Below are 128,151 nucleotides of genomic sequence, written 5' to 3'. Positions count from 1 at the left end.
TCTTCCTACCTTTGACTTTTAACCTTTGTACTACCTCTAGTGTCGGTTGCTCCACTAGTTTTATTATGTGCTTGCCTTTGTCAGATTATTTTTCTTTGCACATTTTCTTACTCATATTTGATTTTTTTTTTATCTTCTTAAAGTAATCCCTTTAACATTTCCTGTAATACTGGTTTGGTGGTGATGAACTCCTTAAGCTTTTTTTTGTCTGGGAAGCTCTCTCTCTTTGATTCTAAATGACAACTTGGTAGAATAATCTTGGTTGTAGTCCTTGCTTTTCATCACTTTGACTATTTTGTGCCAATTGCTTCTGGCGTGCAAAGTTTCTGTTGAGAAACCCCCTGGATTCTCTTATGGGAGTTCCCTTGTAGGTAGCTAACTGCTTTTCTCTTGCTGTTTGTAAGATTCTCTGTCTTTAACCTTTGGCATTTTAATTATGATGTGTCTTGGTGTGGGCCTCTTTGGGTTCATCTTGTTTGGGACTCTGTGCTTCCTGGACTTGTATGTCTGTTTCCTTTGCCAGGATAGAGAAGTTTTCAGCCATTATTTCTTTAAATAGGTTTTCAATTCTTTGTTCTCTCTCTTCTCCTTCTGTTACCCCTATGATGTGAATTTTGTTATTCTTGATGTCCCAGATGTCCTTTAAACTATCCTCATTTATTCTTTGGATTCCTTTTTAATTTTTGCTATTTTGATTGGGTGTTTTCTGCTACCGTGTCTTCCAGATTGCTGATTCAGTCTTCTGCTTCATCTAATTTACTGTTGATTCCATCTAATTATATTCTTCATTTAAGTTATTGTATTCTTCACTTCTGACTCTTTTTTATGGTTTCTATCTTCTTTTTATGTTTCCTATCTCTTTGTTAAAGTTCTCATAGATGTCATCTATTGTTTCCCTAAGTTCATTGAGCATCCTTACAGCCAGTGTTTTGAACTCTGTATCTGCTAGATTGGTTGCCTCCATTTTTTTCACCAGTTTTTCTGGAGTTTTCTCCTGTTCTTTCATATTTCTTTGTCTCCACATTTTGGCTGCCTTTCTGTGTTTGCTTCTAAATATTAAGTAGATATGCTACATCTCCCAGTCTTGGCAGGGTGGACTTATGTAGTAGGTTTCCTGTGGGGTCCAGTGGTGCAGTCTTCCTGGACACTTGAGCCAGGTGCTCCAGGGTTTTCCCTTATGTGGGCTCTGTGTGCCCTCCTGTTGTAGCTGAGTCTTAATTGATGTTGGCACATCAGTGGGTGGAACAGACCTTTAGGCTGACTGGCTATGAGGACTGGCTGTGACTACAGTGGACAAGCTGTTGTGCAGAGGGCCTCAACTCACATAGCCGATTCACATTCTCTTGTGCCTGCCAATCCACTCTTTGGGTGTGTTATTTGTGGCACTAATTGGGTGGTGCTCTGGTGTGGTTTGAAGCTGGTCACCAGGTTTGTTTGTTCTGGGGCCTTTTGGGAAGGGCTCTGGTGCAGGCCAAAGTTAGCCATTGCCTTTTTCCAGCCTGGGGGGCCACCTGGTAGGAGCTACAAAGTGATCTGCAGTTGGTAGCTGCCTGTGCTGTTTAGAGGCACCTGGGAGTGGTTGTGCTATGCACAGAGGCTGGCAGCCAGTAGTACCAGGCTTGGGGCTCCTTAGGCAAGAGATACAGAACATGCTGAGCTACTTGGTTTAGGTTTGTGGACTATTTAGAGATTTTAAGAAAGTCCATAGCATTGGCCCAAGCTAGCCACTTGTGTCCTTGGATTAGCCTCTGAAAATTTGGGGGCTTGGCATATTAATTGGATAGGGCAGAGTCTCAGAGAGTCATTAGGGTGTGGCAAGAGTGGTGTCAACCAGGTCAGGGGCAACTCAGATTTGGTGCCCACTTGTGTCTTCAGGCTGTATAGGGGGAGGGCTCAAGAAAGGAACAGTATGCCTGCCGGCACTTTAGGACCAGAAAGAGGAATCCTCACAACAGCTGATTATGAAAATCAGTATGGACTCAGTCTGGGTGAGACAGAGATCTTCTAGAGACCCAGGCATTCTCTTCAAGGGCCCGGGCACAGACTCACTGCCTCACAAACACTTGCCCTAAGTTCCAGCAAAGGGACAGCAGATCAAAAAGTGCTAGGGACATACGGGGAGGGACTGAATTGTCTGGCTGCAGAGTGAGGATTGTAGGGGCAGTCATCTCCAATACCAAGGTGCTGCCAGGTGCCATTGTTCCTTTGTTGAGCCCTCTCCCCATTAACCTGGTTGATCCACACTAATTTTGTGGAGAAGAGATGAACTAATATATTTTCTCATTTAGTGCTTACAATTTATCTTACAATTCCTACCATACAGATATTAATAAATAAATATAAGGCTCAAAAGTGTTTCTACAACTCAAAGACCAGTCTTCAAAATGAAATACCAGAAGTCTGATGGTATAAAAATAAGAACAAAATTATTTTTACTATCACCATTGCTTTTTGTCAATGTTATGGGATCATTTCAAGGACACTAGATGATGTTAGAATAAAGAGAAATGATTATACAATTCTTTGAGCTGAATTATGGATAGGAAATTAGTAAAACTGCTGTAAGATTTTTTAATGTGGCATATTCCTTTCGTCTAATTCATTTTTATTGAGATATAATTAATATGCAATATAATTCATCACTTTGGAGTGTACAATTCAGCATTTTTACTATATTCACAAAATTCTGCCACCATCACCCCTATCTAATTCCAAAACATTTTATTATCCCATATGATTAACAATCACTAGCTATTTCCCCCCAACCACTCCAGGCCCCAGCAACCACTAAACTACTTTCTGCCTCTATGAATTTGCCTATTCTGGATATAAATGGAATCCTACAATGTGTTGTCTTTTATGACTGATTCTTTCAATTACTATAATGTTTTCAACATCCATGTTATAGCATATATCAGTACTTCAATTTAAAAAAAATAAAAATAGTTTAGTTTTTAGAGAAGTTCTAGGTTCACAGCAAAATTTAGTGAAAGGTACAGAGATTTCCCATATATCCCTGGCCCTTCACATGCATAACCTCCCCGTTATCCACATCCCCCACCAGTGTGATACATTTGTTATAGTTGATGAATTTGTACTGATACATCATTGTCACCCAAAGTCCATAGTTTACCTTAGAGTTCACTCTTGGTGTTGTACATTCTATGGGTTTGGATAAATTTATGATGACACAGATTCATCATTATAATATCATAAACAGTAATTTCACCACCCTAAATATCCTGTTTTCTGTTTATTTATCCCTCTCTCCTCACTAACTACTAGTAAACACAGATCTTTTTACTGTCTCCATAGTTTTGCCTTTTCCAGAGTGTTTTATAGTTGGAATCATATAATATGTAGCCTTTCAGACTGACTTCTTTCACTTAGTAATATGCATTTAAATTTCCTTCATGTCTTTTTGTGGCTTTATAGCTCATTTCTTTTTAGCATTGAATAATATTTCATTGTTTGGGTGTACCAGAGTTTATTATTCGTTCACCTGCTGAAGGACATCTTGGTTGCTTCCAAACTTTGCTAATTATGAATAAAGCTGACATAAAGATCTGTGTGTAGGTTTTTGCGTGTACATAGTTTTTAACTCCTTTGGATAAGTGTCAAGGACCTCAATTTCTGGATCATTTGGTAATAGCTTAATTGTTCTTTATTACCCCCAAATATTCCATTGTATGGCTATGCCACATTTTAATTTATCCATTCATCAATGGATTGACATTTGGATTGTTTCCACATTTTGACTATTATGAATATAGCTTCTATGAATATTTTTGTACTACTTTTGTGTGGACATATGTTTTCATTTCTCTTGGGTATATAACTAGGAGTGGAATTGCTAGATCATATGGTAACTGTATGCCTAAATCTTTGAGGAACTGCCCAAATGTCTTCTAAAGTGACCACATCATTCTCGACACCAATGGATGAGGGTTTCCATTTCCCTACATCCTCACCAATATTTGTTATTGTACGTCATTTAGAGTATAACCATCCTAGTGGATGTAAAGTGGTACTACTTATGGTTTTGATTTGCATTTCCTTAATGACATGATGTTGAACAGCCTTTCATGTATGGATTAGCCATTTGTACATTTTTGGAGAAATATCTATTTAAATCCTTTTCCAATTTTTAGTGTCTTAGTTCAGGTTCTATAACAGACTACCAGAGATTGCATGACTTAAACAACACATTTATCTTTCACAGTTCTAGAGTCTAAAAATCCCAAACTCAAGGCACCAGCATATTCAGTGTCTAGTAAGGTCACTCTCACTGGCTTGCAGATGACGACCTTCTGATTATATCCTCACAATATCAAGAGAGAAATCATCTCTGTGTTTTTTTTATAAGAGTACTAAACCCATTCATGAAGGCTCCACCCTCATGACTTAATTACCTCCCAAAGGCTACATCTCCAATATCATCACATTGGAGGTTAGGGTTTCAACATATGAATTTGGAGGAGGGACATAAACATCATGGTCATAACAATTGGGTTCTCTTTATTGACAAGCTGTAAGAGTTCTTCATATATTCTGAATACAACTTCTGCTATGGTCTGAATGTTTGTTTCCCCTGTAGAACCAAACTAAAATGGAGTCATTATGTCAGAGACAAAATGGAGTCAACACAGGTCCATATGAGAAACTTAACTTTACAGGAATTTACAGCTCTTCTTAGAAATCCACACAGAGCACCAACCAATCACCAAATGCTAACTCTGTTTACACCATCTTTGGACTTCCTTGTTCCCCTGACTCAGCTACCCTGATCCAAATAAAAAAGAAGACCACTAGGCAACTGATCAGTCAAAAAAGCCAAATAACTTCCGTATTTATCTCAAAAAAATCTCTTAGCCTGTGAGCAACTTGGAACTCATTGCTCCTTGAGCTACCTGGCATGCAGGTCAAAAGCCTGACAATAAACATATCTTTCTGCTTTGTTTTATTCAGCATGCAGAGTTTGGATTTTGGAACTCCATTCCCCAATTCATACATCAAATACTAATGTCCAGTGTAATAGTATTTGGAAGTGGGGCTTTAGGAAGATGATTAGGTTGTGGGATTAGTGCCCTTATAAAAGAGGCACCAGAGAGTTCCCTTGCCTCTTCAACCATGTGAGGACACAGTGAAAAGATGTCCATCTGTGAACCAAAAGGGGACCCTCATGACATGGAATCTTCCAGTGCTTTGATCTTGGACTTTATATCCTACAGAAAGTGAGGAATAACTTTCTGTTGTTTATAAGCCACCAGCTATGGTATTCTGTTATAGCAGCCCAAAAAGACTAAGACAAGTCCCTTATAAGATATGTTATTTGCAAACATTTTCTCCCATTTTGTTTATTGTGTTTTTACTTTAATGGTGCGTATTGATGCAAAATAAGTTTTTAATTGTGAAGAACTCTAATTTATCTATGTTTTTTTTGTTGTTGTTGTTTGTGCTTTTGCTATCCTAAGAAACCATTAATCCAAGGTCACAAAGATATACACCTATGTTTTGTTCTAAGAGATTTATAGTTTTAGCTCTGACATATTTCTGCATCAATTGTTATAATCATACAGTTTTCCCCTTCACTCTAATAATGTATCATGTTACATCGATTTTAATATGTTGAACCACCCTCACAAGACTGAGATAAATTCCACTTGGTCATAGTATCTAATCTTTTAATAGGCTGCTGAATTCATTAGCATATTACTATTGAGAATATTGTGTTGAGGAATTTTACATTTGTATTCATAATGGATATTGGTCTATAGGTGTTTATTTTTTTCCTTGTAGTGTCTTTGTTTGACTTTGGTATCAGGGTAATGCTGATCTCATAGTATGATTTTGGACGTGTTCCCTCCATTTCAATTTTTGAGAAGAGTTTGAGAATTACTGGTGTTAATTTTTCTATAAATGTTTGGTAGACTTTACTGGAGAAGCCATCTGGTCCTGGGCTTTTCTTTGTTGGGAGTTTTTTGATTACCAATTTAATTTCCTTTTTTGGTTATGGTCTATTCAGATTTTCTGTTCATTCTTGAGTTGGTTTTTGTAGTTTGTGTATTTCTAGAAGTTTGCCCATTTTATCAAGATTATCAACTTCATTGGCCTAAATTGTTTATAGTATTCTCTTATAATCCTTTTTATTTCTGTAAAATTGGTAGTAAAGTCTTCTTCACTTCGGGTTTCAGTAATCTGAGTCCTCTCATTCTTTTTTTAAAATTGTCAGTCTAGCTAAGTTTATCAATTTTTCTGATATTTTCAAAGAAACAACTCCTGGATTTATTAATTTTCTTTATTTTTGTTATTTTTCTATTTTGTTTAAATCTGTTCTAATCTTAAGTATTTCCATCATCTGATATCTCTGGGTTTAGTTTGTTCTTTTTCTAGTTCCACATGATGTAAATTTAGGTTATTGATTTGAGATTTTTTTCAATGTAAATGTTTACAATTATAAATTTTTCTCTAAGCATTTATTTTGATATATCCCATAAGTTTTGGTATGTCACGTTTTCATTTTAATTTGTCTCAAGATATTTTCTAATTTCCCTTATGATTTATTCTTTAATATATTGGTTAAGAATGTGTTTAATCTCCATGTATTCATGGATTTTTCCATTTTTCCTTCTGTTACTGATTTCTAGTTTCATTCCACTGGGCTCACTGCAGCCCATAAGTTTTGGTATGTTTTATTTTCATTTTCATTCATCTCAAGAAATTTTCTAATTTTATTTTTCATTTCTTCTTTAATCCATTGGGTTTTTAAAGAGTGTGTTGTTTAATTTCCACATGTATGTAAAATTTCCAGTTTTCCTTCTACTACTTTTACTTTTAGTCTATTGTTACTGGTAAAGATATTTGATATAGTCTCAGTCTTTTAAAATGTATTAAGACTTGCTTTGTGGCCTATTACATAATCTGTCTTGGAGAATGTTTCATGTGCACTTGAGAAAAATAAATGAATATTCTGCTGTTACCAGGTGGAGTGTCTGTATATATCTGTTAGTGGGTTTACAGTGTTGTTCAAGTCCTCTATTTCCTTACCAATCTTCTGCCTTATTGTTTTATTCAGTATTGAAAATGGAGTATTGAAGTCTCCAACTACCATTGTATAACTATTTCTACCTTCAATCATGTCTTTTTTACTTAATACATTTTGGAGCTCTGTTAGGTGCATGTTATGAATATTTGTGTGCCCCCCCAAATTCATATGTTGAAGTCCAAGCCCCAAGGTGATGGTATGTGGAGATGGGGCCTTTGGGAGGTACTCAGGGTTGGATGACATCATGACAGTGGAGACTTCATGATAGGATTAGTGCTTTTATAAGAGACACCAGAGAGCTTGCTCATTCTCTTTTTCCATGCTTGGATAAAGAAGAGGTCATGTGAGCACACAGCAAGAAGGCAGCCATCTGCAACTCAAGAGAAGAGCCCTCACTGGAAGCAGACTATGCTGCCACCCTGATATCTAAATTCCAGCCTCCAAAACTGTAAAAAAAAATTAATTTCTGTTGTTGAAATCACCCAGTCTATGGTATTTTGTTATGGCATCCCAAGCTAAGACAGTGCGTATATGTTTATAATGTTATATCTACTTGATGGATTGAAGCTTTAAATCAAGATCTCTGCCTGACTGCAGATATAATGGAACAGAAATTTGTGATCACACACAACAAGGAATACACTCTTTGCAAAAATAGTTTGGAGAAGTCACTAAACAAATTGATGGCTGCAATCCTCAACAAACAAAAATCAGCAATCCCTGAAGAAGGGAAGAATGTAATCTCCAGAATTACAACATCATATTACTCAAATGTCCAAATATCAATAAATAATTACAAAGCATACAAAGAAACAGGAAAGTATGTCCCATTAATATATAAAAGAGTTTGGCAGGAAGTATCACAGGAAACCCAGACATTGGAGTTACTTGTTCAAAATCATTAAACCAACTATCTTAAATATGCTCAATGAGCTAAAGAAAACCAAAACTAAAAAACTAAAGGAAATCAAGAAAATAACATGAATATAAACAAATGTCAATCAAGGGATAGAAATTATAAAAAGGAACAAAAACAAATTTAAAAACAGGGAGATCCAAGAAGGCAGAGTAGATAAACATTGTGCCTGCCTCCTTCCCTGAACACATTAAAATTACAACTAAATTATAGAACAATCAACTTGGAGAACCATCTGAGTCTGGCTAGACAGAAGTTTTATAACTAAAGATATGAAAAAGAAGCCACATTGAGACTGGTAGGAGGGTTGGAGTCACAGAACTTGCTAACCCCAAACGTCTGTGTGGTGGCTGAGAACTGGGAGGGATATTTTGGCCACAGACGTTCCCCTCAGGAGTGAGGGACCCCAGCCCCACACCTGCCTCCACTGCCCAGAGTACTGGTGCTTGGAAGAGGAGCCCCCACAACATCAGGCTGTGAAAAACAGGGGCTGTCCAGATGGGACAGAAGAAGGTAGGGAAACAAAGGTGTCCTCTTAAACGGCCCACGCACAGGCTCTTTGACTCCCAGGCACTCACCTGGGGCTTCACTGGAAGGACAGTAACTCGGGGCAGTGTCAGAGACACATGGGGGGTAGACTGAGTTGTGTTGCTTGGTGTTGAGGGCTGGGCCAGTCGCCATTTTCCTGTGAGGAGGTACTTTTCCCGTGCATCTGGCAGGCAGGAACCATCTTTCCTATGTTGAGACCGCCCCCTATGCTTATGGCTAAATCTGAATCTGATTGGTCTGGTTAGCTCCACAGCTCCACCCTGCTGACTCACTGAGACACTGCCTCACCCAACTCGCCAAATGCCAGAGGCACTTTCTCCAAGAGCAGCCAGACCCATCCACATTGCACACTTTCTTGGAAAACTATCAAAGTTCAACAGACCCCAGGCTGGAGGTGACTGGCCTTGGAGTGCTCTGAGACTTTTGCTGAGTAGCTCCAGGCTCAGCACTGGCACCAAACCAGAATTTACATTAACCTGGTGACTGCAACTCTTCCCACTCTAGTGACTCCCTGAGACCCTGCTTCACCCAACTTACGTACCGCATGAGGCTTTATCAGTGGCTGAAACTTAAGGGAGCCAGCGAATGGCAGCAGACCTCAGGGTGTCCTGGCATTTTGTAGAGCTACCCTCGGCCTGGTATTGGTGACAGACGCCCTCAGTTTGCAGTGTGGCTTCTTCCACATGCCTCTAGGGTTAGAGGCAGCAAACAACCACAGATCACTCTGTAGCTCTTGCCAGCTCTAGCTGGTCACAGGAGTTGGTGACCTGGACCTGTACTGGAGCCCCTCACAAGAGGCCCCAGAACCAGCATACTTGAAGGTTGGCTTCAGACCACAACAGACAGAGCACCACCCAATTAACCCTACAAATGGCATACGCAAAGGGCAGTCTCAACAGGCACCAGAGCCCACTGTGGCAATTATCCCACTCAGTGGGATAACCTCCCCCCCCCCGCCAAGCAGCCTGTAAGCTGTGGATGTGGCCAAACACTAAAGTCAATCAAGCTGAGAGTCAATCCCACCCACTGACATGCCAATAGCAGCCAAGGCTCAACTGTAACAAGAGGCACACACAACCCACACAAGGAACATTCGTGGAGCACCCAGTGTGGGTGACAAGGGAGACTGTGCCACTGGGCTCTACAGGGCACCTACTACAAAAGGCCAACCAACCAAAACTGGGAGACATAGCAGATCTACCTAATACATAGAAACAGACAGGCAGCCAAAATAGGAAATAAAGAAATACATCCCAAATGAAAGAACAAGAGAAAACTCCAGAAAAAAAAAAAAAAAAACTAAACAAAATGGAGGCAGGCAACCTACCAGATACAGAATTCAAAACAATGGTTATAAGGATGCTCAAGGAACTTAGTGAAAACTTCAACAAAGAGATATCAAGCATAAAAAAGGACATAGAAACCATACAAAGGAACCAGTCAGAAGTGAAGAATACAGTAACTGAAGTGAAGAATGCACTAGACTAGATGAAGCAGAGGATTGAATCAGTGATTTGGAAGACAAGGTAGAGGAAAACACCCAATCAGAACAGCAAAAATAAAAAAAGAATCTAAATAATAAATAAGGATAGTTTTAGAGACTTCTGGGACAACATCAAGAATAATAACATTTGCATCATAGGAGTACCAAAAGGAGAAGAGAAAAAGCAAGGGATTGAGAACCTGTTTGAAGAAATAATGACTGAAAACTTTCCTAACCTGGCAAAGGAAATAGACATACAAATCCAGGAAGTGCAGAGGGTCCCAAATGAGATGAACCCAAACAGGCTCACACCAAGGCACATTATAATTGGAATGGCAAAGATTAAAGACAGAGAGAATCCTAAAAGCAACAAGAGAAAGGCAACTAGTAACTTATAAGGGAGCTCCCATAAGAGTGTCAGATGATTCCTCAACAGAAATTTTGCAGGCCAGAAGGGATTGGCACAAAATATTCAACATAGTGAAAAGCAAGGACCTACAACAAAGAGTGCTCTATCCAGCAAATCTATCATTTGAAATTGAAAGAGATATGAAGAGCTTCTCAGAAATAAAAAAAGCTAAAGGAGTTCATCACCACCAAACCAGTATTACAAGGAATGTCAGAGGGACTTCTTTAAGATGAGGAAAAAAGGGCCAGCCCAGTGGCTCAGGTGGTTGGAGCGCCGTGCTCCTAATGCCGAGGTCTCCCGGTTCGATTCCCACATGGGCCAGTGAGCTGTGCTCTCTACAGCTAAGATTGTAACAACAGCTCTCCCTGGAGCTGGGCTGCCATGAGCAGCTGGAGGTTGGCGCGAGCTGCCACGAGCTGCCACGGGCTGCCGTGAGCAGCCAGCAGCCAGCAAGAGCTGCTGTGAGCTGCTGTGAGTGGCTGACCGATGACTGGCGACCAACTGCCTCAGCCAGAGGGGAGCAAAAAGCTCATAATACCAGCATGGGCCAGGGAGCTGTGTCCTACACAACTGCGAAACAACGGGCTTGAACTGGAGTGGGGGGGAGGTGGAAGGAAGGGGTGAGGGAAAGATGAGAAAAAAAAGATGAAAACTATGATTAATAAAATGGCAATAACTGTATACCTGTCAACAATTACTTTCAATGTAATTGGATTAAATGCTGCAACCAAAAGACATAGAGTGGCTGAATTGATAAGAAAACAATACCCTTATATATGCTGCATACAAGAGACTCACTTCAGAACTTCAGATTGAAAGACACACACAGACTGAAAGTAAAGGGATGGAAAAAGATATTTCATGAAAATGAAAAAAAAGCAAAAAAAGCTAGGAAGCAATACTTACACCAGACAAAATAGACTTTAAAATAAAGACTAGGGGCAGCGAATGGCTCAGTTGATTAGAGCACAAGCTCTTAACAACAAAGTTGCAGGTTCAATTCCTGCATGGATGGTGGGCTGCGCCCCCTGCAACTAAAGATTGAAAATGGCGACTGGACTTGGAGCTGAGCTGCACCCTTCACAACTATATTGAAGGACAACAACTTGGAGCTGATGGGCCCTGGAGAAACACACTGGTCCCCAATATTCCCCAATAAAATTTAAAAAAAGAAAAGAAATAAAGGCCAAAACAAGAGACAAAGAAGGACCCAGTAATCCCACTTGTGGGTATTTGAAGAAACCCACAACACTACTTCAAGGGGACATGTGCATCCATATGTTCACTGCAGCGTTGTTTACAATGGCCAACATGTGGAGCCAGCCTGGGTGTCCACTGATGGATGAATGGATAAAGAGGAGATGGTACATATATACAATGGAATATTGCTCAGCCATGGAAGAGAATGGGTTCTTGCCATTTGCAGTGGCATGGATTGACCTGGAGGGTATTGTGCTGAGTGGAGTATGTCAGACAGAAAAAGACAGATGCAATGCGATTTTGCTTATATGTGGAATCTAAAGAACAAAAATAATCAAAAGAACAAAAATAATCAAACAAACAGAAACAAACTCATAGATACAGAGAACATTTTGATGGTTGCCAGATTAGGAAGTACAAATTGTTACAAAGTAGTCATGAGGATGCAGGGTATTGCATAAAGAATATAGTCATTAATGTAATAACTATATGTGGTGTCAGATGGGTACTAGATTTATTGGGCTGATAGATGGGAGGGGGGTTGGGAGGCAGGGTGAAAAAGATGGAGGGGTTAAGAAGCACAAACTGGTAGTTACAAAATTGTCATGGGAATGTAAAGCACTGGGAATATAATTAATAATATGGTAATAACTATATGTAGTGCCAGGTGGGTACTAACCTAGTCAGGGGGATCACTTCTTAAATTATGTAATTTTTTAACTGCTATGCTGTACACCTGAAATTAATATAAAGCAATATTGAATGTCAACTGTAATTGAAAAATTTAAAAAGGCAGGGAAAAGGTGAAGGGGAATAAACATTTTTTTAAAAGAATGAAGGAGAAATTAGGGTATTCCCACAGAAACAAAATCTTAGGAAGTTTGTTCCTAGTAGACCTTATATTGTGTCTTTGTTAAATTAACATTTATTATGTAGAGTCCTCTGAGTTGGATGGTGAACTGAGGTTTAACAAGAGACCACAGGTCATGAAGTAGAGAAGTTTGTTACTCAGGTCCTGGAAGAGGTGTATGGTATGCCTTGAGGGGCCACACAGGGAGGTCAAGGAAGGGTGCAGGCAAAAGCACAGCTGGACCTGACGTACACTCCTTTGTTAGGGTCCACATGTGGATTGCATTGGGGTTCCCATGCTGAGGCCAGATTGGTCATTCAAACCAAAATCTCGGTGTTTGATTACGCATCAAGATGTTCTTATCAAAGGGGTGCAGAAGGGAAAGGCCTTGCACGACAGGGGAGATTTTCTTGCTAGAGCCACTGGGGGAGTCATATCAGGAACTTATATTTCCTTTGACCTGTAGGCTGTTATCTAGGGCATGCACTCTTGGGAGGGGTAGTGTCAGTTCAAGGACCTTGCAGGTCACTTGACCACACAAAATGGATGCCAAGGCATCAATATTATGGAGTAGTTTAGCTAAACTCTCAACATCTTCCTTACAAGTAATGTTTTAGGCTGAAATGAAAGGACACTAGATAGTAACTTAAAGCCATAAATGGAGTTACAGGTAAATATAAAAGCCTGTTACTGTATTTGGTTTGGAATTCCATTTTTTTTCTATGATTTAAAGGCTAAACATAGAAAATTATAAATCCGTATTAATGGAAACAATGTATAAAGATGAAATCTATGGCAATACAATATAAAGGAGGGTGCACAGAGATGTACAGGGGCAAACTGTAGTATATTATTAAGACTAAGTTGGTATTATCCAAACTATAAGTTTAAGATGTTAATTGTAACCCCCAAGAAAACTACTAAGAAAGTAACTAAAAAATACACATAAGAGAATTGAAGTCATAGACTACAAAAAAATTAACTAAATACAACAGAAATGGAGGAGTTGAGGAATTTAAAAACATAAGGCATACAAAAATAAACAGATAAATAGCAAAAGTCCTTCCTTAATTACTTTAAATGTAAATGGATTAAACTATCCAATTAAATGGCAGAGATTAGAGGAATGGATAAAAACAGAGTCCATATAAATGCTGTCTACAATAGACTCGCTTTATACACAAAGACATAAAGAGGTTGAAAGTAAAAGAATGGTTCTAGGGGGCCGGCCCGGTGGCTCAAGTGGTTGGAGCTCCATGCTCCTAACTCCGAAGGCTGCCGTTTCGATTCCCACATGGGCCAGTCAGGCTCTCAACTACAAGGTTGCCAGTTCAACTCCTCGAGTTCCGCAAGGGATGGTGGGCTCTGCCCCCTGCAACTAAGATTGAACATGGAACCTTGAGCTGAGCTGCCGCTGAGCTGCTGGATGGCTCAGTTGGTTGGAGAGCATCCTCTCAACCACAAGATTGCCAGTTCGACTCCCGCAAGGGATGGTGGGCTGTGCCCCCTGCAACTAGAAAACGGCAACTGGACCTGGAGCTGAGCTGCGCCCTCCACAACTAAGACTGAAAGGACAACTTGAAGCTGAACGGGACCCTCCACAACTAAGATTGAAAGGACAACAACTTGACTTGGAAAAAAGACTTGGAAGTACACACTGCTCCCCAAAAAAGTCCTGTTCCCCTTACCCAATTAAAAAAAAATCTTAAAAGAAAAAGAATGTGCATGCTGCTGTAGTGGGTGGAGTGTTCTTTAAATAATATATTTAATTATAGACATAAGACTAAAACAAAGGTAAAAAGTGTCACTCAGAATATATTTGTATTATTTTGTAGGGTATCCGATGGACATGTGTCCCATTTGGGAGACCACCTCAGGGATGATGTAGATGTCTGATCTCTGCACGGTACACCTGAAGCTGAACAATAATGAATGCCAACTATAAATATGTGTGTGTGTGTGTGTGTGTGTGTGTGTGTGTGTGTATTTGTATATGGTTACAGAAAGTGGAGTACAGTATTAGGAATAGAGACAGTGGAAATGTAATGGCTCTGTGCGATTTCAGAAGGATAGTGGATGGGGGAGGGGGGTTCACACAGTGTGAGGGATATAAATGATAAACGTCTAAGTATTGCTTTGTCTTGTGCACCTGAAACTAATAAAATTATATTAAAAAAAAAAAAAGAATTTGTCTTCATGTGGTCTGATCCTGCATTTCCAGTACGGTAGCCACCAGCCTGCTCTTGAGCCTAGAACTAGTGCAAATTGGGATACGCTGTAAGTATACAATGCACACCGCATTCAGAAGACTTAGGATGAAAACTAAAGTAGGTGAAATCTCTTATTAATAAAATTTTAAAACAATGGTTAAAAAAAAGAATATATTTGTATTTATGTCCTGATATATCTGTGTAACTTTTCTATAGGGGATATATTTATTATATATTTATATGCTGAATATACAGAGGGTGCCAAAAAATGTATACATACTTTAAGAAAGGAAAAACCTGTATTAAAATTGTAATACTCAATATATACTGATAACAAAAGATGAATACAAGTCACATTTGACTTCTGCAATTACAAGAGGTGCTCAAAGTGGTTACCATCCGCGTGCAGACATTTCTGAGCCTGGTGAACTACTGCTTGAGCAACGTTGACCAAAGTGTCCACTTGTATTGCTATGCATACCGTTTCAATTTCTTCCCGAAGTACTGCCAATGTAGCTGGTTTTCTACAGTACACCACATCCTTTAAGGTCCCTCATAGGTAGAAGTCAAGGGGTGTTAAGTCAGGAAAACATTCTCAAATTTCAAATACTACTTCAAAATGGTCTTGTGCTCCTCGAATGGCAACTGTGTTTCCACCCTTTTCTTTGATTGTCCTGCCTGTCGCATGATGATGCTAGCATTCATTTGATTAACGCCATCTTTTGAGTGACCGTCTTACTACACATGGCTACCATAATTCAATTAAACTTCAAAAAGTAATACATAGATAACATCGCTTAAAATGTGTATACATTTTTTTGGCACCCCTCGTATATACTAAGTCATGGGCATGCCCATCTTTAAAATTAATAAATACTGCCTATTTCTCTAAAGAAGTTATGATTTTCATTCTCGCTAGCAGATGAAATTCCCATTTCTCCAAATCCTCACCAACTCGCCAACTTTATTTTTCCAAAAGAGGTTTGTGAGATGGTATCTCAATGTAGTTCTGGTTCACATTTCCCCAATTACTGAGGACGAACAACTTTTCTTGTGTTTATTGATAACTTATGCTTTCTCTCTCGTGAAATACCTGCATATGCATTTCACTATTTTTCAATTAGCCTAGTTGAGTTTTTCTGACTGAAAGTTTGTATTTTCAAGATACTGATCTACTATTGTGCTGGTTATCAGTTTATTGCCTCACAGTTCCAAACTCAACTTTTAGTACCTGCTACAATGGTTTGGCTTCTAAGCATTTTCTTCTTTACAATGTGATGTTAAACTTTTCAATAGGCTTTTCTTACTGGTCCTGGTGTGGTGTTTTGCACTTTCTTCCTCCTACTACATGCTGTCCAGCAGAACATTCTGTGGTGCTCTGCCTCAGCTATGAGAGCATGTAATGATCCCTTGGCAACTACGCAGCCCAGCAAGGCGAACTGGATACCTTCCCAGGACAGACAATGTGAACTGCTGGGTAGCCAGGTACCCAGAAAAACAATGAGAAATTTTGGCAGGCTGCCAAAATTATAGTACATCAATAAAATAACACATAGCTACAATACTAATATAAGGAGTCTTCATGTGTGAAAGGTTCTCTGGGATAGAATGTATTTTCCAAAATTGCCCACCAAAATATATCCCATCTCATATGATCTACTTATGACATGACAGTGTTCCCATCAAGATGTAAGTGCCTAAACCAATAGGAAGTGGCAGGAGTGAGATTATGTGACTTCCAAGGCTAGATATTGAAGCATCTTTATGGCACATTGTATTTTACAAAGATGGCCATAATGTATTGCATTCTACAAGCTCTTTTGCTATAAGGTTCATTGAGCTGTGACTGCCTCAACCACTGGATATGAAAAACTGATATGTGATTTCTGAGGGTTGATCATAAAAAGCACATGCACTTCCACCTTGTTCTCTGGGACACTCTTGGCACCCAAGCCACTATGCTAAGCAGCCACATGGAGATATGACATAGAGGTATTTTGCATAATGGCCCTGTTTGAGGTACCATTGAGAGCCAGAATCAATTACCAGATACGTGAGCAAGTCGTCAGACAAGTGAGTCTTCAGATTATTCCAGCCTTCAGCTATCAAGGGACCCGTAGCTTTCAAGCCACCCCATGTGAAGCTGTGTGGATCAGAGATGAGATGTTCCTGCCAAGCCCTGTCCAAGTTTGTAGATGTGTTGGCTAAATAAATGATCACTGTATTTTAAGCCAAGTTTGGAGTGGTTGTTATGCAGAAATAGAAACTGGAAAGACTGCCAACATATGTAAGTGAAAAAGCAACGCATATTTTAAAAATAGAATATACAATTTATGTATTTTTAAAAAGCAAATGGAAAGACTACCTTCTAGGTACGTACATATATTTTCGTAAAATATAGTTTCATATATATACCTGGAAAAATTACATAAGTGGGTCATTTCTTGATGGATTTGCAGTATAGCCTGGGAATTGTTTGGTAATTTGAGTCATGGGCTGTTGCAGGCTATTGGGTTTCATTAGCAGTACATTTCCCTCAAAAACTCAGTAGGCTTTCAAACTATTTTGCTACTGTTTAATTAGAACGCCAAAGCTCTTTTATATAGTTTTAAGCTAGATGATTCCTTTTGCTTTCTGGCCCCTTTGCATTCATTTTTCCAGCCCTTTAAATGTTCCCAGGCAATCATCCTGTACATCCCCAGACCATTAAATACCTCCTTCACTTTAGTGACTATTTCATATCTCTTTTAACCCCCAAATCTTTCAATCCCCATAACTTTCACCTATCTTTGCTTACTTCATGAAAGCACCAAAAGAAGCAAAGGAACACTTCCCAAGACTTCTTCCACCTCATTTACTCATTTTTCAGCATCTGCACCCTATATTCTGTCATTGTATTACCAGGAGTAAACTTTCCACGTTGTTACCTAAAGCTATTCCTTCATCCACTAAATCTTACCCATGTAAGGGCACTGCTCCAGTGAATCTCCCTTCTCTGTCTGGAATCATTTTCACCCCTCTACTAGATTATCCCAATCAGCCTACAGAATTGCTATTACTTCTTCCATCCTGAAAACAAACTCCTATTCCTATTGCCACACTAATTATTAACCTATCTCTATTTCCGCTAGCAGCAAAATGCCTCTAAGTATTAGTCTCTATACTCATTGTCACCAATTTCTAATCTCGTATCAGGCTTTTACTTCTACCACTCCAAAACACACAAAGACCCTTGCTCTTCTCAAGGTCAATGATAACATCGATATTGCTAAATCCAGTAGCCAATTAGCAAGCCTATTATGTAATCTGCAAGCAGTATTTGATACCATTGATCATCCTTCCTTTGACTCACTTTCATTTGGCTTCTGTGATACTAGACTGTTGGTTTTTCCTTCCATCTCACCGATCCTCCTTTCCACCTTTGCTGGACTTTTATCCTTAAACTCTTAATGTGGATCAGTCCTTGGTGTTTTTCTTTTCTCTCTCTACACTCAGGTCCTTAATGATCGTAACCTGCCTCATGATTTTAAATAACTACCAAATTAATATAATTTACAATTACTTATTATAATAACTACCAAATTAATTTCTAGAACAGTGAAAGCTAGAACACCCAAGTGCTTACTCAGTATTGTCATTTTGTCTAAAAGACCTGTCTAACTCAATCATGTTAAGAATTGAACTCCCGATCTTCCCCCACAAACCTGATGGAATTGCACCTTTCCCCATCTCAAGCTGATGAGAACATCTTTCCAGTTGCCTGGGACCAAAACTTTTGGGTCAAAGTGAATATGGGCTTTTCTCTCTCACACCCGACATCTAACCCCTAAACAAAACTTGCTTGCTCTATCATATTTACCATATATCTGGACTCCCACCACTTCTCACCATTATTATCCTGGTCTAAGCCACTGTCATTTATCTGAATTAATGCCACAGCCTCTTACTCATAGCCACTTAATTTTTTTGTTTTGTCTTTAAACACAATAGCAGCATGTCAGATCATGTCCTCTGCTAAAAACTCTCCAATGGCTGCATTTACCTCAGAATAAAATCCAAAATGCTTACAATGACTTACAAGGCCTTATAAAATATGACAATTATCTCTCTGACCTCACTTATTAATCGCCCTCTTGCACAAACCTTTAAGATGACTTCACTCACATTCCTCAATTATACTAGCATCATCCCATAGTCCCACAGGGCCTTTGTTCTAGCTTTTCCCTCTGCCTGGAATGTTCTTCCCTTAGATAACAACTGACTTACTCCTTCATCCCTTCAAATCTTTCCTTCTCTGTAGTCTACTCTGATCATTCTATTTCATATAGCAACCTAAACTGTCATATCCCCCACAACCCCTTTTGAATGACTTTCCTTCCCATAACACTTAGGTTCTAACATACTCTACAATGTATATTAGTCTATTTCCTCCTGCTAGAATTGTTCATTGATATATCCCAAACACCTAATAGAATGGCTGGAACACAGTAAGCATTTAATACGTAAGAACAATAGGTTTTTAGAATAGGTTTGGGGAAAGCATTTTAAACTTTTCTTTCCTAGCGACTCACTGCCTTTGCCTGGATGGGTAATGGTCTCATTTCTTGTTTAGGCTGCCACTTTAAATCCCTTAAGTGGCTTCAGTTAAAGATAATCAGTTTGGCATTTTGAAACTCACAATGCTCAAAATTCTGAAATTTACCATCAACCTGAATTGAACACCTGCATCTCTCAACAAAGCAATGTTGCTTTCAATGTTTACTAGCAGCCTCTGCAGCTCACACTACACTAAATTTCTTTCACAGGACATCATTACTGAATGCAGCAAGAAGCATCGAACACATACATTCTGAATCACTACTACCATTTACCCTAACACTACAGCCTTGACTGGCACAAGATATGCCTTGTGAGATAGAATGGGAGGGAGTCTGACCAAATGTCTTATCTATAAAAACAAGAACCTTGAGTTTTCTAGCCTGAGGTGGGTAGATCCTCATTCTGCATAACCTTAAGACAATGCCACATTTGAGATTTCTTTTATCCATGGCATTCCATATCCAGGTATGAAATTTTATATCCTTAATAATTTTTAGTGTTAATAAGAAAACGACAACAGCCTCAACAAATAAGTTTATTTTTATATAAAGAAATACAGGAAGCAGGCAGACTAGAGATGTTATGGCTGTTCCATAAAATCAGCTGAGGAGTATATTTGTTCTGTGTTTTTGCCCTATCATCCTTAACATCCATGCTCAAAGTTCCCATTGAACTGCCAGAGCTGCAAATTAAATGTCCACATTGTAGGTAGGGGAGAAAACAGAAGTAGACAAAAAAGGATTTCTTAAATGTCCTACTTATACAAATACCAGTTCTATCTTGTTGATCGGCAAGGGAGGCTGACATAGGTTTTCAACCAAGAACTCTGTTACTGAAAGAAGAGAAATGGATATTGGGTAGAGAAATAGCAGTCTCTGACACTGACTCTCATTTTTTCATTGCAAAATAGTCTGTGATGTCAGTTTTTATTTTTAGTTTAATGAAAAGCTGTAAATCCAAGTTTTTAAAAAGTTCCTAGTAGAAAGGTTTATTTTGGCTACCCATTTTTTAATTTCTAAGTAATATTCTTGAATTGTGGTAAGAGATAGAAGAAAATATGAGTTTTGGGGCTTTGTTACAATTCACACCTTTCCAACAATCCACTGATTAAATCTATTTTTATTTATTTATTTATTTTTTTACAGTATGAATTTTCTCTTATAGCATATGGGAGAAAATCTGAATGAAGCTTTCTCACATTTATTATGGCATACAGTGATCCCATTCAAATAATTGGAGTTGTGTTAATGAAAGATTTCTCAATATTCTTTATACTAGTAAGTGTCCTCCTTTCATGCAAATTCTTTAACACTATAGTGATAGCCAATATTTGTGATATGCTATGTTCAAGGCACTGTTCTAAGAGCTTTACATGTAATAACTCACATAGTACTTCCAAGAATCTTATAAAATATTATTCTTAGGTTTTTTTGCAAACTATTAAATGAAAGTAGAGGTTAACTATCATGAGAAATGTCACAAAGGAAAGCAACTGAGGGTCAAGATAATGTTGAAAAAGACGTGCTATGGCTAAAGGCCTTCCTATATTTACTACATTAACAAATTACTGTCTATTAAAATTTGCTAAAGTTTAATAGGTTTCCAGTAATAGGTTTTTCTACATGGGTTACATTATATTTCCCCATGTAAATTCATGATGCTAACTAAACTTTATGAGGCAAGTGCGCTTCCATATTCACATTTTAAGAATTCTTTGATGATAATGGATTGACCAGAGAAGGCTCTCTATATTAACCACAAAGAATTAGATAATTCATATAAAAACTTGTGAGCCATGAGTAAAGTCTATCCCACATCCCTTATATTCAAAAGATTTCTCACTGATATGAATTCTCTGATGTTGAGTTAATTGTGAACCACGAGTAAAGGCCTTCCCACATTCCTTACACTGATATGGTTTCTCACCGGTATGAATTCTCTGATGTCGAGAAAGATGTGAGCTCTGTGTAAAGGCTTTTCTACACTCTTTGCATTCATAGGGCTTCTCACCAGTATGGATTCTTTGATGTAGAGTAAGTTGAGAACCATGACTAAATGCCTTCCCACATTCCTTGCATTCATAGGGTTTTTCTCCAGTGTGAATTCGCTGATGTTGAGTAAGTTGTGAACCACGAATAAAGGCTTTCCCACATTCCTTACACTGATAAGGTTTCTCCCCTGTATGAATTCTCTGATGCTGTATAAGTAGTAAGCCACGAGCAAAGGCCTTCCCACATTCATTACATATATAGGGTTTCTCACCAGTGTGAAGTCTCTGATGTTGAGAAAGATGTGAACTCTGAGTAAAGGCCATTCTACATTCTTTACATTCATAGGGTTTCTCACCCGTATGAATTCTCTGATGTTGAGTAAGCTGTGAGCCACGAATAAAAGACTTCCCACATTCCTTACACTCATAGGGTTTCTCACCAGTGTGAATTCTCTCATGTTGAGTAAGTTCTGAGCCACGACTAAAGGTCTTTCCACATTCTTTACATTCATAGGGTTTCTCACCAGTATGAATCCTTTGATGCCGAGTAAGGAGTGAGCCACGATTAAAGGCTTTTCCGCATTCCTTACATTGATAGGGTTTCTCACCAGTGTGAATTCTCTGATGTTGAGTAAGTTGTGAACCATGACTAAAGGTCTTTCCACATTCCTTACATTCATAGGGCTTCTCATTGGTATGAATTCTCTGGTGTTGAGTAAGCTGTGAGCCACGGATAAAGGCCTTCCCACACTCTTCACATTTATATGGTTTTTCACCAGTATGAATCCTCTGATGTTGCATAAGTAATGAGCCACGAATAAAGGCCTTTCCACATTCTTTACATTCGTATGGCTTCTCCCCATTATGAATTTTCTGATGTTGAGAAAGTTGTGAGCCACAAATAAAAGCTTTCCCACATTCCTTACATTCATAGGGTTTTTCACCAGTGTGAATTCTCTTATGAAGAATAAGTTGTGAGAGCTGAGTAAAGACCTTTCTACATTCTTTACAGTCATAGAGTTTCTCACCAGTATGAAGTCTCTGGTGCAGAGTAAGTTGTGAGTTCTGAGTAAAGGCTTTTCCACATTCTTTACATTCATAAGGTTTTTCACCAGTATGGACTTTTTGATGTCGGGTTAGTTGTGAACTACGAATAAAAGCTTTCCCACATTCTTCACATTTATATGGTTTTTCACCAGTATGAATTCTATGATGTAAAATAAGTTGTGAGCTCTGAGTAAAGGCTTTCCCACATTCCTTGCATGCATAAGGTTTCTCACCAGTATGAAGCCTTTGATGAAGACTGAGCTGTGAATCACGACTAAAGGCCTTCCCACATTGCTTACATTCATAGGGCTTTTCTCCAGTATGAATACTCTGATGTTGAGTTAGGTGTGAGGCTCGTCTAAAGGCCTTCCCACATTCCTTACATTTATAGGGTTTCTCAGTAGAATGATATCTGGGATATTGAGATAAGTAAGTATGCTGGTTGAAAATGGACATTTTTTCATATATGATCATTCCTTGCCTGAAATATTCCTTCTGATTTTCCAATGTGCCTCTGACTTCCAAATAATCTCTGGAACTGCACTCCTTAAGATCATAGTTTTCAAGCCTGTCACTCATTTCCCATTGGGATAATTCTGTGTCATAAGTGTCCTTTTTTGGAGATAACTCCTTATTTGCACACCTTGAAGGCAAATCTGAAAGATAAGAGCACAGTAAAAAATGTCTGTTGTCATTTCAGAAGAAATAGAACTTTCATTGTAGAAAATACTATACACGAAAATACACATAGGGAAATTATGTTTTTAAAATATTATTTACTATGACCTATAATAGTAATACCTACTTACCTTTCACATCACAATCTGCTACATTTATAGTTTCATAAAACAATACCTACCTGTTTTCCATTCTAGTTCTATTTCTGCCTCTCTCCCCTCCTCTCTTCCTCTCTCTTTCTCTCACATACACACACGCGCACACACACACACAGTCAAAACTCACTAAATTGAGTCAAAACTCACTAAATTGATGTCTCACACACGCACACACACACAGAGTCAAAACTCAGTAAATTGATGTAATTGTATTTTAGTGATGTCAAAACTCACTAAATTGATGTGTTATTACCTACAATTTGAAAAAAAATATTAGCTTAGAATGATCTCATACATTACAATGTGAAAATGGCATATGAGAGATCAGAGAATAATGAAAACTCTACTAAGAAGATAAGGGAAGAGATTAAGAAAACTTTTTAAGTCAGTAGTTCTAAAAATGGTGGGGCTCAAAACCACACCTGGGATGCTTGTTAAAATTAAAGATGCCCAGATACCACACCAGACTAACTGAATCTGAATCTAGTGAATCAGAAAAAGAGCATGGAGATCTCTGGTTTTAATACTTTCCACCAACTGATTCTGATTCAGATTGTGATTTGCTATCTTTTAAATGGCTTCCAAATTAAACTTAGAATAAAATCCAAATGACTTCCATGACTTTGACAAAGCTTTTCATGGTCTGGTCCCTACGTATGTATCTGATTTCCCCATGATTCTTCTCTTCTTTATTCACTATTTGCCAAACATACTTGAGTTTTTTTAGCTCTGAAAAAGTCACAAATCCAATTTGAACTTACAAGTAGTTAGAACTGCTTCCATGTCTTTGGACTGCTGTTTATGAGAAACTCTACACAAACTGACTCTTTCTCATCCTCAGGTCTCAATTTAAATATAAGTTCCTGAATTTTAAACATCCATTTCTGGTATCAGGATGCTAGGTAACACAAATTAGACAAAATACAAAAGGCATTTGACTGAAGGCATTTGAGAGTTAATATTGGAATAAAGAGTTAATGGGATAAAAGTTGAAAAATATGAAAACCCAGAGAAATACACTGAACACTTGGGGCCACTTTTCTACTTAGGGAAGTTTTATATCTATAAAAGGTAAATGAAAGGTGGAGAAACTAAGAAGTATTTTAGATCATTTCATAGGGCTTGGCAACAATAACTGGAGAACAGGGCCCAACATAAATTCTCCATACTTTGGGAGGGGAACTCTGAGGGCTGCAATGAGGAATAAGGGAGAAACAGTAGACCACTCTGGGCAGGGTCTGAAACCTGAATCATATTTGAATCATCTCAAACCCAGAAATTTGGATTAAGGTAATTCAAGATTGCTTGCCATAAGCAAATCTAAATCTTCACTGAAGATGTATAAGATCATCCAAGTCTTCAAATTACTTTTGTAATTTTTATTTATAATGTCTAGCACTGAATAAATAACTAGGTGAATGAAGGTACAAGATAATTGAAAAACAAGAGAAAAAACAGATAAAACAAACAGACCTATAAGGGCTTAACTCATGTATCCACCACCACAGTAATGCTACACAATAGTCTATCACTGCTTAATACTCTTGTGATGTCCCTTTGTAGTAAACGTCTCTTCACCCTAATGGTAAATGCCTGGAAACCATTCATCTGTGGCTTCCCCAGTACCTTCTTATAGATGTAAATAAAAGTATATCCATACTAAATCTAAGATAAAAATGGAAAAAGTATATACACCTCTCCAATTGCCTTCCTTTCCCTCTAGCATAATACTTCCTAGGGACTAGGCTTGGTTATCTTCCTTAGTTCTCCCTATCCTTTTCAATCAAGATAACAAGTGCTTTTGTTCACTTATCTTGACTTCAGAGTCTGTTTTGTTTCTTCATGCCTTGTCTCGTGTCTTCTCTTATTTACTCTCTTATCCAAATCCAATTCTATTTGTTCATCCCAGAAGAATATCTTTATTATTTCTCAGATACTGATACAGGTCAAAGACATAATGAAAGGTTTCTAAAATCTTAGAGAATGTTAGGGATGTTGGAGAGAGAATGTTAGGGATGTTGGAGAGAGAATAAAAACCAATTGTTGAATATAAGGGAAGGAGTCTGGAGTAATGGAGTTCCAGAAATTCTATTTTAAAAAGAGGATGCTGGGGGTAAATATAGATAAAGAACTCAAAAAGTCTCATACACTGGGTAAAAAAGGTGAAGGGATTAAGAAATATAAATTGGTAGTTACAAAATAGTTATAGGGATGTAAAGCACAGCATAGAGAATAGTTAGTTATGTTGCAACAACTATGAATAGTGCCAGGGGGCATTAGACTAATTGTGGGGAATCACTGCATAAATTATATAAATATCTAACCACTATCCTGTACACCTGAAACTAATATAAAATAATACTGAATGTCAACTGTAATTGAAAAAAGAGTAAATAATTAAAAAATAATAAATTTACTGAAAAGTTTAAAAAAAGAAAAGGTTTCATACACTTGCTAATGGGAATGCAAAACAGCATAGCCACGATGAAAAAGAGTTTGGTAATTTCTTAAAAAGTTAACCATATACCTCACATATGACCCAGCAGTCACACTCATAGATATTTACACTTATGTCCAAACATTTATACAGCAAAGATTATAGCAGCTTTATTCATAACTGCCAAAAATTGGAAACCCATATGTCCCTTAAAAATGTGAATGAATCAAACTTTAGTATTTCCATACAATGGAACACTAGTCAGTAATTAATGAAAACAAACTATTGATTCATACAACAATATGGATAAATATTAAATATATTTTACTAAGTGAAAAAAGCCAGACCCCAAAGGCAACATATTTTGATTTCGTTTATGTGACATCCTGGAAAAGGTAAAACTGTAGGGATGGGAAATATGACAAGTTTCCATAGGCTGGTGAGGGGGAAGGGATTGGCAACAAAGGGGCAACACGAGGGAATTTGAAAATGTAATGGAACTGTTGTGTATTATGACTGACAGTGGATACACTTGATATGTAGGTGGTACATCAGATTTCCTGAAGAACACCAAAATGTTGAATAAAACATGATAAACAAAAATTCTAAAGTATGCCAAGCTTAAATGAAAGTAAAGAAGATCCACAGGGACCACAATGAAGTAAGAACCAGAAACTAGAATGGTAAACATGATTTAAAGCCACGGCTACCTTCAGAACATTTACTGACTTCAATTGCCTACCTTTGTATGTTAATGATATTAAAAAAAAAAAAAAAATCAAAGAGACAAGGCTTTGGGCCAACAATACTTCAGGGATTAGAAAAAAACTTCTTCACAAAATTGTAACCTTCAAAGGCCTACAGTTCACAGGGATGGGAAAATAAAATCCTCTGGCCTCAAAGGAAAATGACAAGAACATCATAGTCTTGGCCATTTTAAGAAATTTTACTTTTATTCTGAGATGGGAAACCATTGGAGGGTTACGAGAAGCTGCATGAAAAAATATGACTTTTGGTTAAAAACAAATTGTTTTAAAAGTGAAAAAATAACAGATAGCAGGAAAATATAGAAGCTGGGTGGACACAATTTAGGAGGCTATAGCAGTAATCCACATGGCTCAGACAAGATGATTGTGGAGAAAGGGGTGTAGAAAGTGAGATATCTATCACTGGATTCTGGATATATTTTGAAGGTATAATGAAGAGGATTTGATGATGGATTGAACATGTTACATGAAAAAGAGAAGTCAAAGAAAAGTCTAAGTATTTTACCTGAGTGTCTGGAACAATGGAAGTGCCATTTACTGAGAATTTCTCATTGTAGTAAGAGCAGGTTTGGGAGAGAATATTAAGAGTTTGGTTTTGAACTATATGATATCATAAAGATATTGAGTAGGCAGGTATACATACAAATATGGAGTTCTGGTAAGATACTTGGATTAGGTATGTACATTTTGGAGTCATCAACAAATAGATGTCATTTAAAGCTATGGGATTTCATGAGGTTGAGGGAGAGTCTTCCAACACTAAAGAAAAAGGAAGAAAAGGGAAGAAAAGAAAAGGGATGTTTGAGGATTAAGCCCTGAGGCACTTCAACATTTCGAGGTCAGGTAGATGAGAAGGAACCAGCAAAGGAGATGAAGGAGCAGCCAATGAGGATGGAGAAAAATTAGGAGAATGTGGAATCCCAGAAGCCAAGTAAAGAAGGGTTCTGGTTTTGAGGAATGATCAATTGTATCAAATAGTGAGAGATGAAGTAAAATGATGGTTTTTAATTTAACAAAGGCTTCAAGATAGAAGATCTGATTATACGTAAATAACCACATAAGAATTTTAAATTTGAGTTCAATGTCTATGTTCCTAAAAGGCAATAGATACTGATGACTGCTAGTACTACTGGCAAGATCATCCAAACCATTAAATATATAATTCCAATCAATCATTTGTAACTGTTGTTAAATATATGAAAATATGGAAATATACCTGTCATTTACAAAGTTAAATTAACTCAGGTAACAAAACTGGGCAAAAAGAGCTGAGTAAAACGAAGCTAATTTCATGAACAAACATGGGTAAAATTTTAAAATAAAGTATTTGCAACATAGAATCTAGCTATATATTTGAGTTCTAACATATCATGATCAAGTAAGGTTTATCCCACAAATGCAGGAATAGTTCAACATCAGAAAATCTATTTTCGATCCTTTATTAAAAAGTAAAAACTCTCTAAGACTAGAATGTCTCTTCCTCCTCATTAATGGTATTTCCAGAAACGTACAGAAACATATTTAATATTAGGTTCGTGCAAAAGTAATTGTGGTTTAAAAGGTTAAAAATAATTGCAAAAACTGTGATTACTTTTGCACCAACCTAATAAACATCAGAAGCACTCCCAACAAAGTTCAAAAAAAGACAAGAATTATTTGTTTTCAAGTTGTGAAATACTAAAATATTTACGTTCTACCTAATATAGTTTTTAAACTATAGAAATAGAAATAGAAAAAGACAATACATTATATGTAGAGAGCAAAATGATCTACTGATAATCCAGTATTATCCACTAAAAAACTATTATATATTTCTATAAGATTATTATCAACTTACAGAAATCCATACATTGCTATATTTGTGTAAATATATATGCATCAGTAGTAACCATTTAGAAAACATCAGAGAACAAAATATTCCTATTTATAATGTCAATAAAACTTACACAGGACTGAGGAAATTACTTAACAAAAAATGTGGAAGACTTTTTAAGAAAAAAAATAATGAATCTTTATAGGAAGACATAAAAAGAATAGTACATATAGCATGCATGTTGAAAGATAGAAGGAATAAATATTGTTTAAGTATGTGTACCAGATTTCCTGAAAACACCATGAAATGCTTGATAAAATATGACAAACATCCTTATAAAAGTATGCCATGCTTAAAAGAAAGTAAAGAAAATCCAGAGGAGGCACAATGAAGTGAGAACCAGAAACTGGAGAGAAAAACATGCTCTGAAGTCACAGCACTCAGGATATTTGCTGAATTTAATTGCCTAAAAGTTTGTATCTTAACGGTCTGAAAAAACATCCAAGAGACAAACCCTTAGACCCGCAATGAACCTCTTTACAAAATCAGAACTATCCAATGCCTATATTTCAGAGAAAGGGGAAAAAAAATCCGTCTGACCACAAAAGAAAATGACAAGGAACAAGATCCATATGGAGAAAAAAATGCTACGGATAAGTCATCATTACAGAAGAGCCCCCATGCATGCAGGAAATTGCAGAATGAGACCTGTTCCCCAGAAACTGAAGTTGTTGAATGATACATATATTAATAATATAAATGCTTGAAATATAAGAAAATATACAGTCAAAACCATGAGAAAGGGACTATATAGGTATTGTAAAAAGATCTAGGAGAGGAGGAAAATATCAAACTTCTGGAAATAAAACAATATAATTAATTATATTAAAATCTTACAGAAAAAATTTTTTTAAAGCAGCCAGAGAGAAATTACAGATTACTTACAAAAGGAACAACAATGAGACAGATGTCAGACTTCTCAAGACCAACAACAGAAGCCAGAAGACAGTGGAATAAAATCTTCAGAGTGCTGAGAAAAAAATAATTGTCAGTATATACCCAGTTAAGTCATCAGGCAAGAATGAAAGTGAAACAAGGTTATTTTGCAACAACAACAATAAAAAGGGAGAGCATTTACTAACAATAGGCATGTCCTAATGTATTTTTATGATAAATAAAATGATCCCAATAGGAAGGTATGATGGAAGAGGAATAGTGTGCAAATAAAGGATAATCATGTGAATAAATCTAAAAGAAAACAGTATCATTATAAAACAAAAATAATGCCCATTTGGGGGGTTAAAAAGAAAAGAGAACTGAAATACCACACAATAATAACATATTAGATGGGAAAGACTGATCAAAGCTAAAGCGTCCTAAAATCCTTTATATTGTCCTGTGAGAAAGAATACATTAACCTGTGTTAAGTACATATTTGTTAAGTGACACAAACAATAATAATAATGATTAGAGGATGAAAACAGGCAGAACTACTCCTAAAATATTTAAATTCATCAGTAATCACAGGAATATGTGAATTATTTTTTAAATCTATAAATTGACCAAGATATTTTAAGTGGTAATATCTAGTGCTGGTAAAAGTGTAGAAAGAGTACCGTCATACATTGCTGGTACACCCCCATAAGAATTTTGTGACAATGAGATACATAATTGACATAGAGATGTCAATCTCTCATCTTTCTTATAGAACCTCAACTCGCTGCCACAATAACCACCAATTTATTTTAAGGTAGACACAATCCTTTGTATCTGTGCTTCTCAACTTGTTGGTCTTGAAATCCTAGGATGAAAGTGGGGCATATAGTTTATCTCAAGATAAACTCTGTAAAGCAGTATGCAAACTAAATATTGTATGTGGCTTGAATAACTATTTTAATATGAGTTAAAACATTTAATATCCAATAAAATATTTAGTTTCCATTAAATCAGTACATTTTTTCACACATCATTACAATTCATAAACACTGTAAAACTGCATTTGCATTAAGAGGAATGGAAAACAAGACCCGGTCTTATTTTCAGGGAAATAAGGTAGGGCTTATTTTATATTACAAGCATCCTGAAAAACCATGTTACGGCTTATTTTCCAGTTAGGTCTTATTTTCAGGGAAACTCAACATGTATTGTATTTGATAGATTGCTTGTCTCCATTTCGTTTAGTTCTTTTCTGGAGTTTTGTCTTTTTCTTTCATTTGAGACGTGTTTCTTTGCCCTCAGATATTGACTTACACCCCGTGTTTGTTTCTCTATATTAGGTGGGTCCATTATATCTCCCCATCTTGACAGAGTGGCCTTAGAGAAGGTGTCGTGTGGAGCCCCGTGGTGCAGTCTTCATCACAGAGCCAGGTCCTCCAGGGGTGTCCCATGTGGGTTGTGTGTGCCCTCCTGTTGCAGTTGGGCCTAGATTGCTGCTGGCACATCACTGGGTAGGGTTGACCCTCAGGCTCTCTGGCTGTGAGGGCAGGTTGTGACTACAGCAGATGAGTTGTTGTCTGGGGGCTGACCCCATCCATGTAGTGGCAGTTGCTTTATTGTGGCTCTGGTGCCAGTCAAGTCTGCTCTTCATGTCAGTCATTTGTGAAACTAACCTGTTTCCCTGAAAATAAGACCTAGCCAGATAATCAGCTCTAATGCGTCTATTGGAGCAAAAATTAATATAAGACCCGGTATTACATTATATTAATTATATTATATATTACATTATATATTATATTATACCTGGTCTTATAGTAAAATTAAGACCAGGTCTTATGTTAAGTTTTGCTCCAAAAGATGCAGTAGAGCTGATTGTCCAGCTAGGTCTTATTTTTGGGGAAACATGGTAGTTAGGTGGTGCTCAGGTGTGGTCGAAGCAATCCTTGATATGTGTTGGTTATGGAGCCTCCTGGGACAGGCTCCTGTGCAGGCTAAGGTCAGCTGCTACCTGTGCCTAGCTTGGTGCTGTTTGGTAGGAGCTATGAAGTGATGTGAAGTTGGTTGTTACTTTTGATGGGCTTCCTGGTGCTTTGGGAGATGCTACTGTGTGAACCAAGGTCGGCAGCCACTTGTACCTGGCTTGGGACCCTTTGGTAGGCAACACAATGTAAGCTGAAGCCAGCTGTTTCTTGTGACTCATTTGTCACCACTTATTTGAAACTGCATTCCAGGCCAAGACTGGCTGCTGCTTATGACAGGCTTGGAGCCACTTTAATGGGAGTAGCAATGCAAGTTAAGACCAGTTGCCACTACTGTTTACCCGGGGCCATTTAGCCAGAGCTACAAGGCACACAGGGATCAGCTGCTGCTTGTTTGGGGTTTGTGGGCCTTTGAGATATTTTGGGAAAGTCTACAGCATGAGATGAAGTAGGCTGTTTGTGTGGAGAAGCCACTCAAAGAGGTTCAGGCTGAGAGAGCATGTTGGGTGGGGCAGAGTCTTTAGGAATCACCAGGGTGAGGCAAACGGTGTTTGACAGGTTGATGTAGATCATAGATTTGGCTCCTGCCTGCCTGTGCCAAGCTGGCTGGGTGGGGGACGCCTCAACAAAGGAACAGTGGTGCCTGCCAGCGCTTCTATCTGAAAAGAGAGTTGACCTGACTCTTGCCCCTCCAGTGCTTGCCCTGAAGTCCATTTCAATACTCCCTGTATTTCCTCAGTGCTTTCTGAGCTGCTTCCCCTGTCCTAGAGCTTACAGCTAGTGAGCTTGTAAACAAGTGAGTCTGTGTATGGTCCTTGTAAGACCTGTGTCTTGTCTCCCACAGGCCTTAGTCTTTCTCTGACACAATTTATGCTAGTTTTCATAGTCAAATATTACAAAGACTTACCTTGCCAGCACTGGTGGACTACGCTGAGGAGCCAGGTATAGGTCTGGGACCCCTCGCTTGTCAGGGTGGACTTTTCCAGCCAAGATATCCCTCCTGATTCTTTTTTTCTTCTCATTTTTTTCTTTTTCTTTTGTCTTTATTTCCCTTTTTTCCCTCCTGATTCTCAATCACCACACCCTGGGGACGGGACCTGCTTGTTCTGCATCTCTGCTCCTCCTACTAGTCTCAACGTGGATTCTCCTTTACATCCTTAGTTATAGGAATTCTGTTCAACTAGTCTTCAGGTGGTTCTCCATGACGGTTATTCTATAAATTAGTTGTAATTTTGATGTGGTCAAGGGAGGAGGCGAGCACAGAGTTTACCAATTCTGCCATCTTGACCAGAAGTCTCTAGGTTTACAACTTTATAATACGACATCTGTATACTCCGTGTGCTCACAAACCAAAATCAAATCTTTCAGTCATCATATCTGACCCCCTCTATACTCTTCATCCTCCCCCCTCCTTACCTTCCTCCTGGTAACTACCATTCTGTTACATGTATGTATGAGTTTTTTTCTTTTTTATTTGTTGATTTTATTTTATATTACACATGACTGAAATCATATGGTTCCTGTCCTTTTCCATCTGACTTATTTCACTTAGCATAATACTCTGAAGGTCCACACATGTTGTCACAAATGGCAATGTTTCATCTTTTTTATGGCTGAGTAGTATTCCATTGTATATATATGTACCACATCTTTAACCATTCATCCATCAAAAGACACTTAGGTTTTTTTCCATGTCTTGGCTGTTGTAAATAGTGCTGCCATGAAAACAGGGATACAAATAAGTGTTTTCAAATTTTTTGAGTAGATTCCCAGAAGAGGGATTGCTAGGTCATATGGTAGCTCTATTCTTAATTTTTTGAGGAACACTCATTCTGTTTTCAATAGTGCTTGCACTAATTTACATTCCCACCAGTAGTGTGCAACAGCTCCCATTTTTCCACATCCTCTCCAACACTTATTTCTTGTCTTATTGATAATAGACATTTAAATAGGTACGAGATGACATCTTGCTGTGGTTTTGATTTGTCTTTTCCTTATAACCAGTGATATTGAGCATCTTCTCATATATCTGTTGGTCATCTGTATGTCTTCTTGGGAAAAGTGTCTGTTCAGGTCCTCTGCCCATTTTTTAATTGGATTGCTTTTCGTCATTGAGTTGTATGAGTTCTCTAAATATTTTGGATATTAGCCCCTTATGGGAGATACCGTTGCAATTATCTTCTCCCATTCAGTTGGTTTTCTTTTTGTTTTGGTTTCTTTTGCTGTGTAGAAGCGTTGTAGTTAGATATAGTCCCATTCATTTTTATTTTATTTGCCTTGACTTTGACTTTGGGGTCAATGCCACAAAACCCCCTCTGAGACCAAAGTCCATAAGTTTAGTGCTTGTTTTCTTCTATGTATTTTATTGTTTTAAGTCTTTCACCCATTCTGAGTTAATTTTGTGTATGTGGTGTCAGGTAGCAGTCTAATTTCATTCTTTTCATGTGGTTTTCCAGTTTTCCAAACACCATTTATTGAAGAGACTTTCCTTTCTCTTATGCATTTTTTTGGCTCCTTGCCCGAAATTTAGTTGCCTGTATATGTGTGGGTTTATTTCTGGGCTCTAAATTCTATTCCATTGATCTGTAGTTTCTTTTTCTGCTAGTATCATATTGGTTTGATTACTGTAGATTTGTAGTATAGTTTGAAATCAGTGAGTGTGATACCTCCAGCTTTGCTCTTTTATCTCAGGATGGCTTTGGCTATTGGGTTCTTTTGTGATTCCATACAAATTAGAGAATTTTTTGTTCTATTTTTTTTGTTCTAAAAATATCATTGGGATTGCACTAAATCTGTATATTGCTTTAGGTAATACGGCCATCTTAACAATGTTGAGTCTTCCAAAGCATGAACACAGAATATCTTCCCACTTTTTTGTATCTTCTTCAGTTTCTTTCAGCAATGTCTTGTAGTTTCGAGTGTACCAGTCTTTCACATCCTTTGTTAAGTTTATTCCTAGGTGTTTTATTCTTTTTGTTGGACAAGGCTCATAATACCAGCATGGGCCAGGGATCTGTGTCCTAAACAACTAGACTGAGAAACAACGGCTTGAACAGGAGTGGCTGGGGGGAGACAAAAGAAGGGTGGGAAGAGCTCCTTTCAACATTTCTCATAATTCAGGTCTTGTGGTACATTCTGTCAGCTTCTGTTTATCTGGAAAAGCCATTATTTCTCCTTCATATCTAAAGACAACTTTGTTGGATATAATAACCTTGGCTGATGTTTTCTCTCTTTTAATATTTTGAATATTTCCTTCCACTCTGTCCTGACTTGCAATGTTTGTACTGAAAAATCTGATGATAATCTGATGATAATCTAATGGGCTTTCCTTTGTAGGTTAGCCTTTTTTCCCCTGACTACCTTGAGAATTCTTTTCAATTAATTTTTGATAACTTGAATAAAATGTGTCTTGGAGAGGTTCTTTATGCATTGATATAATTACGTGTTCTGTTAGCTTTTTCTATTCTAAAGTCCAGTTCTTTCCACAGGCTTGAGAATTTCTCGTCGGTTATTTCTTTGAGTAGTCTCTGTGTTCCCTTCTCCCTCTCTTCTTCTGGTATACCCATTATCCTTATATTGCTCTTTCTAATGTAGTTAGATAGTTCTCATGGAGTTCTTTCTTTCCTTATTTTTCACTCCTAGTTCTCTTTCTTCTTTCTCCTAGGTCATAGTAAGGGTCACAATCATAGTAGGTCACAATCATAGTAGGGGACTTTACTGATACAAATGTGGACAGATCCTCCAGGCAGAAAAATCAACACAGAAACAGCGGACTTACATGACACTCTAGAGCAGATGGATTTAACTGATAATTTTACAGCACTTCACCCCAAAGCTACAGAATATACCTATATTCTTCTCAGGTGCACATGGAACATTTTCCAAGATAAACCACATGTTAGGCCACAAAACAAGTCTCAATAAATTTAAGAAGACTTAAGTCATACCAAACATCTTCTTTGACTACAGTGCTATGAAACTAGAAATCAATTACAAGAAAAAAAACTGAAAAACACACAAACACATGGAGACCAAATAGCATGCTACTAAATAATGAATTGGTCAACAATGAGATCAAGGAAGAATGCAAAAGATACCTTGACACGAAAACATAATGACTCAAAATCTATGGGACACAGTGAAAGCAGTCTTAAGAGGGAAATTCACAGCAACGCAGGCCTACCTAAAGAAACAAGAAGAATATCAATCAACGGTCTATCTTCACACCTAAGGGAACTGGAAAAAGAAAAGCAATATAAGCCCAAGGAAGGAAATAATAAAGATCAGAGTGGAAATAAATGAGAGACAAAAAAAAATACAAAAAAAATACAAAAGCTCAATAAAAACAAGAGCTGGCTTTTTGAAAAGATAAACAAAATTGACTAACTTTTAACCAGACTCATCAAGAAAAAAACATAGAGGACCCAAATAAATAAAATCAGAAATGAAAGAGAAATGATCACAGACACTACAGAAATCCAAAAATTTAAGAAAATACTATGAGCAACTATATGCCAACAAATTAGACCATCTGGAAGAAATGGATAAATTCCTAGAAGCATATAATCTTCCAAGGCTGAATCAAGAAGAAACAGAAAATCTGAACAGACCGATTATTACCAATGAAATGGAATCAGTAATCAACAAGCTCCCAACAAACAAAAGTCCTGGACCAGATGGCTTCATGGGTGAATTTTACCAAACATTTAAAAAAGAATTAACACCCAGTCTCCTCAAACTATTCCAAAAAATCCAGGAGAAGGGAAGGCTCCCAAGCTCATTTTATGAGGCAACCATTATCCTGATCCCAACACCAGACAAAGACATTATTAAAAAAACACAAAAAACTATAGGGTGATATCCCTAATAAATATAGATGCAAAAATTCTCAACAAAATATTAGCAAACCAAATTTAGCAATACATTTAAAAAGATCATACACCACAATCAAGTGGGACTCATTCCTGGTATGCAAGGTTGGTTCAATATCAACAAATCAGTTAAGGTGATGCACCACATAAAAAAATAAACAAATAAAAATCATATGGCCATATCAGTGGATGCAGAAAAAGCATTTGACAAAATCCAGCACCAATTTATGATAAAAACTCTCAGCAAAGTGGAAATAAAGGGAACATACTTCAACATAATAAAGGCCATATATGACAAACCCAAAGCTAACATCATACTCAATGGGGAGAAATTAAAAGCATTCCCCTTAAGATGAGGAACAAATCAAGGATGCCCACTTCACCACTTTTATTCAACACAGTACTGGAAGTTCTAGCCACAGAAATCAGACAACAAAAAGAAATAAAAAAGCATCCAAATTGGAGAGGAGGAAGTAAAATTGTTATTATTTACAGATGACATGATACTATACATAGAGAACCCCATCAGTTCAAAATCTATTAGAACTGATACATGAATTTAGTAAAGTAGCAGGATACAAAATTAATATTCAGAAATTGGTTGCATTTTTATACACCACTAATGAACTATCAGAAAGAGAAATTAAGAAAACAGTTACATTTACAATTGTATCAAAAAAAAAAAATACTTAGGAATAAATTTAACCAAGGAAGTAAAAAACCTCTACTCAGAAAATTATGACACTGAAGAGAGAAACTAAAAAAGATACAAATAAATGGAAACATATACCACGTCCATGGATAGGAAGAATATAGTTAAAATGTCAATACTTCCCAAAGCAATATATAGATTCAACACAATCCCTATCAAAATATCAATTACATTTTTCACAGAAGTAGAACAAATAATCCTAAAATTTATATGGAACCATGAAAGACCCTGAATAGCCACGGCAATCCTTAGACGTAAGAATAAAGCAGGAGTTACCACACTATCTGATATCAAATTATGGTAGTCAAAACAGCATGGTATTGGCATAAAAACAGACACACATATCAATGGAACAGAATAGAGCGCCCAGAAATAAATCCACGCCTATATGGTCGTCTAATCTACGACAAAGGAAGCAAGAATTTACATTGGAGTAAAGACAGTCTGTTTAATAAATGGTGCTGGGAAAACTGGACAGATATATGCAAAAAATGAAACTGGACCACCTTCTTATGTCATATACAAGAATAAATTCAAAATGGATTAAAGACTTAAATGTAAGACCCAAAACCATAAAACAACTAGAAGAAAATATAGGAAATAAACTCTCAGACATTACCCTTAGTAATATTTTTACTGATATATACCCTTAGGCAAGGGAAAGAAAGGAAAAAATAAACAAATGCGATTACATCAAACTAAAAAGTTCTTTCACAGCAAAAGAAACCATCAACAAAACAAAGACATTCTACTGAATGGGAGAAGATATTTGCCAATGATACATCTGATAAGGGGTTAATATCCAAAATTTATATAAAACTCATATAACTCAACACAAAAAAAACCCTAATCAACCCAATTGAAAAATGGGCAGATGACATGAAGAGACATTTCTCCAAAGAGGACATACACATGGCCAACAGTCATATGAAAAGATGCTCAATGTCACTAGTCATCAGAGAAATGCAAATAAAAACGAAGAGATACCATTTCATTACTGTCAGAATGGGTATCATCAATAAATCAATGAACAAGTGTTGGCAAGGATGTGGAGAAAACGGATCCCTTGTGCACTGTTGGGATTGCAAATTGGTGCAGCCACTATAGAAAATAGTATGGAGGTTCCTCAAAAAATTAAAAATAGAACTGCCTTATGACCCAGCAATTCCACTCCTGGGTTTTTATCCAAAGAAATCCAAAACACTACTTCGAAAAAATATATGCACCCCTATGTTTACTGCAGTGCTATTCACAATAGCCAAGATATGGAAACATCCAAAATGCCATCAATAGATGACTGGATAAAGAAATTATACACTGGAATATTACTCTGCCATAAAAAAGAATGAAATCTTACCATTTACGACAACATGGATGGACCTAGAGGATATTATGCTAAGTGAAACAAGTCAGACTGAAAAAGACAAATATCATTATGATCTCACTTATATGTAGAATCTAAAGAACAGAATAAACCATCAAACAAAACAGAAACAGACTCAGAGATACAGAGAAAAAACTTATGGTTGCTAGATAGGAGGGGGGTTCGGGTGGGGGAGAAGGTGAAGGGATTAGAACATACAAATTGGTAGTCATAAAATAGTCATGGGGGTGTGAAATACAGTATGGGGATTATAATCAATAATGTTGTAAAGATTATGTAGGATGTCAGATGGGCACTGGACTTATCAGGGGGATCACTTCATAGACCGTGTAGGTGCCTGACTACTGTGCTGTACACCTGAAGCTGATGTAGAATAAAATTGAATGTCAACTATAATATACATATATATATATATATATATATATAAAAAAAAAAAAAAAGTGGAAAAAAAAAGATAAATGTGCCCTATGAAACTATCTATATCTACTTCCAGAAATTTAAAACCATTCCTTTGAAAATTAGAACAAATTTAGTTAATTACTTAAAAACAACATTGAAATAACATCCGATGAGGTAGACATTCCAAAGGTAGATACTGAAATACTAGGGGTAGATATCCTTACCTAGTGACACCAAGTTACTATAGTTCTCCAACATCACATCTCTATACAAATCCCTTTGAGCAAAGTCCAGGCATTCCCACTCTTCTTGAGAGAAGTCAATGGCAACATCCCTGAACATCACCGATCTCTGAAACAACAAACATAATACTAGTAGTGGAAATAAAGAAAATGTTTTTTCAGTGGAGGGGGAGATGATGGAGAGCTCGCCACAAAGGAGGCAACAGAGCAAATATGCTAAGAAGCCTCTTACATAAATGAGACACTACAGAACTTGATACTTCTAAAGTGCTGACATATTCCTTTTTATTCCTGTTGTTATAGATATTTCCTGCATGTAGAACATCTCATTACACAATAAGTCTGGGAATTAGTAAATTAAATAAAATTAATTTAAAAATGCAATGTCCCAATTAAAAGAAACAGCATACGGAAGCACCCTGTACAATATGTATCTTGTACATCATACATTCTCAATAAACGCAAGCTCCTCTTTCTTTTCTACTTGAGAAATTAAGAGAAACAATTGGTTAAACATTTCTGTAAAATCTTATAAAATATGTATCATATAAAATAAGATTTACATAAAATTAAATAATTTATTGAAGCTTCAGGTTTGTCATTATATCAGAATATTAGTCATAAGCATTTCCCTGTTACCAATAATTTAGTAAATATTTTTAATAGGCTGCAGAGTTGATCCATATAATGAATATATCTGACTTAATAAATGCACATATTTGAACATTTTAGGTTATATAAAAATCTCATAAGCATTTTTTGCTTTGGGGAGTTTATAATTCTCAACAGCTTTTGCATGTGAATTTTCCTGTTACTATTAATCACTTATTAACATACTGTGTTTCCCTGAAAATAAGACCTAGCCAGACCATCAGCTCTAATGCGTCTTTTGGAACAAAAATTAATATAAGACCCGGTCTTGTATTATATTATGTAAGACCCAGTTTTATATTTTATTTAAATAAGACTGAGTCTTATATTAATTTTTGCTCCAAAAAATGCATTACAGCTGATGGTCCAGCTAGGTCTTATTTTCGGGGAAACACAGTATCTTTTTCTTGTTCTAAGCAATAGAAAGACGGAAAAGATAATCCAAACTTACACATTCAAGATTAGCACACAATACTGAATCTCAAGATGATCCATATTATTGGTATCAATTATGGATTCCCAGAGAAGATCTCTCTGTATTCAATCCCTAATCCTGTTCCTAACCTTAAAAGCCCACAAAGCATGGGCTCTTGCCATGTATGGAGACTCAGCACAGTCAACCCCAACTCCTTTCTTGCCTAACAGGGAAACCTAAGTCTAAAGAGTTCAAAGTTTTCTTGTGTGGTACCATTTAAGATCCTTCCATATCTTCTAAAATCAGGATATCTGTTGTTATATCAGTGCTCCTAATCAAAGATGCTCAATGGATTTTTGAATAAATATGTGAATATAGGTTAGATTAGAAAGACATACCTAGCGAAGACACTATCACTGGTAAGAATGGGATAAACTGGGGGCACATTCCTGAGTGGAGTTTCAGGAATAAGAAACGCAAACATGCACATACTCTGTAAAAAAGTGACAAAGTGACTACTCAAAGAGGGCATGAGGAAAACACCAATTTACCTGAGCCATGTTTTTTAGAGTTAAAAGAAATGATCAATCCTCTTCTGGATTCCTATCTTAGAGAAGCACAGAATCTGGAAAAGGCAGTGCTGGGGAGGAGAAAACAGAACCATGAGACCATGCTCTTTATAAAACTTCAGACAAGTTAAAATTACCTTTGTTGCTCTCTTCTTCCTGTCTCTTGCTCCCATTCCCAAAATACACACTAAACGGGGGGGGGGGGGAAGGGGGGTAAAGGTGGTGGGTTCTTATCCCTGTCAAACTCAGTGCTGTCTATACACAGAAAGAAAATATTTACAAAAACTTCTCTACCATTTCTGAAATGAAAGTTATATATAATATGACACATTTACGTATAGTATACCTAAAATAGACATGACCGTTATATTTCAACATATTAATGAACACTACAATAGAAAGCACAAATAATTAAATCTTTATGCTTACAAATACTTAAAATGAATAAATTTAAATTTATAAGATGACAATATTCAACTAAGTATTGTTGACATATTTATATTTGACATTTTGAAATAAAATCTATATACTTGTATGTATATATTTATATACGTGTGTACAAGTGTGTGTGTAGAATAAATTAAATTCATTATCTACAAATGGAGGCTTTTACAAGTATGGATATTAACAAGTCAAATGTCACAAGCAGTGTTGCCATTAGTGCCATGATTATTTAAAATTGTTTTTAAAAATCTCCGTGAATTTCTGAATAAAACGAAGTGTAATCTTTCTCAAAGAAACTATAGCAGTATTCCTAAAAGATTTAGCTAATAGTAAGAACATGCAATAATAGTAAAACAGACAAATTCAGCAATTTTAAAATTTAAATTTTATTATTGCTAGACCCCCAATAATAAGTATATTTCCCCACAGCTATGGTCCTCATTTTGTAGGTCACAGAACAATTCTTCATTGGGCACTGCAGGAAATCTAGATCAGAAGTTGGCAACTATTGCCCACCAACTGTTTTTGTAAATAAAGTTATATTTCTAAAACACCCCATAGGAGGAGTCACTGTTCCTACAGACAATCATTGATATACGTGCTCAATAAATATTTAATTAGAAATTCCACTTCTTCCAGATATTGGCAAGGTGCAATAGATAACTGCCCATTCTAGCAACCAAAAATAATTCAGTAAGATGAAAAACCATAATTCCTTTTAAATCCATCAAAGAGTGAAGACACAAAGAAATTTAAATGAACTAAACTCCAAAAAGTGCCAACCTCTTCTTAAGACATGGATGCTCTCATCCCTGGCAGGGCTTAAACTACATTGTAATTACCTTAAAGATAAACAATCCAACTATTCCCATAAAGAGACAATCTCAAGACAGTATAAAAAAGCAAGTTCCAACTATATGTTCTTTACAAGAAACACACAGATGGGTTGAAAGTAAAATGGTGGAGAAAGACCACACAAATACTAAGCATAAGAAAGCTTGTGTACCTGTATTAATATAAGATAAAATAGACTTCAAGACAAAGAGTAATAGTAAAGAGGCTAAATTCATCAGAAGACATAACAATTCTACATGTGTAGAGATTTAACAAAGCATCAAATATACGAAGCAAAAATTGACAGAACTAAAGGAAGAAATAGATCAATCCAGAATCAGATTTGGAAATTTTAACATCTTTCTCTCAGTAATTGACAGAACAAATAAATTTTATAAATTAGTAATGATATACAGGATTTATATAATACTATCAAGTACCTTGATATAACTGATAGCATACACAACTGTCAAGAATACCACACCCAAGTATCAAGAGCTGAGCTGAGCTGCCAGTTGTCAGAAAAGCTGATTAAGACAATAAGCCAAACTGAAAGTAACAGTCGTCTTTAATCACTTCCTACAAGGAAGAGAAAGTGCTGACTCCCCTGTTCCATTTTCCCCTGTGGAACAGCATCTACAGAGGGTCAGATGATCAGCACAGACATGGGGAATCATCTCACTGCCAAGGGAGTAGGACCACTGAGAGGGAGATGGGGAAAGGGCTAGGAATAGAAAAGTACTGAGTACCAAGTGGAGCAAAAGTGTCAAGTTTTCCCCCTTCCCTTAATAAGGACCTCTTGACAGAGATGCCTGATAGGTAACCTAACGGAGGCAGTTGGGCTAGGAATGCATATATGAATAAGAGCATGGCTTGCCAGGGGGGCCTGAGTCCTTGACCGCGACTCCCTTAGGAAGCTACAATGCATTGGCTATGCACTAAATCCAATGGGGGGAGGAAACAAGTATCAAAAATATTTTAAAATTAAATAATACAAAGTATATTTTCTGGTTTTTGTCTACACATTATTTAATTAGAAACCAATAATAAGAGGTCTAGAAGAATCTCCAAATAGTTGCAAATTAAACACACTTCTAAATAACCCATCAGAAGAAATCACAAGACATTAGAAAATATGTTGAATTGAATGACTATGAAAACACAACTAACCAAATTTTGTAGACTGCAGTAAAAGCAGTATTTAAAGAAAAATTTATAGCCTTAAATGCTTGTATTAGAAAAAAAGGAACTCCTTAGTTCTTTAGACTCCCACCTTATGGAACTGGAAAAAAAAAAAAGAACAAATGAAGCCCAAAATAAGAAGAAATAAAAATAAACACAAAATCCACAACATAAAATGGATTTCAATAGAGAACATCAACAGTCAAAAATTGTTTCTTTCAAAAGATTAATATACAGTTGGCCCTCTGTATACCCACAGGTTTGCATCTGTGGGTTCGACCAACTGTGGATCAAAAATATTAAAACAAACAAACAAACAAACAAAATGTTACATTTTTGCTGACATGTACTAGTAGGTTAGGCCTACAATAGTTGTGTCTGTACTGCATATACACTGTTTTTTTGTCATTATTCTCTAAATGATACAGTATAACAACTATTTATATAACACTTGCATTGTATTAGGTATAATTATAGTACGTCCTCAAATAACATCTTTTTGTTCAACATCATTAGTTTCTTTATAACACTGATGAGATGCCATAGGAACTTGACTCTTGTTTATATCAATCAGCCTATGGTTAAATTGGTTTCATTATATGTTATTTTGCCACAGTTCCAAGAACCTATTGACAATGTTAAGTGAAGACTTACTATAATCTAGAGATGATTTAAAGCATACAGGAAGGTATTCATTAGTTATATGCAACTACTACGCCATTTTATATGAGGCACTTGAGCTTCTGAAGATTTTGGTCACCTCAGGGGGTCCAGGAACCAATCTTTCAGGATACCAAGGAATAACAATAATTGATAAGCCCCTAGCAAGTCTATGGAGGAAACAAAATATTACCAATACAGAGAATGAACTATAGATCTTACAGGCATTAAAAGGATAATGTAATTCTATGCCAATAAATTTGACAACTTGAATGATGTGGATAAATTTCGTATGACACAAATTACCAAAAGTCACACAAGAAGAAACAGAAAACATAAGTTGCCCTATAGACAGATATTAAAGAAATTGAATTTTTAGTGAAACAAATGCCATGCCCACAGAGAAGGTCCAGATGGCTTCATCAGTAAGTTCTACTAACATTTCAGGTAGATATAATACTATTCTTTCCCAAACTTTTTCAGAAAATAGGAAAAGAAGAAAACACTCTCTTTTACATTTTGAGGTCAAGTAACCATGACACCAAAACCCGACAAAAATATTACAAGAAAAAAATTACAGTTTGAGATCTCTCATGAACATAGACATGCAAAAAATATATATAAAATATCAAACTGAACCCAACTGACTTTGGAAACAAGAGTATGTTTTATGTAAGACAAAAATAAATCAAAATTTTTTTAAATCCCTAATAACCTAAAGCCAAAGGAAACACTCATCTGTTCATAACACTAACAGAGTAAATAAAAAAAAAAAGGAAGCAATTATTTCAAGGAATTTTAAAATACAATCATTTGACATTAGATCCCTAGTACAACGTAACGTACAGGCAAAACAACTATAAACTGTTTTTCACTAAATATACTGTTATTAACAATACTGGAATTGTTAGTCTAATATATATATATATATATATATATATATATATCCACATATATATATATATATATCCACATATACATATATACAGGCATATATGTATATATATATATATTCTGAAATGATTATATACACATACATATATCAATGAGAATAAAGCAAGTAATTAATGTTACTAGGAATAAAGATTTTCAGAGTACAAAAAATACAAATTTTTTAAAAATCAAGAAAAACTCTAATCTTTAAATTCAATTGGAAGTATCAATATAAACTCAGGATTTAGTTTTCTCTTTCTAAAAGATATGTATTTAACCAGCTCTGTTAAAGGCCTATAAACAATAACACCCAGAAGCAATGAGAACCTCCTACTATTCTAATTGTGTCTTCTTAAAACCACTTCCCACTAAAAGGAACCACGGCTCCATAAAGAAGAGGCTGATTTCATGTTTGGGAGAGGAAAATGTACAAGATGAGCCTAGAACTTCTTTTCACACCAGAAAGTTTGGAATCTACCAAAGATTACTGGTTCATGTCACAAGAAATCCAAAAGAAGATAAATCAGAGGGAGTGTAAAGAGGGTCACACTGGCCATAGATGGACAATTTGAGTATTAAGAACAATAACAGCTATGAACTGAAAAACATAAAATATCTTTAAATCGACAAGTTCATAACGATAACTTAAAAGGAAAACACAGGATAAACTTTGGAAGATGCTGAAAAATAATGAGAGTAAAATCAAGCTTTTATCCTACATTTTTTGCATAAGCTATATTTCAGAGTAACCAAGACACTGATGAGAAGATGGTTCTCTTTATAGAAGTATTCCAGCTCATAAATGCTGAAGAAATGATAGAATCAGAATACCATTTTGTAACTCCTGATAAAATATGGATTCCAAGATGATCAATGGCTGCTAACACCACATAAAGGAAAACAACCAAATATTATGCACCACTTCACAGAGGTACATATCTTTATGTATGAAGGATTAGTGCAAAACAAATAAAAAAACACACAAAAAAACCCCTGAACCTGATCAAGCCTCTAGAATTAAATACCAGTTTACAAGAAATACAGGGTTAAAGGAACATGTTAAATGACACCACACATACAGTCAACAAAATCCAGATTATGGGTAACTGTAAGAAAACTGTTCCTGGAACTACAAGAAAACAGAAAGAGAGAAAAGATTTAAGAAACATATCCCACTATTATACTAAATAGACACTGTTTGGATATTGATTCTAACAAACCATAAAAAAATATTTATGGACAGTGGGGAAAATTTGAACACTGGCTATTTCATGACATTAAGGAAGTTTTGTTTTTTTCTTTTTAGTAGCGATGATATTGTGGTTATTTTTTTAAATAAAAAGTCCTTTTTATTTATCTTGTAGAAACACATGTTAAAATAGTTGTGGATGTAATTATGTAACTGGAGTTTTTTCAAGATAATCCATGGGTTTTTGAGGGGTTGGGGTAGGGAGGAAATAGTGGAGCTATAGATAAAACATGTTTAGCCATAAATTGATATTTGTTGAAGCTAAGAGATGGGTAGAGTACATGGGGATACATTACACTATACCTTAGTTTTGGATAAATTTGAATTTTTCCATGAGAAGTTTAAAAAAAGACTTTAAGGATAGATTCCAAATATGAACGGTGTTTCATTCCAGGGGAGAGTTTTTAAGTAATTGTTATTTTCTTCCTTGTTTGTTTCTTTTTGTATTTTTTAAATTGTGTCAACGAACATGTACTACTTTGATATCAGAAAACAAGAAAGTAACAGCTTTCTGGAATTTAAAACAAGAACATGCAGTGGTTAAAAAAAAAGAAATTCTCAATAAATTCAGAGAAAAAGGAATATTTAATAGTATAAACTCTAAGACTTTTTTTTTTTTAATTGGATAATGGAGAAAGAGACAGGGAGGGGAAAAAGTGAGGAAATGTACCAATTTTATTATTACTTAGAGTTGTGATTCAGGTAGAACTTATGTCAAAAGCATTTAAAAAAACCTAAAAGTAGGCCAGTTCCAGAAATCTGCCCCAAAGATAAACCTCTACAAATAGAAGCCATATATACTGTTACTGAATGCTGCATTATGTAATGGCAAAATACTGGGAAAAAACCCAAATGTCCACCCATAGGAGAATGGCTAAATAAACTATTACACTCACACAAAATGTAGCTATAAGAAAGGATGTGGAAGATGTCTATGGAATGACATCTGCTGTGGAATGATCTGTGGGATATAGTAAATGTGTGAGAAAAATAAAAAAAAGGAAGGTACAGAACAGTATACATAGAATCCACCCTTTTAATTAAGAATGGAGACAATAAAAATATATATACATATACATACAAACACTTAACATATTATCGTTTAAAAGAAAAACAGAAGAATAAACGAAAGATAATTACAGATGAGTCACATAGAGAAGAAAGAAGGAAACAGAGTGGAGGGGACAGGAATGGACACCAGACTTCTCTTGATCTGGAGTTTTGGTTTTGGAAATATGTAAATATTTTAAGTAATTTTAAAATTAAATTAAATCAAAGCGGGGAAAACCAATTTCTAAAAGTAGAAGCAAGATTAAACAAATAAGCCTAACTCTGTCTCTCAGGTTGGTGGCTTAACTATATGAGGTGTTATTTTAGGTGACTTTAAAAACACAGTAATTTGATTATAGGTCCCTACTGGGTTATATCCTATTGAACTCCAGGAAGTCTTGATTTTTTTTCTGTATTTATGCGGTTAGTAAAAATATCGGTATTGTTATTTTGAAACTCTCTCAATCGAAAAAGGAGAAAAGAGGTAAAGGGAATAAAGAACAGATGGGACAAATATAAAACAAATGGCAAGGTTATGGATTTCACTCAAACCATCAATAATCATGCTAATTATCAATGGTATAAATACTCCAATTAAAACACAGATATTGTCAAACTGGATAAAAACACAAGCTCCAACTAAATGCTGCCAACAAGAAATGCACACAGAACACAAAAGAGTTAAAAGTAAAAGGATAGAAAAAGATGTATCATGTTAACACTAACAAAAAAGAAAGCTGGAGTGGCTTCATTAAGTATCAAAAAAAGTAGATGTTCAGAGCAAAGACTGGGATAAAGGATACCATTTCATAATGATTAAAGGGGTCAATCCACTATTAGAATATATAATCTAAAACATTTACGTACCTAATAACAGAGCTTCAAAATACTTGTACATGACACAGACTGATAGAAACTATGAGGAAAAAGAGGTAAATCCAATTGACAGAAAGTCAGTAAAGACACTGTTTGGATATTGATTCTAACAAACCATAAAAAAATAGAACACTATCAACCTATCTAAGTAGTTGACATTTATAGAACACTCCACCCAACATTAGCAGAGAATACAGTCATTTCAAGTGCACACCAACATTTACTAACATAGATCACACATTCTCAGTTATAAAACAAATCTCAATAAATTTAAAAGAATTCAAGTCATACAAAGTATATTCTTTGAACAAAATGAAACAAAATTAGAAATCAGTGACAGAAAGATATTTGGAAGATCTTCAAAGCATTTGAAATCTAAATAACATATTTCTAATAACCCATAAGTCAAAGAAGAAATCAAAAGGTAATTAGATACCGCCCCCCCTCCCCCCTCCATTCCAGTTCAAGCCGTTGTTTCTCAATCTAGTTGTGTAGGACACAGCTCCCTGGCCCATGCTGGTACTATGAGCCTTGTGCTCCCCCCAGGCTGAGGCAGTGGGTCCTAGGTCACCTTCAGCTGCTCACAGCAGCCCAGCTCCAGGGAGAGCAGTTGTTCACAATGGGCATGCAGCTCACTGGTCCATGTGGGAATCAAACCAGCGACCTCAGCGTTAGGAGCACAGCGCCCCAACCACCTGAGACACCGGGCCGGTCCCTGGATTTTTGAAATAATATTGTAATAACTACATATGGTACCAGGTGAGTACTAGACTTATAGGGGGAATCACTTTGTAAATTATATAAATGCCCAACCACTATGCTGTACACCTGAAACTAATATAAATAATACTGAATGTCAACTGTAATTGAAAAAATTTTTTTAAGAAAAAAGAAAGGATTTTGAACTGAAGGCAGAATAAATAAAATAAGATTGGCAAGTGATAATTTTTAAGCCGGGCATATGATGGTTCATTATACTTCTGTGTACATTTGATAAATTTTAAAAAGTTAAAAAAAACAGGATGCTGTTGTGTCAGAAATAACACTAGATTATCTCCTTTTTAAATTTACAAATCTCAAATCCATTCTTCCTCAATTTAAACACTAGTGAGAAGCATCTATCACAATTAACTGCACATATTCCTTGCTCCCAATCTACAGAAAATTGCCTTGCCCCTTCTTTAGTTAAAAAGGCTTAGACAGGAAATTTCAAAAAGAAAACAAAGATTATGTCCTGAAAAAAAACAAAGGCATTTCAAAAAACAAAGTGGAAACATCTACTCACCTTGGACTTTGCTTTTAAATGCGTAACAGCCATTTTTCCTCCTTTGGGCTCTACTCTCAGGAAAAGAAAATGGAATTGTGAGATATTATACTAGGCTTTTCTTAGGGTATATTCTAAATAGAACACATCCTCTTCTGTCTCTCCACGCCCCCAACCTACCCCTCATTTAACATTGAGGGAGGTCAGAAGGAGACTAGAACAGTTCTGTACTTTGTGTATCAGAAAGAAGTGCCAAGATCACAACTGTCTTGAGCTAGAATTTATTTCTAGATTCAAAACAGTCCACTGGAGACAGAGCCCTGCAGTGGAGTGCTACAGGTTCTGAATTGTGTGGCTTGCCTCCTACAGCACATTGTCTGAAAGTATTCCCACTCCAGGAATCCCATTACATTTCTAAGTGGCCTGTCTTTAAGGCCACTTATCAATTCTGAAATTATCATCTCAAGACCAGGTCTGTGGCTTAGAAGTAACTCATGTATTCTTTATTCATGGGCTCAAATTTCTGACTTCCTGTCACTTCTTGCATCCAATACCCTTAAGGTGAGAGGGCACTGGAAAGCAGCAGGGTACCTACAGATATAAAGGAATCAATGTGACTTTGGGAAGAAGGGAGGGTAGCCACTGTAATCAGAAGAGAAAGAAGTCCTCAGAGAAGGGCAAAGTCACATAGGCAGACTCAGCCCCAGAATGAATCCAAGAAATATTATACCAAAACAATTTTACCTCTGTACCACACTAAACTCCCACATGGGCACAGACTATAATACACACAAATGACAACACAGTCACCCAATCACATTTCCAGTCACACAGCCAGAGTCACAATCACCACGTTAACGCTACATTGTCACACCACCTAATCGTCAACAAAATCCAATCATACACAGAGCATACACATAACCTCATTCGAGCATAGCCAAGCACACTGTCAGGTGCACACAGCCAAAAACACCCTTTCACAGCACCACTTTTACTCTCTTCAGTCAAGGAAAACGGAGCGCGCGCGCGCACACACACACACACACACAGACACACACACACAGTCCCACACAGGGCACACACACAGTCATCCAATCAGGTAGTCACAATCAGAAAAACACAACCAAGTACTGGGTCAAGGAAACAAGCAGTCTCAAACACTTTGTCACAGCCACACTCGTAACACCTCAGTCAACAGGCAAACCCCAGTAATACACACAATACACAGACAAATACCCAACCTCAAAGAGACACAAGAACATCCAAACACCCTGTCACAACACCACTGTAGCACACACCTCACAGACGCGGTACACACACAATCACAAAAGCACATTCCGTCAGTAACCACGCGGTCACAAAACACACTGTCACAGCAGTATCATCAAACCCTCAGGGCAACTCACACTCACACAAATGCTTAAACACAAAACCACAGTCGCACACGCTCATTCACAAACACTAGTCAGGCTTGCCGCCCGACACAAATCCGAAGACACGGCCTCACCTGCAATTCCTGGGACGCTTCCTCCGAGCAATTCTGCCCACCTCGACAGACGATGCAGTTCAGGGTCCGGGGTCCGGCACCCGGGATCCAGGCCGATTTCGTGTTCGCGGGCCCCACCGGAGCCGGCCCTAGCTCCTCCACATACACAGCGCTCTCCCCACGCGAGGCCCCCAAATCGCGCGAACAAACGGAAATGAAGCCGTGTTAGGAATCCGGTGACTCTGGGAAATGTAGTCCAACGTCGGGAAGGCTGTGGCTGGCCGGCCGAGACGCTGGGAAACACAGTCCACCAACCCTTGGTGGGTTTCGTGGACCAGGCTGCTGGAACCCGGTAGCCCCACAGGCCGCGCCGGCGAGTTCTAGGAGTGCCCGCCAGCGCTCAGTGCGCAGGCGTCGGGCGCGCGCTGCTGGGGCGGTTCAGAGCCGATACCGCGAGTGCTGAGTGGTTCCGATCGGGAGAAGGTAGGACTAGGCCGCTGGGCAGGTGGAGGGAAGGAGCTGGGCGGGGACCGGCTGCAGCCTCGGAATGGCTTGAAACCCTTTGTGTGCCTCCCAGGCCTAGTGAGACCACGCGAGATGTGGTCGGGCGGACTGAGTCTCTTAGGGGCTGGGTGTATGGTAGTATTTCTGCCTGTGTGATTTTACTCGCTGTTGGGTATGGGGTGATCCGTACTGAAAGCCGCATGGTAATGGCATTTTTAGAAGTGTGTGGGATTGTCAGACAGAATAAGGACCTCTCCTGTTGTGGTTTATCAGTTTTGCGTCCGTGATTGAGTGTGCTTGCGTGACTGATGATGATTTGTTTATATAAATGTGCTTTTCTCGTGCCTGTATTCCAGAGTGTCTGTAGGAGTTATGTCAGCAAAAGAGCATGTGTATGACATGAAAAAAAGATGGATAGTCAAGTTATTTATTCCTCGAACACTAATTTGATGATCGGGAAAAGGTTAAAACTTTATCTGGGAAATAAAGGATTTTTCTACTGGAGCAGATACATATATCATGGGGAAGAATGCAAAATCAATATAGTTTTTGTTTGTTTTAACAAAGATGATTTCAAAGCCAGTCGTAGGGTTACTGCTTTTTCCTCTGCCACAGCCCCCCACAGTGGGCATCAATTCTTTTGTACTATTAGAAAGACATTATTGAGTAAGGTTGAAAGGCCAATTAACAAAATAATAAAATAAGTTTAAAAAGAGTGAATTTTAGCAGAGTCCAGCAGTAGTCAGATTTCCTGAATTCTAGGTCAAACCCTTGTCCCCATTTTCTAAAAAACAAACCTTGGCTCACAGAGAGGAAGGAATTTAAGGCAGTATGGTTTGTTGGTAAGCCTGAACTTGTCTTCACTTACTTTAAGATCTCGTGGCAATGTAAAACCAAAAATAATTACAAACTTTTGAATTTCCTGCACAAGGAGATAGTTATAATTCCACCACTCCTCCAGGGGGGAGAAAATTAATAAAACTTGCTCTGACTTTCAGAACCTTATACCAAATACTTTGATCTCTTCCCAGTAATGTGACTGGAATAGCAAATTTGGTAACCAGGTCTGTGAAATAAAGGAACCTGTGTGCATGATCCTGTATAGCTATGTGAAATAAAAATAGTCATATTGTACTAATATCGAGTGGGTCAAAGTATCAAAGTGGAGCAAGAATTTTGTTAAGCATGAGGGATGTAGATTGGGGTTTTTTTGAGATGACACATTCTGATTTCAAATTAGATAGCATGCATTGATCCCAAGCCACATCTACGAGTATTTGATTCTGGATTATCTCGACTTTTAGATAGTTGTGATGACTGCTTGCAAGAAAAAGGAGGCTGTTGTATAAAAGTGGAAAGCAGGAATTGTTAACCTGAGATTAAGAGATTCCATGTAGATGGGCTTCTTATTGTATATTAAATTTGTGACATTTTGTATGTGTAGATATAATGTGAATTTTTTTTTTTTTTAGAGAAAATATAGGCAGTTTTATCAGATTCACAAAGAGGTACTTTGACCCCAAAAGGTTAAGATCATTAGAAATACAGACTGCAAGGAGCTGAGGAGGACTTTTTTAGCATACCATGTGATACATTTAATGTAAAAAATAGTTTATCTTTTATGGAGGGACACACACCACACTCCTGTCAATGGTGACCTTTGGGGCAAGAAGAGAGAGGACTTACAGTCAGGAGAGAGAAGTGTCAAAGGGAACTTTAAGCAACACTGATAATCTCTCTTTTTTTTTCTTTACAAGGAAAACATACTACTCGTGTATTTAAATTTAAATTTTAAAATTCAAAAGAAAATGGAGATTGGAGATTTTGGAACAAGAAAAAGTGAGCTAAAGGACCCAAACTCTGTAGAAGCAGACAAAATCCAGAAAAAAAGTGCCCCTTACAAAGATTGCAGAGAGAAAGGAATACTCAGGCAATAATTTTTCATAGGCCTCAGGTCCTTTGTTTATCAACTGGCAGTTTCAGATTTATGTCCTTATGACCGTTTTTGACCTTGCAGACCTTTAAAGATTAGTTATCTTTTCAGTCTAGCAACTGGATTCAGCCCTGTTGTAGTGGCTGCCTGTGAGCAGCATTGGTGAGTATGTTCTCTTTCCTGGTACTGAATCATTTTCTTTTGACTCTGTCAATACTGGCAAATGGTTGTGACTTTCTTCCAATAGATTGGGTTTATACCAGTACATATGAGGTCAGGCATTCAATTAGTGATCCTGGGAAAGTATTTGAGGCATTCTGGTATTTTTATAATTATTTTTCCCATTTTTATTTTGAAAAAATTTAAAGCTGCAAGAAAACTAAAAGAATAGTATAGCGATGTATACTGTATACCCCTCATCTAAATTCACCAGTTTTTAACATTTTGCACTATTTGCTTAATCTCTGTCTACACCTATTTATAGATTTTGTTTGTTTTTTGCTCAACATTTATGAGTAAGCTGCAGACATCATATACTTTGCCACTAAATAATTTAACTGTATCTCTAAGAACAAAGTTCTCCTGTATAACCTCAATGTCATGAATACATGTAAGAAATTTAATATTGATTCATAATATCATGTTACATAATCCATATTTAAATTGCCCCAGTTTTTCCCTAAAAGTCCTATATGTCCATTTAAAAAATTGACCCACAATTCAAATCAAAGCCACACATTGCATTGGATGGATCTATCTTTTTTTTTAAACAACAAACATTTATTTCTCATAGTTTTGGAGGCTGAGAAGACCTAGATCAAGGTACAGGTAGATTTGGTTCCTGGTGAGAGCCCCTTCCTGGTTTACGGATGGCTACTATTTCACTGTTTCTTCACATGATGGAGAGAGGGCATTTATTTTGTTTCTTTACTGTAGAGCAATGTTCCTTTTACCTGTTATTGTGTTTCATGATATTTTTGAAGAGTTGAAGAGTCTAGAATGTTTATCTTGTACAAATGTCTAACATTCTGGATTTGTTTGTTTTATCATGCCTAAGTTAAGTTTAAATATATTTGGCAAGAATACAGTGGATGGTGGTGTGTTCTTCGTATTATATCACATCAAGAAGTACATAATTTTAGTTTGATCTATTATTGGTGATACTAAATTTGATCACTTTGGTTCAAGTAGTGTGTGCACCTGATTTCTCCATGGTAAAATTTACCTTTTTTTCTTTGTGAATCAAAAAATAATCTGAGAGTTTTATTTTTAGACCATTTCAAATAAAACTTTTAACCTAATTGTTTTTTAGCATCCATTGGTGACCCTTGGCTAAAAAAGTTATTAAATTCGGGGTTACAAAGGTGATTTTTAATTTTATCATTGCTTCTTTAGTGTAAAAGTGCTTTACCTTTTCCCCCCTTTCTTCTCTGCCTGTTTTTTCTCTTTTGAGTTATCACTATAACTCATGGATTTTTTTTTTCCCATGCGAAGTATTTCAGTACAAGGGACAGTGGATTTTAGCCCATGATTGTCATCATTCTTTGTGTTGCTCAAATTGTCCCAAATTGAGCTTTTCAAGCTGGCTCCTGTATTCCCAGAGGTCTTTGAGCACTTCTTTACCTTTTTTTTTTCTTTACCTTTTGACATAGATAATTCCAGACTTACATTGTATGTTTCCTATCCCAGATTTGGCATTAGCCATTTTCTGAGAATTTTTGCGATGATCTTTTAAAAACTATATCCTGAACAAAGACATAGTTAAGTAATTTGTGGTACCGATGCAATGGAGTGTTATACCTCCAATAAACTTCGGTTTATTAAGATTATAAATTTAAATGAACAAAAATCAATCTTAAAATTTACTCAGTATTGTATAAAACGTATAGTATTTTATTGGTGACATCTATCCATGTTGATTATTAATTATGATTATAATCTGTATCATAAATGTGACTGGCTGGATAGGTTTACAATAATTTATTTAAATCATTCCTTTCTGATGAATATTATGTTGCTATTTTTTTCAATCAATAAGTAATACTCCCATGAACATTCTTGTGCATTCACTTATGAGTACCTGGGAGGTTGTTACGTCTGAGAAATCAATAAAAATGGAGAGTCAGGTTAAAAATGAGGACATTTATCAAGTTACTATAATATACAAGGTACTATCTACTTGGTATTAAGTATTTAAGATACAAAGATGAAAAGTTGTTTTTAGCCTAGTAAACATGATAAAGCTGTATTGAAATAACTCTAAGAGTATATAAAAGTCATTATAAAGTTATAAATGCATTGTCTAGAAGTTAGAGGAGGAATATTTTCTTGCCACAGGTCCACTGTTTCTCATGTCCAAAATATAAAGAACACAAGAGAGAGAATTCTTGATATTAATGGATTTTGTGAAGTCAACTTTACTTGCAGTTTTTATTTTGATAATCTTATTAATGAAATGAAATTGAAGATAGTTGAACAAGGTGACTTGATACCAGCCCAGGATCATTTGGTCAGATTGGGCTGATTAGAAGTAAAGTTAAAATAGACTAGCACTAATTTAGTTATCAAAATTTCGTATAATTTCCAGTAATTACTTTTGATCAGGAATTGAACACATAACTGTATATTTCACAAAATAATTAATTCAAGTTTTGGGAACTCACAATAAACTCCATTTAGTAAAAATACAGCAATTGCTTAAAAATTATCTAGAGTCTCTATTCCTTCTCTTATCATTTGAAAATAGCTTACATTTACCCAAGGATAAAAATGTTATAAAAACATATATGTTCTTTAGCATAATAAACAGTCATTGGAAAATTCAGAAGTAAACTTAAAAATTTTTAAATCACTGATAGTCACACAACCAAGAGATAACCAAATTTTAGGTTTATCTTTTCAAGTGCCATATAAAATGATATCACATGCTAAATACTATTTTGTAATCTGCTTTTTCCACGTTTTGAAACATAAAATATTACAGTAAAGTTCATATGCCTTTCAAATGTTCATAATATTTAAAACAGATTATTAGTGTTATAAAGTAATGTTGGAATATATTTTGAATATTTATAACTAAGTTGTTAAAATTTGTTAATATGGTTTATGTTTTATTGGGACATATATACTAAAAATTACATAGTATCTATTGATCATCCTAGTTTTTAATTGTTCTAAACCTGTCAGAATTCTGTAACATCTGAATAGTTCCTCATTTATGATGGCATTTTCCTGGATCTTGACCCTGGCTTTGGGTAAATAAGAACTTGCCATTGCAGGGACCAGGGACCTTCAAGACTTCTCCTAAGAGTAGAGATAATGAACTCAGAGGAATTTATTTATAGACTGTATGCTGAAAAACTAGAGCGATCTCGTCTGGCTAGAGAAGGACATTTTCTTTCTAAAATTTTAAAACTACCATATGGAACATCTCGTCTTTTCCTTTGTGACTCTGTAAAGCCTGGCTCCATGTTCTCAGAAAATTGTTAGAACTTTTCAGAGTTGTACAAGACAACTCTGCCAGTAGCTTTAATTTTCCGTATTTCATATCTTTCTCTAGTCTTTCCTAAGATGGCCCTGCTTCCCTGATAACCGTTGAAATGGGCCTTAATTATTGAACAGCTAAAGTCTGACCAATTCCTCATCTTTTCCTATATGCAAGATGGTTAGTTTCTAAGCCCATTATAATTTCCTTATTGGATCTTGAAATGGAAAGACATGGTTGAAGGACAAGTGACAAGAGTCTAGGTGAGTGAATGGAAATCATCCAGGGTGAAACCATTGGCCAATGCCCAGTTTTTCAGTTAACAGGAGTCATATTTTATAATATTATTTGAGAAGTTGCTTTAGACATTCCAGTACAGTAGGAAAATTGAATCCACTTCAGTATGACCTACCAAAAGAATTTAACTTTGACTCCTTTTAATTCATAGCTTTCAAAGGTACTTGTAGCTTCAATTAAACATTGAGTCATTCCTTCTTTTAATTCATAGCTTTCAAAGATAGTTTCTATTAAATATTGAGTAGATGCAAAAGAATATTTATGAAATACATGTAAGATATGTTGATTCACAATACAACAAAAATCTGTGTACCCACTGCCTATTTTAAGAAAAGAATATCACTGTTAACTTTGAAGAGCCCTAGACATACACATTCATTCCTATCACCTTTCCTTTCCCCTCAAACATAATGATTCATAATACAGCAAACACATAACAATTATCCTGAATTTTGTGTTTATAATTATGTTGCTTTTCTTTATAGTTTCAACTACTTACCCCAAAACAATGTTGTTCAACTATGCATATTTTTAATTTGATGTATTTTATATATTCTGTGACTTGCTTTTTTTGTGAACATCTGATCCTAAGATTTACCCAGATAGCTACAATTAATTTTCACTGCTTCGTTGTATTCTGTTTTATGACTATGTCACAATTATTTTTAATTTTTATTAAATTTATTGGGGTGACATAGGTTAGTAAAATTATATAGGTTTCAAGTGTACAATTCTATAATACATCATCTATATATTGCATTGTGTGTTCACTACCCAGTCAGTTCTCCTTCCATCACCATATATTTGACCCCCTTTACTGTCTTCTACCACTCCTCCCCTCCCCCCTTACCCTCTGGTAACCACTAAACTTTTATCTATGTCTATGATTTTTTGTTTGTTTGTCTTGGTCATTTGTTGCTTTCAGTTTTATATCCCACATGAGTGAAGTGATATGATTCTTGACTTTTTCTTTCTGCCTTAGTTTGCTTAGCTTATCATGCTAAGCAAAATGAATCTCAAGATTCATCCATGTTGTTGCAAATGGTAATATTTTATCTTTTCTAATGGCCGAGTAATATTCCACTGAGTGTGTATATATATACATATATATATACATATATATGTATATATGTATATATATATACATACACACACACGCACACACACACATATATGTGTGTGTGTGTGTGTATATATATATATATATATATATATATATATATATATATATATGCCACATCTTCTTTATGCAGTCATTTATCGAAGGACACTTTGCTTGTTTCCATGTCTTGGCCACCACGAATAACGCTGCAATGATCATAGGAGTACGTATACCTTTAAGGATAAATGTTTTCAGATTTTGGGGGTAGATACTCAGAAGAGGGATTGCTGGGTTATATGGTAATTCTATTCTTAATATTTTGTGGAACTTCTATAGTGTTTTCCATAGTGGCTGGTGGGAATGTAAATTCCCACTAGCAGTGCACAGTAGTATATGAGGGATCCTTTTTCTTCAACACTTGTTATTACTTTTCTTGTTAATAGCCATTATAAGAGGTGTGAGGTGGTATCGCATTGTGGCTTTGATTTGCATTTCCCTGATAGCTAGTGATGTTGAGCATTTTGTTTTAACTTTTATTTATTTTAAGTATGTTTTTCCAGGACCCATCAGCTACAACTCAAGTGGTGGTTTCAGTCTAGTTGTGGAAGTCGCAGCTCACAGTGGCCCATGTGGGGAATCAAACCGGCAACCTGGTTGTTAAGAGCACCACACTCTAACCAACTGCGCTAACCGGCCGCCCCAAGCATTTTTTTATATATCCATTTGTCTTCTTGGGACAAGTGTCTGTTCAGGTCCTCTGCCCATTTTTCAAGTGTTTCTTTTTTGTTATTGAGTTGTACGAGTTCTTTATATAGTTTGGGTATTAGCACCTTATTGGAGGTGTAGTTTGCAAATATCTTCTCCCATTCAGTTGGTTGCCTCTTTGTTTTGTTGACAGTTTCTTTTGCTGCGCAGAAATTTTTTAGTTTAGTATACTCCCATGTATTTATTTATTTTTGGTTAGTTTCAGGTGTATAAAACAATGTAATAGTTAGACATTTATACCCCTCACAAAGTGATAGCCCCGCTCCCCCAATCTACTATCCCTCTGATATCGTATATAGATGTTACAATTCCATTGACTCTATTCCCTATGCTGTACTCCACGTCCTGTGACTATATATATATATATATATATATATATATATATATATAAAATTATACTTGACATTCATTATTATTCAGCTTCAGTGTACACTGCAGTGATCAGGCATCTACACCGTCCATGAAGTGGTCTCACTAATAAGGCAAGTGTCCATTTGATACCCTACAAAATCTTTACAATATTATTGATTATAGTCCCCAAACTGTCTTTCCTATCCCCATCGCAATCTTGTGGTTACCAGTTTGTGCTTTCTAATCCCTTCACCTTATCCCTCATCCCCACCCCCCTCCCATCTAGCAAACCTCAGTTTTTTCTTCTAGATCTCTGAGACTGTTTCTGATTAGTTTGTTCATTTTGTCTATTTTTTAGATTCCACATATAAGAGATCATTTGGTATTTGTCTTTTTCCATCTGACTTATTTCACTTAGCATAATGTTTTCTAGGTCCATCCATATCTTTACAAATGGTAAGATTTCATTATTCTTTATGGTCAAGTAATACTCCATTGTATAAATGTACCACAATTTCTTAATCCAGTCAGCTACTGATGGGCATTTCGGTTATTTCCATGCTTGGCTATTGTGAATAGCACTGAAATAGACATAGGGGTGCATAAATTTTTTTGAATTAGCATTTTGGATTTCTATGGATAGATACCTAAGAGTGGAATTGCTGGGTCCATTTAGTTTTCTGAGATACCTCCATACAGATTGGCTGCACCAATTTGCAATTCTACCAGCAGTGCACGAGGGATCCCTTTTATCCGCATCCTCGCCAGAACTTGTTGTTTGTTGATTTATTGATGATAGCCATTCTGACTGGAGTGAGGTGGTATCTCATTGTGGTTTTTATTTGCATTTCTCTAATGATTAGGGAGGCTGAGTATTTTTTAATATGTCTGCTGGCCATCTGTATGTCCTCTAGAAAAATGTCTCTTCATGTCCTCTACCCATTTTTTAATTGGGTTGTTTGTTTTTTTGGTGTTGAGTTGAATGAGTTTTTTATAAATTTTGGATATTAACCCCTTATCAGATGTATCATTGACAAATATCTTCTCCCATTCAGTAGGATGCCTTTTTGTTTTATTGATGGTTTCCTTTGCTGTGAAAAAACTTTGTAGTTTGATATAATCCCATATGTTTATTTTTTTCTCTTACTTCCCTTGACCAAGAGGATATATCAGTAAAAATATTACTGCAAATTTACTTCCTATATTTTCTTCTAGGAGTTTTATGGTTTGGGGTCTTGCATTTAAGTCTTTAATCCATTTTGAATTTATTCTTGTATATGGCATAAGGTCTGCCTTCATTTTTTTGCATGTGTCATCCAGATTTCCCAGCACCATTTATTGAATAGACTGTCTTTACTCCAATGTAAATTCTTGCTTCCATTGTCATAGAATGAATATGGGCATGGATTTATTTCTGGGCTATATATTCTGTTCCATTGATCTATGTGTCTGTTTTTATGCCAGTACCATGCTGTTTTGATTACTGTAGCCTTGTAGTATGAGTTGATGTCAAGTATCATGCTACCTCCCACTTAAGGGGAATGGTTTTAGCTTTTCCCCATTGAGTATGATGTTAGCTGTGGGTTTATCATATATGACCTTTATTATGTTGAGACATGATCCCTCTATTTCCACTTTGCTAAGTTTTTATCATAAATGGCTGCTGGATTTTGTCAAGTGCTTTTTCTGCATCTATTGATATGACCATATGATTTTTATTTTTCATTTTGTTAATGTAGTGTATCACATTAATTGATTTGTGGCTATTGAACCAACCTTCCAAACCAGGAATGAGTCCCACTTGATCGTAGTGTATGATCTTAATGTATTGCTGAATTCTGTTTGCTAATGTTTTGTTGAGGATTTTTGCATGTGTTCATTAGGGGTATTGGCCTGTATTTTTCTTTTTTTGTAATGTCTTTGTCTGAATTTGGGATCAGGGTGACAGTGGCCTCATAAAAAGAGTTTGGGAGCCTTCTCTCCTTCTGGATTTTTTGGAATAGTTTGAGGAGAATAAGTGATAATTCTTTTTTGAATGTTTGATAAAATTCACCTGTAAAGCCATCTGGTCCAGGGCTTTTGTTTGGTGGGAGCTTGTGGATTACTGATTCAATTTCACTGGTAGTAATGAGTCTATTCAGAGTTTCTGTTTCTTCTTGAGTTAGCTTTGGAAGGTTGTATGCTTCTAGAAAAATTATCCATTTCTTCCAGATTGTCTAATTTGTGGCATATAGTTGCTCATAGTATTTTCTTCAAACTTTTTGTATTTCTGTGGTGTCTGTTGTCACTTCTCCTCTTTCATTTCTGATTTCATTGATTTGGGTCCTTTCTTTTTTTTGATGAGTCTGGCTAAAGGTTTGTCAATTTTGTTTATCTTCTCAAAAAACCAGCTCTTGGTTTCATTCATCTTATGTATTGTTTGTTTTGGTTCTGATATTTATTTTTGTTCTGATATTTATTGTCTCCTTCCTTGTACCCCCTTTGGACTTATTTTGCTGTTCCTTTTCCAGTTCCTGTAGATGTAAGAATAAACTATTGATTTGAGATTTTTCTTGTTTCTTTAGGTAGGCCTGCATTGCTGTGAATTTCCCTGTTAGGTATGCTTTCACTGTATCCCCTGATTTTGAGTCATTGTGTTTTCATTTTCGTGTGTCTTGAGGTATCTTTTGATTTCTCCCTTAAACTCATTGTTGACCCATTCATTATTTAGTAATGTGTTATTCAGCCTCTACGTATTTGTGTGTTTTACATTTTTTTCTTGTAATTGATTTATAATTTCATAGCACTGTTGTCAGAGAAGACACTTGATATGGTTTCAATAGTCTTAAATTTATTGAGACTTGTTTTGTGGCCTAACATGTGGTCTATCTTCGAAAATGTTCCATGTGTGCTTGAGAAGAATGTATATTCTGCAGCTGTGGGGTGAAACGCTCTAAAAATATTGATTAAGTCCAACTGGTCTAATGTATCATTTAAGGTCGCTGTTTCCATATTGATTTTCTGTCTGGAGGATCTGTCCCTTGTTGTCAGTGGTGTGTTGAAGTCCTCTACTATGATAGTGTTACTGTTGATCTCTGTCTTTATGTTGGTCAGTGTCTGTTTTATATATTTAGGTGCTCTTATGTTGGGTGTATAGATGTTTACTAGGGTTATATCCTCTTGTTGGATCGATCCCTTTATTATTATGTAGTGTTCTTCTTTGTCTTTTATTATAGTCTTCATTTTAAAGTCTATTTTGTCAGATATAAGTATTGCTATTGTTTAGCTTTTTTCACATTTACATTTGCATGAAATATCGTACTCCATCCCTTTACTTTCAGCCTGTGTGTGTCTTTTGATGTGAGGTGAGTCTCTTGTATACAGAATATGCAAGGGACTTGTTTTCTTATCCACTCAGCCATTCTATGTCTTTAATCCATTTAAAGTGATTATTAATAGATACATAGTTATTGCCATTTTGTTATTTGTATTTCTGTTCTTCATTAGATTGTTTACATCTTCTGCTTAAAGAAGCCCTTTTAACATTTCCTACAATGCTGGCTTGGTGGTAATGAATTCCTTTAGCTTATTTTTTTCTGGGAAGCTCTTTATCTGTCCTTCAATTTTAAATGATAGCCTTGCTGGATAAAGCAGTCTAGATTGTTGGCCTTTGTTTTTCACTTTGAATACCTCCTACCACTCCTTCCTGGCCTGCAAAGTTTCTGTAGAAAAGTCAGCTTATAGTCTTATAGGAGCACCCTTGTAAGTAACTCGCTGTCTGTCTCTTGCTGCTTTTAGGATTCTCTGTTTGTCTTTAACCTTTGCCATTTTAACTATAATGTGTCTTGGTTTGGGCCTGTTTGGGTTCATCTTGGTTGGAACTCTCTGCATTTCCTGGGCTTGTATGTCAATTTCCTTCACCAGGTTAGGGAAGTTTTCAGTCATCACCTCTTCAAATATGTTCATGATCCCTTGCTCCCTCTCTTCTTCTTCTGGTATTCCTATGATGTGCATGTTGTTGCGCTTGATGTTATCCCACAGGTCTCTTAGACTATTTTCATTGTTTGTTTGTTTTTGCTACAGCAGGGAACCTTGGAACTGGGATGGCTATTCAGAGTTGGTCCAGATTGAGGGAAGGGACAGGCTTCCATATCCTACTTGGACCAGCCATTGAATGCTGGCTGCCTAAGGAGGAGCCAAGAACTTAGATGAGGCAATTTCCTTTGGCTGATGGCCAGGTGGACAGGAACAGTGCAGCTATAGCAGGCTATGTGGGTTTCAGCAGCATGGGAGTGCTTTCTGAAGAAATGGGTGAAAAACTCACTTATTCATTTATAGGTCTCCATATAAGAATATATTGTCCCTGCATCCCTCATGTTTCAGTGGGCAGCAAAAGATTGTCTTTTCCACATACTAAGTTCCTCCCTGTGTTTGCTGCTTGTTACATACAGAGGAAGGGGGTATGTAGACTCTAAGCATTAAACAACATGTTTCACACAGAATAATCTTATCTTTGAAAGAAGCCCAAAGGAAGAGGAAAGAAGAAGGAATGGCTCTTTTCCAGGTAAAAGTTATATTTCTAGTTGGTGGATCTGTTCTCTCCTTTCTAAAATTCCTCGTTTGGACTTGTTAATCTTCTCAGTCTCTGAAGCGTCCTGCCTAAATCAGCTCCATGCAGATTCCATCTCACGGAGACCCAGTGCCATGAGACTTGGGGAGAGGCTCCTTTGAGGTGATCATCTTGTGTAGGGGTGTGTGGTCAGGTGTGGATTAGCAATGGGGAATAGGCTCTGTGGTGTCAGCAAGGTTGGTCAGTAAGAATTCTTCAGGGGCTCCATCTGGATGCCCTTTCAGTTCTGTATAAATCAGGATTTAAGAGACTACATACTTAAGTGATGTATTAATGTGCACAATACCCAAAAACTCTGGAAAAGAAGACTGATGGGGAAACTGGCTCTGTCTTACTTTATAAATAAATTTGAAGTTAAAGAAATAAATCAGTGTGTTTCTAACTCCAGAATATTTATAATTTGGAATAGAATGGGAGGTTCAGAGTTAGAACTAAGGGATAGAGAAGGTGTTTTACTATCTAATCAATTTAAAAAGGTCGACTCAACCTCATTGTCTGACAATAAGGGCTCTTTAAATCATTCACTACACATCCATTTCACAAAAACTCCCATGTTCATTTTAGGGACTCTTTTGCAGCAGGTGTTTTAGATAAAAATGGTTATAATTTAGCAAAGACAAGAGCAAAATTCTATGTCATCACAGATTGCCCCCAAATTTTGCTTCCAATAATGTTTGTTCAGTCTTATGTATTTTTTATTAAACATCTAATGTGTACATTTTTGTGCTAAAATTTCACACAGTGATACAGTTTAGAGACTAAGAAGTAAAATATCCCCTTTTCTGTCATGTTTTCCACCATCGTTACTGGCTCCATGGGAACTACTCTTAGTTCTCCTTAGTGAAAATCTTGTAAAAAGGCATTTATGTATTGTAAAGTGTTTTGAGAAATTAGTCTTCAGAATTTTGTGTTGTGGTGTTCTGCGAGTTTATGTATTTATATACCACATATCTTGAAATTGTCTTCATGTTAGAAAACATAGAAATAAGCTTGCTTTCTTAAACCCTCACTGAAGCATTCACTTAATGAAGACACATGGGTCCTTTACAATTTTTTTACTGTTATTATGAATGCCACAATGACTGCTTCTGAGCAGGCCAACATCAGCACAAATTTCTTAGGATTTCTCTAGATTGTTTAACTTGAGCATGAGTACTGGGTTGATAGTGTTGGTAAAGATGTGGAGTAATTAGAATCCTGGTACATTGCTGATAAAATGGTACAGCTGCTGTGGAAAACAGTGTGGCAGATCCTTAAAGAAATTGAACTATGTTATCCAGTAATTCCACCCCTAGGTATATACCCAAAATAATTGAAAACAGATATTGAAACACACACTTGTACATGAAAGTCTGTAGCAGTACTATTAATATTAGCCCAAAGTCCATGACCACCTGAATTAACAAATACAATTTGATATAGTCCTAAAATAGAATATTATTCAGTCATAAAAAAGGAAAGTAGTCCTCATACACACTACACCATGAATGAACCAAAAACATTGTTCTAAGTGAAAGAAGCCAGACACAAAAGGTCATGTTTCATACGATTTCATTTTTATGAAATATCCAGAATGGGTGAATCCATAGAAACAGCATTAGTTGTCAGGGACTGGGGGGAGAGGTAAATGGAAAGCAACTACTTAATGGGTAAAGGGTTTCCTTTGGGGCTGATAAAAATGTTTTTGAACTAGATGTGATAATAGTACAACATTGTGAATTTATTAAACACCACTGAATTGCACTTTAACATGGCTCACTTCGTATTCCATTAATTTTACTTGGGAAAAAAATATTAGTGATGTATACATCCCCCCTAATTATCTTGGATTAATCACACAAACCTCTTTCCAGCCAAGTTAATTTTTACACATCTGTACTTCTCTCATTTTATTTCAAAATAAGAACTTTCTCCCTGTACACTTGGTGAAATGAGTTTTCCTTTCAGGGATTGTTGACATTCAAGGATGTGTTCATAGAATTCTCTCAGGAGGAGTGGGAGTGCCTGGACTCTGCTCAGAGGGCCTTGTACAGGGACGTAATGTCAGAGAACTACAAGAACCTGCTATCCCTGGGTGATAATAAATTTCCTCCAGAAATTGGTATCTATCTCTGTATGTCTTTTTGTTTTGCCTTGTGAGTCTCTTGGGAGCCCCCGACTTGCTTGTCTAAGTTTCAAATCCCTGTTCTTAAGACAGTGGTTGAAGCTGTTTTGAATCTGAAGGAAAGGCTTCCTCATGAGACATATGGAAGCCTTTCAACTTCCCCTTTCTTCAGAAGTTCTTCACATTTTATGCTAGATTAGTGTTGGTTGAAGAATGTTAGAAGTCAGAAAACCTTATGGCAAATTTTTAAGGGTATCTCATTCAGTGGTTTTTACCCTTGTGCTTTTGATTCAATATTTCTGGGAAAAGGATATTTACATACTTAAAAGGCTTCCTGATCATTCAGAAGGAGGGAATCAGTTACTAATTTTTGAAATACTTTTTGAAAACTATCTATAATGTCTTCTCAGTGGAACAAGGAGCTGGAAATATGTTCTGGAAAAGAATAACATACCATGTTCATTTTTCTTTATAAATTGAAAACTCTGTTGAGCTGACTCCATTTTGCTACAAGGGAAAGAGCTCTGAACCTGGGAAGTGAAGACAAAATGGCAGGAAATCCACACAGGTGGGAATGTATGGAGATATGAACACAAATAGGAGCTCAGATGGGCACAGAGTAAGCCAATCCATTAAATACTGTTTGGGAAACTATTTTCAAATGGGAAAGATCTGTTGGAAACTAAAAGTTTATGTCTTACGAGCTCTCGGAGGAACTGTTCCCCCACACAGGTACACACACATCACTCTGTCATTGAAAAGTGTAAAGTTTAACCTCCCAGTCTACCATGATGGTCCAGCTCAGGTGTTATTCTGACCTACAACTCTATTATCTGACCCCTCTGACCATTTGGTGTTTTGGTTTCAGAGGCACCAGGATGGCTGTCTCTAAGGAGTCCCATTTTTCCTTGATTCTTGGTTTTCAATCGAAACATCAATGTTTGGACTCTGTAGTTCTGACTCCAGAACCTATTCAGTTTCCATTCACATTTTATATTCTTGGGGGATCTTCATAGGAGATAGAAAAATAAAATGGCTGCTCTTCCTGTGTATCTGAGATTCCATGATATTTCCTGGGCCTGTATCAGCCCTCTGTGCCTGTTCAGGCCTCTCAGCCATTTCTTCAGTTCTCTTTTTGCCGTATGTGTGTAAGAAAAATGGGGTGGATCTTTTGAGGTTGTGACACAAGAGTTAATATAAAGAATTGACATTGGAGTGGCCGGATGGCTCAGTTGGTTAGAGCAAGAGCTCTTAACAACAAGGTTGCTGATTGAATTTGCACATGGGATGGTGGGCTGCGCCCCCTGCAACTAAGATTGAAAATGGCAACTGGACTTGGAGCTGAGCTGCGCCCTCCACAACTAGATTGAAGGACAACAACTTGACTTGGAGCTGATGGGCCCTGGAAAAACACACTATTACTATTCTCCAACATTCCCCAATTTAAAATTAAAAAAAAAAAAAAAAAAAGAATTGACACTGCAATCCTGTCTGATCTCATTGCTATGTGGGAGTGTATCTCAGTCTTTCAGGTGTTCACCCTACAGCCTGTGGGCAGAGCACACAGCCGCTTGCTTCTCAAGAACCCATACAATTTCACCCTCTTTTTTTATTACCTTATCTTGTATTTATCTTCTTCTAGCTCCCTATGTAGACAGGAATATAGAAAGACCTTGGCCTTCTGATCTCTTCTTTTCCTCTGAGATTTTTACGTGAGACTTGCTTTTGAAGTATACATTTTAAGGGTCTAAAGTTTTGTCCTCTTTTCCTGCTGTGATGACCCACCTTTAGATGATAGACAACTTCTGGTGGACTGCATCATGAAAAGCGTTTCCTAGGTAACAGAAAATTCTTAAAGGAGAACAGTGATTAATACATCACAGTATTATCCTGCTACGTAAAGAAGTGCCTCTTGAAGCCACTGGGAAGAGTGATCAGCATGTCCCTGCATATACTGAGAGAGAAAGTATCAGGAGAGCCTGAGTGATGAGCGCCTCCAATTGTTTTTCTAGTTTCTGTGGGATGTAACAGTGCCTCCCTAGGGCAGTGTGACAGTGTTGATCAGACATAATGTGATCATCTCCTTTGAGCTGGCAATAAAAAGTGTAGCAGCTTATCCTAAGGAGAACACCTTCCAAGTTCGCAACCTAATATCTGTGAGACTGTTGACCAAACTACTGTTCCTGCCACGTTGTTCATCCTGTGTGTGCGCTGTTGTTCATTCACCTTGAACATACATGATTTTGACACATCTTATTGAGGGAGCTTATAAAATTGAATGATGTCTCCATTTCTTACTCTAATGTATTTTGGCTTTTTAAGCCACTGATACTTCTATCTTGCAAATTTCATTGTTATCAGTGACTTTGTTTTTATTTAATCATCAGTTCCGTATATTTGATGACACTTGCAGTGTTTTTTATATCTACAGTTTGGGACTGCGGAGTCATTGTTTTAACACATATTTTTTCAAATAAATCAATGGCCTTTTTTTAAAATGAGAATTTTCTATATCTTGAGAACATACTTTTTAAAAAAATTTAGTTGCCTTATACCATTCAATTGATTTGCCGTAGTTTTTAATATAAGATCCATTCCTTTTTCCATATGCATAGTTTTCTAAAAGTAACTTTTGAATTTTATTTTAATTTCACTGACTTTTTCTTTTTTTGCTGCAAGTAATTATTTACCCTTTCTGGATTCATCATGTACATCTTGGTATACTAACCTAGTATTTAAATATATCATTGTATTTAATAAAACGAGCAATTTTTTACAATCTGTGTTTTCCTCATTACTACTACTTCTAATGTGTATGTTTTCCAGAAAATTCCTTAAGTTCTTGTAATTACATATTTCAGTTCATGAAGCCTATTATGTTCCCTGTCCTCTTTTTCAACTTAATTTTATATAGTCACCTGGTCCTCGTTGACATACATGTCACTGCTGTCCTGTTGTTCTCGCTGTTATTGGCTGCTTATGTGGCTGACCACATCCGTGCACATAGACCTTTGCCATGAATCACCGTGGCACTGCCAAACCTTGTCCATACTCTTAGATGCTGCTCCTAACACTGCCCTTCCATATTCACCATTCCGTGCTCTTGTAGTAATGCTCCTTTAGGGTGCTGTTTTCTGATGATGTTTCTGAAGTCAGAGTTCATTACTTTTGGATAAGTGCATATTCATTTCTATTGATTTGTAATAAACACACACACACACACACACACACACACACACACACAATTTGGAGCACTTCTCACCTAATGTTTCTTATATGTCTTGGATTGTAATGTTAAAAGATCCAAAGATATGATTTCAAGTAATTTTAAAATTCCAGCAAAACAGATTCTGGTTTTTTCATATAACAAACAGACATTTGGATTTAAAAACTTATGCCAAAATTGGTAAATTTCTATCTTCTTTAGTTTACAAATAGCTTTTTACCAAATATAATCATATCTCCAAAGAGTTTCAACCTTGGCAAAAGCCTCCTGCTAACTTTACTTTCACCATACAACCTCTCTGCCCCCCAGTAAGAGGATCATAGTGCAGCACATTTCATTGCTAGACCTTTGAGATGGTTTAATTGCATACACGTCTGTTTCGACAGAGTGAATTCATCCATTTTCCTCTTGAATTTTTTTTTTTTTTATTATTGGGGGAGGGAAACAGGACTTTATTGAGGAACAGTGTGTACTTCCAGGATGTTTTCCAAGTCAAGTTGTCCTTTCAATCGTAGTTGTGCAGGGTGCAGTTAAGCTCCAGTTGCTGTTGTTAGTTGCAGGGGGCACAGCTCACCATCCCTTGCTGGAGTTGAACTGGCAACCTTGTGTTTGAGAGACTGCACTCCAACCAACTGAACCATCCGAGAGCTCAGCGGCAGCTCAACTCAAGGTGCCCATGTTCAATCTTAGTTGCAGGGGGCGCTGCCCACCATCCCTTGCGGGACTCGAGGAGTTGAACTGGCAACCTTGTGGTTGAGAGCCCACTGGCCCATGTGGGAATCGAACTGGCAGCCTTCGGAGTTAGGAGCATGGAGCTCTAACGGCCTGAGCCACCGGGCCGGCCCCTAAATGCTGGCATTTTAATTATGATGTGTCTTGATATTGGTCTGTTTGGATTCATGTTATTTGGGACTCTCTACACTTCCTGGGCTTGCATATTTCCTTTGCCAGGTTAGAGAAATTTTTCATCATTCTTTCTTCAAATGGGTCTTCAATTCCTTGCTCTCTCTCTCTTCTTCTGGTACCTTTATAGTGTGAATGTTGGTGTGCTTGCTGTTGTCCCAGAGGATCCTAAAATTCTCCTATTTTTTTTTATTCCTTTTTCTTTTTGCTATTCTGATTAGGTGTTTCCTGCTACCTCATCTTCTAAATCACTGATTTGATCCTCTGCTTCATCTAATCTATTACTGGTTCCCTCTAATGTATTCTTTATTTCTGTTATAGTATTCTTTATTTCTGACTGGGTCTTTTTATGTTTTCTATCTCCATTTTATGTTTCCTGTCTTTGTTGAAGTTCTCCTTGAGATCACTGAGCATCCTTCTAACCAGTGTTTTGAACTCTGCATCGGTAGATTACTTGTCTCCATTTTGTTTAGTTCTTTTTCTGGAGTTTTGTTCTGTTCTTTCATTTGGGACATGTTCCTTTGTTTCCCCATTTTGGCTGCCTCCCTGTGTTTGTTTCTATGTATTAGGCAGAGCTTCTATGTCTCCTGGTCTTAGTAGAGTGGACTTATGTAGTAGATGTGATATGGGGCTCACCTGACCTGTGTGCTCCAGATGTGTTCCTTGTGTGGGTTGTGTGTGCCCTCCTGTTGTAATTAAGCCTTGGTTGTTGTTTGCATGTCATTTGGAGGGGTTGACCCTCCGGCTGATTTGTTGTGAGGACTGGCCGTGACGTTGTGGTACAGGGGCTGACTCTACAGAGCAAAATCTGCCTCAGCAGGGTCTGGTGCCTGCCCAATTCACCCCTTTGGTGTGTCGTCCTTGGAGACAGCTAGGTGATGCTCCAGCTTATTTTGAAGCTGGCTACTGGGTGCATCAGCCCCAGGACCACCTGGGAGGGGACCCACTGCAGGTCAAGTTCAGCCACAGCCTGTGTTCTACCCAGGGCTATCCAGCAGAAGCAACAAAGGAATTGGCAGATGGCCACTGCCTACACTGTGCTTGGAAGTGCTTTGAGAGGCCAATCCACAAACCATGGCTGGCTGCCGCTAATACCAGGCTTAGGGCTGCTCAGCCAGAGGTATGGGACACACTGAATCCAGATGCTGCTTGTCTGGATTCTGCAAACCTTTGAGAGACTTAGGAAGGTCTGCAGCATGACCCAAGGCAGGCAATTTGTATGAAAAGCCACTGGAAGAGGCTTGGGTGTGCCCAAAAGTTGAGTGGGGTGGGGTTTCAGGGAATCAGGGTGAATGAGTGGTGTCAGCCAGCTTAATGGAGACTCAGATATGGCAGCCACCTTTGTCTGCATGCAGAAGCAGGGAGGGCTCAACAAAGACCGGATCTTATAATTTTTGCTCCAAAAGACGCATTAGAGCTGATTGTCCGGCTAGGTCTTATTTTCAAGGAAACACAGTACCTCTCATGTAGTAGCTTTCTTTAGCATTCTGGAGATCAAGGCTCTTTCATTTTCAGTACTTTCTGAGTAATTCTGGACCACACTTCCATTGTTTATTCATGCATTTCCTTAATCCTGGTGTGCATAGAGCTGATGGAGCATCCAGATGGGACCTAAACATGAAATCTTCACTGATAGCCCAGGACTTGACAACACCCTACTCCAATGGGTCTCTTGGATATTAATGGCTTCCCCTCTCAATGTCACAAAAGGACATTTTCAATAGTTACAGGACATTAGTTCATGGTGAGAATCGTTCACACTGTATAGGAAGCCAGAACAGAGAGAGTGAACAGTAGCTCTGGGACCCAGGAAAGAAGTATTCTAAAGAGCTGACCTTGACTGTCATAAGAAGAAAAAAAGTAGTTGAAAACGTTAGGTAGGAACATCAGAAGTAGTGAAGTAAATGTTTGCATGTTCTAAATACATGTCATTTCAGGAGAGAAAAAGGACACGGCTCTTGCCATGAGATTTGGCACTTACTTGAGAAGCTGTCATTTCTTCCTCTTCCTCCTCCATCTCTACTTATGTTGAGAGGTCATGAGACTATGGGAAAGGCATCAGCAGAGCCTCTTTACCTGCTACCACCACACCCACAGGCAGAAGGACCTTGAATTGCAGAAAAGGCCACCCGTTCTATCCTTTGTCACAGGAGATGCAGGAACAATGAGCTCATACATGGAGACCAACTTGTTTCTTTTCCCTCTCCTCAAGGGCCCTCCCACAGAACACCCACAAATTCTGGTACAGCATGAGGACTGTGGGCTACACTGACCTACTCCTTCCAAATCCACAGAGTAGTAGATCCTGTTACCTCCTCTTGGACCAGAGCCTACACTCAGTTCTCATAAATTATAAAACAGCCCTCGTGCTTAACCCTGGGCTCACCTTAGAATGACTTGCAGCACTGATTAAAACACTGATGCTCTACCCAGACCAATAGAGAAACTGTGGGGGAGGGCACATGTGATGATCTTTCTTAAAACACAAGGGATCCTAATAGGAAACCTGAGCTAAGAACCACTTATCTAAGCCTTACTTCTCAAGCTATAATGTGCATGTGAATTATCTGATGTTCAAAAAATATATATCTGATGTTCCAAACCACTGGCAAATAAATTGATTCTACGGGTTTGAAGTGGGACCCATGAATTGGCATCTTTAACAAGTTCCATTAAGTGCTGATGTTGCAAACCCTGGACCCCGTTCCCTGTAGCACCACACCAGAAAAAGCAGATCTGAGCCCTTACACCACCTTATCCCAACACAAATACTGTCGGTTCCCAGTGAAGTCTACCAGTCACTGCTTTGAAAGATCATGATTTTTGCTGGCCCTTTAAAGTTTACAGATAGAGAAGGCAGTGATGTCTGAGCACTTTACCTTTCCTTCTGAAGATGTGTACAAATATATTCACTCACACCTTCCTCCTTAGTTCTCTCACTCCTAAATTATATATTTAACTAAATATATTTATGTAGTGCATTCAGTGTATATCAAAACAATGAAAATCGGTTATGTAGGCTCAGAAGAACGGCATGTGAAAAGTATAGGGTAAAAACGTTTTAAATAGTGATTCAGAATTCCAAAAGTATGGACTGTAATTATACTTTGGACTTTGTTAATTTACCTTTTGTTAAGCAGAGTCCCCTCATGTTGGATGGTGAGCAGCAGTTAGAGAAAAGACCACAAGCAAAACTTCAATAGACAAGTTTATTATTCACAGGCCCTGGAGGAAGTACACAGCACACCTCAGGGGGCTACACGGGGAGGCCAAGCCAGGATGCAGGCAGAGTGGCAGGACCCAGGGCACATGCATTTATTAGGATCCATAGGAAGACTGCTTTGGTGTTCTTGAGCTTAGTCCAAACCAGTCAATTCAAACCAAAAAGAAAAACGTTTTGGTAAGCTCTGCAGCAATCTTATCTAAGGAGAAGACAAGGTGAAGGCCCTGAGGTAGAAGGGAGACTACTGCTCACAGAGGCTTCTGGAGAAGTCATATTAGGCGTTTATATTTCCTTGTGACTCTGTCCAGTGTATGTACTAGTGGGAGATCGGAGTGTCAGTTCAAGTCTCCTTAGATATACATAAAGTAAATGCCAAGGAAGCAATATTATAATGTATTTTAGCTAAACTGTTAAAAATACTCTTATATCATGTCTATTGTAACTATCATAATATCCCAGTAGGTACAATAAAAAGAAAAAATACAATATATAAAGTATGAAGAAAATCTTTTCACATTATGTAAGGTTTAAGGCCTCTGGGGAAAGGGATTGCTAACAATGTCATTCCACTGCATTCCCAAATGATAAATTGTTACCTACAACCTTGAATAAGGTGGGATATTTTGATTTTGGTGGCAGGATAACAGCACATTCATTACACAACAGTATAAACATATTCAAATTCATTCAGCTTTATTAATTAAAATATATTATGGTCACACACAACTCTATCTAAATAAAGCATTGCAACCCTACTGGTTGTACGGGTCATAATACACATTACAAGCATTCAAGAAGCATTTCTATACTTTTTTTTCTTTCTTTTTAATCGGGGAACAGTGTGTTTTCCCAGGACCTATCAGCTCCAAGTCAAGTTGTTGTTTTCTATCTAGTTGTGGAGGGCGCAGCTCACTGGCCCATGTGGGAATTGAACGGGGGACGTTGGTGTTGTGAGCGTTGCGCTCTAACCAACTGAGCCAACTGGCCGGCCCCATTCCTATTCTTCTGATAGAATGATCTGAGAGCTATGCTTCCTATGGTTTTCAAGGCTAATTGTTTAGTGAAGATAGATATTCAAGAATTTTATGTACCTAAGGATGAGTTATCTATACTTTTCTCAAATATTTGTGAACACTTCTTTATTTCAACCACATCAAATAATATTCATGACTTCTATCTATGGCCACAATGAAGATACATCAGGATTATAATGAACTGTCATGTTTTATTCCTCAAAGAGAAATTGATAAAACTATTGGAAATTCAAAATATTCCTGTCTTACGTTAATGCAAAGAAAGATGCCCTGAACACCTACTTCATGGTGACTTACATCAATGTTCCAAGTCAACCACAAACAGCATCTTCATTTAAAGTTTCTTCATACATTGTGTCTTACATTGTCCTCAATTTTCCATGGAAAAACAGATATGAGTGAATCCCACCTGATACCCAAGGGCTCTCAGATCTGAGGCAGCTAGACTCAAACCCATGACTCATATACACAGTAGAAACACAGGCACAGCATGAAGTGATTTGACAGTTGAATCACATTAATATTTTCTTTTCAAAAAATCTCAAATATGAAGATACATTGTAAGTAATTATACCTGTTCCTTGATACTTTGAAGTATACTAACAAGTGAGTTATCTAAATTTTTAAACTTTGGATTATTCTCTGTAAGTAAGTATTCCACTTTAGAGTAATATCTAAGAAGTGTTATTGACTTACTACTTTTGACTGTGAATTCTGATATTTCAGATTTTGTTTTCTACTTAATACTTTCCCACATTTTTTAATATCTTTAAAGTCACTTTCCAGCATGAACTCTGGGAGGTTTCTCTGAAGTGTATATTTTGAACAAAGGGCTTTCATTATTTATTGCAAACGTAGAATTTCTCTCCAGTATGCATTCTCACATTGAGTAAGGCCGTAGGTCCAGCTAAAGGGTTTACCACATTCTTTACAGTTTTAAACTTTCTGTCCAATATGAATTTTAATATGTCGATGAAGATGTGTATGCTGAATAAAGGCTTTGTCACATTCTCTACATTTATAAGGTTTCTCTCCAGTATGAATTCTCTCATGTTGAGTAAGTTTTGAGCACTGGTTAAAAGCTTTGCCACATTCCTTACATTTGTAAGGCTTCTCTCCAGTATGGATTCCCTGATGTCGAGTAAGGATTGAGCTCTGGTTAAAGGCTTTGCCACATTCTCTACATTTGTAAGGCTTCTCTCCAGTATGGATTCTCTGATGTCGAATAACATTTGAGCTCTGCTTAAAGGCTTTGCCACATTCTGTACATTTATAAGGCTTCTCTGTGGTATGCATTCTCTGATGGTTAGTAAGATATGAATGCCAGTTAAAGGTTTTACCACATTCTTTACATTTATAAGATTCCTCTTCATTACAGATTCTCTCTTTTAGATTGTATACTAGACTGAAAACTCTCACACACTGATTACATTGGCAAGGTTCCTCCCCGCTATGAATATTCTGATGTTCAGTAAGATTTAAAGATTGATTCAAAGATTTGCCACCTTCACAACATTTATCTGTCTTCTCTACAATATGAATACTCTGATGTGTAAGAAGATTTGAGCTTTGAACAAACAGTTTCCCATATTTATAATGGTTCTCTGGAAGCTGAATCCTCTGATGTTTATGAGGATTTGATCCTTGGTTAAATTTTTTCCAAGATTCATTGAATTGATAACTTCTTTCTTCATTGTGTGTACTCTAGTAATCATGGAAGATAGAATGGCCTTTAGTGAGGGCTCTTATTACACACATAAAGTTGTTCCCCGTGAACTATTCTGTGATACCTACTGAACCATAATGATCGCATAGAGACCCTCCCAGGTTTATGAAAATTACAGATTTTGGAATGAGGAGGAATTATTTCTCAGTGGAACAATAATGAAGCCTTGGTTATGGGCTTCTCAAACTTATTACATTTAGAATTTATACCTTCATTTTTAAATCTCTATTAGAAATGTTTGCCTAAATGTTTAATTGAATTCTATATTTTAAATAATTTAAATCGTTATTCTCACCATGGACTAAGTCACATCCCAATTTGCCCAAATTTCCTTTCTAACACTATCTTTAAAAAATTGTTTTTCATCTTTATGTTCAGAAACATTATTCTGAAAACATAACTGACTTAAAGTGGGAGTTTTCCAAAGATGTTTTATACCCTTGATCTCTTTTGGCAACACTGATTTTTATCATGGGGAATTTCCCATCATAACAGTCTATCTGCCCTTCACACTCCCCTTCACATTCCTAGTCTTTCACTAAGTGTAAATTCTCAAGGTCACACCTTCTATATCTTACCAGTAGCATTTGGTGAAATGAATCTTCTATGCCTGGCTTTGGCAACAAGCCCAGGGTGTCATGAGGAGACATATCTGAAAGATACCAAATAAATTATCACCGTTACTAAACTCAGGTAAATATACTTTAAATTCTAATGTACAAAATTAATATTGATAAGAAGACTTCAGCAAGATGGCAGAAGAGGAAGCACCAAAACTTCACTTATCCATGGAGATGTGAACTTATCAACAATTACTAACCCAACTGTCTTTTTTAGTATTCTAGATACCAGTTAAGAGATCACAGCACCCCCAGGAAAGCATAAAATGAGGAAGAATCACATCAAATAAGGAAGAAAAGTGGCTTACATCTTCCTCACAATAGCTGCTCACCCTACCCAGCATACATAAAATGACTGTGAGAAAACTCCCAACTCCCAGTTTCTTCTCAGGAGGGAAATGGATGAGGGTACTGTGCATCCAATGATCTGGCTTTTTCAACTGCCTGAGGGACTTCTTTAGGTTTTGCATGACACAGAGTGCTAAGGGAATGGCAGTACACTGTGAATACATTGTGGTGACTACTATGAAAAAAGGTTAGTAATTGTTCAAACATCAGAGACTAAATACTAAAGGCAGATATCAAGGACAGGAAGATATCATGCGTTCTGAAGAAGAAACAGAAAACATTTTAAGGGAAATCACAGAGAGAGAGACAGAGACACAGACACAGACACAGAGAGAGAGAATACACGCTCCTGGGACAGATTTGACAGGCTTTAGAATTTCTAGCACAGTTAATTGTTATTTATGTTGTCTTGTGCAAAGTAAGCTTATAAAGCCTATGACCAGGAGCTGTAAAATTCCCAAATCTAAACAAAAGATTGCTAGGCATATTCACTTGAAATTAATAAAAAATAAATTGGGTGGTTTGTTTGCTCAATGGTTAGAGCACAGTGCTCATATCACCAAGGTCACTGGTTCAATTCCCACATGGGCCAGTGAGCTGTGCCCTCCAGAACTAGATTGAAAACAATGACTTGACATGCTGCTGATGGGTCCTGAGAAAAACACACTGTTCCCCAATATTCCCCAATAAAAATAATTAATTAATTATTAAAAAGATAACTAGGCATATAAAGAAACAAAAACATGGTCCAATCAGAGGAACAAAATAAATCTCCAGAAATTGGCCCTAAATTAATGGAGATCTATTAATTACCTGACCAACAATTCAAAAATAACCATCTTAAAGGTGCTCAATTGGGAAACAGAGAAAATAGATAAACAACTAAATAATATCAGGAAAATCATATGTGACCAAAATGAAAATACAAGGAGACAGAAAATACAAAAAAAGAACCACATAAATTAGGGGCTGAAAAATAAAATACCTGAATTTAAAAATACACTACAGGGGCCGGCCCGGTGGCTCAGGCAGTTAGAGCTCCATGCTCCTAACTCTGAAGGCTGCCGGTTCGATTCTCACATGGGCCAGTGGGCTCTCAACCACAAGGTTGCCAGTTCAATCCCTCGAGTCCCGCAAGGGATGGAGGGCTCCGCCCCCTGCAACTAAGATTGAACACGGCACCTTGAGCTGAGCTGCTGCTGAGCTGCTGGTTGGCTCAGTTGGTTGGAATGCGTCCTCTCAACCACAAGGTTGCCGGTTGCACTCCCGCAAGGGATGATGGGCTGTGCCCCCTGCAGCTAGAAAACGGCAACTGGACCTGGAGCTGAGCTGCGCCCTCCACAACTAAGATTGAAAGGACAACAACTTGACTTGGAAAAAAAGGCCTGGAAGTACACAGTTTCCCAATAAAGTCCTGTTCCCCTTCCCCAATAAAATCTTAAAACAAACAAACAAACAAACAAACAAAAAACACTACAAATGTCAACAACAGACTTTATCAAGCAGAAGAAAGCATCAGACAACTTGAACACAGTTCACTTTCACTTATCAATTTAGGGAAGCAAGAATAATGTGGAAAAGTGAAGACAACATAAGGGACTCATGGTACACCAACAAGTAGACCAATAAACACATTAAGTGGACCCCATAAGGAGAGGAGAGTGAAAAGAAGCAGAAAGCTTATATAAAAAATTAATGGCTTAAAATTCCCACAATTGATGAAGAAACACATACTAATTCAAGCATTTTCCTTAATTCTAAGTAGGATGAATATAAAAGTATCAACAGACACATTATAAGGAAACTATAATGATAACAAACAAAAAGTGAATCTAGAAAGCAGAAAAAAAAAAGCGACATGTCATGTTAAAAACAGCTCCTCTAAGATTATCAGTGTGTTTCTCAGAAGAAACCTTGTACAAAGAAGAGCATGGAATAAAATACTGAAAGTGCTGAAAGAACAAAAACTATCAACCAAGAATACTTTATCTGGCAAAAATGCCCTTCAATAGGGAGTAATAAAGACTTTCCCAGATGAAAAACCCTAAGAAGTTTCTCACTGTTAGACCTGGCCTAGGATAAGTGATAAAGAAAGTCCTTCTAGTGTAAATAAAGGTATTCTAAACAACACAAAGCCATGTGAAAATATAAAGTTCTCTGGTAAATGTATATGTATATATACATACACACTTGTGTGTGTGTCTGTGTGTGTGTGTGAGTGCGTGTGTATGTGTAGCCACAGGATGTGGAGTACATCACAGAGAAGATAGTCAATGGTATTGTAACAGCTATATATGATGTCGCAGGGGTAGTAGATTGGGGGATTATCACTTTGTGAGGGGTGTAAATGTCTAACTATTGTGTTGTTTTGTACACTTGAAACTATTATAATAAATAAAGAGGGGAGGAAAAAAAAGTTTAAAAAGCAAACAAACAGGGCCGGCCTGGTGGCTCAGGCGGTTAGAGCTCCATGCTCCTAACTCCGAAGGCTGCCGGTTCAATTCCCACATGGGCCAGTGGGGTCTCAACCACAAGGCTGATGGTTCAACTCCTCGAGTCCCGCAAGAGGTAGTGGGCTCCGCCCCCTGCAACTAAGATTGAACAAGGCACCTTGAGCTGAGCTGCCACTGAGCTCCCAGATGGCTCAGTTGGTTGGAGTGTGTCCTCTCAACCACAAGGTTGCCGGTTCGATTCCTTGACTCCTGCAAGGGATGGTGGGCTGTGCCCCCTACAACTAGCAACGGCAACTGGACCTGGAGCTGAGCTGCGCCCTCCACAACTAAGACTGAAAGGACAACAACTTGACTTGGAAAAAAGGCCTAGAAGTACACACTGTTCCCCAATAAAGTCCTGTTCCCCTTCCCCAGTAAAATCTAAAAAAAAAAAACAAAAAAAAGCAAGCAAACAAAACCATTGAGCATTAACCAAGAAAAAAACTAAACCAGTCATTAAACAAGGTAGGGGTAAAATTATACAAATATGCACATAATTTTAATGGCAATAGGCACATGGCTAGTTCGTATTTAAATTAAAACCCCCATGTCTTAAGTGGGTTGAGAACTGTCTGTCATTCACTTTCTTAATAATTAAGTAAACACCAAAAACGAAATTAACTAAGTTTGGAGAACCTACCATAAAAAAGGAAACACAGTATTATGGAATTACAAAACAAGAATAACAGAAAATTTATCCCCAAGAATTCTGAGTACTATGTAGATGTGCTATTAAAAAAGAACCCTTCTAGGGTGGCTAGTTAGCTCAGTTGGTTAGAGCGTGGTGCTGATAACACCAAGGTTGCCTGTTCGATCCCCGCATGGGCCACTGTGAGTTATACCCTCCTTTAAAAAGAAAAAAGAACTCTTCTGTAAAACTATAATTTCCAATGGTGACTGTGCTCCCACGAAGAGCAAGCATTTTGAATCACTAGCATATGTTGTACAGTGGGAAAATTTCACAAAAAAGGCACAAGAATCATTCATAAATAGCTCTAATAAAAATGTTTAATAAATATTTAAATAACACTAGAAAAGTGTATTATGTTATTAATATATTTCTGCTATTCTTACACAAAATGTGTAGGCTGTAATGCATCCTACAGAAAAAAACCCACTGATTTCTAAATAAAGGAACAAGAAAGTTGTAAACTATGAAGAGAATCACTGATCTAGAAAATTAACTTTTGAGATTAAAATATGCCACCATTAAGATACATGTTGAGGAAAGTAGATGAAAAACCTATTACTTTTACCTGAAGTAAACTTACATTTATGAACTCAACATGTTAATAAGTATGGGTGCCAACTAATTATCGAACTCATTTACAAAAGGTGTACATTTGAGCATGTTAACATCAAAATTTTTTAACCTAAAATCATAGATGAGGGGCAGCCGGTTAGCTCAGTTGTTTAGAGCACGGTGCTCATAACATCAAGGTTGCTGGTTCGATCCCTGCATGGGCCACTGTGAGCTGCGCCTTCCACAACTAGATAGAAACAACTACTTGACTTGGAGCTGATGGGTCCTGGAAAAACACTTAAAATAAATAAAATGTTTTTTTTTTTTTTTAAATAAATAAAACCATAGATGAATTTTACATAAAACTAATCAGAAAGTAAAAACATGTAGGCCCAAAAAACTTCATATTAAGACAAAATTATAAACTGATACTTTAAGAAATAAGTTAACAATTGAGATTTTACATTAGGTTGGCCAATGTTCTAAGCTCCCCTACAGAATTAAGATTTCTATGATGTAAATAGATATATTAAATTATTTTGCCATTGAGGAATTGGAGCATGACATTCGAGTTGACATTCTAATGTTAGTTCAACCAAGGAAAAGGGAAATTTTGAAGTGAAATAGGTTAGATTTTCTAATATTAGGGAGATGCTTTGCATTGTGATAAAATTACTGAGTTTGAATTTAGTAGGGTTATGTTTGAAGGCTCCATAAGATTATAAATAATAAAGCTGAAAACATGTGACATTTGTCCCCAATGTTCCTGGGATTTCTGAACCAAATCCCAATTATTTCCACCACTTCCCTTACATACTGCTGACATTAGGCAAAAACAAAACTTTAAAAATGGCTTAACAGAATTCCTCAGCAACATGCACAGCCGTTCCCAGGCCCATAAAGCAATGGAACAGTAGCCAGATCACGCGGCCCTCACAGTCCACGCGGAGGACTTTCGCTCTCACTGCAACTGTGATGGGAGATCCCTGGGGCAGAAGGAGAATCCTTAGAGGATGGAAGAGCAGGGTAAGTAAGTGTTGGAGAGGAGCTGTCCCTCTGAGAGAGTAACAGAACTAAACCAGAGCATCTCAAAAATCATTTTCATTGAAGCTGAACTTCCCAGTGCACAGTTTTAGGTCTGGCTTCCTACTTGACCTTTGGATCTCTCACCTTTGTCATCTACTTTACTCATTCCCACCTACCTGGGTGGATGGCTGTCTCCTTTATCTTCACTCCCCAGGCCTCCTGCTTTTGCTCCAATAAGGTGACCAGGTCTGGCTTAGCTACAGCGAGACCTGTTTATTAGAAAAGAGAAGTATTAGTTTTGCTGGAGATTCTCCCATTTCCAATCGAGTATTGTGCTTAGTAGAAAAGAGAACATTGTAGGTTCTAGAAAATCATTTCCCTCGAGACTGTTTTCTGACAGCCCCTTTAACACATAGGAGGGATTTTCAATGTTCAGATCTTGAGCTCCACTTCCAAGTACTGATGATACAAAAATAAGGGGTGGAAATTAGAGTTTAAGATGTAGTCAATACCATTTTACGCTTGAATTTCTAGAATTACCACTAATCTAGAGTGAAGGATGCATATTACCTCAAGAAAGAGTAAGGTTAAAGTCAAGATGAAACATTCTTAAGATTTTATTCTCTATACCAACAAACCCCTACTTATTTCCCTTCCGTAGAAATCTGAATGCCAGTCATGCAAAAAAGAATCTTTTAAGAGACATTTTTCAAAGGAAGGAAACAAAACCCTGAATGTGGTTTGGCCATTCTGGAAGGAAGTCATCCTCACCCAGGGAGACCAGGTTCCTGTAGTTCTCCAACATCACATCCATGTACAGTTTCTGCTGAGCGGGGCCCAGGCACTCCCACTCCTCCTGAGAGAATTCTATGAACACATCGCGGAATGTCAACAGTCCCTGAATTGAAAGACACATTTAACATGTGGCTGTGGGCAGAGTTCGTAATTTTACCTAAGATAAAAAGATACGAGAACTTGTTCTGACTTTGGTGAGTTTACTGTTTTAATCCAGTGCGATCATTTTCAATACAATAGTACACGTATGTTCTAATACATTCTCGGAGATACGAGAATTACATATGATCCACAAAACCACTATAAACACTACATATTTCTCAAAATTATAAAATAAAGGCATCGACATAGTCATACACATTTTTGAGTGCTATATTTATATGCTATATAGTATAAATTGTGTATATTTCTTAGAGGGAACTTTTGGGGAATTAGAAATGTACTTATCGCATTCTAAAGTGTAGAATATCATAATAGTGAAGTGAAGAACTTGTTAAAATGCAGATTTTGATTCATTCAGGAGTTCTAGGGTTGGATCTGAGTCTGCATTTCTAATAAGACATTAGCCCATAGGCCAAAGAATACATTTTTGTATAACAAAGAGGTCAAACTCCAAGGGAAAAATTTTGGATGACGTTGAACTTAAAGTTTTAAGGCAATTACAGATTCTAATGTAATGTGAAGAGTGGCAACATGAATCCAATTTGAACACTTACTGGTTCCTAGATGTCATTCTAACAGTTTTTCATAAATTAATGTAAAAAAAACCAAAATCTAGGAGGCCAAACATACTATTCTTCCTCTTTTTTTTTTTTTTTTTTTTTTTTTGGTGAAGACACCTTTATTTATTATTGTTTCCTTACATGCATGGGATTTCCCTTCTCTGCCTATTTTATATATATTTCTGTTAATGGTGAAGTTTGGCATCAGAAGTAGAATAATTGGCCTTTGTGGGGAAGCTCTGGATTTGAAACAGCTGAATATTATAAATTAGTGATGCTGATTCTCGTAAAGTTAATTGAAATGTCTTGTAAGACAGGCAGATTTTTTTTTTCTTTTTTTTATTATTAATTAGTTTCAGGTGCACAAGACAAAGCAAAACTTAGACATTTATCATTTATATCCCTCACACTGTGTGAACCCCCCTCCCCCCATCCACTATCCCTCTGTACGTTCCCAAAACCTCTCACCTTCCCCTTATCCCCACCCCCCTGCCCATCTAGCAACCCTCAGTTCTTCCTCTTTTATGATAATATTTTCTCAAACACCAAGTAAATGGTAGAGATTAGGTTTGAACCCAGGTTATCTGACCTACTGTTTTTCTAAAATGACACACAGGTCTATATACAGATATTACCCTAAAGCAGTGTTCATAGGTTTCAAAACTGCGAAGAGTGATGGAAATAAGTTTAAAAGATATCAACACAAACTTGATCTAATAACTTTTACATTTTATGCAAAGACCCATACATTAAAAAACTAATCATGTACACATTAAAATCGACAGAGTAGAAAATTGTTATAGTAGCTGAAATTAAGAAACATTTTCAATGGCATAAAACATAAATTTATTCATGGATGATGCTTCTTCTGACTTTTAATCACACTTTAAGACAAACACACACAATGATATAAAATAGCTATTGTTTCTGAGTCTTACACTTCATTAAAAAGTTTTGTTTCAATTATTATTTATGTTGTTATATTTTAGAATTTTAAGACACTTTATATGATTCTGGTTTTCTTTTTCTGAAAATACAAAGAAGTGAACAGAAGAGTATGTCTGTGACATGACTATGAAATAAAATGAAAATTTACGAGGCCCAACTGATTCAGAATCTCCACTTGCAAAAGTCAGTATCTCCAGTAGACAAAAGTGAGAGCCTTCATTTTGCAAAGCAAACTACAAGCAAAGAGAAACCAGGAAGGGAAATTTCCAAATCAAACGTGATGGTTTCTGCACATTTTTCAGTAAATCTGTCTAACATCCTTATGAATGAAAATATTAACATTTTAGTGCATAAATGTGGCAGACAGCACCTGAACCAAATTAACATCAGCTGTAAATGGGACAAATTGGTATCAGGTGCCTGGTGCACACAGGACAGTATTACTGCTGTGGCATTGTTGCCAAATAAAAGTAAATCAGAATATGAAATCAATTATGAGAAAACAGCAGTTTTATGTAGATTTCAAGCCACATATAGCTCCCATGTCTTGTAATCTTTAGTGTATTTGATTAGCAAGATTTTCATTAGCATTCTAGGGAGCAAGGCTCTATCATTTTCAGAACTTTGTGAGTAATTCCAGGCCATACATCCATCCTGTTGAATTTTCTTAATCTTGGTCTATCTACATAGAGCTGATGGAACATCCTGATGGGACCTGAACATGAAATGTTCTCCTTCTTCATTGATAGTCCAGGACCCGAACCCACCCACAATGGGAATCTTGGATATTTCGCCTTCCCCTCTTGAGCTGTCACAAAGGAACATTGTGGGGGCGGAGCCCCAGAGAGTAGTTTCCAGGCTCTCGGCCTCACATAGACAGGTGCTGGCTCAGGTAGTAAATGGCCAACTGTGATTGCATGGCCATCAGCTGTGGCTAGTTGGCCGTCAGCTGTAACCAGTGAGCCATTGGCCACTAATATAACTGCTGTGGCTACGAGGAGGGAAAAAAGAGAGAGAGAAGAGAAGAAAATGGGGGCTAGCAAGAAGATGGTGGCTGGGCTGGCAAGCGCGGATTGCAGTTAGGATGGCTGGTTGCGGACAGTGTGGATCCAGCCTCCAGTGAGAGTACAGTGCCGCCGGCGAGAATATACTAAGTATGACTCCCCTATCTATGGCTCCGTGGGTGTTCCTTTTTGGCCTCACCATGTCCTGCGTTCTTGTATGGGGAGCGGGAGCAGAGACCCCGCAGGCCTCCCTGCACGACACATGGCGCAGCGAGCAGGGTCGGCACGACAAACATTTTCAATAATAGTAGGTTATTCATTCAAGGTGAGAATTCTCCAGCCCATATAGGAAGCCTGGATGGCAAGAATGGAGACAGAAGGCTCGGATACAGAGGAGAATTATTCTAAACCTTGAGCATCATTTAAAAAATAAATAAAACATTGAAAAACTTTTAAAAGTAGGTGAAACCCCTTGTAAGACAGAAACATCAGAAGTAGAGAAATACATTTTGCAAAGTCTAATGCTTGGCATTTCAGGAGAAAAAGAGGACCCAGAACATGACACTTACCTGAAAACCTGCCATTTCTTCCTCTTCTTTCTCCTTCTCCGGTTTTTTTTCTCAGATTATGTGAAGAAATCACACTTGCATTTGGAGACTATACCTTTAAATTCACCCGCAGAGCCTCATGGCCTAACACTTCATCTACAGGCACGACTTTGAAATGCAGAAAAGGCCCAATTTCCTAGTTCTTTGTCACAGGCACAATGATTCCCAAAGAAGGAGCTCCGACATGGAGACCAACTTGTGAATTTCTCCTTCCCTGTCTTCAGGGGCCCTGGCCTCCCACAGATGCCCACGAATTCTGCTACAGATGGTGAATGAAGGCTGCACTGACCAACTCCTTCCAAACCCACATAAAGCAGACCCTCCCTATCCCCTACCTTGCTCTAAAGGCTGCACTCAACTCTCATGAATTATCAGGGAGCCCTTGTGCTTGACCCTGACTGCACCTTAGAATTACTGAGGCACCTAATTAAAACAACACTGATGCTCCCACCAGAACTGACACACAGATTATATGAGGGGAGGGCAAAGGTAATGATCCTTCTTAAAACTTCCCATGTGATCCTACTGGGAAACGTGGGTCAAGAACCACATATAGTATCTAAGCCTTGCTTTTCAAGCTTTAATATGCATATACAGGCATACCTTGGAGATATGGGATTTGGTTCCAGATCACCATAATAAAGCAAATATTGCAATAAAGAGAGTCACACGATTTTTTTTTTTTTTTGGTTTCCCAGTGCAAAAAAGTTATGTTTATATTGTACTGTAGTCTGTTAAGTGTGCAATAGTATTATGTGTAAAAAACTGTACGTACCATAATTTAAAAAATACTTTCTGGCTAAAAACTGATAACCATCATCGGAGCTGTCAGCAAGTCGTAATTTTATTGCTGATAGAGGGTCTATCATTCAGTGTGTGGTGGGGTCTCAGCTCCTGCTCCCCACATAAGAACACAGGATATGGTGAAGCCAAAAAGAAACACCCATAGATAGAGGAGTCATACCACTATAGTCTCGCTGGCGGCTGGGTTGGAGACCCAGGAAGCAGGAGCCCGCAACCCTTCATCCTCTTCTCTCTGCCAACCAACCTCCCTTGCTAACTGCAATCTGCCTCTCCGTAATCCGCAACCCCCACTCCGCCACTTGCTAGCTTAGCCACGCCAGTTATATCAGTGGCTAATGGCTAACCGGTAACAGCTGATGGCCAACTAGTCACAGCTGATGACCATCTACTGCCCGAGCCAGCACCTTTCCATGTGAGACTGAGAGCCTGGAAACTAACTGCTCTCTGGGACTCAGTCCCCTCAGGGTCTTGCCTCCATGTTGATGAAAAACTATCTGTGAAGTACAATAAAACAAGTTATGCCTGTAAATCATTAAGTGTTCTGGGGCCCAGTCAAAGAAATTGTGATTCTGCAGCTTTGGAGTGGGGCCCATGAAGTGGAATCTTTAACAAGTTCCATGTACATGCTGATGTTGCTCCCCCTGGGCCCCATTACCTGTAGCAGTACAGCAGAGAAAGCAGACACAGCACACCTGAGCCCTTACACCATCTTCTCTCAACACGGAGACCAAAAATCATTGTCCTGAAAGATCACATTCTTTCCTGGCCCTTTAAAGATTACAGAAGGCTAGAGAAGGAAGTAATCTCTGAGGAAGAGAAGGAAAACAAAATACACCACCACAAAATATGCCCCTGGCAGATTGATTATTTTAAGATGGTTATTTTTAAGAAACAGCAAGAATAAGACAAGCTGTGAAAACCAAGTAGCCATTACCCTTTGGTAAGAAAACATTTACATTCATAAGGGAAATCTCCATTTGTAAGGGTGTTTCCCTCACTGTACCAGGAAGTGGGAAATGACTATCTCTAGAAACTCTTATCAATGGATAAGGCAGAAGTTAAATCTGCATAACAAACTTACTCTTGATTACTGTGATTTTTTTGGTCACCTCCCATAACTGCCTCCCCACCCCGAACATATTCTTTTGTCTTTAGCTGAAGATGGTATTTTAAGGTGATGCCTCTGGCTATTTGGGTGAGTCATTCCATTTTCCTGGGTCTCTCCCTTGTATACAGGAGGTATACATGTTATTAAACATTTGTTTGTTTTTCTCTTGGTAATCTGTCTGTGTCAGTTTAATTATTAGACAAGCCAAAGAACCTAGAAGGGAAGACGGACAATTTTTTAACCCCTACACAAGTCTGAGTTTGGAAAACAACAGGTACATCATTACTGCAGTGTTTATTGAGCATTTACTATGTGCTCACTGTGCAGGGAACGTCACATGCATTTATGTGAGTCAATTCTCATAATACTTTAGAAGTTGGATAGTAGGTGTCTCATATTTCTTTTGAGGATGTACATGCTGGGTCCTGATGTTCTGTTCCTTCTTCTTCCCTAACAGTGATTGTAAATAAATGCTTGTATAGAATAGGAGCTGAATATAGGTGGACGGAGGAACATAGAAAGGAAACTTGGGGTAGTACTTCAGAGGAATTTCTCATTGTTTTCTTTTAATTTTTACTTTTATTTTTTGGTAATAGGGTAGTGTCGTGCGGGGCGGCCTGCGGTTTCTCTGCTCCCGCTCCCCACACAAGAACGCAGGATATGGTGAGGCCAAAAAGGAACACCCACGGAGCCATAGGTAGGGGAGTCATACCATTATATTCTCGCTGACAGCTGGGTTGGACACACAGGAAGCAGGAGCCACACTATCCGCAAGCTGCGGTCCACTTCTCTGCAATCTACAACCCGCACTCCGCCGTGCTAACTGCAATCCGCTCTTGCCAGTCACCATCTGCTTGCTAGCCCCCATTTTCTGCTAGCGCAGCCAAGGCAGTTATATTAGTAGACAATGGCTCACTGGTCACAGCTGACGGCCAACTAGCCACCGCTGATGGCGATCCAATCACAGTTGATGGCCATTACTACCTGAGCCAGCACCTTTCCACGTGAGGCCGAGAGCCTGGAAACTGCACTCTTGGCTCTGTCCCCACACAGATTTTCAAAATACATAAAGTATATGGGCTCAAGTTTTGGTTAAATCTTGGGAAAACTCACATGTTATTGGTTGGAAGGGTATCTTTGCAGCTTGGAGGAGGGTATCTTGCTAGAATCTATCAAAACATGAACTGTACCATCTTCGACACAGTAATCACACTTCAAGTTGCCAAATCCAGAGGAACCCTCAGACATCTGCAGGGAAGTCGACTTGCTCAGAGGCTGCCACTGCAGCATTCTTTCCAAGAGCAGAAAAATGGAAAGGTCCCATGTGTCTTCATTCAAATGTAATGAACATAGAAAGGTTATAACTAATGCTTAAATCTTGTGTAACATCATAAATGTATATAGCAGTGAAACCTACAGTTAATATATAAAAAGGTTGTTCAAAATGCTCCAATGACAAAAAATTCTTACTGAAGGGAAGTCTTCCACATATAGGGATTTGAGAGACACACAGATTTCATGGTCGATATTAACGCATGGATATTTTCTTAAAGATCCTTGAAGGTATAAAGGAGACATTTGAACATTTGGTAATCTAGCTTTGTTTTTGTTAGGGCTGATAGAGAAGAGAATAGACTTCTCTATGAAACGCCCCTAAAAATATTGGAAATGTATTCTTAGGTGAAAGCAAATTTAGTCGTTTTCTACGGAGTATACACAGGATTTATTATCCACACCTGACAGAACATGAGAAGCAGAAGACAAAACATTTAAAATATAAAAATCTTTTATATAAAAACGGTCTTTCTTGTTACCCTCGGATAAATGTAAAGTGATTTAGAAACTGTATTTAGAAATTTTTGACGAATAGTGTCACAGTACTTTATCTTGAAGGTTTTTGAGTTTATCATTCACCTAACGAGTGGAATGAAAAGTATAAAGAACAAGATAATTTATATCTACTTTTTAAAAGTTATTACTTTTTTTAATGGAATGCTTGGTGCCCTTCAATGCCTCAGGTAGTGTGAATTTCACATTCAACTTTGCATCCTTTACACAGACAACTGCACTCGTTTCTTCATGAAATTGCTTGAGTTAAATTCTAATCGCAGGAGACGTTCCTGGATCCAACCATTGCCCCACATCGACTCCTCACGGAGGTCCCCTTTCCTGGGATGCACGAGTCAACACTTCCCAAAAAGTTTTGTCTAAACCGTTTTCAACCTATTAAAACACAGACATCTCCGTTTTCAACTTAAATGGCCCACACAACTCTAAGCTTGTATTTTAAACTGTTACAATTTTAACCATCAACTTAGAATAGGCAGAGAACATTCCAGCTTCAGTGCACACGAAAAGTTCAACAGACTCAAAACTACCAACACAGGGGCCGGCCTGATGGCTCAGGCAGTTAGAGCTCCGCGCTCATAACTCCGAAGGCTGCCGGTTCAATTCCCACATAGGCCAGTGGGCTCTCAACCACAAGGTTGCCAGTTCGATTCCTTGAGTCCTGCAATGGATGGTGGGCAGCACCCCTGCAACTAAGATTGAACATGGCACCTTGAGCTGAGCTGCACCCTCCACAACTAAGATTGAAAGGACAACAACTTGACTTGGAAAAGTCCTAGAAGTACAAACTATTCCCCAATAAAGTCCTGTTCCCCTTCCCCAATAAAATCATTAAAAAGAACAACAACAAAAAACACTACAACACAGCAGCAACCTAAGAGCTCGGGAGGGAGTCCAGGCTCCGCTCCTTTGCTGCTCCAACCCACCCTCAGGCTGGGCCCCTCACAATTTATTAGCCCCGCCCCAGCTCATTCCTCCAATCTCTGGCCCTGTCCCGCCCCCCCCTCCCCCCCATCTTTTCTGGTCTGGCCACTACTCACTCCTCGCCCATTGCGAAAAGTGCTCCGCCCAGGCCCCTTGCGCGCGCCATCTTTTTCCAGGGCGCCCAAGCACATTTTCTTGCAGACCCAGAAGCGAGTGGCTGTCGCAACGGCGTCCCTCACGTTCGGTCTTTCTGGTTTAAACCTGAGCGTCTCAGTCGTACACAGATGAAGCTTGGCGATCGCTACGGATGTTGAAATCCCCACACCCCGTGAAATTTCCACACCCGCTACTGGAACCGGTGAGTCACCGCCTCTCGGTGAAAGGTCCGAGCCTGACTGCTTCACTGCAGCCGGAGGTGGGTCCCCTTTTGTTTCCGGTTAAAATCTTTCTGGGGCCGCCTGGCCTGTGTCTTTCTGCTTTGGGATCATTAGACAACGCCTGCCGCATTTTCCTGCTGAAAACCCTTCATTGGCCAGTCTTCCCACCCTTGCGCCACTTAAGTCTTGGGAGATGAATTCAAACCCTTCGCCACTCGGTCCAGAGAGGCCCGAGTTCTGCCCTGGCCTGGGATTCTGCAGACGCCCTTGCTTCTGCTGTCCTGAGACTCCCTCCCTAGCTCCCCATTTAATAAGAGCCCCGATACCCGGGAAGAGTGTTGTGGCTCCTGCGTCGGTTGTGGAAGAATTGAAAACGTTGAGTTTTCACGGCATAGAAAATCATATCGTGTTGATAACTTTAGCGCTGGCCCATGCAGTGTGGCAACCACTTGCCTTTGTTGCTACTGAGCATGTGACCTGTGGCTGGTCTGAATTGAGATGTGCTGTTAGGGGAAAATACACACCAGATTCTTCAAAACCGCGTAAGGGAGAAAAAGATGTGAAATACTTTACTAATATTTTTAAATATCGACTGTGTGTTGAAATGGTGCCATTTGGGTTAAAATATATTGGGATAAATAAAAGATATTGGGTAAAATACAATTTGTGATTTAAATGATGAATTATTTAAAAGGTAAACTCATTAAAATCAAATTCTGTCATCTCATTATGGAGAACAGATTAGTGGCTTTCAGGGATTAGGGATGGGACTCAAATTAAGTGTCTTTCTTGTGGTCCTGATTGCACAGAGCTACATATGGGATAAAAGTACACACACACACACACATTTTAGGGGTGAATTGTATCCCTCAAAGTTCGTATGTTGAAGTGCTAACCAGTACCTTGGAGTGTGAACTTATTTGACGATAGCGTCTGTTGACTGAACAATAATACTGACTCGGTATTCATCACCGAAAAGGATATATTCGGGAAAAGAAAAAAGGGAAAAAGGGCTGCAACCAAGCGTGTACATACTTGGCAAGCCATATGCACCTTCTGGCTTGTGTGTTAAGATGGAGGGTATTTAAGGCAAGGAGACAGGAAGTTAGAAGCATAAGAGTTTTATGAAAAGGAAGTTAAGACCATAGAGGTTGGACTAGGCCGCCTCATGAACTTCCACGAGCTCAGCTCCTCGCACAGACCTCCCAGCCTGATCATTTTCATGAAAGTCCCGGGTCATCTTTATCACGTCTTTAAAGAGGTGATAAAGCTAAAGTGAAGTCCTTAATCAGGGACCGTACTCCAATTTCGTGTCCTTATTAAAAGAGGATATCTGGACAGAGGTATGCATAGTGGCAGACCCTACTAATTTTTTATTCCCCAGAACACTGGCTCTATAGGCCAGAACAATGTTAATGACAAATGACGACTTGGGACTATTGATCTGTTTATCCGCAGCTAAAAACATAAATTTCACCATGAAGACCCAGGTCGTGTTCAGGTTTTATAATAGTGAATCTGCAGTGTTCAGTGATTTGTTTTTCCTTCATAATAATTACGTTTGTTAGACTATGAATTTGGGGGCTTTTCTGTATTACTATAATTATATTTGCCCCCTTTAAATTTAATAATACCATTGTTAAGTGTATAGATTTTAAAACTTGGGGGTCATAATAGAAATGTTAATGTGTCAACCACGTATAAATCCAGGTTCGGTTTGCCAACTAGAAAGTGAAACTCACAGGAACAAAGATTACGGTTGTTTTGCCAGAGAGAGGCTGGGGAGACTAGAAATAGGAAGTTGCTGTTCAGCGGGTACAAATATCAGTTATACAAGATGAATAAATTCTAGAGATCCTCTGTACAAAGGATCTATTGTGCCTGTAGTTAACACTACTTACTCTATTGTGCACTTAAAACTCCACTGAAAGGGTAGACCTCATGTTAAGTGTTCTTACCACAACAAAACAGTAACAAGAACAGCAATAAAAATACTTATGGGTCATTGGAGAATGTGAAAATGAGTGTAATATTAGGTGACATTAAGTACTTAATTTTGTGTAATACGTAATAGTCTAGGAGTTTTCAGTGACTTTTAAATCTAGGATTGATCACTTATGACAGATGAATTTTTAAGGTGTACCGATAATGTATCAACAATCTCGTATCTTGACAAGCTTCTAGAATATGCACTAGAGTGTATTGTTCTGCCCCCTGACCTACTCCCTGAAATGGATGATATAAGACTGGAAAAAGATGGACAGATTTTGAAGTTGTTTAAGGGTACTTAGAAATACATTTTACTTAAATTTGTAAATTCAAAAAATTTTCATTTTAAAATATTTAAAAGAATGAAGGTGTTCATGCATTACTGGGGAAATCCATTTACCATCCATTAATTCATTATTGGTTATGTTGTAGTTAATATTTAAAATGTGCCACCTGTATTTATAGATAAATACGTTTGTCAATTGTCTTATAGTAAAATCCAGGTGTTCCAGGTCCCAGAAATTTTTCTTTCTCTTTTGTCATGGGAGGAGCCACTGAGTAACGGGTGCCCTTTGGTTAATGAGTCTCATATGTGGAGAGAATCAAGTGTATACTTTTTTAAAATTTAAATTGCCTTTGGTTTTATTAATGATGAAATCTGAAGGAAGCTATTACAAATTTTATTAATTATTTTTATTTTTGAGCATTTTATTTATTTTTAAATTTTGTTGAGGTTTAAAAATATTTTTCCCAATTTTGTTGAGATATAATTGACACAAGAACAAATAAGTTTACGGTGGATAACATAATGATTTGGTATCTGTATATATTGTGAAATGATTACCACAATATGTTAGTTAGTTAGCATCCATCACCTCACGTAATTATAAACTCTTTCCTTGTTTGTTATGATGACTTTTAAGATCTCCTTTCTTAGCAACTTTGAAATATACAATACAGTAATCTACCCTTATCAGCAGGTGAAATGTTCCAAAACCTGCCTGAAATTGCAGATAGTTCTGAAGTATAGATCTAGATCTAGATATTTCCTATACATGCATACCTTAATGGAGTTTAATTTATAAATCAGGCACAGTAAGAGATTAACAACAACATAAAATAGAACAATTATACTAACATATCTGATGAAAGTTATGTGAATGTGGTCTCTCGAAATAATTTTTTGAAACATTTATTTCTCAAATTTTCCTTTTTAACATTTTCAGATCTTGGTTGATGACATGTAACTGAAGCCAGGGACAATGAAACTAAGGATAAGGGGGGGACTACTCTACAGTACTGTTAACTACAGTCATCATGTTGTACATTACATCCCTGGAACTTATTTGTCTTATAACTGGAAGTTTGTACATTTTGACCACCATTATGTAATTGCCCCCCGCAGCCCCGACAGCCAGCCACAAATCAGATCTGTTTCTGAGTTTTTTTAGATTCCATGTATGTGATGTCATACAGTATGCGTCTTTCTCTGTCTGACTTGTTTCAGTTACTATAATGTCCTCAAGGTCGATCCATGTTGATGAAAATAGCAGGATTTCCCTCTTTTTAATGGCTAAATAATACAAGTGTGTGTGTGTGTGTGTGTGTGTGTGTGTGTGTGTGAATGTATATGAATATAATACATGGTGATAGACATTTAGGTTGTATCCATATCTTGGCTATTGTGAATAATGCTGCAGTGAATGTGGCTTTGCAGGTATCTCTCAGGTTAGTGATTTTGTTTCTGAAGGAAGTGATTTTTTTAAAAAGTGTACTTCCTTTCACTGACTTGTCATTCTTAACCCTTGTGGTTCAATGCTTTGGGGAGCCCTCACATGTCATTTCGTGGTGCAGGAAGATATAGAACCCGGGGTATATTGGGGTAATTTGGCAGTGTATCTGACTTTTCAGAGTAGTGGGAAGTAACTTAGTCGCAGCATTTACCAGGACACAGGATGTGCGACTCTCCTGTGGGATAGAGATGGACCTTATTGGAGAGAGGTCTTGTGGGTTGGTCTTCTATCCTGTCCAAGTTGCCCACCTGGAGGGTATAATGGGCAGTGGTTTCTCTTTCTTAGAATCTCTGCCCCTCATTTGCTTATAATTTCTCTAACCCATTGTCTGCCTGTCACCTGCTCTGCAGTGGACACAGGCACACTGCCCAGACTACTCTTCTTTGGGCGGTGAGAGGCGCAGGGAGGTCGTAGCAGAGACTGGAGAGGGTAGAAGAGACCAGGCAGTTTGTCGCTCTCCTACTTTGCCTCAGGTGGCATCAAAATCAGGGCTGTGTCATTGATCAGATGATGGTCCTGGCTGCAGGGCACCAGGAAAGCCACATCCACGCCCCACTGTCCAGCTAGTCCTTGGGGGTGGAAGGAGCTTCCAGCTGGGGCTCATCTCGGTGTCACCTCAACATTCTAAGTAAAACACCCAGAATGTATTACTTTTCTCCCTGGACATTGAATAAAAGATAGACAAAAGAAGTTTTTGTAGAATGAAGAATTGTATCTTAAATTAGTAAATTTGAATATGTAAAAGTTCCGTTACAAAAGATTTTGCTGTATTTTATTTTTGGAAGATGTACTTTGGGAAAGACATACTGTGGGAAGATTTTACTCCATTTTGCTATACGCCGACCACTGCTCTTAGTCTTAAATTAAACTGCAGCGGTATGGGAAGCATGAATCAGTCATTTCAGATAACTTTTTAAAAGATTTGAAGCTCTTAAAGAATATGTAAAAAATAGATAGGCTTTAAAAAAAAAACTCACTTGGAGGAGTTTTCAGAAATAACATCATCACCTGCCCCCTGCCCCACAGAGTTGGTCAAGTGTGTGGGCGGAGCATCATTGTTTTAATTAAATGCTCCAGACTATTGTAAGGTGAGGCCAGCCAGGATTAGCAGGACGACCGGAGGGCACATTTGTGAGAGTTGAGAGCAGTCTTTGGTCCGTTCGGTTTGGGAGGGTCAGGAGAGCACCCTCCATTCTCATTGTTGTAGTGAAATTTGTGCAAGTCTGTTTGAGCGGAGAGCACAAGAAGACGGAAAAGAAAAAACTGAGTTTGATGGAGCTCATTGTTCATGCATCCCTCCTGCAGGACAGGAGACGGTGGCCTTTTCAGCATTTCAAGGCCCTTCTGCCTGTGGGTGTGGATGAAGCAGATGAAGGTGCTGCTCTGGTGCCTCTGAAGGCACGTTCTCGAGATGCAGATGTGATTCCTCAACTTAACCTCGCCTGAGAAAACGACCCAGAGCAGGTGGAGGGAGGACAAAATGGCTGCTTCTCAGGTAAACCTGTCCCGGGTCACAGGCTGAGTCCACTTTTCCCCCTAAAATCCGTGGATTTAGAACTGCAGACCTTTAATTCTCTACTTCTGATGTTCCTGCTTAGCAAGCTTGTTTTCAACTACTTCTCTTTTTCCTCTGTCCCAGTGCCTTCTCTCCATTTTCTCCATCCAGGGTTCCTGTAGGGCACAGGAATTCTCACCATGAATGAATGACGTTTGTGGGGTGGGAAGAAAGTTTGCTCTACCCTCAGTGATCTTTCTGGTGGTCTAATGATCAAATAGACATGAGAGAGATTAGCAAGAGAAAACATCCAAATTGAATACATACATATATATGGTAAGCCCACATACATGAGATAGTCAGAGAACCAACTTGCATGAGAGGTGAAGAGACAGAAAGCGCAAGTGGGTATGAAAAATCTGAGCCTGGGAAGAAGCAAGGTGCCTTGGGGCTTCAGTAGGTCATTGCAGGGAGAGCACATGTTCCGTAATGACGAGTTTGCCTTGCCGTGTAGATAGGTAAAAAGTCATTTCTGGTTTTAACTCTATTCGTGGGACAGTCTCCTAATTTAATTTTTTCTAGATAGTTAAGGGGGTGGGCGATTTTTCCCTTGAGCCCACAGGGTCTCAGTTACTTTTAGCTCAAAATAATCTACATGTCATGATGCGCATCTTGGGGTGGTTTGCTCTAGACCCCTATACCTTCAGCTGTTGAAAACATTCCCTTTGAGGGCAGGCCCGGTAGCTCAGGAGGTTGGAACACCATGCTCCTAACTCCGAAGGCTGCTGGTTCGATTCCCACATGTGCCAGTGGGCTCTCAATGACAAGGTTGCCAGTTCAATTCCTGGAGTCCCGCAAGGGATGGTGGGCAGCACCCCCTGCAACTAGCAACGGCAACTGGACCTGGAGCTGAGCTGCGCCCTCCACAACTAAGACTGAAAGGACGACTTAAAGCTGAATGGCACCCTCCACAACTAAGATCGAAAGGACAACAACTTGACTTGGAACAGCCTGGAAGTACACACTGTTCCCCAATAAGGTCCTGTCCTGTTCCCCTAACCCAAGAAAAAAAAATTAAAAATACACAACAGAAAACATTCCTTTTGTGACAGATCAACATGGGAAGGCATTGATGTCTAAGATTCCTATTGGGATGGGGCCAGATGCTCGTGTATCTGAAGAAGGGATATGTAGATTTTAGAATCCTCAGGATGCAACATCAGCTCTTTAGAAGACGCTTCATAATAGGCACATTGAACCAGCACGGCATTAATGGTCAGAATAGCTGAGAAACTTCTGAAAAGCAAGCATAATTAGAAGAGACTTGCTCACTACATTGGCAAGAAAGACTATTTAAATGCACTGTTAGATTTGGAGAATATGAGAGCTGCGTATGGTTTGAAATTTGTATACAACTGATAATTAGCGGTGATGATGTGTCTTTCCCTGTGCTGCAGTCACCTGATGTCTCTTCCATTACACCTGATTTTCATTTGGTTCAGGTGGTCTCTTCACTATAAAGTTAATATTTTTTCCTGTGTCATTAATGAGGGTCTTGGAAGGATTTATTGAGAGATGTGCATAAACCATCCCATTTCATCTGGAAACTCACTTCTTAGTTTCTCTTTGCTTATAGTTGCTTAGCAAAATGATGTCTCTCACTTTGTTTAGTACAGATACTGGCTTTTGCAAGTGGAGGCTTTAATCAGTCAGGCCTTGGACTTGTAAATTTCTTTGTATTGCACAGTCATGGAGCAGACATACTCTGCTTTGTCACTACTTTGTATTTTCAAAAATTTTACAAGAATCATATTAATGAATGTTCAACTGTGTTAAATTTCTAAAATATTGCTCAGCACAAAGGATAAGGAAAATTTTTCAAAGAAATAAAAGACTAAGAATAGCGCCAGCTTCTTTTGTATCATTGTATGTGTTCATCTCCCTTGTATGTTTATAAAATCCAAAGAGTATCTACAAAGAGATTTATGAGATTAACAATTGAAAATCATCAAAATTTCACTGACATGAAATTTTTTAAGTTTTGTTGTGTACATAGTTCCCATTTTTATGTCTGTCTTTGTGTATAAACTATTAACATTATTTGAGCTAGTTTTGCTTACCTAAACTTGTTTCTATTCTCAGTTTCAGAAACTGCCGTGAACATCTTGGGCACGAGGGCTATCTCTGTGTATTGGTCTGTGCTGTTTTTTGAAAAATTCCATGTGAAGTTTGGAGTCAAACCGAGGCTCTACCATTTACTGCACATTTCACAAAAGGGGGGAAGAATAAGGCTGTTATTCTGAGATTACTTATGTGCATTATGAATTAATGTATAAAAACTGTTAGAACAATACGTTAAAATTTCTTAAATAGTTTTTTTTTTTACTTTGCAGTTACCGGTAACATACAATATTATTAGTTTCAGGTATAAAACAGTGATTCGAGATTTATGTAATTTGCGAAGTGATCACTCCGATTAGTCTAGAACCCACCTGACACCGTACATAGTTATTACAGCATTATTGAATATATTCCCTATGCTCTACCTTTCATCCCTGTATAATTTTGTAACTACCACTTGGTACTTCTTAATCCCTTCACCTTTTTCATCCAGCCCTCTAAGCCCCCTGACATCTGGCAATCATCAGTTCTCTGTATCCATTTTTTGGTTTTGTTTTGTTTACTATGTTTTTTTAGATTCCGCAGATAAACGAAATCAGACGGTATTTTTTCTCTGCCTGACTTATCTCACTCAGCATCATATTCTCTGGGTCCATCCATGTTGTTGCAGATGGCAAGGTTTCATTCTTTTTTATGGCTGAGTAATACTCCATTGTATGTATGTGCCAAGTCTTTAACTGCCTTCTACCATTGTACACTTGGGTTGCTGCCATATCTTGGCTGTTGTCAATAATGCTACAATGAACATAGGAATGCAGGTGTCTTTTCAAATTATTGTTTTGGATTTCTTCAGATAAATACCCAGAAGTGGAATTGCTGGTGACTTGTCTCTTTTTATAGCCTTTGTTTGAAAGTCTTTTTTGTCTGATAAAAACATTGCTACCCCAGCTGTTTTGTTTGTTTCTATTTCTATGAAATACGTTTTCCGTCCCTTCACTTTCAGTCTGTGTGTGTCTTTTGATCTGGAGTAGGTCTCTTGGAGGCAGCATGTGTATGGGTCTTCTCTTATCCATTCAGCCACCCTATTTCTATTGATTGGAGAATTTAATCCTTTTACATTTAAAGTAATTACTGATAGGTATGTAGTTATTGCCATTTTATTATTCATAGATTTGATCTTTGTTCTCTTGTTCCTCCTCTTCTCTCTCCCTCTCTGGCTCCGTCCCTGTAACATTTCTTGTAATACTGGTTTGGTGGTGATGAACTCCTTTGCTAAAGGAAGCTTTCTCTTGTCTGGAAACCTCTTTTTCTGTCCTTCAGTTCTAAATGATAGCTTTGCTTGTAGAGTAATCTTGGTTGTAGGTCCTTGCTTTTCTTCACTTTGAATATTCCACGCCAATCCCTACTGGCCTGCAAAGGTTCTGTTGAGAAATCAGCTGACAGTCTGATGGGAGCTCCCTTGAAGGTAACTGCTTTTCTCATGCTGCTTGTAAGATACTCTTTGTCTTTCACCTTTGGCATTTTGATTATGGCATGTATTGGTGTGGGCCTCTTTGGGTTTATCTTGCTTGGGACTGTCTGCATTTTCTGGGCTCATATGTCTGTTTCATTTGCCAACTTAGGGAAGTTTTCCATCATTATTTCTTGAAGTAGGTTTTCAATTTTTGTTCTCTTGTTGGTACTCTTGATGTTGTCCCAGAGGCCCCTGAAACTAGTCTCATTTTTTCGGATTCGTTTTTCTTTTTCCTATTCTGGTTGGGTGGGGGTTTTTGGCTAACCTCGCTTCTAAATCACCAAGTCAGTCCTCTGCTTCTTCTAATCTACTGTTGGTTCTCTCTAATGTATTCTTCATTTCAGTTATATTGTTCATTTGTGGCTGGTTCTTTTAAATATTTCCTATGTCCATTTTTTGCTTTCCTATCTTTTTTCTAAAGTTCTCACTGAATTCATCTACTCTTTCCGTAAGTTCATTGAGCATCCTTGTCACCATTGTTTTGAACTTTTATCTTGTAGATTGCTTTTCTACTTTTCTTTTTCCCGTTCTTTTTCTGGAGTTTCGTCCTGTTATTTCCTCTGGCTATATTTGTTTGTTTCCTCATTTTGGCTGACTTGTTGTGTTTGTTTTTATGTATTAGGTAGATCTGGTACATCTCCTGGTCTTGGCAGAGTGGGCTCATGTAGGAGTTGTCCCCTTGGAACCAGTCACATAGACTGGCTGGTCATCTGACACAGGTGCTCTAAGTGTTTCCCTTGTGTGGATTGTTTGTGCTCCCCGATTGCTGAGTCTTGACTGCTCTGGGACATCAGTGGGAGGAATTGACCCTAAGGCTACGTGGAATGGCTGGAACTACACGGGGTGAGCTGTTGTGCAGGGGCTGACCCCATGGAATAGTTTTCCCTTTAGTATGCCACTGGTGCCTGCTGAGTTGATGCTTTGGGTGTGTCATTTGTTCAGGTTGTTAGGTGGTGCTCGGGTGGGGTCTGAAGCTGGGCTCAGGGTGTTTTTGTTCTGTGGCCTTTTGGAAGGACCTCTGGCGCAGACCGAGTTCAGATGCTGCCTGTGCTCAGCGCAGTGCCACCTGGTAAGAGCTACAAAGTGATCTGCAGAAGCTTGCTGTTTGTGCTGGGCTTGGAGGTGCTTGGGAGAGACTAAAGCACAAACCATGTGGCTGCCACTAGTGCTGGGCTTAGGGCCACTTAGGGGGAAATACAGGGCATACGGAGTGAACCTTTGAGAGAATTTAGGAAAGTCCTCCGCACAAGTTGTGACGGGGCAGTTTATATGGAAAAAGCCACTGGAAGCCCCTGGGGTGGGCCAACAGGTAGGGTGGGGTGTGGTCTTGGAATCAACAGGGTGGGGTGAACGTGTTAGCCCGGTTGATGGAGATACAGACTTGTCCAGTGCCCATGCCTGCGGTCTGTGTGCTTGGAGGAGGCTGAACAAAAGAACAATAGCAGTCTCTACCTACGAACAATGGTGTCCACGTGCCCTCTGTATGGGGCATGGGCTCAACAAAGGAACAGTGGCATCCTCTATCATTCTGACCTTACCTGAAGCTGGACATTACATTTCCTCCCTGTATGTCCCAGGTACCTTTCGATCTGCTGCCCCAGTGCTAGAGCTCAGAATGTGTGAGTCCATCAGTGTGTAAGTGCCCGCGCGGGCCCTTTAAGAGGACGGCCTGGGACTTCAGCAGCCCTCTGTCTCTCTCAGTCACAATCCCCACTGTGTTTCACAACCAGAAGTTATGGGGATTTCTCTTGTCAGTACTGGATTCCTGGGCTGTGAAGTCTGGTGTGGGTCTGGGACCTCTCTCCTCATGGGGTCCTCCACACTGAGGTATTCCACCTTATTCTTAACCACCATGCGTGGGTATGGGACCAGCCCATTATACATCTCCTCCATTGTACCAGTCTTGATGTGGCTTCTTTTTCATATCCTTAGTTGTGGGATTTCTGTTTAGCCCGTTTTCACGGAGTTCTCAACGGTGTTGTTCTGTAGTTTAGTTGTAATTCTGTTGTGGTTGTAGGAGGTGGCAAGCACAGAGTTTTCGTACTCCACCATCTTGACCGCCATATATTAAAATTTCAAAAAAGATTGTACTCGCTATGCCTACTGTTCCATGAGACCTGTAAATTCCATTAAATTGTTTTGGTTTCGCATCCTGTGTGAAAAGGTCCCTCTGTTTTTCTCCTCTGTGATATTTAAAAATGTGGTTCACGGACTGGAGACGTTGGCATCACTATTTAAATGTGAGAGTGTTAAAAATGTGGAAAATCCTACCCCACCCCAGAAGTCCTGAATCAGTATCTGCATTTTTACCAAATTTCCAGTCTGTTGGTACACACATTAAAATTTGAGAAGTAATTTACCCTTCATTTGAACACAATGACTTCTCTACCTGAGATAAAGACATCTTTTATCTTTTATGATACAAATAACAATACTCACAGCTAGATATACCTGAGTTAATGCCTTAATTTTTACAATTTATCTTTCAGAAAAATAAAGTATCTACAGTGGTTTGGTGGATCATACGTCATCGTCTTATCTCAGAGTTAGAAAACACATTAGGGAATATTACGGTCAAAAATGATCTTATTGGCTATTTCAGGATCCTCTCCTAGGTCAAATCCATTTCTCTTAAGTCTCTGTTCTCATGTTTTGTCACATTATCAACTCTGTCTATAACCTCTCGGTAAATGTGTCTTGTTTCAGGAACTGTTGACCTTCAGGGATGTGTTCATAGAATTCTCTCAGGAGGAGTGGGAGTGCCTGGACCCAGCTCAGCGGAAACTGTACATGGATGTGATGTTGGAGAGCTATAGGAACCTGGTCTCCCTGGGTGAGGATGACTTTCTTCCAGAGGTCCTACTCCGCCGAAGTAGTTTTATTTCCTTCATCAGTAGAATGTCTCCTGGGGGCTTCTCCTTTGTATGGTAGAGTTACAGAGCCCTGCTCTCAAGGAACAAATTGCGGGTTTGCTGGTGTAGGAAAGAAAGGTTTCCTGAAGTACTTCGAAGTGGAACTCAGGATCGGAACTACTTTAAATGTTTTCTAGTATAGTAATGGTGCTGTCAGAAAACAATGTTGTGGGAAATCATTTCCTGGAACAGTCTAATATTCTACAGTGTCCTCTCTTCTCATTTGAGCACAATACTAGATTGGAAATTGGAAAACCTCCATCACAAGCCATGTTCCCTTTTCTGATAAACAGGACGTGTAGTCTTTAAAGAAGACCTGCTCACCTTTTTAGAGAAAATGAAGAAGCCCTGGAATTTGAAGAGAAAAAAGACAACATCCATCCACCCAGGTATGTGGGAATGAAGGAAGCGCATGACGACAGGTGAGAGGTTCCAAAAGTCACACAGGAAAACAGACCTTAAATTATGGTTTGAGAAGACCTTCGATGAAAATGAGTTTTGAGAAGGCCAGGTTTATTTCTGTTGTTCTGTCCCCTAAGGATTTTCCTTCTGCTCACATCACATTGGCAGTGAAAGGCAAAGTCTTCCCCTTCGGCTGTGTGGGCCGGCATGATACAGATAACTCTTCCATTGCTTGCAGGCCTGGGAATGTCTATGAAAATTGCTGAGGAAATCTGTTAAGCTACAGTTTATGTTCCGATTTTTTATCGTGTTATCAGTTTTGATGGAAGTGGTTGAAATACTGGAAGTTGGTTCAGAATTCCCTGGAACAGTGGGGACGAATGTCATACGTTCTGCTGTATAATTTCTAATCCTATAGAGGCTTCAATCTTGACCTTACAAAGCACAGACTCAGGAATGTCATCACAGCGCAATGCATCTCGTTTAAATGAGAAAGTCGAATTCTGTGTTTCACTTGAAAATGTCCTTTTGCTTTGTGTGAAGCAGCGTTAGGAATTTGAAGTCTATATGCCTGAATTCCTCAATGTTGTAACAATTTCATGTTTCTATTTACCTCATAGGATTATTTTTCTTACTAAATTTTTGAGATGACATTGGTTAATAAAATTATATAGGTTTCAAGAGTAGAATTCTATAATATATCATCTATGCATTGCATTGTATATTCACCATCCAGAGTCAGTTCTCCTTCCATCACCATATATTTGACCCCCTTTTCCCTCTTCTAACACCCCCTCCCTCTCCCTCTGGAAACCACTAAACTATTGTCTGTGTCCACGAGTTTTTATTTCTTTGTTTGTCTTGTTTGTTGCTTTCAGTTGTATATCCCACATGAATCAAGTCATGTTGTTCTTCACTTTTTCTCTCTTAAGTTCTTTAGTTTAGCATGATAATCTCAAGATCTATACATGTTTTCGCAAATGGCAGTATTTCTCTGTCTGAGTAGCATTCCATTGTGAATAGGTACCACATCTTTTTTCTTTTTTTTCTTTCCAGAACACAAAACACCTTTATTACGTGGACTAAGCTAGGAGGGAGGATGATTTCTTTGCATTTCCGGGCCTTGGTTTTCCTCAGATAGAACTCCAGCTCCTTGCCCTCTAGCACATAGCCATCTGCCGGGCCATGCTGGCCCGGTCTTGAAACAATGCATGCAAGAAGCTTGCCCTGCTGGAACTGCTCCTCTAGAAGGCTGCTGATTTTGGCATTCTTTTTCCTTTCATCATATTTCTTCTGAATTTTATTTGATCATTTTTTGTTTAAAATCTCTTCCTCCTCAGGAGTCAGTGGGCTCCCTTGCGGCCCAGGGGTAGTGCATAGTGCGACTCATGACACTCTCGGTACACTGTGCTGTCAGTGAGCACGATGCAGTTCTTTACGAGGGTCTTGGTGCAGACAAGTTCATTGTTGGATGCATTGTAGACAATGTCAGTAATCCTTGTTTTGTATGTACAACACTCAGATCCCCAGGAGCAGTTCCTCTCATCCATCTTCAATGTGCCTCGTTGCCTCCACACACATGGACTGTGTGTATGTGGCAGGGGCCTATCTTAGTGTTGGCAGCAGGGTGTCCCAGCTCATATTTTTCGTTCTTGTAGTAGGACTTTCTCTTGTCCCTGGTCTTGAGGCGCTTGTGCCAGTTGTTCCAAGAGATGTCCACGTCTCGGTGCCAATTGGAAAGAGCCCACATCTTCGTTATCCAGTCATATTTTGAAGGACACTTTGGTTGTTTCCATGTCTTGGCCATTATGAATAATGCTTCAGTGAACATAGGGGTACGTATATCTTTATGGATAAATGTTTTCAGAATTTGGGGGTCGATGCCCAGAAGAGGGATTTTTGGGTTGTATGGTGATTCCGTTCTGAATTTTTTGAGGAATCTCCGTACTGTTTTCTGTAGGGGCTGTACCAAATTACATTCCCATCAACAGTGTGTGAGGATTCTTTTTGCCCCACAGCCTCTCCAACACTTGTTATTACTTGTCTTGCTGATGATAGCCACTCTAACAGGTGTGAGGTGATACATCATTGTGGTTTTGATTTGCATTTCCGTAATCGCTAGTGAAATTGAGCATTTTTTCATACGTTTCTTGGCCGTATGAAAATTTTTTCATACATTTTTTCATATGTTTCTTGGGAGAAGTGTCTGTTCAGGTCCTCTGCCCATTTTTTAATTGGATTGTTTGTTTTTTGTTGTCAAGTTGTATGCGTTCTTTATATATTTTGGATATTAGCCCCATATCGGAGATGTTGTTTGCAAATATCTTCTCCCATTCAGTTGGTTGCCTCTGTTTTGTTGATAGTTTCTTTTGCTGTGTAGAAGCTTTTTTTAGTTTGTTATCGTGCCATTCATTTATTTGTGCCTTTACTTCCCTTGGCTTTGAGGTCAAATTCATAAAATCCTCTCTGAACCCAAGGTCCATATATTTAATACCTATGCTTTCTTCTATACAATTGATTTTTTCAGGTCTTATTTTTAGGTCTTTGATCCATTTTGAATTAATTTTGTTAGATGGTGACAGAAAGCAGTGTAGTTTCATTCTTTTGCACGTGGCTTTGCAATTTTCCCAGCACCTTTTCTTCCATTGTATGTTTCTGGTTTCTTTGTTGAAAATTATCTGCCCCTATGTATGTGGGTTTGTGTCTGAGTTTTCAACTCCAGTCCAGTGGTCTGTGTGTTTTTGTGCCAATACCATGCTGTTTTTATTATTATGCTTTGTATTGTAAATTGAAGTCAGGAGTGTGATACCTCCAGTCTTGTTGTTTTTGTCTCAGGCTTGCTTTGTCCATTTGGGGTCTCTTGTGATACCATAGAAATCTGATGAATTTTTTGGTTCTATTTCTTGAAAAAATGCCGTTGAGATTTTGTTAGGGATGGCATTAAATCTGTATATTGCTTTTGGTAATATGGCCCTATTAAGTATCTTGATTCCATCCATGAACATGGAATATCTTTCTATTTACTTGTGTCTTCAATTTTATTTATTTCTTTGTTTATTTATTTATTTATTTTTACAGTGAAAAATTTTTATATATAGAACTAGCCAGATTGATTCAGTTTAGATGATCCCAATTTTGTTGTCAACATTCAAAACATCAGTCAGGAGCCAGTCGAACACATGCCTTGTCTCCATCAGGCCTGATCAGGCTGTTTGTTTGACCTCGGCCATGTCAGTGTCATAGAGCTTCTTCACAGTCTATTTGATCAAGTTTTTTTAAAAATTCACTTGTTTTTTTTCATCACCTGAAAGAACTGTAGAAACAATGTCCTCACTTTATTGAGTAGCTATAAATGGCTGACACACCATTTCCAACACTAGATTATAGCAGCGTGGTATAATTTCAGGGTCAAAGTAAAATTACTTAAATTTGGTATGTGTGTTTAGTCCTTATAAACACTCAGTTTATAAGAAGCTGCTTCTCTTGCTGAAAAGCCAAGGATGCATTAAACTTTTGGATTCCATTTTGGTTTTCCCTAAGCACAATGTTACTAAAAAGAAATGGACTTCAGGGAAATGTGACCAATTGCATTTCCTAATTCCAATTAGTAGCTCTAAAACAGCTGTCACACAGGGTTAGACCTGGAAGAGGAATGCAGGCTTGTTCCCAAAGTGGCATGAGCACGAGTTCACACGTGTGTGTTTTCAGCCTATGCTTAGGCTGTTGACTGCCTTGAGGGTACCAGGTGCAAATTTACCAGGCAGATAGCAGGTAAGTGCACACAAGGACCACTCATCAGAAACAGACCTATGTTTCCTGTATATCTGTCATAAAGAACTTAGAATGAAATATTTACACACATATCAAATCTGTGAGAAAAACAAAACTCATTTTTGTGTGTTGATATTTTATCCTGCATTTTGCAACATTTCTTTGGATTGTGTGTGTGAGTGTTTGTCAACGTGGATTCTTTAGGGTTGTCTAGTATAAAATTTTGTCATCTGTCAACAGATATTTTACTTTTTCTGTGTGTGGTTATAATGAGGGTTACTTACAATATTTTAAGTTATAATGCTCTATTTTAATCTCTGTCTAATGCTAAAACTTAACTATTACTTTATCCATCCCTGTATGGACTTACATTAATTATTGCTGTCATGTTGTATCTTTTTTGTGGTGTATCTTAGAACGTTGATTGAAGATTTTATTGCTTGTATTTTTAAAAATTCGACAGGAGAAATAAAAGTGATCTGTGTTTATTATACTATAGGTTTCTATTTTTGTGTACACATTTATATTTAGTAGAGAGCTTTACATTGTCGTATGGTTTTCTTTGTTTAGAATCCTTTTGTTTCCTCTACAAAGACTTTCGTTAGCATTTTTCTTAGGGCAGTTGTAACAGTAAGAAACTTCTCGGGGTTTTTCATCTGGGAAAGTCTTTATTTCTCCATTGTTGAAAGACAGTTTTGCCAGATGTAGTATTCTTGGTTGATAGTTTTAGTCTTTAAGCCCTTTTAATATTTTATTTGATACTCTTCTTCCTACAAGATTTCTGCACAGAAACCCAATGATAATCTTAGAGCAGCTGTCTTTCGCATGACAAGTTGCTTTTTCTTTGTTGCTTTCAAAATTTAGTTTCTGTCTGTGATTCACGAATGTTTGATTGTAATGTATCTGTTGGTATTTTTACATTCATCCTACTTAGAATTCAGTGAGCTGCTTAAGTTTGTATTTCTGTTTCTTCAAAGGGGGGAATTTTAAGCCATCTTTCATATAAGCTGTCTGCCCCTTTTCAGTCTCCTCTCCTTATGGTGTCCATTAATGTGTGTATTGGTCCTCTTGATATCCCATGAGTCCCTTAGGCTATACTGACTTTTTGACATTTCTTTGCTTCCCTAAGCCCACAATTTAAAATGAACTGTGTTTGAATTGTCTGACCCTTTATTGTGCTTGATCAAGTCTGTTGGTGATTCTTTGTATTTTAAAATTCAGGCATTGTATTCTCCAGCTGCCAATCTTTGTGGTTCTTTTTCTGTACTTTCTGTCTCTTTGCAGTTTCATTTTGGTCTTGCCAAGTTTTCCTGATATTTAGTTGTCTACGTGTCCTCTCTTTTTCCCAATTGAGCCTCCTTTAAGATATTTATTTTCAAATCTATGTCAGGTAATCAATGGATCTGTATTAATTTAGGGTCACTTTCTGGAGATTCATTTTATTCCTCTGGACCATGTGTTTCTGTTTCTCTGTATGCCTCGTGACCTTGTTTTGCGATTAGGGTGTTTAAGAAACAGCTATAGTTCCCAGGCTTTGTGAACTTTCTTTGTGTCGGGAACACAAATAAGTATCAGCTGTGCTTGAAATTCTAAGGGGTGCCAAACCTCTGCTGCGGATGTTTGTTCTCTGTGTTTTCTATATGTAATTTTCCAGTTTTAAATGTTCAGTTTCTTCTTTAGAGCCCGTGATCTTTTTTTATCCCTGGTGTCTGTCCTCACTACAGCAGTTGAGCTGGTGGTTGAACAATGACTAATTTTTTTTTTCTTAGCCAGAACGCATTCACAGTGTACTACCATTTCCTTAGCGATCTCTGCCATACAAAACAGAAACAAGTCCCTCGGGCAGCTGCCAAAATATCAGATCATTAGATACAAAATAGACACCTTTATTTCTCTCAGGAGAAGAAACTGGGAATTGAGAGTTTTCCCACAATCATTTTATAGGGTGAGCAAATGTAAGCAATGTTTCTTCCGTCATTGATGTGACTCTCTCTCATTTTGTGCTTTTCTGGGGTGCCGTGATCTCTGACCTGGCTTCTGGTGTACTTGAAAAGGCAGCTGGGTCAGTAATTCTTGGTAATTGTGTCTATAATTGTTCACATCTCCATGGAAGAGTAAAGTTTTGGTGCTTCCTTCCGCCATCTTGCTTAAGACCTCTGATCAGCATTAATTCTGTACGTTAGAATTTAAGTAGATTCACCTGAGTGTAGTAAGTGTGATAACTTGTTATCTTTCAGCTATGTCTTCTCAAGAAACCCAGGATTTGTTGCCACAGCCAGGCCTAGAAGATTCATTCCACAAAATGCTCCTGGTAAGATTTGGAAAGTGTCGCAGCCCTGGGAATTTACACTTAAGAAAGTCCGGGAATGTGAGGGGGAGTGTGAAGGGCAAAAAGGCTGTTATGATAGACAGAAGCAAACTGAGGTAAGTACTCTTAATGAAATCCTTGTTGTCAGAAGAGATCAAGGGTATAAAACATATTGGGGAAACTCCCACTTTAAGTCATTTACATTTGTAGAACATGGGATATTGGAACATAAAGACTGAAAACAGTTTTTTAAAAGCACATATTCTCTGAAAAGTGTAGTTCATAGTGCAAATTATCATTTGAATCTTTTAATGTGTTGGGTATTTAAGAAACAGGCAGAGCTCCCAGATTTGATGAATACAAATAATCAGCTGTGCTAGATATTCTAAGGCCTGCCAAACCTGTCAGGGTCCGTGTATTGGATAAATTTAATCAGACGTTTCTTAAAATAATATTTCAAAGTAACAGCAATCCTAAATGTGATGAATTTGAAAATCCCTTAACCAAGGATTCATTATTCCGTAAAGTCATAATTCCTTCTTATTTGACAGTCTGGAATTTTCATAACCTTGGAGGGTCTATATACAACCGTCGTGGTTTAATAAGTATCAGATTGTTTAATAGGGAACAAGTTTACATGTATAATTAAATGAGAGCCCTCACTAAAGGCTTTTTCTATTTTCATTCATTACCAGAGTACATATAATGGAGAGTTAAGTTTTCAGTGCCCTGAATCTTCGGAGAACATTAACCACAGGTCAAATCCTGATGACCATCACAGAACTCATCTTCCACTGAACCATGATAAATGCCGGACAGTCTTTAATGAAAGCTCAAATATTATATATCAGAATGTTCAAACTGTAGAGATGACAGACAAATGCAGTGAACCGACCAAATCTTTGAACCGAACTTTAAATCTTCAGAATATTGATACTGGGGACGAACCTTATAAATATAATCAGTGTGTAAGAGTGTTAAGTCAATTATTGAACCGACGTACCCATAAGAGAATTCATACTGGTGAGAAACCTTACAAATGTGGAGAATGTGACAAAGCCTTTAACCATTCTTCACGTCTTACTCAACATCAGAAAATGCATACTGGAGAGAATCCTTACAAATGTAGAGAATGTGGAAAAGCCTTTAAGCGGCGTTCTCATCTTACTGAACATCAGAGAATTCATACTGGAGAGAAGCCTTACAAATGTAGAGAATGTGGCAAAGCCTTTAAGTGGCGTTCTAATCTTATTCAACATCAGAGAATTCATACTGGAGATAAGCCTTACAAATGTAGAGACTGTGGCAAAACCTTTAAGTGGCGCTCATATTATATTCTACATCAGAGGATTCATACTGGAGAGAAGCCTTACAAATGTAGAGAATGTGACAAAGCCTTTAAGCAGCATTCTCATCTTATTCGACATCAGAGTATTCATACTGGAGAGAAGCCTTACAAATGTACAGAATGTGGCAAAGCTTTTAAGGGGCGTTCTAATCTTATTCGACATCAGAGAATTCATACTGGCGAGAAACCTTACAAGTGTCTGGAGTGCGGTAAAGCCTTTAGCCAGTATTCAAATGTTACTTCACATCAGAGAATTCATACTGGAGAGAAGCCTTACAAATGTAGAGAATGTGGCAAAGCCTTTAACCAGTGTTCAAAGCTTACTCAACATCAGAGAATTCATACTGGAGAGAAGCCTTACAAATGTACACAATGCGGCAAAGCCTTTAGCTGCTATGCAAGTGTTACTTCACATCAGAGAATTCATACTGGAGAGAAGCCTTACAAATGTAGAGAATGTGGCAAAGCCTTTAACCATTCTTCAAGTCTTACTCAACATCAGAGAATTCATACTGGAGAGAAGCCTTACAAGTGTACAGAATGTGGCAAACCCTTCTACCAGTGTTCAAAGCTTACTCAACATCAGAGAATTCATACTGGAGAGAAGCCTTACAAATGTACAGAATGTGGCAAAGCGTTTCAGGGTCGTTCACATCTTATTGAACATCAGACAATTCATACTGGCGAGAAACCTTACAAGTGTATGGAGTGCGGTAAAGCCTTTAGCCGGTATGAAAGTGTTACTTCACATCAGAGAATTCATACTGGAGAGAAGCCTTACAAATGTACAGAATGTGGCAAAGCCTTTAAACAGCGTTCATACTATATTCTACATCAAAGAATTCATACTGGAGAGAAGCCTTACAAATGTAGAGAATGTGGCAAAACCTTTAAGTGGCCATCATACCGTATTCTACATCAGAGGATTCATACTGGAGAGAAGCCTTACAAATGTACAGAATGTGACCAAGCCTTTAAGCGGCGTTGTCATCTTATTCGACATCAGAGAATTCATACTGGCGAGAAACCTTACAAGTGTATGGAGTGCGGTAAAGCCTTTAGCCGGTATTCAAGTGTTACTTCACATCAGAGAATTCATACTAGAGAGAAGCCTTACAAATGTACAGAATGTGGCAAAGCCTATAAGTGGCGTTCTCAACTTACTCGACATCAGAGAAATCATACTGGAGAGCAGCCTTACAAATGTACAGAATGTGGCAAAACCTTTAAGCAGCGTTCGTACCATATTCTACATCAGAGAATTCATACTGGAGAGAAGCTATACAAATGTACAGAATGTGGCAAAGCCTTTACGCAGCGTTTTCATTTTACTGAACATCAGAGAATTCATACTGGAGAGAAGCCTTACAAATGTACAGAATGTGGCAAAGCCTTTAATGGGCGTTCTCAACTTACTCGACATCAGAGAATTCATACTGGCGAGAAACCTTACAAGTGTATGGAGTGCGGTAAAGCCTTTAAGGGGCGTTCTGATCTTACTCAACATCAGAGAATTCATACTGGAGAGCAGCCTTACAAATGTACAGAATGTGGCAAAGCCTTTAAGGGTCGTTCACATCTTATTCAACATCAGACAATTCATATTGGCGAGAAACCTTACAAATGTACAGAATGTGGCAAAGCCTTTAAGGGGCGTTCTCATCTTACTCAACATCAGAGAATTCATACTGGAGAGAAGCCTTATAAATATAGAGGATGTGACAAAGCCTTTACCCAGAACTCAAAAGTTACTCAACATCAAGAGATTTCAAACTGATTAGAAACTTACAGATAAGGAATATGGTGAAGCCTTACATTACATCATAAAGTTCATACCAGAGAGAAGCCTTATAAATGAAGAGAGTGTGGCAAACTTTTGAAACAGTGCTTAAAATTTATTCAATATCAGAATTCATACTGGTGTGAAGTCTCACACACGTAGAAAGTGTGGCAAAGCCTTTACCCAGTGTTCAATCCTTACTACTCAACATCAGAGAATTCATACAGGAGAGAAGCCTATTAATGCACCTCATATTTCAAAGCGTATAATCAGCATTCACATCTTACTTTACATTAGTCAGTTCAAACTGGAAAGAAGCCTTACCGAGGGAGATACTATGGCAAAACCTTTAGTCTCAAGCCTTACTCAAATCTGGTCATTTATACTCGAGACAAACAATACAGATGTAAAGAATGTGGCAAAAACTAATGCTTAAGTCACATTAAATATGAGAGAATTCATACAAGAGAAAAGCCTCACAAGTGTAGAGAAAAGGTTAAATACTGAATTTCAGAGAACTCATGTCGGAGAAAAACAATACAAATATAAATAATGTTGCAAACCTTTTAATTATTGCTGAGGCATCACTCAATGTCAAACAGTTCATACTGAAGGGAAGCCTTACAATGTAAAGAATTTGCCAAACCTGATACTCAGTATCTGCCTCTTAATTGACAGGTAAGAATTCATAGTGGCTAAAACCTTAAATCTAAAGAATGGGGCAAACGCTGGAGCTGGACATACAGCCTTATGCAATATCAGAGAAGGCATACTGGAGAGTCATTGTATATTTGTAATAAATGTTGAAACACCTCTGAACAAAATAAGCACTTCCAGAATCCGCACAGAATTCATGCATGAAAGTGACTTTAAAGATGTAAAAATATGTGGAAGTATACAAGGTCGTAGTATTAAGTTTGTGAGCTCATCTTAGAAAAAGTGCTACATTCCTCATTGCTCAATATTACGATGGTCACCTTTGAAGTACTCCCCTTGGGAAGATATGCACCGATAGCAACTCCTAGTCCACCCTTCAAAGCAATTTTGGAAGTCTTTCTGGAATGGCCATTAGAGCTGTCGTCGTACTACCCTTGATGTCCTGAATGTCATCAAAATATCTTCCTTTCAGTATTTCCTTTATCTTCAGGTAAAGAAAGAAGTCATTGGCAGCCAGATCAGGTGACTACAGATGGTGTTCCAATACAGTTATTTGTTTACTAGCTAAAAACTCCCTCACAGACAGTGCCTCGTGTTGCAAGAGCCCTGAATTGGTGGCAAAAAAATTCATGTCGTGGGGCCGGCATGGTGGCTCAGGTGGTTGGAGCTCCGTGCTCCTAACACCGAAGGCGCCAGTTCGATTCCCACATGGGCCAGTGGGCTCTCAACCACAAGGTCACCAGTTCAACTCCTCGACTCCCACAAGGGATGGTGGGCTCTGTCCCCTACAACTAAGATTGAACACGGAACCTTGACCTGAGCTTCCGCTGAGCTCCCAGATGGCTCAGTTGGTTGGAGCGCATCCTCTCAACTACAGGGTTGCCTGTTCAACTTCCACAAGGGATGGTGGGCTGCGCCCCCTGCAACTAACAACGGAGACTGGTCCTGAGCTGCACCCTCCACAACTACGATTGAAAGGACAACAACTTGACTTGGAAAACATCCTGGAAGTACACACTGTTCCCTAATAAAAAGTCCTCTTCCCCTTCCCTCCCCCCCAAAACAAAAATTCAAGTCATTTTCATCGAACTTTCACGCAATCTTTTCACCACTTCTAAGTAGTAAACTTGGTCAACTGTTTGTCACATTAGTACACATTCATAATGAATACTTCCTCTGATAAAAAAGGTTAGCAACATCATTGCAAAAAGTTTGAGAACTTAATTGTCAGATCTTGTATCGTTGAAAATGAAACTTAATATCAAAATTCCCAGCAGAAGTTACTAAGTCAATGACATTTTTCAGATATTACTCTAAATCAGAGTACTTGTTTGTCTCATCCAGCGCAACATGGGCAGTGAGGATGCGAAAAGGGGCGGCTTGGGTTAAGTTTTTAAGAAAGAAACAAACAGAGACTTACTGTAGTTAAACCTCTCCGAAGGCCAGGGGTCTTAGTCTGAGGACTGGAACCCAGAATAAGGCCGACTGAAGGTCTTTATTGATAGGTATACAAACACAAGAAAGTAACATTGTTTCTTACGTGGTCTGTGAGACTCATACATCATAACAAAAATGTTTATTCCAATCACCCTTTGTCTGTAAACAGCCGAAGCACAAGGTCCCGTGATGTCTTACCTAAGGTATGTACCCTCTCAGGGTCAAGTCTCTTATATTGTAACAGCTCCGTTGAGATAAGTGGAGAGAACTGATCTTTGTTGTCCTCATGACTTCTCTCACAAACAGGTGCAAGAGAAAAGGCAGAGCCGGCAACAGCTTTTCCCAGGCAGGGGGAAGGGGAGGCAAGGCTCCTTCCCATATTTTTCTAGGGCAGCTCCTTGGGGGTCCCCACTCAGTTCCGCCTGGCTTAGGTTGTATCTCCCGTGAGATATCTTACCCGTCTTTGGCTGCAAACCATCTTTTGGGGACCAGACAGACATAAGGTGTAAACACAAGGATGGAGCAGAGTCCCAAAAAGGTACAGTCTTACAGACTCTTCTTTTCTTAAGGCAAGATACGGGGGGACAGTTGGCTAGGCTGTTGTGTGACTACACTTGTTTTAGAGAATAATCCCTTTTAAAAACTTAGATAACTTTCTTGTTAGGATGCTTCAAAACATCAAGAGGATATATGTTTGGGCATGTATAATTCCTTACAATGTATCATTCTTTATACTCTTTGAAATTTTGTGAAAATGATAATATTAATGTGATTCAACTGTAAAACCACTCATGCTGTGGCTTTATTTCTAATGTGTTTGTGAAATCTTTTGGTTGATTTTTGCTGCCACAGATATTGAGAGCTCTTGTATATTATGTGGGATTCACTCTTACCTACTTTTCTGTGGAAGATGAAGGACAATGTATTCTATACAATGTGTGAAGAAAATCTAATCGAAGATGCTCTTTGTGGTTGGCTTAGAACGTTGATGTAAGTCACCGTGAAGTAAGTGTTCAGGGCATTGTCCTTTGCCTTAATGTGAGACAGAGGAACATTCTGAATTGTGTCTAGTTTTACCATTTGCTCTTTAAGTCAAAATGGTGGCAGTTAATTTAAATCCTCATATATCTTCATAGTAGCCATAGATAAAAGTCATGAATATTATTTCATGTGGCTGCAATAAAGAAGTCTTCAGAGGTATTTGACAAAATGATAAGTAACTCATCCCTAAGTGCGTTAAATTACTGCATATCCATGTATCCTAAATAATCACCCTCCCTCTTGAAAACCATAGGAAACACAGCTCCCAAGTACTATATCTGGAGAACAGGAGTGCTTCTTGAATGCCTGTAATGCGTATTTTGACCAGTGATCATACAGTGGGTTTGTAATGCTTTATTTAGTCTATATGTGGACTTAATATGTTTTCATTAATAAAGCTGAGTGAACATAATTGTGTTAACACCCATGTGTAATGAATGATGTGTTATCCTGTCACCAACATTAACCTATGTCACCTTATTCAAGGTAGTATGTAACAATATACTAAATTATACCGGGGGTGCCAAAAAGTGTATACACATGACCTGTATTCATCTTTTGTTATCAGTATATATTGAGTGTTACTATTTTAATACATTTTTTTTCCATTTCTTAAAATGCATGTACATTTTCTTGGCACCCTCTGTATATGGTACATTGTGGTATTCTCATTGTGGTAATTAACTGGGGTATTATGATGGTTGCAACAAAGATAATACAGCAGTATTTTTGAGAGTTGAAGTAAAGTACTTTATGATATTGCTGCCTTGGTATTCATCTTGTGTAGCTAAGGCGTGTTGAACTGACACTGCCCTCCAGCTAGTATATACAGTAGATAAATTATTTTATGTTTTCAAATATGGAATTAATATAAATAGTATAAAATGATACACACTATCAGTTACATTTTTATGGGTGGACTTAGGAATGCCAGAGCTGAAAGTAATCCAGAAGCAAGAGAAGTCAAGGAACCACTCTGACTTCAACAACCCAGGTCCACCCCTTTTGCGGTTGTGTCCAGGTTTGGCCACACCCTGGGATCTCCCCACACTGAGCAGATTATAGCAGATCAGAATTTCAGTTGGTTGCGTCTCCCACCTCTCTAGGGTTGGTGTTTCAATCATAGCTGTGGATGGTGCCATTCAGCTTCAAGTTGTCCTTCCTGTCTTAGATGTGGAAGGCGCAGTTCAGCTCCAGGTCCAGTTGCTGTTGCTAATTGCAGGGGGCACAGCCCACCATCCCTTGCGGGAGTCGAACCAGCAACCTTGTGGTTGCTGGACGCGCTCCAACCGACTGAGCCATCTGGGAGCTCAGTGGGAGCTCAGCTCAAGGTGCCGTGTCGAATCTTAGTTGCAGGGGGTAGAGCCCACCATCCCATGTGGGACTCGAGGAATCAAACTGGCAACCTTGTTGTTGAGAGTCCACCAGCCCATGTGGGAATCCGACTGGCACCCTTCGGAGTTAGGAGCACGGAGCTCCAACTCCCTGAGCCTCTGGGCCGGCTTTTTTTTCTTTTCTCCCACCCCCACTCCAGTTCAAGCCGCTGTTTCTCAGTCTAGTGTAGGACACAGCTCCCTGGCCCACGATGGGATTATGAGCCTCGTGCTACCCCCAGCTAAGGTAGTCGGCCGCCACTTGTCCATTGGCACCTCACAGCAGCTCTCGCTGGCTGCCAGCCACTCATGCTGGCCACCGGCCGCTCATGGCAGCACACGGTAGCCCACGGCAGCATGCAGCACACGCCGTCCTTTGGCTGCTCGTAGCAGCCCAGCTCCAGGTCGAGCTGTTCACAATCTTATCTGTAGAGAGCAGAGCTCACTGGCCCATGTGGAATGAAACCGGCAAACTCAGCATTAGACACACAACGCTCCAACCACCTGAGCCTCCGGTACGGCCCACAGTCACATTTTCTTTAATCCTGGTCACTAGAGAATCTGTAGTCCAGTACCATTTCATATATTCTAGCGTGTCTGTCATTTAAAAACACTGATAACAGCAAATACCACAGAGAAAGTGGTAGAATTCTCCCGTATTCCTGGTGGGCCTTCCCACTCCTCCTGAGAGAATTCTATGAACACATCATGGAATGTAAACAGTCCCTGAGTTGAAAGACATTTAACATGTGGCCGTGGGCAGAGTTCATAATTTTACCTAAGATAGAAAGATACGAAAACTTGTTCTGACTTTGGTGAGTTTCCTGTTTTAATCCAGTGCGATAATTTTCAATAGAGTAGTACACATATGTTCTAATGTATTCTCTGACATAAGAGGATTACATATGATCCACAAAACCACTATAAACATAATATATTTCTCAAAATTATAAAATAAAGGCATCAACATAGGCATACACATTTTTGAGTGCTATATTTATATATTATATAGTATAAGTTGTGTATATTTCTTAGAGGGAACGTTTTGGTGAGTTAGAAATGTACTTATGACATTCTAATGTGTAGAATTTCATAATAGTGAAGTGAAGAATTTGTTAAAATGCAGATTTTGATTCAGAAGTTCTGGGGTTGGATCTGAGTCTGCATTTCTAATAAGACATTAGCCCATAGGCCAAAGAATACATTTTTGTATAACAAAGAGGTCAAACTCCAAGGGAAAAATTTTGGATGACTTTGAACTTAAAGTTTTAAGGCAATTACAGATTCTAATGTAATGTGAAGAGTGGCAACATGAATCCAATTTGAACACTTACTGGTTCCTAGATGTCATTCTAACAGTTTTTCATAAATTAATGTAAAAAAACCAAAATCTAGGAGGCCAAACATACTATTCTTCCTCTTTTATGATAATATTTTCTCAAACACCAAGTAAATGGTGGAGATTAGGTTTGAACCCAGGTTATCTGACCTACTGTTTTTCTAAAATGACACACAGGTCTATATACAGAGATTACCCTAAAGCAGTGGTCATAGCAGGTTTCAAAACTGCTAAGAGTGATGGAAATAAGTTTAAAAGATATCAACACAAACTTGATCTACTAACTTTTACATTTTATGCAAAGACCCATACATTAAAAAACTAATCATGTACACATTAAAATCGACAGAGTAGAAAATTGTTATAGTAGCTGAAATTAAGAAATATTTTCAATGGCATAAACCATAAACTTATTCATGGATGATGCTTCTTCTGACTTTTTTTTTTTTTTTCCCACAGGACTTTATTGGGGGACAGTGTGCACTTCCAGGACTTTTTTTTTTGTTTTGTTTTCTCCAAGTCAAGTTGTTGTCCTTTCAGTCTTAGTTGTGGAGGGTTCTGTTCAGCTTCACGTTGTTGTTCTTTCAGTCTTAGTTGGGGAGGGCGCAGCTCAGGTCCAGGTCCAGTTGCCGTTGCTAGTTGCAGAGGGCACAGCCCACCATCCCTTGCGGGAGTCGAACTGGCAACCTTGTGGTTGAGGGGACACGCTCCAACCAACTGAGCCATCCGGGAGCTCAGCGGCAGCTCAGCTCAAGGTGCCATGTTCAATTTTTGTTGCAGGGGGCGCTGCCCACCATCCCTTGCGGGAGTCGAGGAATTGAACTGGCAACCTTGTGGTTGAGAGCCCACTGGCCCATGTGGGAATCGAACCGGCAGCCCTCGCAGTTAGGAGCATGGAGCTCTAACCGCCTGAGCCACCGGGCCAGCCCCCCTTCTGACTTTTAATCACACTGTAAGGACAAACACACACAATGATATAAAATAGTTATTGTTTCTGAGTCTTGCACTTCATTAACAAGTTTTGTTTCAATTACTATTTATGTTGTTATGTTTTAGAATTTTAAGACACTTTAAGATTATATGATTCTGGTTTTCTTTTTCTGAAAATACAAAGAAGTGAACAGAAGAGTATTTCTCTGCTCGCTTATATGCGGAATCTAAAGAAAAGAATAAGTGAATGAACTAATCAGAGACAGTTTTGGAAACATGGAGGAAAAACAGGGTTGCTAGAGGGGCGGAGGGGTGGGGATAAGGGGAAGGTGAGAGGTTTAGAAAATAGTTGGTAAGCACAAGATGGTCATGGGGTTTTGAAAATTAATTTGGGGAACGTACAGAGGGACAGTGGATGGGGGGCGGGGGGTTCACACAGTGTGAGGGATATAAATGATAAACGTCTAAGTTTTGCTTTGTCTTGTGCACCTGAAACTAATAAAATAAAAAAAGAGTATTTCTCTGACATGACTATGGAATAAAATGAAAATTTAGGCCCAACTGATTCAGAACCTTCACTTGCAAAAGTCAGTATCTCCAGTAGACAAAAGTGAGAGCCTTCATTTTGCAAAGCAAACTACAAGCAAAGAGAAACCAGGAAGGGAAATTTCCAAATCAAATGTGATGGTTTCTGCACATCTTTCAGTAAATCTGTCTAACATCCTTACGAATGAAAATAGTAACATTTTAGTGCATAAATGTGGCAGACAGCACCTGAACCAAGTTAACATCAGCTGTAAATGGGACAAATTGGTATCAAGTGCCTGGTTGCATACAGGACAGTATTACTGCTGTGGCATTGTTGCCAAATAAAAGTAAATCAGAATATGAAATAAATTATGAGAAAACAGCAGTTTTGTGCATTTTTCAAGCCACATATAGCTCCCATGTCTTATAATCTTTAGTGTATTAGATTAGCAGGATTTTCATTAGCATTCTAGGGAGCAAGGCTCTATCATTTTCAGAACTTTGTGAGTAATTCCAGGCCATACATCCACCCTGTTTATTGCATTTTCTTAATCCTGGTCTACGTAGGGCTGATGGGACCTAAACATGAAATGTTCTCCTTCTTCACTGATATTCCAGGACCCGACCCCACCCCCAATGGGAATCTTGGATATTTCGCCTTCCCCTCTTGAACTGTCACAAAGGAACATTTTCAATAATAGCAGGTCATTAATTCAAGGTGAGACTACTCCAACCCATGTAGTAAGCCTGGATGGCAAGAATGGAAACAGAAGGCTCTAGGATACAAAGGAGAATTATTGTAAAGAGCTAACCTTTAGCATCATTTAAAAAAAAATAATAATAAACTTTTAAAAGTAGGTGAAAACCCTTGTAAGACAGTGTCGTGTGGGGTGTCATGCTGGGTCTCTAGTCCCGCTCCCCACATAACGCAGATTATGGCTAGGCCAAAAAGGGACACCCACGGAGCCACAGATACGGGAGTCATACCACTATAGTCTCACTGGAGGCAGGATCCACACGACCTGCCACCTGCTGTCTGCTTCTATGTCTGCCAACCAACTAACCAACCAGTGCAGCCACCACAGTTATATCAGTGGCTAATTGGCTAACTGGTTACAGCTGATGGCCAATTAGCCACAGCTGATGGCCATCTACTACCCGAGCCAGCACCTTTCCACGTGAGGCCGAAGGCCTGAAAACTGCTTTCTGGGGCTCTGTCCCCACACTCCACCCCTACAGGGTCTCACATCACAATCTACATGACAAGCATCTTTCGCAAGTGTCCCTGTGCCATATTAGTGTACAGGCACCTACGGATGGAAAGAAACAGTTGACTTAGGAACCAACAATGGCAAATCCCTTCCATCTGGGAGGATACATGCTAGCTTTTTTTCCGGGGAAAGGAGGGTCGCTGCCACTGGCACCTTTCCCGGTTTGTGGTACCAGACCTTTATGGCCGTGCTTGGGGTCCCTTGCGTAGGTTCAACATGTAACAGAACAGGGGAACCCATAATAGGCTATAGTGAGAGCACATAGGTTCCCCGCAAAATCATCCTGGTATCGGGACCTCCGTATATCACAGTCACTTGCGGTGGCCATTCAGCCAGCAGCCCTGGCATCCCTTGAAAATCATGAGTGAAACGCACGGGGCTATCAGGTCCAACCACCGACAGTGGGGGCTTTTGACCCGCCAGTCCAAGTCCATTGCTGCCATTCCCCTGCTTTCAAGCATGTGGGTGCTGGCAGCAAAATGTTTCCATTTCTGCCGTAGCCTGGTTTTCACTGAGTCTCACTTGTGGTGATGTGTAATTGAATGGGAGAGGCCGTTCAATGTAGCAGAGCTTCTACTGGTGCGGGCCCTCCCTTCCATGGTCTCTCATTCAGGATTCTCAAGACGTCCCGTAGACGCAAAACCTAGCCACGCATCATGGGAAAGTGTTTTGACACCCGGAGGCCTTGCTTCAAAAGGCCGTTGTAGCGTTCAATCATGCCAGCTGCTTGTGGCTTACATGGGGTATGAAACAACCATTGTACGTCCATCCTGGCAGCCCAGCACTGCACTTCTTGCCCCGTAAAATGGGTACCCCTGTCACTTTCAATGACTTTGGGGCGCCCATAGAGGGTGTACAGCCGTGTAAGAGCGACCACTGTATGCCGCTGATCCGCAGCCGGACACGACCAAGCAAATATCAACCCCATAGCAGTGTCCACTGCTGTGAACGCATACATAGCATTGCATGCCTTGGGTAGGGTTCCAAGGTAATCCACTTACCAGCGAGTGAGGGGCAACCTCCTTTCTCTGCCCTAGGTCCCAGAGGTCCAGCCACATGGCTTGACCCCAGAGTGGATGGTGTCCTACCAACCAGTTTTGGTGTTTCCACATAGGGAGCCACAACATTAGGCCCCGGAACACCACCCAGCTGTCAGTACAAATAAGTAGGGGCCCGGGCTCGTGGCTGATTATCATCCACACAGCTCATAGCTCAGCCCACTGGCTACACTGGCCTGTCCCAGTATTAAACCAAATGGTGTCTGTTTTGGGCTGCACACCAATAACCATCCAAATGGCTGCAGCCCCTCGGCTAGAACCATCGGTAAACCAGGCATCCTCAGGTACTGGGGGCTGTCCTTCTTTGTAGGGTGAGGACTCCAAGTCCTTGCCCCAAGGCAGAGCGCTTGACACAGCTTGGGCTACAAGCTGCACAGGCCCCAGGACCTGTTGTAGCTCTGTGCTCAAAGAGCTTGAACTAATGGTGCTACATTGCTCTAAGTAAGCACCCCACTTGGCGAGGGTGGTGGTCTGTGCCACCCCCGTTTTGGGTCCCTTGGTCCACGTACGGACCCACCCCTGGACGGGATAGATTGTTCAAACCAACACCCGTGCCGTTCCTGGGATGGCTTCTGTGGCCACTAGGGCTGCGTACACAGCAGCCAGCTGTTTCTCTATTAGAGAGTAGTGCACTTCCGCTTCTTTCCACAATTGGGAACAAAATCCCACTGGCAACCAGAGACGCTCCTGCGGTTGTCAGAGACCCCAACTATACCCCTCTTGGGTTACGTGAACATACAGTTCAAATGGGCGGCCAGAGTCTACTACTTGCAGAGCCCGTGTCTGCTGCACAGCACGTTTTGTGGCAACAAAGTCTTGCTCTATAGCCTCTGTCCAATCACATGAGGCCCCCTTTTTTTCATGTTATACAAGGGCCTTGTCATTTGTGCTAAATGGGGTACAAACGCCCGCCAATATCCTAGCAGACCTAAATACATCTGCAGTTGGGAGACCCTGGTCGACCGGGAAAGCTTTGAATTTTGTCAATAATCGCCTAAGGTCTGACCTTTGTCTTACCTGACCACACAACACCAAAAACTTGACGGATAAGCCAGGGCCTTGGACCTTTCTTCATTCACCGCCCAGCCACGTGACTTCAGGTGGCGGAGAAGAGAGGTTGCTGCTTGCTCTAAATCTGAAAGAGAATCAGATGTTAATAAAATATCATCAACATAATGAAACAAGGCCACAGAGGACGGGTGACCCCACTGTGCCAAATCCTGGGCTACGAGCCCATGGCAGATAGTGGGGCTGTGCAAGTATCCTTGCAGGACTTGAAAAATCCACTGCCGCCTGTCCCAAGTAAAAGCAAACTGCTGTTGACACTCGGGTGCAATGTCAATGGAGAACGAAGCACTGGCCAAGTCCACTACATAGTGATATGTTCCCAGGCGGACAGTGAGACGATCCATCAAATCATGTACAGAAGGCACTGCAGCATGAAAGGGTGGTATCACCTTATTTAACTGCCTGTAGTCCACAGTCATTCACCAAGTCCCATCTGGCTTCTTCACAGGCCATACTGGGGAGTTAAAGGGACCGTGCGTTGGCCTCATAATATGTGCCTTCTCCAATTCCAATATCGTACAACCAATCTCCTCCCGCCCTCCTGGCAGGCGGTACTGTCACACTATAACCACACGCCAGAGCTGTGGCAACACTTGAGGAGGGTGTTGAGCATGCTCGCATGTCACTGCTTTCACCACCCGGATCCGGAGACGGAACTCTCCTACCGATGTCTGTAAGCTCAGGCCATGTAGCACGTCCACCCCTAGAATATACTCCAGAACGAGGAGACATAAACCTGGTAGGTACGAGGGGGAAGCCTTCCTATACCCAGCGGTAAGGAAACAGTTTTTACAGTCACAGTCTTTCCTCCGCTTAGCCATCAATGCAGATTGCTGGTCCGGGGAACAGTTCTGGGTTCCCATAAACAAGACTGCAGTCTGCACCAGTGTCACCTAGGGCCAAAACCCTCTGAACATTAGAAGGGGACCAATGTATGGACAGTTCCAGTGGGGCCTCCGGTCCCCGCTCATCCCCTCTGACCGGGTACCTTGGCCCCACCCCTGATCAAGCTGAATGGAGTCAGGCTCAAGCGGCTGCATGAAGTCCTGGAGGGACACGGGTCGCGCTTCCCCAGACTCCTCCTTTAGGCTTCGCCGGAATTGCTGTTCCGGACGCAACTGTTTCCAAAGTTCCAACAAGAGTTCATTGGGTTGTCAGTGTATTTTATCCCCGATCGACCCCTGCTGCCACAAGATCACGCCACATCTGTGTGCGTGTTACTCTCTGAAGCCCACGACCTCGCCCCTCTACTTTTGATTTGGGCTTCCAGGTCTCGATTGCTCAGACTTCCTGTCTTAACTTCCTTTGCTGCCAGCTTTCAACATCCCCTAGGGTGGCCATGGCAATGGTAACTTCATGGATCCGCCACCTCACCTAGGGCGTAAGAATGGCAACCACCAAAAGCACGTACAGGTGCAGTATCCAAAGCCAGATCTCATGCTGACTGTAAAAAGCGCATCATCTGGCCCCTGCATATCAGATTTGAAAATAGCATGTCTCATTCCCATTTCATGGATGATTTGAATAAGTTCCGTATAAGACTGCCACTGACTCACAGTGTCTGGCAGCTCGCCAGCCTGTCCCCATACTATGCGTACCGCAGCAGTGTGCCACTCCATTAGAGTCTGGTTGCCCTGGTCTTGGGCCAACCTATGGCAGTTCTGTAACCTTTGTCGCAGGGATGGATGCACTGTCATGAAGGCTAGCTTTTCCATCTCAACTGGGGAGCAGAGAATGCTGTCTACTCCCTCATCCCATAAACGTAGTAGCCAAGCCGAGACTGGCTCTCCAGGGCGCTGTCAGTACCACCTCCCCAGCTCTTGCAACTCAGTGGGAGTGTAAAGGGTATAGGTCGTGAACTCAGTCACAGCAGGGTTGCTGGCAGCAACGCCCCCAGGGCCCAAACGTTGCTCATGTTTTACCTTCTGCTGTAAGATTGGCCGGGCTTGGGGATTGGGAGCTACAGTGTCTCCACTCGCTTCCTCCGCCTCTGCCTCAGAGTCTCCACAGTGGGGCCCCTCTTCTAACAGGCGGACCTGAGCTTCCAGCACCTCCAACCGGGACACCTGGTCCAGCACCTGAGCTATTTCTTTAAGTGCATCTGCCGTGTTATGACTTAAGGCCGTGAGGAACATCCAGCCCATGCGGCCGGCTGTACCGGTCGCCTCCTCCAGCAACATCTCAGCTAAAACCTGCAGGGCCCTCTCCATACTGGCCTGAGAGCCATCCATGTCCTCCCACCCCTCCTTGGGGGTCCAACTCCTGAGAACAGTGGCCACCGGGCACCACACACTGTGTGGGGGCCACCTGGCCTCCTACCCAGAGTCAGATGTCATTTCTACCTGGCCGGAATCTTGTTCACTACGCCAGGCATCCAAGTGGGCGGTGGCCTCGGAGAAAGACTTCCACAACTCTCGGAGCCTATGGCAGCAGCAGCCTACCAAAAAGCTGGTGATACCTGCTATGGCCAACAGAGTGGCATGCCATCCAGAGGCTTGAGAGGACCACCAATCACCAAGGGGGTCACGTTTCTCCCAGGCTGATTGCATTTCCTGTTTCCGGAGTTGCTCCTCACGGGCTTCCTGAAACTGAGATTTCACACGCACAAACTGCTCGACCATCCCTCGGAGAGCTTTGGACGGCACCATACCCTGCTCACTGCTCCATTTGTCGTGGGGGTGTTATGCAGGGTCCCCAGTCCCACTCCCCACATAAGAACGCTAGGCCCAAAAGGAACACCCATGGAGCAATAGATAGGGGAGTCATACCACTATAGTCTCACTGGAGGCAGGATCCACGCGATCTGCAACCTGCTGTCCGCTTCTCGACCTTCCAACCAACTCACCAACCAGCCCAGCGATGGCAGTTATATCAATGGCTAATTGGCTAACTGGTTACAGCTGATGGCCAATTAGCCACAGCTGATGGCCATCTACTACCCGAGCCAGCACCTTTCCACGTGAGGCCAAGAGCCTGGAAACGGCTTTCTGGGGCTCTGCTCCCACAGACAGAAGTAGAGAAACACATTTTGCAAAGTCTAATGCTTGGCATTTCAGGAGGAAAAGAGGACCCAGAACATGACACTTACCTGAAAACCTGCCATTTCGTCTTCTTCTTTCTCTTTCCTTAGGTTTGTTTTTCTCAGATTATGTGAAGAAATCACACTTGCATTTGGAGACTATACCTTTAAATTCACCAGTAGAGCCTCATGGCCTAACACTTCATCTACAGGCACGACTTTGAAATGCAGAAAAGGCCCAATTTCCTAGTCCTTTGTCACAGGCACAATGATTCCCAAAGAAGGAGCTCCGACATGGAGACCAACTTGTGAATTTCTCCTTCCCTGTCTTCAGGGGCCCTGGCCTCCCACAGATGCCCACGAATTCTGCTACAGATGGTGAATGAAGGCTGCACTGACCTACTCCTTCCAAACCCACATAAAGCAGACCCTCCCTATCCCCTACCTTGCTCTAAAGGCTGCACTCAACTCTCATGAATTATCAGGGAGCCCTTGTGCTTGACCCTGACTGCACCTTAGAATTACTGAGGCACCTAATTAAAACAACACTGATGCTCCCACCAGAACTGACACACAGATTATATGAGGGGAGGGCACAGGTGATGATCCTTCTTAAAACCTCTCATGTGATCCTACTGGGAAACGTGGGTCGAAAACCACATATAGTATCTAAGCCTTGCTTTTCAAGCTTTAGTATGCATATACAGGCATACCTTGGAGATATGGGATTTGGTTCCAAATCACCATAATGTAGCAAATATTGCAATAAACAGAGTCACACGATCTTTTTTTTGGATTCCCAGTGCAAAAAAGTTATGTTTATACTATACTGTAGTCTGTTAAGTGTGCAATAGCATTATGTCTAAAAAAACAATGTACATACCCAAATTAAAAAAACGCTTTCTTGCTAAAAAATGATAACCATCACCTTGATGGAGAAACTGACCTAAAATGGTGGCCCGAGTGGAGAGAGAGGTCCCCAGCCTGAGGCCCAGCCCACTTCCGCATAACCCCCTCCAAGCTAAAAGCCAAGCCAATCACCAGACGACACCTACCCTTTCCCCAACTCAAGGAAGTCCCCAACCCATAAAACCTTGCTCAGAACTTTGCTAGGGGCTCAGTCTTTGGGGAAACATCCCACTGAGCCTGCCAGCATAATAAAGCTGACCTTCCTAACTCTCTGAGTGCCGCTTCGGTTCTCACCGGTCTTGGATTCTGCAACATTTGGATCCCTGACCGGGAACCCAACTGCGCTGGCCCCTTGAGCCACCGGTTTGGGCAGTGGCGAGCCATAGGGTGTCGGAAGAGCCGAGACAGGGCTAGGCGTACCCTGCTGATTTCCTCAGGCCCAGGTCCGGTGACCTCCTGCCGGCTCTGGCCCGTGGCTGTCTGCCGGACCCCAGTAGGGAGAAAGGACGGACAGCCAACCAGGACATCGGACACGGTAAGACCCAGGGGTCCAGACCCAGTTAGGCCTGCCTAAGGGCACAAGGGGAGCCAGATCACCTCCCGCTGAGTCCCACTTCGGACTCCGGTTAGGGCCGTTCTGGGGGAGGGTGTCTTTCCTCCCTGAATGAATGTGTGTGTGCTTGGTCCCAAATGGGATTCTGTGTGGTTCCACGGCCTGCCGGCTATGGAGCCCGAGTGAGCCCCAACCTACATTTCCATGGTAACGTTGTAGGGCATAATTGTGATTCGCACTCTCGGAGTGCAACCAGGCCCGGGGCTTATACGGGCACACCTTAGCCAAGACGTACCCAAAGTTCCCACGGGGGACACAGCCAGTTGGGCGCCTGATTGAGACCATTCCCTTGTCTACGTGACACCGAACATCATGGGAGGGAGTCACAGAAAGCCCATGGTTCTAGACTGCATGTTAAAGAATTTCAGGAATGGTTTCAGAGGTGACTACAGGGTCAAAATGACCCCCGGACATCTCCGCACTTTATGTGAGCTGGAGTGGCCAAGTTTTGACATGGGATGGCCCCCAGAAGGCACTCTTGACCTCCCCACCATTTGCCAAATCTACATAGTTGTCAGCAGGAGCCCAGGACATCCAGACAAGTTCCTTTACGTTGACTCGTGGTTGGAAATAGCCTGAACCCTTCCTCCTTGGGTACGTTTCTGCTCCAATAGTAAGGGACAGTCCAGGGTCCTTGTTGCATGGAGCCTACGAGGCTGCACCCAGAGAGGGACAACTAAGACCATATACCACGGAAACCCTGATGAAGAGCCGCCACCACCCCCCTAAGCACCAAGGCCAATGGTTAGCACGGACCTTCCACTTCTAGACACTCCACTTCCAGCCTTGGCCTCCCCGTGGTCCCAAACCAACCAGCCCGGAGCCCGACTTCATAGGATTTGCGGGAATTGATCCAGACTGAAGAGGACTGGGCTCGTTCGAACTCGGCCCCCACGAGCCACGGTTGACTTAGATGTAGGGGGCCAAACAATGACTTTTATGGTAGACACTGGAGCAGAACACTCGGTAAACCAGTGGCACCGCTCGGGGACCGCAGAGTCACCATAATGGGAGCCACCGGGGATCAAGCTAAGAGCCGACCGTTCTGCCAGGCTCGGACT

General features: G+C 39.0%; 3 protein-coding genes and 1 pseudogene across 5 annotated transcripts; 1 reads left to right on the top strand and 3 right to left on the bottom strand.

The window, feature by feature from the left end:
* Positions 1 to 19,782: 19,782 nt before the first annotated feature.
* LOC109457196 (uncharacterized) lies at positions 19,783 to 50,554 on the bottom strand. Of its 3 annotated transcripts, XM_019749903.3 has the most exons (6): positions 50,309 to 50,554; positions 48,823 to 48,872; positions 47,529 to 47,577; positions 40,292 to 40,380; positions 38,657 to 38,783; positions 19,783 to 22,954 (listed from the first exon to the last, which is right to left on the bottom strand). In XM_019749903.3, exons 4-6 carry the CDS (start codon positions 40,298 to 40,300, stop codon positions 21,036 to 21,038), a joined length of 2,055 nt encoding a protein of 684 aa, XP_019605462.1. In that variant the 5' UTR covers positions 40,301 to 40,380; positions 47,529 to 47,577; positions 48,823 to 48,872; positions 50,309 to 50,554; the 3' UTR covers positions 19,783 to 21,035. The 3 variants fall into 3 exon arrangements, with proteins under 3 accessions (XP_019605462.1, XP_019605461.1, XP_019605464.1); XM_019749902.3 differs by lacking the exon at positions 47,529 to 47,577; XM_019749905.3 differs by lacking the exons at positions 38,657 to 38,783; positions 40,292 to 40,380; positions 47,529 to 47,577; positions 48,823 to 48,872; positions 50,309 to 50,554 and adding an exon at positions 29,097 to 29,177.
* A 78-nt stretch (positions 50,555 to 50,632) lies between these two features.
* On the top strand, positions 50,633 to 115,403 carry LOC148757566 (uncharacterized). Its single transcript, XM_088800629.1, is given in 7 exon segments — positions 50,633 to 50,770; positions 95,503 to 95,692; positions 102,033 to 102,159; positions 102,532 to 102,627; positions 108,649 to 108,722; positions 109,415 to 111,674; positions 111,677 to 115,403. Coding segments are annotated over 6 exon segments (2,613 nt in total). The 5' UTR covers positions 50,633 to 50,770; positions 95,503 to 95,677; the 3' UTR covers positions 111,718 to 115,403.
* Positions 73,309 to 82,844, bottom strand: LOC109457191 (uncharacterized). Its single transcript, XM_088800751.1, is given in 5 exon segments — positions 73,309 to 74,710; positions 74,712 to 75,526; positions 76,127 to 76,200; positions 81,454 to 81,546; positions 82,007 to 82,844. Coding segments are annotated over 5 exon segments (1,218 nt in total). The 5' UTR covers positions 82,194 to 82,844; the 3' UTR covers positions 73,309 to 74,661.
* On the bottom strand, positions 103,577 to 104,390 carry LOC141567671 (small ribosomal subunit protein eS8 pseudogene; annotated as a pseudogene).
* Positions 115,404 to 128,151: the final 12,748 nt, after the last annotated feature.

The sequence above is a fragment of the Rhinolophus sinicus genome, chromosome 8 (assembly GCF_057876585.1).
Source record: "Rhinolophus sinicus isolate RSI-liver-muscle chromosome 8, RSI-T2T, whole genome shotgun sequence".
Taxonomy (NCBI): domain Eukaryota; kingdom Metazoa; phylum Chordata; class Mammalia; order Chiroptera; family Rhinolophidae; genus Rhinolophus; species Rhinolophus sinicus.
This window is presented reverse-complemented; position numbering and strand designations above follow the sequence as displayed.

Bases quoted from the DNA above. Each gene is read 5' to 3' on its own strand.
- LOC109457196 (XM_019749903.3), bottom strand. The intron at 22,955-38,656 runs GTAAGGATATCT...CTTATCTTTCAG, and splicing joins TAGTAACTTGGTGTCACTAG to ATTTGCCTTCAAGGTGTGCA.